This window comes from Ahaetulla prasina, chromosome 1 (genome assembly GCF_028640845.1).
Source record: "Ahaetulla prasina isolate Xishuangbanna chromosome 1, ASM2864084v1, whole genome shotgun sequence".
Lineage (NCBI taxonomy): Eukaryota > Metazoa > Chordata > Lepidosauria > Squamata > Colubridae > Ahaetulla > Ahaetulla prasina.
Window position 1 is genome coordinate 215,573,330 of NC_080539.1, and position 144,179 is coordinate 215,717,508.

The window sequence follows — 144,179 nt, forward strand, 5'->3', positions numbered from 1 at the left end:
CAAAATTTATGCTAAGTGAAAAATTTTGTAAACTGAGTTTGCTCCATTTTATGACTTTTCTCCCATCACTTGTTAAGTGAATCACTGCAGTTCTTAAATTAGTAACGCAGTTGTTAAGTGAATCTGGTTTCCCCATTGACTTCGCTTGTCAGGTCGCAAAAGGAGATCACACGACTCCTGTTACTATCTTAAAAACTGCAGTGATTTGCTTAACTGTGACAAGAGAGGTCGTAAAAATGGGGCAAAACTCACTTAACGTGTCTCACTTAGCAACAGAAATCTTGGGCTCAACTGTGGTCGTAAATCAGGGACTACCTGCAGTGTACTTCTGAGGTAAATTCTGTTGCGGTCCTTGTTAAGACCCTTTAAACATACAGTATATCCCCATTGTGCCTCTTCCTTTTGAAAGAAAGCATCATCACTCTGCACAGTGCAGAGAACGAAAATGAAATATTCAGCTAACAGAAAGAAAACAGATGAGAAAAAGAAAAGAAAGAAGCTATGTTTATATTAATACCACTCGCTGCATTTCCTTGTCCTTCTTTATCCTTGCTTTCTACTTAACATCCTTGCTTTCATCATGTTTTTGTGTGGTTTCAATATATTACCTTAATAAGCATGACTTAAGTTCAGGGTTCACATTTAAATAGCTGCACATCTGCTTCTTTTACTGTACAACCTACAATTAGGAATCTGATGTCATTTCCCCAGTGTTGGCTATGGTCCCTGAACCTTTTCCTTTTCCAAAGTTGCTTCTGAGCTATACTTTTTTTTTAATGCACAGAAGGGGGAAAATTATTAAATATATCAGGAGTTAATACATACTAACTATATCATTAATTTTAATTCCTCCCCACTTCCGGGTTGAAGGAGGAATATGACCCTTGGCATTTCACTGAGAGGCTGAGGATATTCCTTTCCCAGGAAAAAAGTGCACCCATGTTCTAGATCACGGTTCTTCAAACTGCTCAATATCAAAACTGATCCATATATTAAAAAAAAACAAACCCAATGGTTAATGGGACTATCCAAGGCAGTATTCAAGTATATTTCTTTAATTCCCCCCCCCCTATAATAAAATGTTTGTGTGCTGATGAACAATCTGAAACTTCATGAAGGGGTTGATGAGCTGAAGAGTTTTCAGTCCCCTGGTCTAGATCAGAGTCCTTATAATATTACTGATCCTGGCATCTGTGTCAGTGTTAACAGTTGATGTTGGGAATGCTGTTTGGTCACTGTAGTGGAGAAAGATGTTTATAAGATGTGGTGCTTATTCAACACACACTCCTATAAAGCAGAGGATGTGTTTGTTTTTTTACTTTCCCCTGGACATTTAAGCTTTGCCACCATCACCACCACACTAAATATGGTTTCCAGTGATTGAAAAATGGTACCACGTTTAATAGAATTTGGTATGGACAGAAAAGTCACCACAATGGGAGCATTGTGCAGTTCTTTTATTTATTTATTATTTATTTATTTGTTCGCACTTTTATACCGCCCTATCTCCCTAGGGACTCAGGGCGGTTGACAGCCAAGTAAAACATATATATATACAGAATAAAACAACAATTTAAAAAACTTATTAAATAGGCCGAATATTTAAAATAGAAATATAAATAATAAAACCCCATTAAAACCAGATTTAAAATTTAAAAAATTCTAGTCCAGTCCTGCGCAAATAAATAGATGTGTCTTAAGCTCGCGGAGGAAGGTTCGAAGGTCAGGAAGTTGACGAAGTCCTGGGGGAAGCTCGTTCCAGAGGGTGGGGGCCCCCACAGAAAAGGCCCTTCCCCTGGGTGTCGCCAGTCGGCACTGCCTAGCCGACGGCACCCTGAGGAGTCCCTCTCTGAGAGCGCACGGGTCGGTGAGGGGCAGTCGGTGGCAGCAGACGGTCCCGTAAGTAGCCCGGCCCTATGCCATGGAGCGCTTTAAAGATAATTACCAGAACCTTGAAGCGCACCCGGAAGGCCACAGGCAGCCAGTGCAGTCTGCGCAGGAGAGGTGTTACATGGGAGCCACGAGGGGCTCCCTCTATTACCCGTGCAGCCGCATTCTGAACTACCTGGAGTCTCCGGGTGCTCCTCAAGGAGCAATGGTAGAGACCATTGCAGTAATCCAGACGAGATGTCACGAGAGCATGAGTGACCGTGCATAGGGCATCCCGGTCTAGAAAGGGACGCAACTGGCGAACCAGGCGAACCTGGTAAAAAGCTCTCCTGGAGACGGCCGTCAAATGGTCTTCGAAAGACAGCCGTCCATCCAGGAGAACGCCCAAGTTTCGCACCCTCTCCATCGGGGCCAATGACTCGCCCCCAACAGTCAGCCGTGGCTGCAGCTGACTGTACCGGGGTGCCGGCATCCACAGCCACTCCATCTTGGAGGGATTGAGTTTGAGCCTGTTTCTCCCCATCCAGACCCGTACAGCTTCCAAACACCGGGACAGCACTTCGATGGCTTCGTTGGGATGGCCTGGGGTGGAAAAGTACAGCTGCGTGTCGTCAGCGTACAGTTGGTACCTCACCCCAAAGCCATTGATGATCTCACCCAGCGGCTTCATATAGATGTTGAACAAGAGGGGCGAGAGAATCGACCCCTGAGGCACCCCACAAGTGAGGCGTCTCGGGGCCGACCTCTGCCCTCCCGTCAACACCGTCTGCGACCGATCAGAGAGATAGGAGGAGAACCACCGATAGACGGTGCCTCCCACCCTCAATCCCTCCAACCGGTGCAGCAAGATACCATGGTCGATGGTATCAAAAGCTGCTGAGAGGTCTAATAGGACCAAGGCAGAGGAATAACCCCTATCCCTGGCCCTACAGAGATCATCCACCAACGCGACCAAAGCCGTCTCAGTGCTGTATCCGGGCCGAAAGCCGGACTGGAACGGGTCTAGATAGATGGTTTCCTCCAGGTACTGGGGTAATTGACATGCCACCACACTCTCTACAACCTTCACTGCGAAGCGAAGGTTGGAGACCGGATGATAATTACCTAAAACAGCTGGGTCCAGGGAAGGCTTCTTGAGGAGAGGTCTCACCACCGCCTCTTTCAAGGCAGCCGGAAAGATCCCCTCCAACAAAGAAGCATTTGTAAACAAAGAAGCATTTACCTGCACTGTTGGGAAATACAGCCCTTGACGAACCCTAATGCTTTAGGCCAGCTGCTGGCTGGGGAATTCTGGGAGTTAAAGTCCGACTGGCTTAAAGTTGCCAAGGTTGGAGACCCCTGCTTTAGGCACCCATCATTCAGGGCAACAGAAGAGCCAATTGTTTGAGAAACATTTGGATGCGATCACTGGCACAACCAAATGTTTATTATTTTATTTATTTATTTATTTATTTTGTCATACAGTATATATAAGCATAAGCATGAAATAATTATACAGTATATAAGCATATATATGAGTATGAGTATGTAATGACTATATTAATTATATATAATGAAAGGAAACAATAGGACAGGAATGGTAGGCACGTTTGTGCTCTTATGCACGCCCCTTACAGACCTCTTAGGAATGGGGTGAGGTCAATGGTAAATAGTTTTTGGTTGAAGCTTTGGGGATTTTCGGAAGAGACCACAGAGTCAGGTAGTGGTATATGTTGACACCTTTAAGTAGCTTTCTGTTTTCTTTTGAAATGGGAATCCTCCAGTTTAATTTTTTCCTCTAGTACGTTCCTCCAATTTTTGTCTCTCTTGGATTGTGACTTTGGAAGCTAAGCTTATCTTATGAACGTCTTGTCCTACACATTCCATGTGAGACCATGACTTTCTAAGATATTGGAAAGCTCTTTTGTAGAACAGTAGTTCAGATTAGCGGTAATATGTTTGTTTTGAACCCAGGATTCTTATGTACATATTGCAGTGATGGCTAACCTTCCCAGAGGTAAGCCTGAGTGCCCAAAGCGTGTGTGTGAGTGTGAGAATGTGCGTGCACGTGCCCAAACCCCCAAAATGCAATGCACATGTGGCCCCGTGCATGCACCCCGCCCCCCTGCGCATGTGGCCCTCACACATGTGCACGCCACACCCGCATACATGGCAGAGACCCAAAGACCAGCTGGTCGGCGGGAGACATGCATGCATGGGGCGACGGCTCGCGTGCCCAGAGAGGGAGAGAGGGCTCTGCATGCCACCTCTGGCATGTGTGCCATAGGTTCGCCATTACGGACATATTGTGAAGAGTATGGCCTGGAGATTAATTATCAATTATGGGCTAAAGATCCAGAGCTCTGCCACTTTTATTGACAGAGAACAATACAGGGAGTGTTACAAAGTCTAAAGTATAGACTCTCAACTGGGTTGTTTCTTGCTCTAAAGTATGAAAAAGCCAGACAATGTATTCTTTTTAGGTACTGAATCTGGGCTTGAAGAGGGTTATGGGTGCTGATCTGTGTTGCCAGTTATATCAACAGCCATCTCCGAATAGCCAAGTCTTACATCTTTCACCAGGCTGTTCACTCAAAGCTTTCTATGTAGATAAAAAGCACACTGGCTTAGTTTTATAAAATAGCTGGTTTCCAGTGTAAGGTTCCAGATAGCTGAACAACAGTATACAGACACCGATAAGAACAGGGGTGGGTTCTACTTACCTTTACTACCGGTTCACAATGGGGCCACGCGCAGAAGCTTCCTGATGACATCAGGGTCGGTGAGCGGAGCCTCCCGCCAGTTTTACTACTGGTTCTATAGAACCGGTCCGAACCGGGGGCAACCCACCACTGAGTAAGAAATTAGAACATGATTTCTCTCACCCTAACTCACCTCATAGGGTGGTGGTTTTGGGGAGTGACAATGCCACAGAGAGTAACAATACTTTTGCTACAAGTGAAGTATCAACAAAGTAAAATCTGATTCTTGCAATGCTTGTGGTTGGCTTCTGTGGTCTTTTCAAAAAAACCTATCTTCTCAAAGAGGCACCGACACATGCAAATGGGTTTTGAGAGTTGAAAGAGTGGGCTGTTCTGCTGAATAGTTTTTGGATTATGACCTAAAAGTACATGGATGCAACCTAATGCTACAAATTCTTCTGGCAGCTTTTGGATTAAGTTCTGTGTTGATACGTGGAGCTTCTTTACCTAAGAAGCTGAAGGCTTCCCTGTTAAATGTCTCATTTTATATGAACTTGGAGGAATATTTATTCAGTAGAAGTTGGAGAAGCCACATTAATAGATTAGATGCTTATAGCTAATTATATTTCACTGACTATTCTCCCTTCTGTTTCAGGATGTCAAAGGCCATTCAGTTTTCTGCCATCCCATCTGTCACTCGGCCTCTCTCCCTGTGCCCACTCCTTTCTTTGCTTTGTCAGTTAAGCAGCGGAAGAATAATCACTGTCAAATGCAGCCCTAAAAATAAGCTATTGGGGAGCGCACTTACAAACACATAATATGAACTCTGAATATCTATAATCAACAAACATGGAAACAAATCATCAGAAAATGCAATGGTGACAGGTTTAATATTTCAAGTGCATTAAGAGAAAACTAATCCAGAGCTTTTGTTTAATCCAAAATGGAACCTGTGTGCTGTGATAAAATCGTTAGCAGTCTTGTGTCTATGAAAACCTCTTCTGTTTTAAAATCTAGAGGCTCGCCTGCCTGCACTATGACTTTAGAGCAACAATGCATTGATTTGGCGGTGTGTGACAGCTCTTAGCATACCGTTCTCTTGCTCAAGTTTAGGCATTAATCTTTGAGGCAGTAAATAGTTGTATCCTACTGCCTCCCCCCACTTCCCAGAATCAAAAGAAAAAAGAGCATCCATTTTTATAAATAAGGGTTAAAAAAAACCAGCTCCGTGAAAGTTTTGCTAGTGACACAATATTTGGAGTTAACATCATGGAGTATCTACATTTTGCTGCTTAAATGAGAAATAAAAAGGAGGCCTGGTGACTAAGAGTCCATCATTGCTGAAGTCTGAAGCGGCCACAGCACAAACTCGAGCAAGAAGCTCTATTCAAATTCTGATAATGGCGAATCAAAGGTCCATTTGAGAACATTTGCTGCGGCAAAATAGGCTGTAGAGACGGCGTTCAGTAAGTGTGCAGTTTGTTGAATTGTTTCAAGTTATGAGACGGTCATTTTCCCTCCCTGGCATATGATAGTGGGATCTTCACTGGCTTGTGAAGACGCCTTGAATGAGATTTTTGCAGCAACACCTCTGCGGACCATCTGTGGATAGCATTAGGGTATCCATGGCAATCATTTATAAGGTCATGTGGGAATTCTTCTTGTAAACACGTTGGATCAAATTTTAATTTGTGGTACTGTAGGCTTGTTGATATCCCTCCATCTGATTTCTTCCCTTACCCAATATACCTTGTAACTTGCAAGCCAAAACATAATTAGTGGTGTCCTGATTTATAAATGTCTCTTTTGTTGTATAAATCGCCTCCATCCACCAACTTGTTTCTTTAATGATGGAGGGTAGAGGAGAGATCACCTGGTGATATATTTTCCATATCCTGCTACTTGTTATTAGTTGTGAAGTCGTGTCTGACCCATCGTGACCCCATGGATGACGTTCCTCCAGGCCTTCCTATCCTCTACCATCCTCTGGAGTCCATTTAAGCTCAGGGGCGTGCGGAGGATTTTGGACAATATCTGCATGATAAAATTGCTCAGATACAGGATGGGCTGGACTCAGATCGGGTAGATTCAGGTGGGATGACGGAGGCGGTTCTTGATGATGTTATCTGGGATGAGTCTGAGTCTGTGGCTCCCGAGGACATGGACAGGATACTGGTGAGGCTGAATGCGACCACATATTTATTGGACCCGTGTCCCTCCTGGTTGGTACTGGCCACACAGGAGGTTACACGAGGCTGGCTGCAGGGAATTGTTAACGCTTCTTTGACGCAGGGTGTCTTCCCGTCCGCCTTGAAAGGGCGGTAGTGAGGCCCCTCCTCAAGAAGCCCTCCCTGGATCCAGCTATTTTATCGAACTATCGTCCTGTCTCCAAGTTTTGTTTTGTGGCGAAGGTTGTCGAGAGTGTGGGGGCGCAACAGCTTCCCCAATACCTGGATGAAACTGTCTATCTAGACCCGTTCCTGTCCGGCTTCCGACCTGGGTACAGCATGGAGACGGCTTTGGTCGCGTTGGTGGATGATCTCTGGAGGGCTCGGGATAGGGGTTGCTCCTCTGTCCTGATCCTATTAGACCTTTTGATACCATCGACCATGGTATCCTGCTGCGGCGGCTGGAGGGATTGGGAGTAGGGGGCACCGTTTTTCGGTGGTTCTCCTCCTATCTCTCTGACCGGACGCAGACAGTGTTGGCAGGGGGGCAGAGATCGACCGCAAGGCGCCTCATGTGTGGGGTGCCACAGGGGTCGGTTCTCTTGCCTCTCCTGTTCAACATCTATATGAAACTGCTGGGTGAGATCATCCGTGGTTTTGGAGTGCAATACCATCAGTACGCTGATGATACGCAGCTGTACATGTCCACCCCTGACCACCCCAACGAGGCCGTTGAAGTGATGTCCCAGTGTCTAGAAGCCGTGCGAGTCTGGATGGGGAGGAACGGGCTTCAACTCAATCCCTCCAAGACTGAGTGGCTGTGGATGCCGGCATCCCGGTACAGCCAGCTGGTTCCATCGCTGACTGTTGGAGCCAAGTCATTGGCCCCTATGGAGAGGGTTCGCAACTTGGGCGTTCTCCTGGATGCTCGGCTGTTGTTAGAAGAACACATGACGGCCGTCGCCAGGGGAGCTTTCTATCAGGTCCGCCTGATACGCCAGTTGCGCCCCTTCATAGACCAGGATTCCCTATGCACGGTCACTCATGCCCTCGTCACTTCCCACCTTGACTACTGTAATGTTCTCTACATGGGGCTCCCCTTGAAGGGCACCCAGAGGCTCCAACTGGTCCAGAATGTGGCTGCGCGGGTAATAGGGAGCTACTCGAAGCTTCCATATAACACCTCTCCTGCGCAAGCTGCACTGGTTGCCGGTGGTTTTCCGGGTGCAATTCAAGGTGTTGATTACCACCTTTAAAGCACTCCATGGCATAGGACTGGGTTACTTCGGGACCGCCTGCTGCCATCGATAGCCTCCCATCGACCTGATCGCTCCCACAGAGAGGGTCTCCTCAGGGTGCCGTCAGCCAAACAATGTCAACTGGCGACCCCCAGGGGGAGATTCTTCTCTGTGGGGGCACCTACCCTCTGGAATGATCTGCCTTTGGGGTTACGCTTACTCCCCGACCTCCGGACCTTCTGACGCGAGCTCAAGACCTTTTTGTTTTACCGCGCAGGTCTGGCCTAATGCGAGATGATTTTTAATTGAGGTTTTATTATTGTTTTATTACTAGTTTTAATGGGGTTAGCCAAATTGAATCAGATTTTTAAAATTGTTTTTAATTGTATTGATAAAATTGTTTTTATGTTGGCTGTAAACCGCCCTGAGTCCTTCGGGAGAAGGGCAGTATAGAAATCAAATAAATCTAATCTAATCTAATACCGACTGCTTCAGTGACTCCATCCAGCCACCTCGTTCTCTGTCGTCCCCTTCTTCTTTTGCCCTCAACCTTTCCCAGCATTAAGCTCTTCTCCGGTGAGATTCTGCTACTACTGTGTGCTTTAAAGTTGGAATAGCCAAAGGCCACTTTCTTTGGGAATCTTGCTAATTACCCACAGTATTTATCCCAGTGGTTTTTAAAAGTTCTATAATTTTTATATAGTTACTGTATGTACTTAAGATATATTCTTGTCCACATTTTATCTCTCTCTCTCTCTCTCTCTCTCTCCCTTCCTCTCTCTCTCTCTCTCTCTCCATGCTTAGGCTTGCCCTTTACCTCATTTGGCCAAGTAACTCCTTTAATGTTTACTGATTTCAATAAACAAACATCAAAGTTTATGTTTACTGGCTGTACCAGTTAGGTGTGCTTGCTCTGATCTGGAGAGAGGGACTGACTGGGAGTTGCTGACAGCAAACTAAATTATCCATGGTAATTTTGCAACATCTTTGAAGGATGGCAGAATTATTATGTCTTAAAAAGTCTGTATCAGACAAATTTTAAATGGCATAACTTGAAGGAATGTGTCCCTTTAACTTAGAAATTACACTGTACTAACCCACAAGGCCCAACTCTGCCTTCCCTCCATCTGAAACCTCTTGAGGGGAAATCACTCCAATGTTTGGAATTAGAACTTTTCCATGAGGGCAGTGAATGCTTTGAAAATGATTAGGGAGAAGTACTTTGTAAGCACAGCACATCTTTGCTAGTCATTAAAACATGCGAATCTGAAGAAACGCTGCAATAATAAGCAGTAAGTTCATTGAAGTTAATGCAACTCTTGGAGCCTGAAAAAGAGATAGGCTGCTTTAATGAATAACAGAAAGAGACTGTGTTTGTTCTTGTACAAACTCTGGAGAATTTCTCAAGGGTGTACAACCCTCTTATCAAAATGTGGATAATGTCCTGAACACCTTCTCCATGACATCTCCAGTAATACCTGTCTCAGTTGGTAACAGGTCTGACTGAGTGATAGTAAATTTAAAATGAAGCCAGGGAAAATTGTTATTGGGATCATTAGTCCTAGAAAACAGAGCTGATAGTTATATTCCCAAATGGGAGCATTCCCAAAAAGTACTGTATTTTTTGGAGTATAAGGCGTACTCCCCCCCCCACACACCAGGAGGGTGGAAATGTTGGTGCATCTTATACACTGAATACAGCCATTTTTGGTCTTCCAAAACCCTGCCCTGCGCATCCCATTTTCCCCCGAAACAGGCCCGTTTTTCGCAAAAACAGGTTGCACAGAGGGTTTGGGAGGCCTGCAGAGGGCTCCTGGGGGATGGGGAGGGCAAAAATTGTACACGTGGAGCAGGGGTGGGTTCTACTTACCTTTACTACCGGTTTGCATTGTGCATGCACAGATCGCTTTTGATGATGTTTGGGTGAGTGGGCGAAGCCTCCCACTGGTTTTAGTACTGGTTCTATAGAACCAGTCCGAACCAGGGGCAACCCACCACTGGCATGGAGGCCAAAAACTATTTTTTCCCCTTGTTTTCCTCTTTGAAATCTTGGTGCGTTTTATACTCCGGTGCATCTTATAGTCCGAAAAATATGGTATTATGTGAAGTGGTTCTGGATCTCTTTCTTGTTAGGCAACAACAGACCCTTATATATTTATATATATATATTCATTTAGAGGAGCAAAATGAACTTTAAATGCTGGTACATTAGCTTGTCCCCTTCATGGATTACTGCCTTGTCGTGGCGAAGGGGCTTGCGTAGCTCAATGAAGCTATGAGCTATGCCATGCAGGGCCACCCAAGACGGACAGGGCATAGCAGAGAGTTCTGACAAAACGTGATCCACTGGAGAAGGAAATGGCAACCCACTCCAGTATCTTTGCCATGAAAACCCCATGGGCAGCACAAAAAGGAAAAAAGATATGACGCTGGAAGATGAGCCCCTCAGGTCGGAAGGTGTCCAATATGCTACTGGGGAAGAGCGGAGGGCTAGTACTAGTAGCGCCAGAAAGAATGAAGCGACTGAGTCAAAGCTGAAAGGACGCTCAGCTGTGGATGTGTCTGGTGGTGAAAGGAAAGTCCGATGCTGTAAAGATTTTTTCTCCATAGGAACCTGGAATGTAAGATCCATGAATCAAGGTAAGCTAGACGTGGTCAAACAAGAGATGACAAGACTGAACATCGACATCTTAGGAATCAGCGAACTAAAATGGATAGGATTGGGTGAATTTAATTCAGATGACCATCAGGTATACTACTGCGGGCAAGAATCCCTCAGAAGAAATGGAGTAGACTCACTGGAGAAGAGCCTAATGCTGGGAAAGATTGAGGGCAAAAGAAGAAGGGGACGACAGAGAATGAAGTGGCTGGATGGAGTCACTGAAGCAGTCGACAGTAGAGGATAGGAAGGCCTGGAGGAACATTGTCCATGGGGTCGCGATGGGTCATACACGACTTCGCAACTAACAACAACATTAGCTTGTAATCTCCCTTCTTTGACGATTGGCCCATTTCCCCCCCCCCCTCTAGGGCTCTTTAAGACAAGTGAGCCAAGGAGAAAGAGAATCAAATGAGACCAAATCTGGAAGTCTGTATTATTCATTGCTAAAGTAATCTGCCTGATAATGTTTCAGTGTTCTATATTTTATAGCTTTTGTTGTACTAGTTATAATGATACTATATTAATGCAAACAGCATCTTACGGTAATAATTGCAGAATGTAATATTAGGAGGTTGGATACTGATGGTAAAAATTCATGGATGACAGTTGTTACAATGGTTTTTCCAAGGTCCTCTCTATTACGCCCTACACCTGCAAGGATCTAAAGCAAAACTCTTTAATGTTTGTCAAATAAAAGATTTCTCAGCACTTAGCTAGGGTTAAAATGAAAATAATTCAAGATTCCCGGGAAAGGGGAGGTTTAAAAATGCCCAATTTTAAATTATACTATGAAGCAGCTGTTCTCTCTGCAATAAGTGATTGGTTTAATTTAACGGAGGAAAGAATTTTGAATATAGAAGGTTATGACTTGCTATATGGATGGCATGCATATTTAATTTATGACAAAAAGGTGGATAAGGCCTTTAAAAATCATGTGTTAAGAACTGCTCTTCTGCGTGTTTGGAAAAAATACTCTTACAAACTAAATTATAAGGTTCCTATATGGGCAAGTCCTAGACATACAATAGAGAATATAAATATAGAACAGAATCAGGAAATGATTACATATAAAGATCTTTTGTATACTGAAAGAGGTAATTTGCAATTAAAATCTCTGCACGTACTAAAAGAAGAAGGGAAAAATTATACTTGGTTTCAATATGAGCAACTACGTGCTAGATGGAAGGAAGATCAGAAAATTGGTATAGAGCAGAACAAGGGAAATTTGGTAAAGCAAATTAGAAATCAGTCTCAGGAGCATATAAAGAGATTGTATAATGTGTTACTTGAAATAGATTCTGACAGGGACTTGGTAAAGGACTGTATGATAAAGTGGGCACAAAATTTTCAGGAGCCAATATTATTGGAAACTTGGGAAAAATTTGGGTTAGAAATGTTAAATTCACGCAGGCACAGAATTTGAGGGAAAATTTTTATAAAATGTTTTATAGATGGCATTTAGGCCCTAAGAAATTATCGTTTATGTATCCAGATATGCAAGCAAAATGTTGGAGATGTAATTGTGATGATGCTACATATTTTCATATTTGGTGGACTTGTAAGTATATAAAGGCCTTTTGGATAAAATTTTGGTGGATTTTACAAAATGTTTTGAAAAAGAAGATAAAGTTCCTGCTGCAATTTTTCCTGTTGGGAATTATTATGGATTGTACAGTAATTGAGACTAAATTGATTTTAAATCTAATAACAGCAGCAAGATTACTAATAGGACAGTACTGGAAGAAAAAAGAAGTACCTACAATAGAAGAATGGATATTGAAAGTTGCCAATTTGGCTGAGATGGCGAAAATATCAGGCTTTTTGAAAGACAATATGCAAGAAAGATACTTAAAGGAATGGAAAAAGTGGATTGACTATATTCAAAGTAGATATCAGACTAAGAGTTATCAGGCTGCTTTTGAATGATTATGATGTATTATTCTTGATTGTTTTTGGGGGAAGTTAGGAATTGATGATTGTAGGGGTATAATTAAGTTGGGACGAAATTTTTTTAGCATATGTTTGTTTTATTTTTAACTATACCTTGTGCTCGTTCCGGGAAGTCGGGGGGGGAGGGGGGTTGTGAAGGGAGGGGGGAGGGGAGGGGGGGGGAAAGGGGAAAAATTTTTTTCTGTAAAACTTTTTGAATTAAAAAAAAAAAGATTTCTCAGCACTTGCCTACACCTGGGTGTACGTGTCTTTAGATATTAAATGACAATCAGAACAACAATCATAACAATACTGTGTTTGATTCAGCTCACAATAATAAGCAAACTGAGCCACAGTGGTGCAGTGGTTAGAATGCAGGCTAATTCTGCCCAGAGTGTGGAGTTCGTTCCTGATGGGGCTGAAGGTTTACTCAGCCTTCCATTCTTCTGAGGTCGGTAAAATGAGGACCCTGATTATTGGGGGCAATATGCTGACATTTATAAACTGCTTAGAGCAGTGGTTCTCAATCTGTGGAATTTTAGTCTTAGAAATGGCCCTGGATTCTTTTTTTAAAAATGGACAATTTCGGGAGCACAGAAAGAACATTTCTAATGTCAGTTGTAGGTACGTGTGGGAGGGAAGTGAAAAAAATTTCAATCACACAAAACACAAAAACACAAAAAAGGCACAAGGTGACATGATTCCAGCAGGTTCAAGGTGTGATGAAGGCAATCTTCCTTCCTTCCTTCCTTCCTTCCTTCCTTCCTTCCTTCCTTCCTTCCTTCCTTCCTTCCTTCCTTCCTTCCGTCCTTCCTTCCTTCCTTCCTTCCTTCCCTCCTTCCTTCCTCCCTCCCTCCCTCCCTCCCTTCTAATTCCCCCATCCCCCTCCTACTCACTCACTCTCTGCCTCCTCTCCACATCCTAACTTTCATTGTCACCCTCAACTTGTCCCCACCTGAATCTTAACTCTCTCACTCTCATCTTTATTCTTACATTAAACCTAACTCTAATTTGCTCCATCCTGTCTGGACACAATTAAGGTCCTCCACAAGGTGACTGAGTGGGGTGGAGCAGACTGTTCTGAACCAAGTCAGTCTGGCAAGGGAGAGGTTAAGTAGTGTCTGTTTATTGCTCACTTATCACAGCATCAAACAACCCACCAATGGTGCCTCTGAAGCTCCGCCCCAACCCTCAGTTTTCCCTCAGTCTGAGTTCCCTAGTTCCACGATCTAAATCCTAGCCAACCCACAAGACAAAGAGGAAAGTAACAATACAAACAAGTACCAAATCCGCAAGATGGGAGGCAGCTGTTTCTTGTCAGAGGTGGTCTGGGGCCAGCCATCTCCACTGGCCCTCTGCAGCTGCTCTGCTCCTGCAGGTGGCTCTCCATCTCGTCAGCCATTCCCTCCCCCACCAGACACTTTGGGACTGCCTCATCCTTGGCCCCTGAATTCTCCAGTTGTTCAGAGGGGACCTTGCCCTCCCCTTCCAACAGTCCTGGTCCTAATTCCTCCTCCTCCTTCTCTGAACCAGGATTCAATAAAGACACGAGAAGGCTTCCCATAGTTCAGGAGCCCTATTGAAGACCAACTTGCCTCTTGGAAGGCATCTTGGAAATGAGTGCAATCTGTCAAACTGTCATGCCTACATTGTCGCCTGAATCTGCGGAGGAAGACAGAACCGGTAGTAAAAATTTTTGAAACCCACCACTGCCCCAGACCTCTCCTTTCTTAACTTAACCTTTCCATTTCCCTGTCCCTCTTCCTCTTCTGCTTTCTCTCCACCTCCCATCTCTATCTCCCTTACTCACGCTTTGTCTCCCCTTCCTAATCCCAGCCCTCAGCCTCATCCTAAACTAAACCTCACTCTAACATGCGCGCGGAAGCCCCTGAATGCCCTCACATTTGTGAACCGGTAGGAAAGGTAAGTGAATATGACCCCTGATGCCCACCTTGTCTTCCCCCTCTCCCCTTTCCCCTCCCTTTCACCTCCCCATCTCCTCAATCCCCTCCTAATTGTAGTCCCAAACCCTCAATTGCCTCCTCTACCATATTCTCATCCCTCTTCCCATTCCTCCCCCTCTTCTCTTCTCTCCTCTGCTCTGCTCTCCTCCCCTCCCCTCTCGTCTCTTTTCCCTCCCCATCCTTTCTTAACTTAACCTAGTTGGCTATAAAAAGAGAAGTTTCCCAGAATCCAGGAGCCCTACTGAAAACCAACTGACCTCTTGAAAAGCATCTTCACTCCGATAACTGACAGTAACTGACTGTTTAGCCTGTAGGGATGAAGTCATAAAGCCATTAGAATTCCCAAGGAGACAACAGGCCTCTCTTGGCAACCTATCAAAGGTCACCTGTTCAACCCTTTCTACCCACAATGCCAGGCAAATGTCCCTAGCAAATTACCAAACCGATCACTAAAGCTTCACATTTCTCATTTTTTTTGCACAAAAGACATAGCTCTTTGAATATAGATTGCCATTTTTATACACAATTCCACTAAGCCAGTTCACGGAGGAAGACTCAAAGAGGCTGATGCTGCATTTTTACAAGAAATCAGGGATGAAATCCAGCAGGTTCTAACAGAACTGGCAAATACCATCTCTGGCTGGCTCCAGAGTGGGGTGGGAATGGAGATTTTGCAATATCCTTCCCCCAGGAGGGGAGAGAATGGAGATTTTGCAGTATCCTTCCCCTGGAGTGGGGTGAGAATGGAGATTTTGTGATATCCTTCCTCTGCCACGCCCACCAAGCCACGCCCACAGAACCGGTAGGGAAAAATTTTGGATTTCACCTCTGCAAGAAATCCTCCAAGGACATGGCGGATAGAAATGGGGACTGTTTCTCCAGGGATAAGAATAAGGAATTGACAAACGTTAAGAAGAGTTTTAAGTTGGGGAAAAGGAAAGACAGATAATCAGGCTAATATACTGTATAATGGTGCTTTAGTTTCTCTTCTATGTATGATAGCAGAATACAATGATTATAGAGATACAGTGATTCTGTTCTTTGGGAAAAATTGCTTTAATATTTATATCCTATCATAAAATTTAAGCCATTTCATTTCAGTAGCGAACAGCTACTGAGCATAATAAAAAATTGTTCAGTCAAGATGAAAGAGGAGACTATATTTTCAAATTTGTTTTTGTTAGAAATACTGTATAGGACAATATTGGTTATTCTAAATACGTCACATCTCTACTTGCTGGCAAGATATTCATTTTATTTCTCTCTATATCGTATATAATTCACTAACTCCTTTATTTATAACCATATTTTTGTTTGTTTGTTCAACCTATAAGATGGACCTGCATTACTGCCAAGCATGAAAAAAAACCCACATGGTTTTGGTAGCTGTACCAAAGGTGCTTTTCAGGAGGCATCTGGACTTTCTTGGTTTCTTTCCTTAACTGAACACACTCAAAACCGTAGAAATGGTGGTAGACTTTAGGAGAAACCCTTCCATACTTCCACCTCTCACAATACTAGACAACACAGTATCAACAGTAGAAACCTTTAAATTTCTAGGTTCTATCATATCTCAAGATCTAAAATGGACAGCTATCATCAAAAACATCATCAAAAAAGGACAACAAAGAATGTTCTTTCTGTGCCAACTCAGAAAGCTCAAACTGCCCAAGGAGCTGCTGATTCAGTTCTACAGAGGAATTATTGAGTCTGTCATTTGCACCTCTATAACTGTCTGGTTCGGTTCTGCAACCCAACAAGAAAGACAAAGACTTCAGAGGATAATTAGAACTGCAGAAAAAATAATTGCTACCAACCTGCCTTCCATTGAGGACCTGTATACTGCACGAATCAAGAAGAGGGCCATGAAAATATTTACAGATCCCTCACATCCAGGACATAAACTGTTTCAACTCCTACCCTCAAAACGACACTATAGAGCACTGCACAACAGAACAGCTAGACACAAGAACAGTTTTTTCCTGAAGGCCATCACTCTGCTAAACAAATAATTCCCTCAACACTGTAAAACTATTTACTAAATCTGCACTACTATTAATCTTCTCATCGTTCCCGTCACCAATCTCTTTCCACTTATGATTGTATGGCTGTAATTTTGTTACTGGTAATCTTTATGATTTATATTGATATATTGACCATCATTTGTGTTGTAAATGTGGTACCTTGATGAATGTATCTTTTCTTTTATGCACACTGAGAGCATATGCACCAAGACAAATTCCTTGTGTGTCCAATCACACTTGGCCAATAAAAATTCTATTCTATTCTATTCTATTAAAAATGTTTCGCTTCTCATCCAAGAAGCTTTTTTTTTGGTTCAGAACAGGGGTGAAATCAACTTAACTTCCTTACTGGTTCGGAAGTGTATACACGCGTGTGTGTCACATGCACACGCAGACCTTCTGTGCATGTGAAAAACACATTACTTCCTGGTTAAAACTGCCACTGTTGCTCCGCCATTGTTACTGGATTGGCGAACTACCGGTCACGATCGTTACCAGATCGTATGATCCGGTCCGATCTGGGAGCATTTCACCCCTGGGCCAGAACCTTCTTGAGTGAGAAGCGAAACATTTTCAAGAAATAAAAGCAAGAAAGTCCAGTTGCCTTTTGAAAACTTGGAATAAATTATGTCTGGTATGCTATTGAATATTTGTTTCTCTTACTATGGGCATTTTTAATTTGCTTGTTTGTTTGTGTTTTGTTTTTAATTTGTGGGATAGCAATAGCACTTAGACTTATATACTGCTTCACAGTGCTTTTACAGCCCTTTCTAAGCAGTTTACAGAGTCAGCCTATTGCCCCCAACAATCTGGGTCCTCATTTTACCCACCTCGGAAGGACAGAAGGCTGAGTCAACCTTGAGCCTGGTGAGATTCGATTTGCCAATTTGCAGGCAGCTGGTAGGCAGCAGAAGTAGCTTGCAGTACTTTCATCCTGCTCTTTCACTGCGGGATGCTCAAAGTTGCTATGATTTGGTGATCATACATTTCTACATTATAAATGAAGGATAAATAAATATGTAAGATGCCACCTTCGGATATGGCACAGGAAGAAAAGAGAAGTATGGATCCTGCCTAACTGTAAATGAGGAGAGAAGGGCAATTAAACCGTACACTTGAGGTTTTGTTCCCCAGAAGAAATGAATGTAAAATGAATTGGGAACCCAGGGTAATTTATTAGGATCATCAGTATATGGCTACATGTTTTATCTTAGTAAGATTGATACTGTGAAGAAAAGACAGTAAGTTCATGGCTATAATTACTATGAAAACAAACCAGATTTTAAATCAGCTTTACTAGTTTGCATTACAATGTATTATTATAGTTGTTATTATTATTTATAGCCCTCCGGGCGTTGTGTTTATACTATGTTATTATGGTTACAAACTATGGCTAACTATTTGCTCTACGCAAATATGGAAATAATGTGCAAACTATATGATACATAAAGTACATTATGTTTTATGGGTTTTCTTTATTCCATGGTGGTCTAATCTGGATGAAGACTGGTATGTATGGAACGGGCAAGCTTAATTTTTCTCAGTCTTCTTTTTGTATTGCAATTCCATTTGAATGAGGCATTATTTTTCAAATATTTACCAGACCTTTTTCAAGGATAGCTCCAAGCAAAACGTTGAAATAACATCCCAGGAAAAACAAAGGTGCAAAAATATCTATGCTGTAATCAGGATAGGTCTATAGAATTAGTAGGAGTAGAGCTTGCTTGGAAGAGGACTTTATTTTACTCTTGTTGCACGTATTCTAAAATCCTTTTGGTCAGGCGGCAAGGAACATTGTTTAAGGAAATGTTACTCTGTCTTATATTTGCAACAGAACAATGCAAATATCATCCCAAGGGACCACGCTCTCGACCACAATAGGTGCAAGGAAGGGTCTCTGGAAGATGATGTTAACAGCTGAAGCTTTGAAGGTAAACTAGGAAATAGGGACTGGGAAAGATGGATTAAGATTGACAAAATAAATTTGAAATATTGAGTGTGGCGCAGTGATTTGAATGCAGTACTGCAGGCTACTTCTGCTGACTGCCAGCTGCCAGTTTGGCAGTTCAATTCTCACCGGCTCAAGGTTGACTCAGCCTTCCATCCTTCTGAGGTTGGTAAAATGAGGACCCAGATTTTGGGGGCAAGATGCTGACTCTTTAAACCGCTTAGAGGGCGCTATAAAGCATTGGGAAGCAGTATATAATTCCAAGTGCTATTGACTCGGACTTAATAGTTTCACAGTGCTAACCGTAGTTTCCTTGTACAAAACATGAGGACAGCCTTCCTCAAACTTTTTACCCTGGAAGAATCCTTGAAATCATTTTCAGGTATCAGGAAAGCCCTGCATAAATATTATTATATCTACAACTAGCGTTGCACAGCACGCAAAACTTTTTTTTTAATGATCTCTTGTGGAATCCCTAGCAAAGAGGCATATGAGTTGCCGCATGTAAAAATTCTAACATTGCGAGCGCTAGCATTATTCAGTTCAAAGAATAACCTTTTTTCACAGGAACCCCTCTTGGGACCCTTTGGGACCTCGCGTGGAGCCCCATTTGACGAAGACAGCTTTACAGAATATCTTCCATAGAACAGATCATCTTATAAATCACCGAGCAAAATACAATGCTATCTATCTAAAAGTGGATTGCAAAGAAAAATCCAATATTCCAAAAGGAACCGAGGAATATACTTGCTACAAGACAGCATATTTTTAAAAGCAGTGAGCCAATAGAAAAAAAAAATTCATGAACAATATCTGTATTATTTCTAAGAGTTGACAACAACTTGATGGCAATCAAAGCTTAGGGATGAATGTTTTGATGAATGTTCCGTAATAATATTACAACATTTTTGTCAGGTTCTTGCTGTTCTTGGAGCTTGGTTGTTTCAGTTCCAGGCTATGTAATATCATCAATGGAAAGGAAAGGGGAATAAAGGTACCAGATAGGGGCCATCAAGGAGGAAGTCATTGCCCCATTAAGGCTAGTAGGGCAAGCTCTTAAATATAGACAGTCCAAAAATCCACTCTCCTTCACACTGGTGATGTTACCTAGCATGCAGTGGTGGGTTTCAAATTTTTTTACTGTCGGTTCTGTGGGTGTGGCTTGGTGGGTGTGGCATGGCTTGGTGGGCGTGGCTTGGTGGGCAAGGAAAGATACTGTAAAATCTCCATTCCCACCCCAATCCAGGGGAAGGATACTGTAAAATCTCCATTCCCACCCCACTCCAAGGGAAGGATACTGCAAAATCTCCATTCCCACCCCAATCCAGGGGAAGGTTAATGCCAAATCTCCATTTCTCCCTGATCAGCTGGGACTTGGGAGGCAGAGAATAGATGGGGGCTGGGCCAGTCAGAATTTTTACTACTGGTTCTCCGAACTACTCAAAATTTCCGCTACCGGTTCTCCAGAACTGGTCAGAACCTGCTGAAACCCACCTTTGCTAGCATGGTAGCAAAACGTTTGCAAGGAAACATCTAAATTCAGAGCGCCCCAAGAATCTAAACAAAAACTTGTTTATAATGATAATATTCAAGTAGTTCAATGTGTGAGGAAAACTAAATTAATAAATTTAGTACTATAAACTCACTCAACACCCTCTCCCTTCAGCTAATATCTGAATGATTCTCAAAGGAGCATTCATTCACACTGACAAATGAGAGAGGTGAGAGGGATCTAAAACAGGGAAAGAACAGCGCTAGTAATGTTAGCAATTTACAATCCCTTCAGTTTTCCCTTGTCTATTTCTTTATGAAGTCAAAAACAGCACTAAGGACTTGAAAGTAAATGGAATTCATTTTGTTACCCTGAGATGAATCTTTAGTCTCTCTCCCTTCCTTTCTAATATTTGTGTGTGTGTGTGTGTGTGTGTGTGTGTGTTTGTGTGTGTGTGTGTATACAACAATAAAAATATATTTCTTAAATCTATTTTAGTAGCTTCATCTTTACGTTGATGGAACTTTTAGTAGCTGTAAGCCAACTTAAAAAAAGATTGGTTCAAAGCTTAACTGAGTGATACCCAAAGGCAAGGACTGAAATACACAAAGAGTGAAGGATGGTAGACCTTTGCCCACTGCCTCAAGAAAATGAAGAAAAGGGAGGGGAGAAATTTCTGGGTTACCACAATGTCCTTCTCCAAAACGATGGGTAACCAGCCTATTAGTGTTGGTGCAGGGAAGATAGCTCTTACCAAACACACATTCACTGGTGCACTAAAAGATCAATCCTGTTACCTAAGATATCAAATTTAATTACAAACTCACTAAAAAGTACAGTCTGGCCTCTAACCTTCACTTCTCAAAAGGATAAAGGGGGTATTTTACACCATGTGTGTCACTTAATCAAAATTGATATTCTTTAACAAACCCTTAACCTCCGGCATGCCGGAGCCTCTGGAGGCCAAGGGACATGTCACAGATCCAACTTGGGGTGCCACATCCTTTGATTAAGAGGATAAAGATGCCTTTTTCTGGGTCAGAGCCACAAATTGTGGAGATGCTCCTTTTTGATTTGTCAGCATAAATCCCATCAAGAGGTTCAAGCCAAAGAGAGGCCGGGAACCAGCCTTTGGGAGCTAATTTCTAAGCACCCCTTGACTTTAATGATCTGGTTGCCTTCTGATATTCCACAGGCAAGTTTTCCGAGACAATCTGGATGTAAACTGGCACAAGACTTGCTTGAATGTGGCTTGTTTCTTAAAGGGGGAGGGAGTGTCTAAATGCACTTATTCTACAAATCCCAGATCAGACCTCCCCACCCTTTCCCCCCTCTTCGGACTTTATTATTATTATTTTTTCAAAGAGACACTGCTTCAAGTGAGTGCCTTCTCCCTCTCATGGATTTCTGGTTCAAGAGGTTTCACTGATTTTTGCTTTCATGCTACTTTAGGCAGCAATTTGAGAAGGTTCTGCTCTCTATAATAAAAATGGTACACATGGTCATTAGACTTTTTTTTTTAAAATGTTGCAGTGTAGTTTCACAATGTTGTTCGGGGCACGTGCCAGCCAGCCAGACTTCTGACTACGCTGTTTTATTCCCCTCCTCCTTAGTTTCCCATTCCCTCCCAATGGATAATCAGTATTTCTATGGAAAGCAAATATGCCCTGGCAAAATCCATTGTCTGCTGTCTCCCAATGAATAGAATAGAATTTTTATTGGCCAAGTGTAATTGGACACACAAGGAATTTGTCTTGGTGCATATGCTCTCAGTGTACATAAAAGAAAAGATACCTTCATTAAGAATCATAAGGTACAACACCTAATGATAGTCATAGGGTACAAATAAGCAATCAGGAAACAATATCAGTATAAATCGTAAGGATACAAGCAACAAAGTTACAGCCATACAGTCATAAGTGGAAGGAGATGGGTGATGGAAACAAGGAAAAGATTAATAGTAGTGCAGACTAAATAGTTTGACAGTGTTGAGGGAATTATTTGTTTAGCAGAGTGATGGTGTTCGGAAAAAAAATGTTCTTGTGTCTAGATGTTCTAGTGTGTAGTGCTCTATAGTGTCGTTTTGAGGGTAGGATTTGAAACAGTTTATGTCCAGGATGTCAGGGGTCTGTAAATATTTTCACAGCCCTCTTTTTGACTCGTGCAGTATACAGGTCTTCAATGGAAGGCAGGTTGGTAGCAATTGTTTTTTCTGCAGTTCTAATTATCCTCTGAAGTTTGTGTCTGTCTTTTTGGGTTGCAAATGACCTTGCCTTCAACTCATTCCCAGCCCATGAGACTAGCTGAACTTCTATGCTGGCCTTAAGGAATATTTTCTCCTGCATTCTAAACCTGTCCAAGGGCAGCTTCAAAGTATATGCAGATTCTTTTAAGCTTTGTCACTAATGGCATCCATAACGAGCTGGGACAAGGGCAAAGTGACGTCATGTCAGGCATGATAACATCCTAATACAGCTATAAAATCAAATCAGAAATATGTATTATTGTCTTTGACCAGCCTTTACAGTAGAAAAAAATGAATATTTTAATACAACAATTTGTTATCATGGGGGGGAAAAAAGGTAATCGACAAGACGATGAAATGGCGTATCTAATTAAACGTTCTGCACAATTGTATGACTTGGCCACCTGGCATGTGAATGTACAATTAGCATCCCTTAACAAGTAATGCCCATGAAATTGATCAGTATGAGCCTCCAATTTAGAGACGATTGGGATGATCAGAGCAAGTCTTGGCCCATCATAAAAAGGATACCAATATGAGGATCTGAGCAAGAGTTTCTACCTCCCTGGATCCACAAGGGCAATGTCTTTGTAAATAAAAAAAATCCCATGAAATATTTCTGCCAGTGGTGCTGAATGGAGAACATCAATGCAATAGCAATAGCATTTAGGCTTATATATTACCCCATAGTGCTTATAGCACTCTCTGTGCAACTTACATTGGAGAAGCATTATTTACATATTTCCTCCAACAAACCAGAGGTGGGTTTCAGCAGCTTCTGACCAGTTCTGGAGAACCGGTAGCGGAAATTTTGAGCAGTTTGGAGAACCGGTAGTAAAAATTCTGACTGGCCCCGCCCCCATCTATTCTCTGCCTCCCAAATCCCAGTAGATCGGGAGGAAATGGGGATTTTGCAGTAACCTTCCCCTGGAGAGGGGTGGGAATGGAGATTTTACGGTATCCTTCCCCTGCGATGCCCACCAAGCCATGCCCACCAAGCCACATCCACAGAACCAGTAGTAAAAATTTTTGAAACCCAACACTGCAACAAACGGCATTGTTGTGTCTGCGCCCCCCGAGCTGGGCCCCCTGCCAGAAAGTAACTCGGAAAGTGAGGCATATGGACTACTAATCTTGATCAAGGCAAAGCAATAGATGCAATCTACATAGACTTCTGCAAAGCTTTTGACTCAGTAGTACATGATAAACTTCTCCTAAAACTAAAATCCTATGGCATTTCAGGACCTCTTCACAATTGGATAACTGCTTTCCTATCAAACAGACAACAAGTGGTCAAAATTGGCAATGTTCCTGTCAATAGTGGCGTTCCTCAAAGCAGCATTGTTGGACCAACACTCTTCATACTATGCATAAATGATCTCTGTGACTATATCTCAAGTTATTGTGTTCTCTTTGCTGACGATGTCAAACTATTTAACACCAACAACAACACTACTGCCCTTCAAAAAGACCCTGACTTTGTATCCAATTGGTCTAAAACTTGGCAACTCCAAATCTCAACCAGCAAATGCTCAATCTTACATATTGGAAAAAAGAACCCAAACACTAAGTACAAGCTTGATGGACATTACCTTACTGATGACCCCCACCCTGTTAAAGACCTTGGAGTTTTCATATCAAATGATCTAAGTGCCAAAGCCCATTGCAACTACATAGCAAAAAAGGCTCTAAGAGTTGTAAACCTAATCTTGCGTAGCTTCTTTTCCAAAAACACTACACTACTAACCAGAGCATACAAAACATTTGCAAGACCCATTCTTGACTACAGTTCGCCTGTCTGGAACCCATACCACATCTCTGACATTAATACAATTGAACAAGTCGAGAAATATTTTACAAGAAGAGTTCTCGGCTCCTCTATAAGCAACAAAATACCTTATACCACCAGACTTGAAATCCTGGGATTAGAAAACTTAGAACTCCGCTGACTCCGACAAGGCCTGTGCTTAACACACAAAATCATCTATTGCAAAGTCCTTCCTGTTAAAGACTACATCAGCTTCAATCGCAATAACACAAGAACAAACAATAGATTCAAACTTAATGTTAACCGCTTCAATCTTGATTGCAGAAAATATGACTTTTGTAACAGAGTTGTCAACGCTTGGAACACACTACCTGACTGTGGTCTCTTCTCAAACTCCCAAAATTTTTAACCAAAAACTGTCTACCATTGACCTCACCCCATTCCTAAGAGGACTATAAGGGGTGTGCATAAGTGCACAAAAGTGCCTACCGTTCCTGTCCTATTGTTTTTCTTTCATTATATGTACTTGTATATAATGTTGTGACAAAAATAAATAAATAAAAATGCAGGACAGCCCTAGCTCTATCTCTACTTCCGACACAGAGCATCCGTCAGAGCCTTTCCCAGACTCCAGGACTGGTCCAAGTTCCTCCCCAACCTCCTCATCATCCGAGTCTGCCACCAGCTCCTCTGGCAGCTGGAAGGCCACAAGAGCAGCAACTAACCTAATGCCCAGTAGGGGAGAATGCTCCATAAGGTGGATGCCCTGGCAGAAAAGGCCTACTGCCTGAGATCAGCCAAATGTTGTTCCCTGGCAGATGGATCTGCAGCAAGCCTTCTCTTCCAGATCTAATGGACTATGCTAATATAATCAAGGAGAAGAGGTCCTTCAGGTAAACCAGTCCCATGCCATAAATGGCTTTAAAGGTTAAAACCTTTAAAGCGCCTTGAATTGGCTCTGAAAGCAAACTGGTAACCAATGCAGTTCACAGATTAGAAGTACAATAAGCGCTATCCTAGGAGCACATACAATCGCCTATGTTGCTGCATTCAAGTCTTACCAGGCTCATGGTTGACTCAGCCTTCCATCTTTCTGAGATGGGTAAAATCCAATTCTACAGAGGAATTATTGAGTCTGTCATTGGCACCTCTATAACTGTCTGGTTCGGTTCTGCAACCCAACAAGAAAGACGCAGACTTCAGAGGATAATTAGAACTGCAGAAAAAATAATTGCTACCAACCTGCCTTCCATTGAGGACCTGTATACTGCACGAATCAAGAAGAGGGCCATGAAAATATTTGCAGATCACTCGCATCCTGGACATAAACTGTTTCAACCCCTACCCTCAAAATGACGCTATAGAGCACTGCACACCAGAACAACTAGACACAAGAACAGTTTTTTCCTGAAGGCCATCACACTGCTGAACAAATAATTCCATCAACACTGTCAGACTATTTACTGAATCTGCACTACTATTAATCGTTTCATAGTTCCCATCACCAATCTCTTTCCACTTATGACTGTATGACTATAACTTGTTGCTGGCAATCCTTATGATTTATATTGATATATTGACCATCAATTGTGTTGTAAATGTCGTACCTTGATGAAAGTATCTTTTCTTTTATGTACACTGAGAGCATATGCACCAAGACAAATTCCTTGTGTGTCCAATCACACTTGGCCAATAAAATTCTATTCTATTATATGTTAAAAAAAAAAAAAAATGAGGACCCAGATTGTTGGGGGCAATAGGCTGACTCTGTCAATCACTTAGACAGGGCTGTAAAGGACTGTAAAGTGGTATATAAGTCTAAGTGCTATTGTTATTCTGTATCACTTGACGCTTCCAGTTACTTTTAATGGCAACCCCATGTAGAGCTTATTACAATAGTTGAATTCAGAGGTGTATTGGGCATGAGTGGCTGCTAGCAGAACCTTCTGAATTGGGAACAGGTGTAAATGGTGCATATTGGATCCAGCCTATCTTTTCAAAATCCTTTTTTCCTGAAATCTGGTATGTAGGTCTAACTCTTCTCAATTGTTCCTTCTCTGGAAATACAAATTCAAGGGTAACATGACAATAACTATCTCCCAAAATCCCGGACATCTTCACTTCAACAATTTCCCCCATTGGTGAGGATAATATAATATAATGGTATGTGGGAATGACCTTGGGAGATCGGGACAAAAGATGCTGCCTAGAAGATAGTCAAATAAGAGGGAGCATAGTCCACAGCTGCATAGTGGGCAGAATAAGAGGCTCAGACGGGACTGTTCTTTAATTACAGATAGTCCTTGACTTACAGCAGCTTGTTTAATGACTGTTGAAAGTTACAGCATCACTGAAAAAAGTGACTTATGACCATTTCTAGCATGACAGAGAGCATGACTCTCTGTGGTCATGAGATCAACATTCAGACACTTGGCAATTGACTCATATCGGGGTGAAATCCAGAAGGTTCTGACAGGTTCTGGAGAACCGGTAATGGAAATTTTGAGCAGTTTGGAGAACCAGCAAATACCACTCTGGCTGGCTCCAGAGTGGGGTGGGAATGGGGATTTTGCAGTATCCTTCCCCTCCCATGCCCACCAAAACACACCCACCAAGACACACCACACCCCTAAGCCACGCCCACAGAACCAGTAGTAAAAAAATTTGGATTTCACCACTGACTCATATTTATGACAGTTGCATGTCCCTGGGTCATGTGATCCCCTTTTACGACCTTCTGACAAGCAAAGTCAATGGGGGAGCCAGATTCCCTTTAACAACCATGTTGCTAACTTAACAACTGCAGTGATTCACTCAACATCTGTGGTAAGACTGCTCAGCAAATGGGCAAAACGCACTTAACAAAGTTCTCACTTAGCAACAGAAATTTTGGGCTCAGTTGTGCTCATAAGTTGAGGACTAGAGTCAGGGTTCCAAGTAACACACCCAACGAAAGAAGACTCCGAGGTTAGAAATTCCTCATTTTATTAGAGAATGGCACATATTGCCATATTGGCACATCTGGGAAAACTTGAATCTGAAAGCTTCCAGGTTTTCCCCATCCAAAAGAAAGTCCAAGTCCCTTCCCCCTGCGCCCATATGACCATCGCATCATCCAATCAAAGCATCATCCCAATTGGAGATGCCTCCCAGTCACGCCATTCCAGGTGCAGGCAGAATGTCCTTGACTCTCAGAGAAAGGAATGTTATTATGGCTAAGTATCTTCACCACTCTATGCAATCCCCCTTCCCGATTTCCCACAGCACTAAGGGTGGCAGCCCTGAGGATCCGAAGAAAAAGATGGCCTCCAGGGCTGACAACTAGCTGTATTCAGCTGTAAAAGTGATGGTGGGAAACTGCACGTTCAGACTTGCAAGATTCTGTTAGTGTAGCTTTACAATAAAGTACAATTAGCTTACCTTTCCATATTTCCTACCTGGTCTATATGATAAGGTTGACACCAATCTTGTAAGTCTGAAGGGTACGGGCGTAGGACGAGGGGGGGAAGCAGCCATCATGCTGCAGCGGAGATGGTCTCCCCACCTCCGGATGCGAAGGCTGGTTTGTTTGGATCCAAACAGACTGCTGTTCTGTCAAGATGCCTCAGGGTGCGACGGTAGGCCGGCTGCCATTCTTTCCAATCCACCTAGTCTATTACAACAACCTTTATTGAACTTTAGATTTATTATAAAATAAAATTGCTGGAAAAGCTGCTTTCGTATTTGAATATGGAACAGCCATAGGACAAGGTAATTGGTGCGAGGGTCCACTTGCTTGACAGTAATTCTTGACATGAAACTAGAGTCAACTGACTTTCCGCTCCATTGAAGGCCATTTAAGAGAAACCATTTTTAACTTACAAAGATGCACACAGTCTCAAATAAGAGGACCGCTAACGGCAACTAAAAGAGAGGCTGTCAAGAGGCAAAACCAGGGAAGGGAAGGGAAAAAAAAAAAAACACTATTAGATGGCAGGGAATTTAAAAGTAAGCCTGTCATCTGTCTACTATGCATTCCAGCAGAATATAGACAAAAGGCATCCATTAAGTTGTATGACGTTACTGCTCAGTGTTGACATTTCATATGTCTGAAATGTCGACAAATGTTAATAGCAAAAACTCAATTAAATATTAGCTTAGAAAGCAAACTCGGTTTTGTAATAGCTTGATGCTTCAGGAAGAGGGAGGAGGGGACTTTTTGAAGGGCTCGGATGATGGGTCTGTTTTAAAAAAGCAGAAGAATTCTTGTTTTCCAAAGAAATGACTATTTCTACTGCAGCCACAATTGAGCCAAAAGGAAATTGCTGGCAGTTTTTCCAAATAATCGGCATGTCCTAACTAGACTGTAAATTAAAATTAAAAGAAAGGAAATGGTCAAATGACAACCTCTTACCGAGGTCCGATTTGACCCGATAAAATGACATTGAAAATAATGTGTCATTCTTTGTTGTTGAGCCAGTGGAACTGTTTAGAATTCTTCACAAATGAAGTTATAAAACTAAGAAAGGATGTTTTTTCTATGACGGTTAGGTAAGATAATGGCTGCTTTTGCTGAAAGTCAGAGGGGGAATATATACCTTGAATTCAATTGACTTTAAAAGGGTTAAAAGGCTCCAACAGAAATATCCCAATCTGATTGTCAAATTAAATTCCATTAACAAATAAGGATTAACTGGAAAGATGTACCAAAGTGTTCTAAAACTTGAGTTGACCTCTCTGACAGTTGGAAAAAAAAAAGAGGGATGTTTCTTTTACAAAAAGAGAAAATGCTAAGATATTTCTGTATTGCCACTTCTTTTTTTTCAATTCCTCTCTCTGCCTTCTTCAAAAACTTTTTTCCCCGAGAAATTTCTGGCACAGTCCCAATTCATAGCTTCTGCTGAATCATAAGCCTGTGATATAGTATTAGCAGAATATAAGAGGCTGCCACACAGAAGAGGGAGGTCAACCTATTCTCCAAAGCACCTGAAGGTAGAACAAGAAGCAATGGACGGAAATTAATCAAGGAAAGAACCAACCTAGAACAAAGGAGAATTTTCCAGACAGTTAGAACAATTAATCAGTGGAATGACTTATCTCCAGAAGTTGTGGGTTCTCCAACCCTGGTAGTTTTTAAGAAGAGTTTGGGCATAGGGCAGTGATGGCTAACCTTTTCGTCATTGCGTGCCAAAAGTGCGTGCCCATGCATACCCATAATGCAGTGTGACACCCCCTGGCTCTCCCCCGCCCCCTGCATATGCACACGTGACACAACACCCTGCATGCACCTCGCATGTGCCCCGCCCTCCTTGCCATTTTTGGCTTCCAGATTGGTGCAGGAGGCCACCCAGGCCCAAAACAGGGTGTGCCTCAATTTGGGCCTGGAAAGCTTCCTGCACCAACCTAGAAGCCAAAATGGGGTTCAGGGGCACCACATGCACACACACACACACCCCATTTTGGGCCTGGGAAGCCTTCTGCACCAACCTGGAAACCAAAATGGGGCGCAGACCCCATTTTGAAATGCTACCGGATCGGACCAGATCGGGCGAGTAGGTAGCAGAGATTGGGGCTGGTTTGGAGAACCGGTAGCAATCTCTGGCTGGCCACGCCCCCGAACCAGTCTGCGGCCTGCAGCCAAGTGTGAAGGCAGACAAGCGGAACATCACGTGGAAGGCAGGAAACTGAGGAAAGCATGGCAGGGCTGCAGGGAGAGGATCTAGAAGGTAAGCCAATGCTGGCAGTGGGGGGGGAGGGAGACCCACTGTGCTCGGTCTTGGGGGGACGTGGCAAGGCTCACTTGCCTTTTGGGCCTGGCACGCTCGGCTTTTGTGCTTGGCTTCCATGGGGCCTTTGGCTGACTGCCGCCCGCTTGCCTTTCCCCCACCCCCAGCATCCAGCCCATGATGGGGAATGTGCCGCTTCTGGGATGGGCCACCCACCTTTGGGTCCCTGAAGGGCAGGGTGGGCTCCGTGGCCACACAGAAAACTCCCCGGCACAGCACAGTTCTGGGATGGCAGGAGAGCCCAGGCAAGCTCTGCCATCGTTGGTGCTGCTGCTGCTGCTGGAATCGTCCACATGGGAAAACTCCCCAGCACAGTGCAGTTCTGGGATGGTGGGGGAGCCCAGGCAAGCTCTGCCACCACCATTGCTGCTGCTGGGATCGTCCACGTGGCAAAACTCCCCGGTGCAGCACAGTTCCGGGATGACGGGGGAGCCCAGGCAAGCTCTGCTGCTGCCGCCGCTGCCACTGTTGCTACTGCCAGGAGCCTCTGGGCAGGAAAACTCCTTGGGAAGGGCTCTATCTATGTCCCCAAACCAGGTGTGTGTGTGTGTGTATGTGTGTTTGTGTGTGTGAGAGAGAGTGAGAGAGAAAGAGAAAGAAAGAGGAAGGGAGAAAGAGAGAGAGAGAGAGAGAGAGAGAGAGAAAGAAAGAAAGAAAGAAAGAAAGAAAGAAAGAAAGAAAGCTTATGACCGCAATTGTGCCGCAAAGTTTGGTTGCTAAGCAAGAGCATTGTTTAGTGAGTTTCATCACATTTTACAAGTTGGCCACATCCACCTGGTCACATGACCACCAAGCTACGCCCCACCAAGCCACGCCCATAGAACCCGTAGCAAAAAAAATTAGATTTCATCCCTGGGCACAGAGGGGCTGTGCGTGCCCCCCCCCCACCCTGTTTTGGGTCTGGAAAGCCTTCTGCACCAACCTGGAAGCCAAAATGGGTCACATGGGGACTGCACGAGGCCCCAAAATGCAATGCAAGTGCCCTTGTGCATGTGTCCCACCCCCGCGCACGCGCGGCAGAGACCCGAAGGCCAGCTGGCCGATGGGAGGTGCATGTACATGCGCAGGGGAGTTGGGCTGGGGTGACGGCTGGCGTGCCCACAGTGTGCCATAGATTCGCCATCACGGGTGTAGGGTTTCCTGCTTGTGCAGTGGGTTGGACTAGAAGACTTCCAAGTTCCTTTCCAACCTGTTTTTCTGTTTTCTGGTCTAATGATAAATTCATATTCCTTCCTTCCTTATGCCCTTTTCTTTTTTATTATGCCTCCCTGTCCTTTCCTATGTTGTTTTTTACGTTAAACTCTTAGGAGCAAAAAATCCCTTCTCTTTTTGTTCTCACTGCACCAAGGATCAGGCATCTTGATGCTATTATCCGAATTGATATTTGCCTACCTTGTCTCAGTTGGCTTGTATTCTTCTTCCTTTCACATCTCCTTTTCCTATATCTTTGTATTGCAACTCTGGGAATTGAACCTGTAACCCACTTACAAAGGTTGCCATAAATAAACCTCCTCAAAAATTCTGCTGTTTCATGACATTTGAATATTGGGCTAAAGCTTTGCTGCATTTTAACTTCCAAATGTATCTTCATGGCCAGATAATTATTTGAAAGTCTTTTCTATATTTAGCGGGACTTCTTACTCCCATGAAATTGTGTGTATAGCTGCAGCCTTAAAAACTTCCAAATTCTTCAAGAGCTTTTCGGTTTTTCTAAGACGGTTAATGCTGCAATTATGACAAATTATAGCCCAGATCACATGAGCGAACTGTCTTTCCCGAATTTGCATTATCTGTTTTTACTGATGTTTTTCTGCTAAACAGCTTCCTTCCACATCTTTGATCAAAGAATTTGTTGATATAGAAGAGGATTATTATCAAATTAATTGGGAAGTTGTTTTGCAACTATTTTTCCAGATGCCAGTTCTGGTCTGCCCCAGCTGCCACTGCTGCCCATTTGAGTATTCTCTACATTATTCACAGGACATGCAGTAGCTGACTATTAACATTACAATATTGATTTATTTCACTCTCGTGTTGACATTGCCTAGGACATAACATAACATAACATAACATAACATAACATAACATAACATAACATAACATAACATAACATAACATAACATAACATAACATAACATAACATAACATAACATAACATCAGAGTTGGAAGGGACCTTGGAGGCCTTCTAGTCCAACCCCCTGCCCAGGCAGGAAACCCTACACCATCTCAGTCAGATGGTTATCCAACATTTTCTTTAAAATTTCCAGTGTTGGAGCATTCACAACTTCTGAAGGCAAGTCGTTCCACTTATTAATTGTTCTAACTGTCAGGAAATTTCTCCTTAGTTCTAAGTTGCTTCTTTCTTTGATCAGTTTCCACCCATTGCTTCTTGTTCTACCCTCAGGTGCTTTGGAGAACAGCCCGACTCCCTCTTCTTTGTGGCAACCCCTGAGATATTGGAACACTGCTATCATGTCTCCCCTAGTCCTTTTTATTAAACTAGACATACCCAGTTCCTGCAACCGTTCTTCATATGTTTTAGCCTCCAGTCCCCTAATCATCTTTGTTGCTCTTCTCTGCGCTCTTTCTAGAGTCTCAGCATCTTTTTTACATCGTGGCGACCAAAACTGGATGCAATATTCCAAGTGTGGCCTTACCAAGGCATTATAAAGTGGTACTAACACTTCACGTGATCTTGACATGTAGAGCTTCCTTTGTAATTTTTAAAAATTAATTTAGGATTTCCCTACCCACTTTGCCTAACTGCCTTTTTGGCAAAAACCGCAGGGTTCCTGAGTTAATTTGTGCTAGGCTGCCATCACTGGCCCACAAAAGCAGGCTCTATTTTTGTCGGATTTCATCTCCTTTACATTTCAACCAGCATGACCAATGCAGAGGGTAAACGTTGCAGCTTAGTAACTCCAGAGATACTAGGCTGTGAAGAAGACCCTAATAAAACTGACAATAAGGAAGTCTTAAAGTTCTTCAAGGGGATGCGGTGGCTCAGGGACTAGGAGGTTGAGCTTGTCGATCGAAAGCAGCTCGGCGGTTCAAATCCCTAGTGCTGCCGTGTAACAGGGTGAGCTCCCGTTACTTGTCCCAGCTTCTGCCAACCTAGCAGGGCCTCTGGTGGTTCAGCAGACTAAGTCTGTCTATTATTAACACAGCTGCTTGCAATTACTGCAAGTTCAAGTCCCACTAGGCCCATGGTTGACTCAGCTTTCCATCCTTTATAACAGGGGTGTCCAAACTTGGTCCCTTTAAGACTTGTGGACTTCAACTCCCAGAGTCCCTCAGCCAGCAAAGCTGGCTGAGGAACTCTGGGAGTTGAAGTCCACAAGTCTTAAAGGGACCAAGTTTGGACACCCCTGCTTTATAAGGTAGGTAAAATGTGGACCCAGATTGTTGGGGGCAATAAAAAGTTGACTTTCTATATAATATACAAATGGATGAAGACAATTGCTTAACACTGTGTAAGCCATCCTGAGTCTTTGGAGAAAGGCGGGATATAAATTCAAATTTAAAAAAAAAAGTTTCAAAAGCACATAAAAATGCAAGTAGACAAAATAGGGACCACAGCGTTCCGTGCGCCTTTGGCATTGAGTCATGCCGGCCACATGACCACGGAGACGTCTTCGGACAGCACTGGCTCTTCGGCTTTGAAACGGAGATGAGCACCGCCCCCTAAAGTCGGCAATGACTAGCATGTATGTGCGAGGGGAACCTTTACCTTTACCTTTAAAGTCCTTCAGGTGAGGAAAAATCTCTCTTAATAAAACTTCAGGTGATCATATTATTGGGTTTATATGAGCTTGAGAAAAGATCTTTGCAGTGACTAATTTGGGCTGGGGACAAACAGGAGTCAATTCTAAATACATGTTTAGGGCAAGATATTTATTCACTCTGGTTTATAATGTGGTCCAATCATAGAGACTTTGACTGACAATCAAAAAACCAATTGAGAGTACAATTAAAAATTAAGAATGAAAAAAAAAACACCTGAAACAATAGAAACAAATACACGGCATCTGATGATATCTCTCTCAATACATCTTCATTTTGGAGTAGCAATGTACACCTACATCACTTATTCCCAAATATTCTCCCAAAGAGCCACATATCCGGGGTGGCACAGTGGTTAAAGAGTGCAGTACTGCAGGCTACTTCTGCTGACTGCTGGCTGCTTGCAGTTCGGCAGATCGAATCTCACCAGGCTCAAGATTGACTCAACCTTCCATCCTTCCGAGGTGGGTAAAATGAGGACCCAGATTTTTGGGGGCAATAGGCTGACTCTGTAAACTGCTTAGAGAGGGCTGTAAAGCACTGTGAAGTGGTATATAAGTCTAAGTGCTATTGCTATCCAGGGGTCTCTGAAAGCTTAATGTATGAATCACATTTTATTCTCTGTATTCTCTGCCCTACTATTCCTGAGTGCTCCCATCACCCAGCAAGCCAGAAATGCAGCTTGATTCAATGCTTTCGCATTATTCAATCCAGAATTTTAAAAATTACAGATAGTACTAAACTTATGACCACGATTGAGTCCAAAATTTCTGTTGTTAAGGGAGACATTTGTTAAGTGATTTTGCCCTATTGTACAGCCTTTCTTGCCACAATATGTTAAGTGAACCACTGCAGTCGATAAGTTAGTTGCCGTGGTAATGTTGAACAGTTGCTAAATGAACTGTTGAAGGTTGAGAAGTAGTGGGTTCCACTTACCATGTTTTTCAGACTATAAGACGCACCAGTGTAAAAGATGCACCAAGATTTTGAAGTGGTAAGCAAGAAAAAAAAGTTTTTGACCTCCCCAGCTCACAGGAGCACTCTGCAGGCCTCCCAAACGCTCTGTGCGCCCTGTTTTTGCCAAAAATGGGCTCATTTTTCACAAAAATGGGATACACGGGATGGGGCTTCAGGAGGCCAAAAATGACTGTATTCGGTGTATAAGATGCACCAATATTTCCACCCTCTTTTGGGGGGGGGGGAAGTGCTTCTTATATTCTGAAAAGCATGGTACCTTTGCTACCGGTTCAGAACTGTGAGTGCATGTGCACACGTGCTTACTTTGCTCGCGCATGGCACTTCTGTGCATGCGCAGAACCTTCTATGCATGCACAGAGTGTCCGTAATGATGTCCAGGTGGGTGGGTGGAGCCTCCTGCCGCCGCCACTCCAGTTCACCCGAACCGGGGTGAACCGGTAGAAACACACCACTGAGGTTGAGGACTACCTGTATTGATAGGAAGAGATGAAGCTGCCTCACATATATACCATATATAACTTGGCCTGTCGTAATTGACAAAGATACAACAAATATCAAGTTGGAGAGGCTGGAAAAAACCTTGGCAGGATTAACCTTGGAATTCCTGGTACATTTTCCCAAATGTAATTACAATTCACAGGGGGAACCAGGCAGGGTATTCATGTGTACCTAAAATAATAAGGCACAATGCTGGAAATGTTGCAGAAAAGGTCACCTGTATTTGACCACTTCCAAGCACTGCAATCATAAGCTTCAATTGCTAGTTTTGCAGAATGCTTTCTATTCCCTGCACCCAATCCTTTCTATTGGAAAAAAAAAGAGAGATGACAATATCAAAAGGAATTGCATGGTTTGCTCATAGCTTTGGAAGGACATAGCGGATGTTAAGTGAAGGAGTACTCTATGTTTGGGGTTTTTTTTTTAAGCTGGCTTCTTTATATATGCCTTTCTGTGGTATTTTTGTATTGTGTTGTTTTTACAGGATATATCAATTGAAGGAGTGTACAGGTCGTCCTTGAGTTACGACCGCAATTGAGCCCAGAGTTTTTTTTTTAAAAAAACAACCCAAGTTTTTATTGATTTTTTAGTTTCCTCCCCTACACACATACATAATTTATGAACAGAGTATTGGCCATATCATATCTTATACAATTCAATATATTCAAATATATTTTTATATTATTTTATATTTTATTTTATTTTATATTTTATATAAATATTTTATATAAATATTTTATATTTTATATAAACATTTTTATATTGCTTTGCAATATAATGTAAAATGTAAAGGGATGCTATGAATTAACTACACAGAAGAACCTGACTGGCCAAGCCATTTCTAGCTTCAACCAAGGTGATATCTTATTGTGGAATATTTGAGGGTATCCGCCAGGTTTGCCATTTTATTTTTTCTTTCTTTGCTTTTCTAGTTTGACTTGCTTGCTTGTTTCTTCTTAATATTGTTAAGAAGAACAATTGTTCTTAATATTTTCTTGGGCACTGAAAGCCACTCCTGTTTGGAGTCAGGAATCATCAAGTCACTACCTGACTCTATAGTCTCTAGTCAAAATCCCAAAAACTTCAACCAAAAACTGTCTACTATTGACCTTACCTCATTCCTAAGAGGACTATAAGAGGTGTGCATAAGAGCACAAAAGTGCCTACCGTTCCTGTACTATTATTCCCTTTCATTATATCAAATTTTACTTAGTTGCATTTTTTGCCGGAATATTCTTTTTTCATGGTTTTTATTCATTTCCTAATATTGCCTTGCTCGTTTTATTAAGTCGCCCAGAATTTCTGTTGTTCAGTGAGACATTTGTTAAGTGAGCTTTGCTCCATTTTATGACCTTTCTTGCCGCTGTTGTTAAGCGAATCACTGCAGTTGTTAGTGACACGGTTGTTAAGTGGATCTGGCTTCCCCCATTGACTTTGCTTGTTGGAAGGTTGCAAAAGGAGATCACATGACCTTGGGACAGAACAAGCGTCACATGATCATGGGGATCTATGCAGAATATGGTATAAAATGGTCATAAGTCACTTTTTCCAGTGCTGCTGTAACCTAAATGGTCACTAAATGAACTGTTTTAAGTCAAGGACCACCTCTATCTGCTGATTCACAGTTTTTCCCCATGAATCCCCAAACTTTCTCAAGAGGGCTGTGAGGTTTTCTCGCATTATTGGGGACAATGCAAAGGAAAGAGGAATTGCTCATAGCTACTGGAATCATCTTGCTCCATCAATATCAGCTTTAAGAAAGCCATGCAATACATTTATTCACTCAGGCTTTCAACTGTTGTTGCTCTAAATGGAGATCCAGTTGCAAATTAAAAAAAAATAAAAATAGGGTGCCCTACTTAAGATTTTGATGATGTTAACATGGATTTTATTAACATTTTACTATATTAGGTGGTCGCAGCCCAGTTTCTTTTCCTTCGTGTTAAATTGAACTGCTTGTGATTTTGATTCCTTCAAAACTGTCTTGGGAATTCACCAGAGGAAAATATATAAATCTATAATAGAATAGAAACCCCAGGGGTGAAATCCTACCGGTTTGGACCGGTTCGGGCGAACCGCTAGGGATTATGGGCATCAGTTCGCCAAACCGGTAGTAATTATCCCTCCTTGGCCCCACCCATGCCCGGCTGGTCGCCGCTCACTTCTTCAGCTGCTTGTTAGTTAAATGCAGCAGAGAGAATGCTAACTTTTCTCCCTCCAGGGAGAAAAGCCTGTCCCTTTAAGGTAGTCCCCAGGAGGGAGGGGATGGGGGGAGGGGAAGCAGCTGGAATGGAGCCGTTTTTGTGAAAGGCAGGAAAATGGGGAAAGGGATTTTCCTGCCTGTCTGTCAAGGTTCCAGAAAAAACTCTTCTGCATAAAAAAACTCAGAAGCCATTGTTTTTCAGAGTTCTTTACTAGCATGAGGAAACTGGCACACGATGAGTGAAATTCCAAAACTGAACTTCCGGATTCTTTTCCCAGTTATACAAACCCCAAGAGTCCCACCCCCCTAACCCCTTTGTTGGTCACATGGTCCCACGTTCTCCCAGTTCATTCGAATATCTTCTCACCACTCCTCCTGCAGATGTGAACACCATCCGACCTTGACCGCTTGAAGAATGTTACCATACCCCTCAACCCCCCTTTTTCCCCTCAGGGGAAAAATGTGGCAGCGTCTGGAACCCTAAAGTCTAGTATGGTTTCCAGGCCTGACACTGTCATCCATTCCTCAATCTCAGCACAGACTGAGGGAAGGATGGTAGGCAGGAATATTCCCCTCCCCATTTTCCTGCCATTCGCGACAAGGAGTGGCTGGGAGGGGAGGGGCCAGTGAGGAGCCCCTCGATGTGAGTGATGTCGAGTTGACCATGCCCACCGAGTCACATGACCTCCCCCAACAAGCCACGCCCATAGAACCGGTAGGGGAATTTTTTAAATGTCACCCCTGATAGAAACTATCATTGTTTATATTCCCAAGGTGCACAATGTGATGTGAATAATTCAACATTCACCGACATGCTGCCCTTCAGAAGTTCAGCAATAGCATCCACAACAAACCAGAATGACATGCTGGGAGTGATGACATCCTCCCGAAAATGTTGCCCTTATTTACCTGTGTCACAAGATCTGATGCAAGAGCATCAGGTGCTGCATTTGAGTAATGACATAATCGCACAGATTATATGCCCTCCTTGCCATCTCCCATGGATGCCCAAGGGACCTTCATAATCTATAGCCATGGGAGCCACTGGACAAATCAGAATAGCAAAAGCAGTAGCACTTATATACCTCTCCATAGTGCTTTATGGTCTGAGCAGTTTACAAAGTCAGCATTGCCCCCAACGATCTGGATCCTAATTTTACCAACCTCAGAAGGATGGAAGGCTGAGTCACACTTGAGCCCCAGCAGGATCGAACTCCTGGCTGTGGGGACAGTTTGGCTGCAATACTGCATCCTAATCACTGCACCACCAGGCCTCTTGGATGGATGTTTTGGGTATCATATTGTTACATGTAAAGTGGGCTATTTTAGGTAATGAGTCTTTTAGGTAACCTGCAATCTTTTACATGACAGGCAAATATAATCCTCGATTTACAACTGTAATGGAACCTGCCAATTATGATCATAAATTGTGACAATCTTAAATCGGGTCTGGGACTGGTTTTTGTGTGATGGTTGTTAAATGAATGCTATGGTTGTTAAGCAAACTCCTGATTCGTTATGCGCTGGTTTTGCCAAACACTGAAACTAAATGCCCATTTTCCAGCAATACTTACAAAAGTATTGTAAGACATGGTCATATGCCTGCGGGATGCTGCAAACAGTTGTTGTAAACGTGGCCTGGTTCCTGAGTTCTTAAAGTGCGGTCATATTATGCAAAAGGGGGGAATGGTCAGAGCTTTGAATGTGGATCTCTAATAAAATTCTTAATAATTAAGTATTAAGAATTTTGAAACCATAGCTCCCAAAGCAGTTACTGTATTAAACAACAGAATTCGTCATAACTGAGCAATATGCCAAATTTTCAGTTATCATCCTAAACGTATCTCCTAAAGACATGAAAATTCTATGTAAGATAAACTTAAATTGGAGTAACTGAATAACACTAAATAAAGAGATGTAAATATAAATGAATATAAACGTGTATATAAGAACAATGAATATTATAGTGAGTGTGTGTGTGTGTGTGTGTGTGTGTATACAGACAACGTTGGAGTAACACTATTATAGTACTATTGGGAAGTAAATAGAAATGATAGAATAGAGGACTACAAAGGCAAAATATGTACGTCGATACAGAATGCTGTAAAATTACCACTGATGGTATGTAATGTTCAATACGTTTTGATGTGTTTTGTTTTTTTATGTATGTGTGGTTGTTTTTTGTGCTGTTTTTTTAAAGACAAACTGTTTAATAATATATTTTTTTAAAAAAAAAATTCTATGTAAAATACAAGGAATGGCTGGCACATCGTGTATCTTTATTCTCCATTTAACAACCATCTAATCAACAATCCCTTACTGCCATCAGAATTGAAAAGGCTTAATTTTTAAGGACGTGATTTCCCAGACATCGCTTTCTGTTGTTTTTCATTTGAGCGTGATCATTTAAAGAACGACTGAATGCTTCGGAAATCTAATGATCAAATTCAATTTAAACCCACCTACGTCCCAATGAATCGGGCCACAATGACCTTGATTCCTGCGATGGCTGCCTTACAAAAACAGCAGCATCTGTTCAGTATTTCAGTGCTTACTAGACAATCACACTGCTGAAACATTTTTGGGTTCTGTAATTTAACACCTCTTATGATGATAGCCAGTTCCTGCAATGCCCCAGGTAATCTTACATGGTCTTATAAGTACTTTGCAGATTGCTATATGCTGTAGGTGCTTGGTTCTAGGTGATATTGGTCATTGTCACAGCAAGAGTTACCTGTGCTACTCTCATCTCTTGTCAGAGGGATTGATACTCAGCTGGCTCCCACCGTTAGTTCTTCCAAAAGAATGGATTCTTGCAACTTCTATAAGCACCATCTGGGAGAGTCTTTTTCCGTGTAGCAATTACTTGCACAGTGGAGGTGATCCGCCTAATGCACTGAGTGAAACAATGTCGACTTCCTTTTTTTACAAAAAGAAAGAAAGAAAGAAGAACTTGGCTTTGATTCTCCTGATACTCCGTACTGTTTTAAGGGAGACGTCCTCATGAGGGTTTTCTGCATAGGATTTCATCTCAGTTGTCCCCCTTTAAGGCTTCAGTGCCAAGCACACAGATCTGAAAATAAGCCTTCCTGAACTCAGTGGGATCTATTCTGAATAAAGTCTCTTTTTTACAATGCTGTAGTCCCTGTTCGGGTTAGAGTCAGGGAGAATGGATGGAGGTGAGCGTTTACTGGCTGGATGCCCTTCCTAACACCTACACAGAGTTCACAGCAGATGTTTTTTCTTAGCGCCCAGGAGAGAAACATCTGCTGCTACCTAGGATTGAACTCTCAAACTTCCAAGTGGGAGGTGAGCGTTTTCATCACTAGGATAAACCTGCAACATAATTTTTTTATTATCGGCATCACTGTGTGATGTGTCCATCAAAACAAATAAACGAGGGGCAGCTTTTAATCATGACATTCATGGGAAATCAGCATTCGATCAAGAGATATATACAGTACATTTTTCATTGTTCGTTTTTTGAAAACAGGAGTTAACACTAACTTTTCCCTTGGATGTTACCAGGGTGTGATCTGGACATGGAAAAACTTTCTTTGGTCTTGTTCCCTCTGGACCTCTGAAAGGGAAGGCAAAGGGAAAGGCAAAGACAAAGGGGAAGGGAAGGCAAAGGGGAAGGGGAGGGCAAAGGAAGGGAAAAGGGAAGGGGAGGGCAGGAGAGGAGTTGGGTCAATGTTGAAAATATGATGATGATAATGATGATGGTGATGAAGATGCAATGTCAGAATCTAGACAATGTAATTATTTATTTTTAGAAATTTTTCTTGTACCCTATTCAAACAGAGGCTCCAAGGAGTCTCCATTCCAAACCTACTTAGTTCCAGCATCCACATAATTTATCTCATGTCTTCCCATCAGACTGGGACTCAAGGTTGCCCATCTTTCCTCTTATGCAAAAACACTGCATAAGATTTATTACCAAAGGAAGAGTTTCAGAACAGTTATCTAACAAATACAAATGAACAATAAATGTAATTAAGAACAGACAGCAAGAGAAATATATTCATCAATAGTTCAATAAATATCAATGTACACAACGTTGTATCACTGCCCTTTTATTTCCTCGTTTGAATTAGGAAACTCATAAATACAATAGCACACAAAAGCCAGATACGTGAATGGCACAATATCTTATTATTTCAACAGCGAAAAGAAATTTCATAAGTCATTCATACTCAATTGAATTAATGGTAAGACTTACTGCTGGCTGTTAATTATCCACTATAAAGATTTGGGTATTGTGCTCAGCCTTAATAGAGGGAACAACTGCTATAATGCATGTTGAAGGAATGATACCTAAAGGAGGGCTTGGGGGGGGAAATTGTGAAGATTTTTAACAAGTAAAAAAATAAATCAATCACACTGTGATTTTAGGATTTTTGTAATTCTGAGCTTTGAAGGTGTGATAATTGCAAATAGTAATGATTCTAAATAATTGCACGTGATGTCTTGACAAATTTGATTAGCAAACCTTTTCAGTTTATGGTTCAATTCATGCATTGTTGTAAGCCCTAATATTATTTTGTGACCCAGCTACCATGATTTATGGCATAGTGTGATATGTTAACTCAGAAATGTAAAGCTTATCCAATAAGCTGGGTTAAAAAAAAACTCATAACTTTTTTTAATTTATTTATTTATTTTGTCACAACATTATATACAGGAACATATATTGAAAGGAAACAATAGGACAGGAATGGTAGGCACTTTTGTGCACTTATGCATGCCCCTTACTGAGCTTCCACTTAGAATTGTAATGAAAGTAAAATATTTTTTCAGACAGTAAAAAAAGGCATTATTGGGAGAAACAAAGCTGCTCAGTTGTAGTACTGTGGGACCACAGTAACTATGGTAAGGGGACCACTGCAACTCCAATTGGCGGGTGGGGTTTTGGTGTCTGACCAATGACTGTGAAGTGAAACAGTTATTCTATTCCTGAGATAATTTGCTCTTCAAGAACGTAGGACTTTTCTTCAGGAATTGAGATTTCTCTCTATACCTTCCGTTAAGATCCTGTGACCCAAATAGTCTAACCGAGGAACGTCAAACATACATTTCTACAATTTGGAAAAAGAGCTTGGGTTTGTGGTGTCTCTTGAAGACATTTTTTGATATGATTTTACATGCAAGGAAAGATCTTCCAAAAAGATCTGTATATCATTCAAACACAGCACTGCATATTTGTCTTAAATTTCAGAAAATACCTCATTCCTGAATCTGGGGTGGGGGTGGGGGGCACGATTCCCCAATTAACCAGCTAAAAGACACACCTTGTTCTCAAGTGTCTATGTCAAATGCATTTAAGTATGCATGCCTCTCATTCATCCTGATCAAATTGTAATCATCTTTGAGATCCAACTTCATGAAAACATGTGCCCTCTGGAGGTGGTCCACGAAATCTGAAATAAGAGGCAGTAGGTAGTGATCCCTAATGGTCTAAAAAACTCTAAAATCATAATAGAACCATATCGTGTGTGTGTGTGTGTGTGTGTGTGTGTGTGTATGTGTGTGTGTGTGTGTGTGAATTAAAAAGACAGCTGCATATCCTTGAGATTCAGAAAGGTAAATATATCCTTTCTTCAACTTGTCATCCAGAAATTTCTTCACAATGGCCTAAGTCTTGAAGAGACAATGGATATTGCTTTCTTCGATGGAATCTGAGGTCCCAATTCCAAGTAGATGGCACCTTTATGCACTTGATTGGAAGCAGTGCCATTGCCTGGTCCTTCCCAAACACATCTGCACAGTCTGAGTATTTCCCTGGCAAGGCAGGAGAATCACTGTGCTAAATGGGCATGGGGGGTGGGTGGGTTAGAATAATAAGCTTGAAATCAGTGTTGTCGACATTTTGGTGATGGAAAAGAAATCATTCTTTGTTCCCAGTGCACATCTGGATTATGTAATTGTAAGAAAGCCATCACCTAGAGTGGCAAGTATTCCATGTCAACTTGTGTCATCAGATGTATCACAGGCCTAGTTCTGAGCATCAGCCTATCTATTTCTCCTCCCACCAGCATCAGCCTTTCTAGTGTCTAATGGATAAACACTTGTATTGTGGTCTCATATATAAAATTGACTGTCACCCTCAAGTGCATAAGGACAGAGAGTGGTATTTTCCAGCCTGAGTCTAAACAATGAGTAACAAGAACAATAAAATGCATTTGTTGGCTGTCCTTAATTGTCTCTTTAATTATTTCTTAATTGTCTAAGGAGCCCATTACTTTTGGGAAGGGGGTCTGTAAAGTTTCATGAAGCTATGGTCTTAGACTTATTTGGGCACTTGCTTGCTAAGTAGCCAGTAGATCTACAGGTGCGGCCATTGTGTAGCTGAGTTAGAAGCATGAACTTTAGCTGTGCATGATCAGTGGAGCTCTGCGGTAAACGCATAAAGTGAAATCTCTACTCTTTTGTTTCTCCCTTGGTGACAGAGATTTCTTGGCTGCTTCAATGTGCATGGATTCTTTGGTGCATCATCAGGATGCCATGAGAGGAAGAGCATAAATAGAAATGTAAATGCTTTTAAACCCCCTCGCCTTGCTTTTCCCTTTTCCCTCAGTTCCAATCAGCCATTTATTACTGCTCAACCTTGGAATAGCTCTTCCAAACGATCTGGGTGTCTGATCGCACCAATTCATCTCTCAGCTTGTCTGCAAGTCCTTCTCTGAATTGGTCATTCAGAGCCAAATCTGGTAAATAATTTAAAACCTGAGTTGGATAGCCACAGTCTACGCTGACCTTGTATGAGTTTGCAAATCTCACAACCAGCTATTGCTCCTTTAGTTGAATCATCGAGTGTGACTCTAAATCGCTGCGTGAATCCTGATATTTATCCAGTACAGGACCATTGTCCTCAATGATGGGCATAGCAGATTTGGCTGCATCTTCTCCCAGCAACTTCAATCCAAAATCCAATTTGGTATGACCTGTGGGAAACTGCTGGGAAGCCTCCCCCACAATAACTTTTCTTCCTAAAGTATGAAGATCAGGAACTGGTCCTGGTTTCCTCTAAGCATCTCTAGCAAAATCCGACGTGAACTGGGCAACAGACTACGGTGCTGCTGTTGTCAAAGGTAAATTGTGTTCCAAATGCTGTGTCAGGTGCACCATGGCATTTTGCAGGATAGTTGTTTGTAATGCCATCTGTGGTTGGTGTTGCAATAAAGATACAGCAAGGACAGTGGAATGCCCTGACAATCAGATGCCATCTCCACTAAGAAAGCTAAGATTCTTGGCCTCTCTTGAAAGAGAGCTGGGAGTTGCACAGTGTGTCCCATATCCCACCTCTGGCAGTCTGTCCAGAACAATAACCTTGGTTAATAGTATAGAAAGCAGCTGAGAGGTTTAAAAAGACCAACCGCATGTCCTCTATTTTGTTTCTGGAATAAGTCTCAAGTAAACCAGGGTGGTTTCTGTTCCTGAACCTGGATTGAAATGGCACTGAGAGCTGTGGAGGTGCAGTGGTTAGAATGCAGTACTGCAGGCTACTTCTGCTGATTGCTGGCTGCCGACGGTTTGGCAGTTCGAGTCTCACCGGCTCACGGTTGACTCAGTCTTCTATCCTTCCGAGGTGGGTAAAACGAGGACCCAGATTGTTGGGGGCAATAGGCTGACTCTGTAAACCGCTTAGAGGGGGCTGTAAAGCACTGTGAAGCGGTATGTAATTTTAAATGCTATTGCTACTTAAACTGAACAGTCACTATCAACTCAAACACCTTGCCTAAGAATGGAATATTTGCCATTAACTTATAGCTATTTTCAACTGTTGGGCCCAGGTTTGGTTTTTTCAAAAGCCTGACCAATGCCTCTTATCTCCTTCTCCTTCAAATATGACATTTATGACCTTCTGAACCCAGTCCCTTCTTACTAGATTAGATAAGCCAAAAAAGGCAAGGTTCAAGCACACAAGTTGTGGACTGAACACATCAAAGTCCATTGGCCAGTTCAGCCTTCAATCACTGAAACTCCTCCAATAAAACAGTACAGGACTCTCGACGTTTTCCTTATAGCATTATTAGAATTATAGTTTTATAAAAATGTATTAACCTGGTAAATAGCAAAAAGAAATCATCTTATTATAGTAATGTGCACCATCCCTCATAAGAAGAGGATGATGCGGATGAGGCTTCACTCAACCACATATTACATACCTTTATTAAATGTGGAACCTTAAAATTACTAATTCAATAATAATTAGAAAGAAGGAAAAAGAGAAGAAGAAATCTCATTTCAAAAATTGTCTTTACAAAGGAAGAGCAGGAGGAGGAAGAGGAAGAAAAGGAGAAATCTCATCTCAAACGCAGTCTTAACCAGGAGAGGGAGAGGGAGAGGGAGAGGGAGAGACAGCTATCTGGAAAATTTATGTTGCCTGCAACATGAATTTTCTTCCCTATTGCTTTGTCAGGAATGAACACAAATTACAAATGTTCACAAATAAAACACAACAACAAACCATTGCTGAAAATATCCTTCCAATACTAATTATAATTATAACATTATTAATGTTATGTCTTATAATGACTCTTATAATATATTAGAGAATAACATATGTTTAACTGTTGTATGCTTTTTTAAAAATAGCTTTTACAGCTAGTTAGAGCTAAAAAAATAGATATCATATTTTTCGCTCCGTAAGATGCACTTTTTTCCCCTCCCAAAAGTGGGTGGAAATGTGTGTGCATCTTATGGAGCGAATATGGGCGACAGGCAGCAGCGGCAAATGATGGCAGTGATCCCCGCTACCTGGAACAGCTGATCGGTGGTATTCCGGGAGGCTGATCCAACCGCCAATCAGCTGCTCAGCGACAAAGGATGCAGCATTCCCCGGAGGAGGCAGCAGATGCGGAGGAGGCAGCAATGGCGGCATTTCTGGTTGGCCAACCCGCTGATCAGCAGGGCTATAGGAGGCCGGGATCCAGCCATTGCTCAGCTGACTGGTGGTGGGCGCAATGGAGCAGAGCCCTGATGAGCCACGTGTTGGGGCTGCAATAACATGCTGAAGCTGAGCAGGCTGTTTGCTGTTTGCTGCAAGGACAGTAGCCAGATGAATACCGGATGAGCGCTGGGAGGCAGAGGCAGATTTCCCCCCCCTTGTTTTCCTCCTCTAAACCTAGATGCGTCTTATGATCAGGAGCATCTTATGGAGCGAAAAATACGGTATGTGGTAGATGCAAATAGTAGAATCTTCAGGCTGGCAAGATTTTGTCTCTATGTGCGAAACAATAAAGAACTTAGTTTGGAAGAGTTGCCATGCATTATTCTTGGTTTTGGGTCTGACTATACCCTAGATAAGATAACTATATGCTTCTCATGACTGAGATAACAAACATGGGATTTCTCTGTAAAACTAGGCATAACATAAATTCTACTCATTTCATAAATAGGATTGTACAGCTAGAATCAATTCCTGCAAGCACAGCTTTCCAAATTTGGGGTTAAATCAACTGGCAAAACAGATATTCTTCTCCACTGTACAATCCTGTATGTTTGAAATTTCTTGAGTAGATGGAATGAGGTCATTATCATCATCATCATCATTGATTATTTTCACATGGTAATGAGTGTTTTCATCAGGGAAAAAACAGACCACATCTCCAGTTCTGTGTCTCCTGCAGGGAAACTTATTTAAATATGCTTCTGTACTTGAGTAAGGGTCTGTTTCTATTTTAAGAAAAACATGCCCAGGCCATAGGCCTATCTAACGTCATCTGGATGCTGTCCAAGTTCCTTTTTTTCCTAATGAATATCAGTTCTGCAATTTTTAACAGCGAATGTTAGTTTGGGGTGGGGCTGAATATTTTTTGTTTGTCAAGTTTAAACACAATTACGCTACCAACGAGCAATGCCAAATATGTATAATTGTATAATGTCACAGAAGAAAAAGGAAGGAAACCATTTCTTCCTGTTTCTCAATGGGTCGACTTTTGGGGAACCTTTTGGCTAATGCCATCTCCTTACTATAAAATATAGTAACCGTTGATCCTCCAGCCAAATGTGGTAAGAAGTCAGGTGAGATATGATGGGGCTGAAGACATTTCTTGATGGCACTAAGTCACATTCTTTGTCCTTTACCTATAGCGTCCATTATTCAGATTGGCAGTAGCCCTTCAAAAGTATTGATGGAGGAATTGTCGTTGATGGCTTCTGATCTTTATATCTGGAGAGGAATGTGACACATATGTTCTTCCATGAGATTTCCACACCCACTTTGCTTTTTTGCAATAGTATCATTGTGGAGTTCTTGGTGCCCTCTGAGCTTGCTTGTTTGCGATTGTTTCATTACCTGAGTAGTAACATCAGCGCTGGATAATGAAACATCTGCAAGCAAACAGCCAAGCTCAGAGAGCACCAAGGACTCCACAATACAATCCTGAGCTATAGATAATTGATAGTATAATATGGAATCATCACGTTGTACATAAGAGACAAGGTCCTATGGTTCCAGATAGTACTAAAAGCTGCTGAGATATATCAAGCTAAAGCTGGGTAAAAGTGGACAGACCAACCTAAACTAATGGTAAACACTGAATGCTACATATATTCCCAATGATAATAAGACAGGAAGTCTTTCCGATTCTCCTGACCCTTCAAGAAGAATTTTATCCCATCTAAGTACAAAATTATGTTGATTCCTCCGTCTTAACTGGTAGCAATGCTCAGAATACTTAATTTATTCCATTGTTCAGTTTAGGACTTGGCCCATATGGAAAGCGGCTGTGGTGACATATGTCACATTGATAAAACATAAATCACAACATACCCAATGAAATATACTTTAAAAGCAGGTACTTGATTAGAAAGTATTACTTCACAAAAAGAGTAACAGAAGCTTGGCACCAACTTCCAGTGGAGGTAGTGGGTCAATCATCAGTAACTGAGTTTAGACGTGCTTGGGATAAATACATGTGTGTCATTTGACACAAATTAATGAAATAAAATGAATTAATAATAAAAATTAATAATAAATTAAAAACAAAACAAAACTCTCAAAGGACAGACTCTAGGGACCACCTGGATTTTTTTTTGTCCTGTCGGCTTTCTATTTTTCTATAGTAAATATTGCAGATTACCCAATTCTCTGCTGCAAATAGCATGCGCAGCTATTAAATACAATAATTCAGCAATAAAGCAGGCTGAAACGACTGTAACCCAAACTTTGCTGCAGTCATTTTTCTCTATGAAAGGGGAACATTTAATTCATATGCAACTAAACGCATTAGAACGAACAAAGATGTGTACTTTTATGGAGGTTTGTCTACACATTTTAAGGAGCATATCCAAATGCACACACACATACACACACACACACACATACCCATGTAAAACTTTGTGCTATTTCTTTAAATAATGATGATCATATAATCTGTACTAGGTTTATTTTATCTGAAGTTAATATCATAAGATTGCTAGGTAACTTTATAGCTGTTTTGCCCATCAAATCCCAGAATTCCAAGAACCAGCAAGGTCAACATTTGTAATTCTGGGAGTTGAAGTCTACACATCTGAAAGATACAATGCGACTGAACCAGTGGTGGGTTTCAAATTATTTTACTATCGGTTCTATGGGCATGGCTTGGTGGGCGTGGCAGGGGAAAGATACAATAAAATCTCCATTCCCACCCCACTCCAGAGGCAGGATACTATAAAATCTCCATTCCCTCCCCAATCCAAGGGAAGGTTACTACAAAATCCCCATTTCCTCCCGATCAGCTGGGACTTGGGAGGCAGAAAATATATCGGGGAGGAGCCAGTAATTACCGGTTCTCTGAACTACTAAAAATTTCCACTACCGGTTCTCCAGAACTGGTCAGAACCTGCTGAAACTCACCTCTGAACTGAACCAGGGATCCTTACATCTTTGACCATTGGCTGTGACAACTGGGGAATTTTTTGAATTGAAGTCCACAAATCTTCAGGTTGCCAAGATTGGATTGGATTTGTTATGAAACTAACATTTCAGATTATCAATCGTCGTTCTGGTAACCCAATATTAAAACTCCAAATCTCCATCAGCTATGAAAAATGCCTATACAGTAGCAGGAATTAACATATAATTCGATGCAATTATACGCTAGCTACAAATTATTTCATTTTACTGAGATATTAGACAATAACAGTTTTGTGAACAAATAAAAACAATTGTCATTACAGAATTTTCACATAATATAAACAAGTCAGTATAAGGCTCACAGAACCAGCAAATAGATGTCAATACAATCAATACAACATCAGACTGAGAGTTAATGACTTCAAATTAAACCAGATCGTAACATAGGCTCAATTAAATGATTTTTTTTTTGAGAAAGATCTGTTCTGGAACAACCCAAACCAACTATTTTACATTGCTCTATTCAGAGCAGGTCTGATATTAACAACAATGGGTGTGATTCTCCCTTCTGCAGGTACGATGTGTAGAAAGCATTTGGCACAAAATTTAAGTGGACCTTTTTTCCTTTCACCCTTATAAATTATTTTCCTACCCTACAGTATTCCTACAGTACTATCTAAATAGGCTCAAATAGGTATGGTAGGCTAGGAGTTGGGTGACCCAGGATTACAGGGTTCTCGTGGGGTGAAATGATGGGGGAACCTTATATGCTGCTTTGTGACTCTGAATGAAAGAGATATAAATCTAATAAATAAACCAACAAATTGTTTTATCATATAAGCAGAAGTTCCTTCAAGGAAGATTTGTGACAGAAGGTGCATCTTATTTGAACCTGGTCTTTGCCACAATATCCTTTCTCTGTTGCTACTTTGGTACTGTCCCTTTAGGCATCTGTCATTCTCCGCCTGTCTCAACAGTGGTGGTTTCAATTTTTTTTACTACCAGTTCTGTGGACGTGGCTTGGTGGGCGTGGCATGGCTTGGTGGGCATGGCAGGGGAACGATACTGTAAAATCTACATTCCCACCCCACTCCAGGGGAAGGTTCCTGCAAAATCCCCATTTCCTCCCGATCAACTGGGACTTGGGAGGCAGGGAATAGATGAGAGCGGGGCCAGTCAGAATTTTTACTACCGGTTCTCTGAACGACTCAAAATTTCTGCTACCGATCCTCCAGAACTGGTCAGAACCTGCTGACACCCTCTGCTATCACAGGTCACATAATCATATTTTTTTTTAATTTGCATTTATATCCCGCCCTTCTCCGAAGACTCAGGGTGGCTTACACTATGTCAAGCAATAGTCTTCATCCATTTGTATATTATATACAAAGTCAACTTATTGCCCCCAACAATCTGGGTCCTCATTTTACCTACCTTATAAAGGATGGAAGGCTGAGTCAACCTTGGGCCTGGTGGGACTTGAACCTGCAGTAATTGCAAGCAGCTGCTGTTAATAACAGACTGCGTTAGTCTGTTGAGCCACCAGAGGCCCTTTTTTATAACGTTATTATAATGCTATTTAGTCAATTAATGTGGGTAAAATAGTTACCCTACATGAATTAACAGCGACTTCCTGAATATATGACATAACCAGACAAGCCAGTGAAGGACTATTTAGTTAACACAAGAAGATCACTCAGAACAATTTAAAAAAGCCAGTGAAGGACTATTTAGTTAACACAAGAAGATCACTCAGAACAATTTAAAATTATTCAGATCAATTGTTCCTAATTAGTCCTTTTATCTCTAATGCATCAAGACATGAGAAATGGGTGAAAACGGATGTTTCAGAGCTGAGAAATATTTGTAAAAGGAGGAAAGAAGGACCGCTTAACAGGAATAACACAGTTGGAAGGGACCTTGGAGGTCTTCTAGTCCAACCTCCTGCACAAGCAGGAAACTCTATACTCTTTCAGACAAATGGTTGTCCGATTTCTTCTTTAAAACCTCCAGTCTTGGAGCACCCACAACTTCTGGAGGCAAGTTGCTCCATTGATTAATTGTTCTATCTGGAAATTTCTCTTTAATTCTAAGTTGCTTCTTTCCTTGATCAGTTTCCACCCATTGCTTCTTGTTCTACCCTCAGGTGCTTTGGAGAACAGCTTGACTCCCTCTTCTTTGTGGCAACCCCTGAGATACCCCTGAGAACACTGCTATCATGTCACCCTTAGTCCTTCTTTTCATTAAACCAGACATACCCAGTTCTTGCAACAATTCTTCATATGTGTTAGTCTTCAGCCTTAAATGCCAAATAAAAGCATTTCTCACTTAAATTCTGTGCCAAATGCTTTCTACACACTGTACCTGCAGAAGGGAGAATCATACCCATTGATGTTGATACAAGACCTACTCTGAATAGAGCAATATAAAATAGCTGGTTTGGGTTGTTCCAGAGCAGGTATTTTTCCAAAAAAAATCATTTTATTGATTCTATGCTAGGGTCTGGGTTAATTTGAAGTCATTAACTCTGACTCTGATATTGTATTGATTTTATTGGCATCTATTTGCTAGTAAACCTTTATACTCACTTGTTTCTATTATGTGAAAGTTCTGTAATGGCAATTGTTGCTTTTATTCATTCACGAAACTGTTATTGTCTAATATCTCAGTAAAATGCAATGATTCGTAGCTAGTGTATAATTGCATCGAATTATATGTTAATTCCTGCTACTGTATAGGCGTTTTTCATAGCTGATAGAGATTTGCAATTTTAAGTTGTGTTACCAGAACGATTAATAATCTGAAATATAAGTTTCATGACAAAACAAGTCAAATACTTCAGTTACTAGTTACTGCACTTCTAAAACAAGTAGATTAGATGGGAAAAAGCATTATATTGCTTATCATCAAGAAATACTTTACTGTATATAATTGCTTAACCAGATTAAAAAAAACTACCAAGTCTATTATTGGTACCATGTTTTCTTACGCCACTTTGCTTTATATTTATGTAGATTTATTTCTGAGCTATTAAAGAGTTTTAAGGCTTCATAGCTTGATCCCATGATGGAGAGATATTTATTTGCTCGTAAAGTTAAAATACAGAAGCTGGTTATGAAGATTGTAATTTAATTTCATTGTTGTGATGCCTGGAGATTCTTGTTATAGAGCTGATCATTATTATCATTATCCCAGCAATGAAAGATTAAAAGCAGACTGTATGTAGCTGTTCATGCATGCACAATCTCTCTCCAATGTGGAGAGAGGAAGATGAGTTCATCTTGATTTTATTGATATTTGAAAATACCTTATTAGTTCCTCTTTTGGAGGAATGAAGTAGCAAATTGTACCATTTGGCTGTTAGTGTGCTGTTGGGTTCCCATTTAGCTTTACTTATATACAGATAGGACCAACAGTGGGAGAAGTCATACAGAGAAGAATATTGTAATTCAATTGATTCTGTTTAAAGATTCTATCAAGGGCATCAGCAGGGGATTAGTGCATCAAAACCTGCAAGATGACAAATGTGGCATTGTGTGTGGGAGAGGGAGTGGGAGAGGGAAAGAGAGAGAGAGAGAGAGAGGGAGGGAGGGATGGCACTGCACATAAAAAGGCTGGGACTAGGACTGCGATGTTGCAGTCCACCATTTTGCAGATTTTTCTATGGCTACTGTAGAACTTCTTTGACTTATATATCCTTTAAATGCTACTGGTTCGGACCGGTTCGCCTGAATCAGTAGTAATAAAAGCTACCGGTTTGGGCGAACTGGTAATAAAAAAATGCTACCAGTTCAGATGAACCGGTATTTCCAACGATCAGCTTGCCACGTGATTTATATTCGCTAGAAAGCAGGAAATCCTGCTTTCTAGCTAATCTAAATCATGCGGCACAGCTGTTCCCTGCCCCCTGCTGTTCTACTTATCTAGGAAAAGGCTTCTTAAGCCTCCTTTTTCAGCGCTGCGTGGTAGCACCTGTGGTGCGCCTGCGTGCAAAGTGCATGTTTGGCACGCACAGGCGTGTGCAGCAAACCATTAGCAAACTTTGGAGCAATTCACCACGGCTTTAAGGTTCCAATTTTTCTTCAGGCTAATAGCCAAATACGGTCACTGAGTTACACGTCAGATGCCACATTCCAAAAAGTAGGGTTGGGACAAAACAAGGAAAGGATGGGGCCAGAGCAAAAACTGAATTTGATTTGAGGCTAAAGGTGTAAAGTGTTGGGTGGAATGATGAATGAGGAATGATTCCCTCCCCCTCCTAAACAGAGCATATAGCAATCTGGATGTTGATATTTATTGCCTACAAAAAGGCAAGAAAAAAAGGACAGAGAGAGCAAAAGGGCCACCTGGGACTGAGTTTCCTTCAAAATTGTGAACTGAATTAAAAAAAAAAATTTTTTTTCCTCATGTTTTGAAAGAGTTGTTTTTTTTGTAAAACTTTTTGAATAAAAAAAAAAGAAAAAAAAAAGAAAGAGTTGTTATAGGAGGAAGGGCACAGGGAAAAGCACAGAGATGAGAAACAGAGAGGCCTGAAGACAGAACGGTCTGGATCCTTTTTTATCAACCCTCGTTGGCAGAATCCCAAAGCAGCTCCGTCCAGTTGGAGCATCACACTGGCAGATATTTTTTTCCTGCTGGGTGGTGACTTGACATAGGCATGACAGCTAAGTGAGAGACATCAACACGTCTAGTGTTGGGATTGAGTCACAACAAACTTCATGGAATCAGGATGGGTCATAGCAACAAAGGGAGCAAAATTCATGAGAAGGTAGTTTGCAATGTTGGGGAATGGTACTTTAAACTAGCAAAAGGGATAGACCCAAAACTAAGGCATTTGAACAGCTCAGATTTATACCATGGCTGGTTTTCTGCTGCCCCTTGATTTTTTGTTTTTCTTTTTTTGTCTCACATTTAGTTTAAATTTAAAAATCAAACTGAATATATATTTGATACGTATAGTTGAAGGGCATTTTTTCCTTTTAACTAAATAGCAAAATGCAGAAATGATAGTCTGGATCAGGTCCTCTTTATGGAAGAAGAACACTTTTTACCTCTTAATCTTGCCTCAATTCTAATCCAGATTCGCCACCTGCTTATATCTACTGAAGAGAAAATTACTACTGGTGAAAAATGGGAACTGCCTGACATAGACTTTGTGGCAACATTTCAAAATTAATTTGAGCTGTTTGGCTGACTTGTAGTTCTTGATAAATGGAGTGCAGTTAACAATGCAACATCTTATTTCATAGGAAAACAATCATAACTTGTTTCAGGTTTTTTATTTAGATTTTTAAAAATGGAATAGCAATTTACACAATGAGAAACATATTAAGTAAAGAATGTACAATGCTGTGAGTACAAATACAAAAAAGGATATGCATAAATAAAAAGTAAAAGTCACCGCTAATGTGAAAAGTCCAAAAGTTGTTCACCATTTCCATTTATAACAAGAATTGACAAGATTACACCTTTTGCAATTTTGCGTTTTGGAATTTAATCTTCCCAAGTATGATAAAAGTGTGGTTCTTGCCTCTGAAAGTTCATTATTCTAAATCTATCAGTGATTTTTTTTTCTAATAAGGGAATTAAAAAGGCACTCGTAATTGACAAATCAATTGTTGTATCTTCAAGAAATTCAGTAATGTCATGCAATGAAGAATGTTGTTGCCTTAAGTAAACTGACAGTTTCTTATTATAAGTGAATGGTTGGATTGTACAAATAGATACAACGAACCTAACTTGGGAAATCATTTGAGAGACTGCTTTGTAATTATACTAATTTTACTAAAAATGTTGTTCCAGAAGGTTCTTTCCAATCTTAATTTCTTTAAAATCCTTCCCTTTGAAATGCCAGACAAAATACTAATGAAATGGCAAAGACAACTGAAAACTTTAGTTTCAATTAACCTAGAAATATTTTATATCAGTCACAGGGAGGCTGGGGGCTTCCAAATATCTATAAGCAGAATTAAGTTATTTGATGCCATTTATAGTGGAGCACCCTAACTAAGCATAAGGCCGATACAGGTATTATAGCAGAAGCTGACAATCTTTTGAATTATATATTTTTTCCAGATGAAAATTTTCCACAGCATATACAAAATTAATAATATTTTACTGGCACAATATTTCAAATTTTGAAAACAATGGGTGGCATTTTCCTCTAAACCTTTTAATGACTGTTTAAAAAACAAACTGCAGAAAAAACAATTGCTACCAACCTGCTTTCCATTGAGGACCTGTATACTGCACAAGTCAAAAAGAGGGCTGTGACATCCTGGACATAAACTTTTTCAACTCCTACCCTCAAAACAATGCTATAGAGCACACCAGAACAACCAGACACAAGAACAGTTTTTTTTCCGAACGCCATCTCTGCTAAACAAATAATTCCCTCAACACTGTCAAACGCCATCTCTGCTAAACAAATAATTCCCTCAACACTGTCAAACGATTTACTAAATCTGCATTACTATTAATCTTCTCATCGTTTCCACCACCCATCTCCTTCCACTTATGACTGTATGACTGTAACTTTGTTGCTTGTATCCTTACGATTTATATTGATATTGTTTCCTGATTGCTTATTTGTACCCTATGACTATCATTAAGTGTTGTACCTTAGAATTGTTGATGAACGTATCTTTTCTTTTATGTACACTGAGAGCATATGCATCAAGACAAATTCCTTGTGTGTCCAATCACACTTGGCCAATAAAAATTACTATTCTATTCTATTCTATTCTATTCTATTCTATTCTATTCTATTCTATTCTATTCTATTCTATTCTGTTCTGTTTACAAAACTTTAATATGGGTCAGATCAATTAAATTTTTTGAAGAATTATAACTTTTACAGGATTATTTTTATACCAATTTTGGGCCATGAAATAGAGACTGGGCTTTCTGACAGTTATATTGCTTTTTCTGACAAGAGCTTAATGCTATATTAGGTGAAGACAAGAACTTGCTCATATACAGGTAGTCCGACTTACAACCATTTGTTTAGTGGCTGCTCAAAGTTACAATGGCACTGAAAAAAGTGACATATGACTGGTTTTTACACTTACGACTGTTACAGCATCCCCATGGTCATGTGATCAAAATTAAGGCCTCTGATAAGTTGAACGTATTTATGACAGTTGCACTGTCCTGAGGTCATGTGATCACCATTTATAACCTCCTTAGACTTCTTCAGACAGGCAACGTTAATGGGGAAAGCCAGATTAGCTTAATGATTGCATGGTTCACTTTAGAACGGCAGTGATTCACTTAACAACTTAACAATGGAAATTTTGGGTCCAATTATGGTCGTTACGTTGACGACTATCTGTACTATTTTTGAGAATTTAACATTTATTTGACACAACCAAAAGAAATGACTAGCTTGAATGTAGTTTTAAATTGGGATTTTTAAAAAAGGGGTTTAAATGAGGTTTTAAATTTGTATTTAAAAGTTAGAGCATCAATTGAATTTAACTATCTATTCTTTTAGCTGTTTTTTATGTATTATATGTTTTTTTTTCTTTTTTCTGTGAACCGCCCTGAGTCCTTCGGGAGATGGGCGGTATACAAATATAATAAATAAATAAATAAATAATGTCAAATTATGCTATCATTATAAATTATGAATTGTCTTTCCGGTTTAAAAGATGCTTGCAATACTGATTTAGAAAATCTAATAATTGGCCTAAAGTGGCAATCGGGGAAATCAGGATATTTTCTTTTTTCCTCTAAGCAAGAGTGGCAATTGAAGGTGTTACATTGGTGGTATTTAGCACCTGCTAGATTAGCATATATACTACATAATCATTCTTCAAAATGTTGTAGTGGCTGTAAACAATAGGGATAATTTTCCTATGTGGTGGACATGCTGTGTGTATGTGTGTGTGTGTGTGTGTGTGTGTGTGTGTGTGTGTGTGTGTGTGTATCTATATCTATATCTATATATCTATCTATCTATCTTTGGTTATTCGGGTTTTCTCCCGCGTAAAATTGGAAGTGTCTTGGCGACGTTTCGACGAAGTCTCATTCGTCATCTTCAGGCTTCAGCTTCGTGCTTCTGAAGATGATGAATGAGACTCCATCGAAACGTCACCAAGACACTTCCAATTTTACGCGGGAGAAAACCCGAATAAACAAAGACCTACATACAAACACCCGCGAAAACCTCAGAAAACAAATATGGTTTTGGAGTTCCATCCAAGGGCTTCTTTTTTCACCTCACCTCTATGAAAAATAGGAAACACTTATGGATCATCCAGCCCTAAAATCCAGAAGTAATATATTTTAATAATTTAACACCAATCTTTAAACACAAGTGGTAGCTAACCAACTGCCTCATCTTGCATTCAGGAACTTAGTAAAAGAATTAAATTAAATCTCTGCATACAAAAAGACATGGGGGGGGGAGGGAAATTCAGAAATGCAAGAAAAGGTAACAACTGTACAAACAGAATTCCAAATAAAACTGCCATTAGATTAGCTAGTTACCAACTTACCTGCTTAATAAAATCTTAGGTTTCAACCATTGGTGTGTTTCAAATTTTTTTACTACCGGTTCTGTGGGTGTGGCTTGGTGGGTGTGGCTTGGTGGGCATGGCAGGGGAAGGATACTTTAAAACAGGGGTGTCCAAACTTGGTCCCTTTAAGACTTGTGGACTTCAACTCCCAGAGTTCCTCAGCCAGCTTTGCTGGCTGAGGGACTCTGGGAATTGAAGTCCACAAGTCTTAAAGGGACCAAGTTTGGACACCCCTGCTTTAAAATCTCCATTCCCACCCCACTCCAAGGGAAAGGTACTGCAAAAATCACCATTTCCTCCTGATCAGCTGGGAATTGGGAGGCAGAGAATAGATGGGGGCGGGGCCAGTCAGAATTTTTACTACCGGTTCTCCAAACTACTCGAAATTTTTGCTACTGGTCAGAACCTGCTGAAACCCACCTCTGGTTTCAACATGTGTTCTGAGTTTATTGCAAAGAAGCTGGAAAGAAAAAGACCATAGGGCAGGGCTGTCAAACTCCCAGCCCACATGCATCACACACTGGCCACGCTCACGCCCAATTTAGCGAAGGGGGAAAAAGTCCTGATACATCACGTGATGCTGTCGTACGACGTGAATTTGACACCTCTGCCATAAGGGCTTCCATATTGGATGTTATTAAACAGGCCTTCTTCTGTTCCTTCTCCACCAGATTTGGCTGCAGTTCTGTGACTAACCTCTAAGTGGCAGCAAGGAGTTAAGAATGCTGCCATCTAATGACCTGGGTGTTCCACAGCCAGTTTTCACCACTTATACCACAGGTCTGCAACCTTAAACACTCAAAGAGCCATTTGGACCTCTTTCCCACAGAAAACACAAGAGCCACAAAACCCTTCCTGTGCCTGACTATTTCTTGAGCGGCTACAAAACTAGCATATGTAGTTGAATTAAACATTCTGTTTTCTTCTGAAACTTTTCTTGGATTTATCCATGGTTGGCCTACTGGGAGTTAAAAAGCTCAATAAATCGCGTGCCGGCAGATGTCGCACATTGGTGGTTGTGAAACATATTTTGAGTGACAGGGAGCTGCAGCAGAGGGGTAAAAGAGCCACATGTGGCTCCAGAACCGCAGGTTGCTGATCCCTGACTTGATACTGTATACAAAGGATGGGATCCAAGAACATTTTTAAAGAAAGAAAAAAAGTTCCAGAAGATGAATTCTCTATTGAGGCCATACAACAGATCCTTTGAGAGTACTGTTTGTTCTACTAAAATCTAGAGGTTGTTTGCATGAAGGAAGAGCAAAACATAGAGAAGAATGAATGAAATTACAAACATCAGCAGAATTATCACCCCATAATCTTGATAATATCCAACTTCACAACACAGAGCTAACAGCAGATCTCTCTCTCTCTCTCTGAGGTCTTTGTTAGGTTTGCAGCTTGGTCCTGGTCAATGGAAGAATATTCTTGGAAAAAGTCCACCAAAGGTATCAAGTATATGTAACCTAGGAAGAAACAATTGTTAAATTATTTTAAAGGCAGGGGGTGGATAGAGAACAGAATCTCAATGTAAAAGATAAGATAATGTGTCAATATGTTGCAAATTGTACACATGAAAATAATATTTGTTTCCCCACCCCCAGATTCCATCTAAATCCTTAAATTTGGGTTGCTTCCAAAGGTTTTCTTCAGTGGTGGGATTCAGCCAGTTCGCACCACTTCGGGAGAACCAGTTGTTAACTTTCTGAGCAGTTTGGTGAACTGGTTGTTGGAAGAAATCATCAGGGCAGAGATTATTTATTTGAATCCCACAACTGGTTTTCTTCTATAGTCACCGAACAATATTCTAATGGCAACACCTTGATAACCTCTTGTTCTTTTCTATTAATTCTCCTCGCACTTTTTCTTAGTAGAGAACCACAATTTCGAATGGAATTTGGAATTGCACGGGCTTTGGATTTAATAGTGCTAGGAGTGCCTTGTCTGGAAGCATTATGAATCAGATGTGAGCATTTCTATTTCTTAACTAGGAAGCTGACTCATGGACAAGTTAAATCCAGTTGAAAGTGCTGTGTTTGGCAGTTGGGTGGGTGGGGGAGAGGTGGTAGTGGTGAAATTTCTCTTTTTCGTGGAAACTCCCTCTCAAGAGACATGAACAAGTCAGCTCAGTTGGCTTGCTAGCTTGTTGAAACATGGAGAACACTTGTGCCCTTGATGGGTAAAATTCTTGTTTCATCCTAAAGCCAGAAGACTGTAAATAACCATATTAAAGGGAGCAAGTTTTTTCTGGAAGATGGAAGTTTTTGAAATACTTTCAAAATCCACGCAATTCAGAATTTGACAGATTCAGTGCATTATAGCATCATTTGAAATGTTCGCTACTTATATTCAAGATCGCCTGCTAGCTTTCCTATTCTGACTATTTTAGATCCACATAGTCATAGGTTCAAGGCTTTCACTTAAGATGGAATAGTTACCATTTATAAAATAGTTTTGTAACATTAATTAGTAGCCTAATAAACAGTTTAGTCCAATAGGAATAAATGCTTTAATTCTCTTAGATGATTCATATTTCTGTGCTATTGTTTATCATTAAAAACCTGAAACGTTATTGTTAAGCAAGTAAAAAACTTTGCTTAAATGCATGTAAATTTAAACCAAAACAGCCAAGTCGTCATAGAGACAGGAGAAACCATTGGAAGAGAATATTTGAGTAGGCAGTCCTTGCTCTATGACTGGTCACTTAACAACAATTCAGAGTTACAATGGAGTCAAAAATTTACTTATGACGTGTCCTAAGAAGTTATACCTCCTGCACCACCCCTGCAGTCATGTGATTTCATTTTTGGTGCTTAGCAACCAGCTTGCATTTTAAACTGATTGGAGCGTCCCTTGGTCACATGATCGCATTTTGCACCCTTTGGATAAGCTGAATTTAGAGTTCTCGCCATGCGAATCATTTAACACCCACAACGACTTGCTTACCAATCATTGTAAAAATGGTGGTAAAACTGAATCCGATCATGCAATGATTGGACTTATAACTGCAGTGACTTACAACCCAAATTCTGGGCTCAGTTGTGGTCATAAATCAAAGATTATGTGCAGCTCATGACTGAACAGTGGAGTCCTTGGCTGTCTGCTTGCAGACGTTTCATTGTCAACTGAGCCACGCGGTGTGGCTCAGGCTGTAAGAAGCCTGTTATTAAAACACAGCTGCCTGCAATTACTGCAGGTTCTAGTCCCACCAGATCCAAGGTTGACTCAGCCTTCCATCCTTTATAAGGTAGGTAAAATGAGGACCCAGATTGTTGGGGGCAATAAAAGTTGACTTTGTATATAATATACAAATAGGATGAGACTATTGCCTTACACACTGTAAGCCGCCCTGAGTCTTCGGAGAAGGGCGGGATATAAATGTAAAAAAAAACCAAAAAAAAACCCTAGATAACATTTTCGGTGCCAAAGAATACTGAAGATGTTACATAGTCTGCTAATGAAATATCTTCAAGCAAGCACCCAAACTCAGAAGGGATTCTATAGAAGAGAAAGAAACTGTAACTCAGCTTACCCATACCAAGGTAAAAAGTGTGTGCACGCATTTTGTCGCTTTTTTAAAACTTTACTTCCCCAAAGGCAACTGGCACTGATGCTAATGCAACTTTCTGTAGACTTCTCACCCCTGAGGTTGGGGGAACAGGCTGATTCTATTGGACTGCCGTCTCCCTCAATTTTTCTTCCTTATTCGATGACATCATTGGGGAAGATCAACGTTAGCACAATTTTTTTTCTTGCACATTCCTCTATCAACAAAGATTGCAAGCTAAGGTCTTTTTAATGATTCAAGAACTGTCCCCTAGCTAAGTTAATAATAATAATAGTAATAATAATAATAATAGGATTTGTTTTGTTAATTAGTTAGGATTTGTTTTGTATTAGTATGTTTAAGAAAGAAGGGAATTGATAGTGTGAAGGTGTGAAATGATTGAGGATTATGTTTTATGTTTTATTTTAGATTATGTTTGTTAAGATACAATACCTTGTATTCTGTTCTGGGAAGTCTGTAGGGGGGGAGGGGGGAGGGGAAAGGGGGGGGAAGGGGGAAGATTAGAAATTGATTGATTGCCATTGTACAGGAATAATTGTAGAATTAAAATCATTTGGAATGGTGTAAAGTCGGGGCTGCTCAGCAAACACTCCAGAAGGGAAAGGGTAGGGAGAGAGGAGCAGAAAGAAGGAAGAATGTAGGTAGGTAGGTAGGTAGGAAAGAAGGGAGGGGGCAGAGAGGGTAGGAGGAGAAGAAGGAGGGGAAGAGAGAGGGTTAGAAAGGATGGAAGTGGGAAGGAGGAGAGGAAGTAGGAAAGTGAGGAGGAGGAAGATTGGGGAAAGTAGGAGATGGTAGAGAAGGGCAGAAAGGTTCAGGGAAGGGAGTGGCGGCTGAGCAGGCCCGATTGAGCATAATTTGTGTATAGGATTAATTGTTGGATAAGTGATTGTACTGTACACTGGTCAATTTGTTGGAATTATTATGGAAAATAAAAACTTTTTTGGTAAAAAAAAAAAAAAAGAACTGTCCCCTAGCTGAAATATTCAGATCTACTACTTTAGGCTACCAATTAAAAAAAAGAACTCTTCGGATATCCCTGCAAAACGTAACATTAAGAATGTTACACTTGGGTGATTCTGAGGCAGTCATTTCTCCCAACCCAGCTCACCTCATGGTGGTTGTTGTAGTGGGGAAAATAGGAGAAGGAATATTATGTGCGTTTGCCGTCTTGAATCATTTATAAAAATAATAAAGAAGGGAAATAAATAAATAAATTAAAAAAAACTCAAATTAAGTGAAATCTCTTTAGGTACAGAGCAGTGGTGAAATGTAAAATTTGTTGCTACTGGTTCTGTGGGTATGGCTTGGTGGGCGTGGCTTGGTGGTGGGTCATGTGATTGGGTGGGCATGGCCAACTTTTTTTTTACTTTTTAAAAGCATTTTTTACTACCAGTTTGGGCGAATAGATATTAAAAAAATGCTTTAAAAAGTAAAAAAAAAGTTTCTGATGATCACAGCTGTGCCACGTGATCATCGGAACCTTTTTTTTACTTTTTTAAAGCATTTTTTTACTACCAGTTCGAATGAATAGGCAATAAAAAATGCTTTAAAAAGTAAAAAAAAAAAGATTCCGATGATCGTGCAGCACAGCTGTGATTGTCGGAACCTCTTTTTTTTCTTTTTTAAAGCATTTTTTTACTACCAGTTCACCTGAACTGGTAGTTTTTATCACTACTGGTTCACCCAAACAGGTGTGAACCAGTAGCATTTCACCCCTGTTACAGAGCAATGGGGGAAAAAAATCAGATTCAATCTTTTGCATAAAAATCCACATTACTGAATATACTTTGAGTACATTTTAATAAACTGGAATGTACAGTATAGTAATTCTTATTCATGTCCCATTACATTAGATGAAGCCATAATGTTAAACATTATTTAGACTTAATATGCATTACAGAGTGCAGAGCCATCTGGCTGGGCGCATGAAAGCCACACCTTAAACCAGGGTCAAAGTGCATGAAGCAAGGGAGTATCAAAAATAATCTTTGTAGCTAGGACAGAAGCAAAGTCTGATGTAGAACTGAGGTCAAAAATCTATGACTCCAGAGCTCTTCCGAATGCTCTTGCCAATCTGCACTTGTTAATATGACAGTAGAAAATGATTAAATAATTAAATACACAAGGGCCATCTTAGTTAAATTTAATGTAATTTTTCATCAGTCCAGATTTTGTCCTGGAAATGCCACTCAAAGACCATCGGCTGAATAAACATTGCATTTTCTAATGTATGAGGGCCATGCGGTTTGAGGATGACACTGAGATGTAAAAAAAATGAATGCATTAAAAAGTGGCCATGTCACCATACAAACTAGTGTGGAGCCAGCCATTACGACAGATACCATTGATAATGTGCAATTAATTGTTGGGCACTAATGAGATGCTATTCGCCACTGCCTGACTTCCTACGTTCAGTGGGCAGCTGCTATAAAGTCTTAAATTATGAAGTCTTAAATGTCAGTCTTGCCTTGGGGTGATAGAGGGTCAAGCTGGATGGGATGTTAAATTGTGTGACAGCAATTAATGTGCTGCTTTAAAGAACTATAAATAGAAGCTACAAGGGTATCCGGAGAAGTGAGACTGCAGTGAATGGGAAGGAAGAGTGGAAGTATGTTATTTTTTTATTTAACTCCAGATGAAAAGGGTCCCATTGAATGGATCAGTATAGTGTTCCTGAGTGCCAGTAGAAGGCCCATTTAGAGCAAGTGCATGTTTCGGTAGAGCAAATTTTAATGAGACACAACAGAGGGAAGCATTCATCCTTCTCTCTTCACTTCCTGCAGTTCTTCTGCTATTCCACATCATTGCACTTTGCAATGTTGCCTAGAGCAGTACAGTCAAAGTCAACAGAAACTGGGGCTGAAAAAATAGTTAATAGTAGATGAAGGTCCCTCTGGGCTGTATATAAAATCACACACAACTTAGAAAACCACATGGCCAAAATAGACTTTCAGTCTTATTTCACCTTTGGTCATTCAATTGTGACTTATGATTTTATTTCTGCCTTCTTCGTTTCATATGTACTTTTTATCAAAGAATTTTAAAAAAATAAAAACAATACAATTTTTTTGGGGGGAAAAGTAAATAAAATAATAAGCAGGTGAAAAAGTTGCAAAGAGAAAGAGGTAAAAGTTTTAAAGAAGCAGCTTCCAATCTCCTTAACGGCAGTTGTCTTTGTATTTTACCCTCTTTAAGATTACAACGTAATTTCCTTCTTTCCATAACCTACCCTTCCCAATCATCAAATCCACAAATTCATTTTTTTCTTCTTTCAGCAAAAAATCCATAAGGAGTTTCCAGTAGCTAATAAAAGTGGTTGCTCTTCTTTTTCTAATCAGACAAGTGCCGTCTCTGCTAATTCTGCCATCGTCACTGGCCATTTGAGCGCATGGGCATTGGAGAATCTTTCTCTTATAGAATAGAATAGAATAGAATAGAATTTTATTGGCCAAGTGTGATTGGACACACAAGGAATTTGTCTTGGTGCATATGCTCTCAGTGTACATAAAAGAAAAGATACGTTCATCAAGGTACAACATTTACAACACAATTGATGATCAATATATCAATATAAATCATAAGGATTGCCAGCAACAAGTTATAGTCATACAGTCATAAGTGGAAAGAGATTGGTGATGGGAACTATGAAACGATTAATAGTAGTGCAGATTCAGTAAATAGTCTGACAGTGTTGAGGGCACACAATACCCTTGCAGCAGTGGTGAAATGTAAATTTTGTTACTACCGGTTCTGTGGGCATGGCTTGGTGGGGGGTGGTGGTAATATGACTGGGTGGGCGTGGCCAACTTTTTTTTTTAAACTTTTAAAAGCATTTTTTCTACAACCTCTTTGGCCAAAGAGGTTGCAAAAAAAAGCTTTTAAAAGCCTCTGACGATCAGGCAACTCAGCTGGGATTGTCAGAGGCTTTTAAAAGCATTTTTTAACAACCTCTTCGTCCGAAGAGATTGTAAAAAAATGCTTTTAAAAGCCTCTTGACGATCCCAGCTGAGTTGCCTGATCGTCAGAGGTTTTTCTTTTTTTTACTTTTAAAAGCACTTTTTTGGCCGAAGAAAAAATGCTTTTAAAAGTTAAAAAAAACAACCTCTGATGATCGAGAGGCTCAGCTGGGCATGGGGGTGGGGCAGGGATTTTTGCTACCGGTTCTCTGAAGCACCCGCCGCCATTGTTACCAGATTGGGCGATCCGGTTCGAACTGGGAGCATTTCACCCTGTTTTGCAGCACTTATTATATGCAAAAACAATTTCCATAACTCTTTTCTAATTCTCTAGCCATTCATCACAGCAACTGAATTTCAACTGAGTTTTAACCTTTAAAATTCTTTGTATTGTTGTATGATTTGGGACCCACAATTTTATTTTTGCCTATTGATTCTGCTTGCTGCAAGCCAAACATGCAAATGGCAATCACATGACTGCAGAACAAGGTAATAATCATTAATGTAAGGATTGATCACAAAGTTTTATTTTTTAAGCTTTGTCTTAACTTTGAACAGTCGTTGCATGGGACAGTTGGTAGGTGAAGGCTACCTACTTTGTTTTAAAGTGTAATGTTATGTTTTGTTGTATTTCTATTTTCCTAAATATTACCCAACTGCTTTTAATTTGGTTTGGGCTGCACTCAGGAGTGTTGTGGACCACATACCTGATACCTCTGTGCTATAGTGTCAGACCATTGGAACCCGAGTGATGAAGCTCATGAAACAGGCCTACACGTTCTAGAGGTCCAAAATCCAAACTATAATCAATAACTAAGCAGTCCGAAGAATGGGTGAGGTTAATGACGCGAGGTAATGAAATACTGTAATCATTTCATGTTCAATCGTTACTACTGATACTTTTAAGATTTACACAGAGGTATTAAGTAGTTAGCAGTTTACTGGGGAAAAAAGGATGAAGACTGGGTTACTGTGATGATTCACATCACAGTATGAGCATAAAGCAAGAGACTTAAAAAAGATGTTAACCGTTAACCAAGATTAATGTGGAAATTTAGAACTGTAGTATCTGATCATAATCGTTGCGTTTGAGAGACCACCTGTCCCATTACATCTACCTGTCCCATCATGTCCAGCAAGAGGGGCATGTTGGCAGGTCGAATCGGCCAAGCAGCTTCATTTAGCAGGATACAGAAAAGGCCTTTTTTTGCCATGGCATCCACTCACTGGAACATCATTTCTCCCTCGAGGTGACATTGACCCTTAAAACTTGGTTTCACCGTTAGGCCTGGGGATCCCGTGCCAGTCTGGGGCCCATTAAAAATCTGTATCCTGTGTAGGATTAAAATGCACTCTCTGCTTTTAATTATGTTGTTTGGACATTATGTTTTTAATTGCATGCACCAGCCAGAGACACAAGGTAAGATGGGCAGCTCAATCAATCAATAATAAATTATAGATAGATAGATAGATAGATAGATAGATAGATAGATAGATAGATAGATAGATAGATAGATAGATGATACATAAATTACAAACAGTACTCAGTGTCCTAGATTGGCTGTAGGACCAGAGGCAACATGGCTGGTGTGTGTGTGTCAAGATGTCGATTGACAAAATGCCACATTGACATCATACAGACTCTACACCTTCGATCTATGTGCATCGCGGTTTTACATGCTTCTATGAAAGGGATGGCGCTTATACTGCAGTGACACAATGCCGCTTTTATCATTTTGATGAAATTGCCAAAATCTGTGGGTGCCTCTCTTTTGGACAAATAGTCAGCAAGGTGAGGGTGGGGGTGCTTTGATGACATTGGTTTAGTGAAAATAACCTAAGAAAATGATAAGGGGGTTGATTACAGGATCACCTGTCCTTTTTTTTATTATTATTTGAATTTATATCCCACCCTTCTCTGAAGACTCGGGGTGGCTTACACAGTCCTCATTCACCATCGTGTGTATAGTGGATGTTGGTTCTCCTCTGATTAGCTGGCAACGTTTTTCTATTGTTCTTGGGGAATTTAACGAGAGGGAACAAAATGAAGTCTTCACCTTAGGATTTGGGAAGCTGATTATTAAACTGTCAGATAGGAAGAATAAAGAGATGAGCGGTCTTTTGGTGCTCTCCGAGCTTGGCTATTTTTTTTATTTTTTATTTTTTTTATTTACATTTATATCCCGCCCTCCTCCGAAGACTCAGGGCGGCTTACGGTGTGTAAGGCAATAGTCTCATTCTATTTGTATATTTTACAAAGTCAACTTATTGCCCCCCCAACAATCTGGGTCCTCATTTTACCTACCTTATAAAGGATGGAAGGCTGAGTCAACCTCGGGCCGGGCTCGAACCTGCAGTAATTGCAGGCTGCTGTGTTCTAATAACAGGCTTCTTACAGCCTGAGCTATCACGGCCCATATTTTCTTGCAGACGTTTCATTACCCAAACTAGGTAGCATCACCAGTGCTAGTGCTAACATCACAGCACTGATGACGTTACCTAGTTTGGGCAATGAAATGCCTGCCACCACCAAGCTCAGAGAGCACCCAGGACCCCTCATTTCAACCCTGAGTTACAAATATTCTCCTTTTATTAGGAGTTTCCTGAGCCCAATGAATAACAAGAAGCAAGATCATGCCATTGATTATTCTAAGCATAGGACTTTTCTAAAATGCGGTGAATTGGCAACAGCAGCAGGATATGATAAGCTCCGAATGCTGGAATTAGCAATTGTACCAGCGTCGGTATTTTCATAATCAAAAGTATACAAGCTTTTGCCTAAATAGGAAGTAGCACAGATCTTACTTGGTGAGTTAGTTCTGTACCTCTTGCTCTTTAATCAATTTTACAAGGGTTACCAGAAGGATGGAAGCATTTAGAGCTTGCATCAGGGAAATTTGCACGGTGCTTGGAAAGTATCTTGCCTAAGTTTCAATACACTAGAGGGCTTCTCCTGTGCCTTTCAAGTTGGAACGGAGCCTCTCCTTTCAGCTGCAGGTTAGCGTGTGTGTGAACTTCCGAGCAATTCCCCTGTTGTTGGGGCGTAGGCATCTGCAATAAATCTGCAGCAGGGTGGTTGCCAGCTCTCCTGCCGCCTCCTATAATTATCTGCATAGCCGATATTACCACAGTGGGGTAAAGTGCAATGCAGAAATTCCAACTGCAGTCAAGTATCTCACAAAAAGGTCTCCAGCAACTGTTTCATACATTAGCTAAGTGTATGATTGATTGGTAATTTGATGAGTTTAAGGGCAATGAGGGATCAGATCCAAGAGACAGTATCCACAGTATACAATACCATAGAGTGTTGGCCAGTGATATTTAGAAAAGATACCATTATGCAGCAGCCATGCCTTATAGAGCAAGTGTATTGCTGGAATAATGGAAATGACAAACAAGATCAGGAAAGGAAAAAAAATCCAGGGAAGATCAGGGGCTGGACAAATAAGCAGAGTACCAAATTAAACTTCCTGATGTAAATGATACAGTATATGTAATAGACTCTGTGGTTTGTTTAATGGCTTTCCTGATGGACTGGAGTATAATAAAGATGGATGGAATTTTCATTATTTTTTGCCAAAAAGATTTCAGAAGCCTGCTGAGTAACTGCATAATAGCTAGTATCATGGTTTAATGAAAGGTTGATAATGTGGATAGGAGGCTTCACCCTTGCCTGACTGCCATTCCCCCTGACATAGAGAAACATGTTTCAATATCTTTAAGAGTCACATCCTTGCGTATAGTCTACGCAAGGATGTGACTCTTACTATACACAAGAAAAATATATTTTAGAATGGAAAATGTGGATTGATTATATTCAAAATAAGTATCAGATAAAAAAAATCGAATAGCATATGAGTAAATTTAGGAAATATTTTGTATTAGATTTATTTTTGAAAGAGAGGGGAATTGAGAGTGTGATTATGTGTGGAGTGACTAGAGATTATAATTTAGGAATTATTTTGGATTATGATTGTTAGTTTTGATACCCTGCATTTTGTTCTGGGAAGTCGGGGTAGGGGGTGGGGGGTAAGGGGAAGGGGAATTGGGGGCGTTGAGGGTAGAGATGGAGTGATGGTTAATGTACAGGGATTATTGAAGATGTATAAATATAATTAATGTAGGGTCGGGTCTGCCCAGTTACCATTTTAGAACGGTGGGGAGGGAGAAAGAGAGAGAGTAGGAGGTAGGAAAGAGGAGAAGAGGAAGGAAGAGGGTAGAAGAGGGAGAAGGAAGGTGTAGGGTGGAGGGAGGAGAGGATGTAGATAAGAGAAGGAGAGGAAGGTCTGGAAAGTAAAAGAAGGTAGAAGAGGGAAGAGTGTTAAAAAGGGGGGTGGTGACTGGGCAAACCCGACTAATTGTATATAACTGTACATTGGATGAGCTGTTTGATATGATTGTAAAAATAAAACTTTTTTATGAAAAAAAAAAAAAGACCACATCCTTGCCTGAAAGTGTTAGGCCTGGGATCATTTTTATTTCTTATTGTGTCAATGTTTTGTTGAATTGGAAGCCAACCCTATGAGGTAGACCAGACCAAGAAAGAGGCATAAAACTATTTTGATTCAGATTGGCTATAGAAACAAAGTTTTGCAAGTGTGAATGAGCTTTCCTCCCTCCTTCGTTTATGTCATGAATTAGTAGGGTGCCCAAGATACTATTGTAACTCTGGGCTTCTGCAATGTTGATCTACCCTGGCGTCTCTCTCTCTCTCTCTCTCTCTCCATCAAGCTCATATTCTACTCTACACTGGGGGGGTGGGGTGTGTTCATGGTAAGGGCATTCCAAGGGTTTCCCAACAACCCCTTTCCAGCACATAAGGGTGGCAGCAAGTCAGCTTGCTCACTGTGGTATTTTCAGCCTGATAGCAGTATTGAAAGGGGTTCTGCAACCTCTGAGCCAATCCGCTCATCCATTGAATGTGTATGTAACTGTATTAAGTACGATAAAGATTGATTTGGCCCAGAGAGCAATAGACATTCCCACAGTAGTTGCAGTGTTTCACATACTTTAATCAACGTATGAAGTCAATCTGTGACTTGAAGAGTGGCAAGTACTAGACTGTTTTCTTTAATATTGACAATCCAATTGTCATTTCAGTCATTGTCCCTCTGTTTTAGGAAGTCTGCCAAGTATACTCTTCTAATTTGACTATTAGAAATATCCCAAATGTTTCACTCCTCATTAAATAATTGTTCTCAAGGTATCTTTTAACTGCAGTGATAATTTATCCCCATAATTAGATGTAATAGGCTAACAAATGAAAAACACACGGTTTGTTGGCTCAAAGATTTTACTTCTATATTCTGTTCCCACACTGGTCAACCTAATCCCAATGGGACATCCAACAGAATCCTCCCACTCATTTCCCAGGCAACTGGTATCAAGTTCTCTGCCTCCAATCCTGACAATGAGTGTTCTATCCATTACAACCGGCAGCCACTGATTATCTATCTAGCATGTAGTTACAGTCTAAAGACCACAGAGCTGGAAAGATACCCTCACATTCAAGACCATGACTTATCAGAGAGATAAGATCAGAGACATGGATTTCAATCCGTGGCCCTGGCTGAAGGATTGACTTAAACATGCCCATCTTGTTTAAATCTTTCCAGAAACAAGAACAAAAGAAATGAGGAAACGGGGTTGTAAGAGAGAAATTAATCATTTTTTCCTCACCGATATACTCAGAAATGTTTGGTTGTTGTGGCTACTTAAAGTGGAAATTGTGCTGATGAGTGTTGGGGCAACAGCTTAGTTGATCAGGAATAAATCAACAATTACTGAGCAGAAAGGGCTCTTCAATCTATTTTTTAATTCCAATGATCACATTTCAAATAAGCAAATAATGCTTATGAAGCAAATAATGGTTGGTATGAACCATTATTTGATGTTCATCAAACCATCATTTGACGAAGCAAATAATGGTTGGTAGGACAGCTTTTTTGATATTTCCTTTTATCCTGGATACTTCTTCTCCTTCCCAAGCAACAGGCAGCTCAGGTCTGAACTGACACCTTGTACAGATTTGAAATCTGACCATGGCATAGATATGCCCACTCATTTTGAACACTAATTATTAAAGAGATAGCAGACTTGACTAGAAAGACTGAAGAATAAAAAGTGATTAACAGATGAGAAAATAGAACAAGTAATTGTACTTATTATATTTCAAGTATAAATACAGACATGAACATATAGAACCATTCCATCCAATACACAATATTCTGAAATGTTACGAATTATTGGGGGGAATTATTAAAATTCAAAATATGTTATGCAGCTATTCTGATCAATTTTATGTACAGTAGGCAAGACGTAAGAAATTTTGGGAAGCCCTGGCTAATAAAAGGAAGAAGGTAGCATCTGGACTCCTACAAAATTATGTGGACTATACTAGAAATTGTATCCTTAACACAAGCATCTAACTTGTAGTCACATTTTTATTTATTTCTATCCCAGGTTTATTATTTTTATAAGCTACTCAAGGTGGCCAACATATGTAATATTCCTTCCTCCTATTTTCCCAACAACAGCCCTGTGAGATGGGTTGGGCAGAGGGAAAATGACTACCATAGTCACGCAGCTGACTTTCATGATGCAAAAAATGGTAGATTTGGGAATATGGTGATTTCCCCCTATTTTGATCATTAAACTGTGGGTGTGTTCCAAACAAGGCTCTGGACGCTCTTATTGCTTCCTGGGAAGCTCCTAGGTACTCCACCAATTTTTTCCCCAACATTAACAGTCAGCAGTCTGTTAGAGAAGCCAAAGACACAACCCAGATTTCTGGGAAGGAGAATGAAATAGCAATATGCAGAAAACATTAAGTGTGTTTTGTTTCAAACTGAAAATACTGTCTCAGAAGCTCTGCTGAGCTATTCCAGGAAGGCTGCAGTTTGGCAAAATTGAATCCTGGAACACTTCAGATGTTCGGGGTTTCAGATGAAAACAAAAATGGGGGAAAAAATCATCTGGAGGCCTAACTGGGTGAGGACAGCAAGGCTGGCATGTCTGTCTCTTCTTCTCTTGCATGGCTTATGTGCCAGCCACTCCAGTGCCTTCCTTTAGGTAAAGACAATGGTGATGGTTAAGGGGAAGCAAGGAAAGGAAGCCCTTTATAAAATCAGAAAGGGGGCGGGTGAGTTTTACTGTAAGAAACCCATATCCTTTGCTTTTTCCTGCTCTCTCTCACTCTTTTTATAACACTTCTGCCCAGAGTACACATTTTGGCCCAAGCCAAAACCACATACATTTCAAAGCAAATACAAACCACTCCTCAATTAGCTGTTCCATACGTGGAACAGTTTCTGCACATGACATTTTGCACATTCCAGAATAAAGTTGTAAAAAGGAAATAATGATATTCAACAGGATTGCTGAACTGAGGACAATGGCTTCTCTTTCCGTCCCATCCAACCTGTTCAGAAACTTTTCCATAGCCATTTTTGCCCACCTTTGCATTAAAATTATTGGGAATATATTGAGATAACACTCTGAAAAAGTTGGAAATGTGCTTGAAAAAAAATTGCAATGCAATTCCTACTGCCCTGTAGTAGTAGCTGTTTTTTTCCCCAGTCTCCATATTAAGTCATTATAAACAGATGTTGAAAAAAACCTTTGACTGCTACACCTCAACGATTCTCTGTATTGAATTTTAACATGAGCACATATTGGATGTAGTACGAGTCCCTTTTTTTCTATAGCAGACAGGGAATTCTATGGTGTGAAGGGTCTCCAAGAGGTTTTGAATGTGTCTCCAATGGGAGCAGGTATCTCCTTTTCTATTTCCTCAAGTCTTTCAGATTTTGAAGACAGGAGGGGGAAATTACTTGTTTTATGCTTGTTGATGGATGGGGATAACTGCATTGGTCCAAGCCTCCTCTTGCTCTCTTTACCTCCGTTTTCAGGAACTGCTTCCAGCTGGACATTATTTTGTTGTTGATAAATACACTTATATTACGGTATCACTATGCAAACTACATAAATATAAAATTTCAATTTAAACAAGTCTATTGTTTCAATGTTTATATTATACAAGTTATTGATTTATTTAAATATGTTGTTGGCAAAATCATTTTAACATAGAGGGTTACTCATATGCTTTTTATTCTTTTTTGGATTATTTAGATTTCTGTTATTGCACTTATACTTCACCCTCAATTTTTAAAAGGATGGTGTTTTGCATGCAATGCAACTAAAATTTATCTTTACATCACTGCCAAGTATTCAACTGCCTCCCTTTTCATCTGCAAACTCTTTAATCTAAGTTGCACACAATCAGTTTAATTAGCTTCTATTACTTGTTGACCTTATTCTGAAACATCTATTGTGAATCCTTCTGTTGAACAAATGGATCATCTGATCTCATTTCTAAATTGACTTTAGGACAAGACAGTCACCAAGTAAATATACCTTCATATTGTAGAAGTAACCATTTGAAACATATGCCCATTCCTGAAAGTTGTAATGGTAGTAGATGTTACTTTATTTGAGCAATAAGGAGAAAACCCCATATTCCACTCTTCCTTAGTCATCAGCTTGTTCCATGATACATATATTGCAGGATGTGGTATTTATCGAACATATTTGGCAACTCTAAATGGACAGTATTCCTCAGCCTCACTTTCTGAAGACATTTCTTCAAGATCTGCATTTCTTTTTTGAAAAAGTAGACATTACTTCATATTGAAGTAATTTATGATGGCAAAAGTAGGAGAGAAGAAAAAAATTGGGAAGACTGAAAGAAATACAGTAGTAAAGGTCTAGAAAGATTTACATAAACCACAAAGGAATTATCATTTTCCCTCCTGAGATCAGCTTTCAACCTTGGAAGAGAAATCCACCACTATATTAGCCTTCAGTTTTCTTTATGGCCATTTCTTTTAAGTCAGAAAATTTCAACTTTGGTAAGCTACAATATAAGCTGACAGATCATCTTCAGCATCCTTAGCCTATTTAAATCTGGCATTTGCATGTGGAGCTCAGGGATGCTAATATACTCAGTCACTTTTCCTTGGGTTTGCCAGGTCCCAGTTGTGAGTTTTACATTAAAAATAAATATTTTAACCACAAAGATCAGACATATAGAAATTTTAATTACAAAAAGAGGAATACAGAAATGGACAGCTGTACCTATATATTGCTTGGAACTGTGTTCACATTCTCCGCGTTCCCTGCCCCCCATATATTAGCATTAGTAGTAGAAGAGTAAGGAGCATCCTATGGCATGGGTATGGGATACTAGTTAGTATTCTGATAAATTGGTTTCCTTTGAGTATGCCCCAAATAGCAATCCTTTTGTGAATGGGCAAGCTACCACAACCTTTTACAGCCCTAAAAGGTTGGGGGTTCCTCATTTCAACCACTGAAAGTGTCCTCCAAATATTTCCCCCCATTGTTACTTAGCAAGGGAAACATTACAATATATATATTTTTAAATCTGGTAAAACACACACACACAAAGCTCTTTCCAATCTTGTATCTGGCTTATCAGTCTGCAACCAATAAGGACCTGAACATTGCTAATATTTTGAATTAAACAAGAGTTCTTCAGTAACTCTTAGTAGTATGCTCATTAGATTAATTCTCTTACAGAGTTGTGGGTTAAATTTGTACGTTTTAAATTTCTTTAGTTACTATGCTATGTATGTTAGCAAATGCAGAATAACAGAGTTGGATCTCTGCATCAAGACATGAGAAATGGATGAAAACTGATGTTTCAGAGCTGAGAAATATTTGTAAGAGGAGGAAAGAAGGACAGAATTAGAGTTGGAAGGAGTTTGGAGATCTTCTAGTAGTCCAATCCCCTGCGCAAGCAGGAAACCCTATACCATTTCAGACAAATGACTGTCCAATCTCTTTTTAAAAACGTCCAGTATTGGAACACCTACAACTTCTGGGGGCAAGTCATTCCACTGATTGTTCTGTCAAGAAATCTCTCCTTAGTTCTAGGCTGGGTCTCTCTTTGAGATAATATGCATAATGATTCAGTCGTAATGCAACTTTTAAAATGGATCTTTACTTTATATACTGCCTGGGGAATTGAAGTCCACATATCTCTAAAGTTCCTGGTGTTAAGAAACATTAATGTAGATGACAATCTACATAAAGGAATGTTAAATATTTATCTAGCTTTGTGATCTTGTTTACAAAACTAAAACAGCAGGAAATTAACACCTCAAAAAGGGGGTCTTTCAAGAAACAGGTTTAGAATTAGACTATGACCCACTTAACTCCCAAGTAAACCCACAAGAGTTCTACATGGCAGATTGAGATTTCAGGGTTAAGTCCAAGTGAAATTCAGTAAGATTCAGTAAGTTAAAAAAATGGCTAAAATGGATGTTATAGTATACTTTTTTAGAATGGGATTTCTAGCAATGGTAAAACCCAATTTTTATATATAAAAATGCCTTTTAAACCAAAGTTTCATTAAACTGATTTTCACTTCACTGGAGAATTAACTGTAATTGAGATGTAATTGCTTCTCAGAGGAACAATTCAGAAGTATTAATCCCAATGGAAGTTCTGCCATTCGGTTTTAACATGTGGATTGGGCCGTTTGTTCTAAGCTAGTTCTTTTAAATAAGGTAACTTTGACCTGGTGTCTTACTACACTATTTACTCAAAGCCACCAAGCTCCGTGACAGATTTGTTCTGAGAAATCCGAGAACTGGGGCGTTGATTTTAAAAACAATGGCTAGGAGAGAGAGAAAAAGGGATGGAAAGGCCAGCCCCATTAGAGAACACACGAAGAAAACGGCCCTTTGGGGCCCCAGTCCGAGGCAGATCCGTGGGCCCAAAACGGCCTGCGCGCTTCTTCCTCCTTGTCCTTTCTATATAGCGCAATGGCTACGCGACTTCCACATTTTCCCTCAGCCCCGAGCCCGCTGTCACGAGCAGTTAAGGGGCGCCCGGGAGGGCAAAGTTTCCAATCTCTCCACACGGGCAACCCATCCTAGCGCTCCTGGCCCTTCCGCAGGGCAAGGGGGAAATCGGCGGCGGACAGAGCAAGCGCAGGCCTTCCGCCGTAACTGGACACTTAACACCGACTCTACGGGTGTCATTAAGAAGGGAGCGGTCCCACTTCTGCCTGTCCCGACGTGAGGCGACCAAAACTCTGGTCTCCTTTCCCCCGCAGCGCGGACGCCTCTGAGAAGGCCGCGCTCATTGTCTCTCACACAAACCCTGGCAAACAGGAAGCCACCTCGGCAAGGGAGGAGAGGGGGGGGGGGAAACCCACAGCGTAGGAGCGACAGCCCGGGCCAGCCAGTGACGGCGCGGAGCTCGGCGGACCGCAGCCAATCAGCTGACGGGAGCGTCTTGGGAAGGCGGAAGTTCCGGGCTGGCGGGCAAGGCGGCGGCGGTGGTGGTGGCGGAGTCGGCCGGGCCCCCTCTTCCCTTGCTGCAAGCCCCACCTTTCGGCTTCCTCGCACCGTCAATCAAAATAGGGGAAAACCCCGGAGTGGGCTCCAGGCCGCCGCCGCCACCTCCTCCTCCTCCACCAGCAGCACCGCCGCCGCCGCCACCCGCGCGCACCATAAGCATGTCCCCGGCAGCAACCGCGGCCGCCTCGCCTTAGTGGCGGCAGCAGCAGCAGCAACAGCGGCGGCGGCGCAAGCGGGGCCTGCGCGCGCCGGGGGGGGGGGAAGAGAGAGAGAGAGAAAGAGAGCGCGAGCCAGCCGCGAGCCAGCGTTTGCTCGCTCTCCTTCCTTCCTTCCTGCCTCTCTCTCGCTCCCTCCCCGCCTGCCAAGTCGGCAGAAGGCGCCCCTGGCCGCTGGCTCCTCCACGCCATGACGGGTACGTACGGGCCTCAGCGGCGTCTCCTGCTGCTGTTGCTCCCGGGTCCGGCGGGCGGGCGGGCGTCTGCTTGGGAGTGTGGCTCGAGCGGCACTGAGCAGCAGCAGCAGGAGGAGCAGAGCCAGGGGGAGGAGGGAGAAGAGGGGCAGGGGCAGCGGCGGCGGCGGCACGGAGGGAGGAGGAGGAGGAGGGCTGCGCTTGGCGGGCGGGAGGAGGAGAGCAGGGCGGGCTCCTCTGCGCGGGAGGGAGCGCTGGGGCGATGGGGAAGGGAGGGGGCAAGCGCTCCAGTCAGTGACTCTCCTCCCCACCCTCCCTCCCCGCCGCCCGACAACCGGCCCACTCCCCACTCCCCGCTTCCTCCGCCTTTCTCCTCTCTTCCCCCGCGCCTTCGCTTCCCCGTTATGCCCGCAGCTCCCGAGAAGCCCGTGAAGCAAGAGGAAATGGCTGCCTTGGACGTGGACAGCAGCGGCGGCGGCCCCCACGGCGACTATTTGCAGCAGGGAAACGGGGCCTCGGCAACCACTTCGGCCGACGCCTCTGACGAGGCCGGAACTCCCCAGGTAAACGCCGAGCTGGGAGGCTGCCCGACGCCTCCTTTCTCCCTCCCTCCCTCCCCCGCGGCGCCTCTCCCCCCCCCCGTCCGCCCGCGTGCTGCCCGGTGACACGTCGCGAGCGCAGGACCCGCAGGCGCCCCCGCCGCGCGCGCTGTCCGGAGGGAGGGGGAGGGAGGGAGGGAAGGAGGCGGCGGCGGCGAAGGAGAAGGAGAAGGCCGGCGGGCGGGCGCCCTTCTAACCTCCCCTCCCGCTTGTCTCTGTCCTTCGTCCCCGGCCTTCCCGCCGCGTATAGGACACCCAGCCGTCGCCGCTGGCGCTGTTGGCGGCTACCTGCAGCAAGATCGGGCCGCCGTCACCGGAGGAGGACGACGCCGCTTCTCCATCTGCCGGAGCGGTAAGTGCCCGCCCCGCCGCGCTCGCACGGCCTGCCGGGGGGGTGGGGGAGAGGGAGAGAGAGACGGCGCAGATCGCCCGCCCGCCCGCCCGGGGGGAGGGACGGGGAGACACCGCATCGTACTGCCCGCCCGCCCGGGGGAGGGACGATCGCAAGGCCGACCTGCTGGAGAGGGGTCCCCAGGCTCCCCTGCCTCTCCAGGAGGAGCCGGTCTCCCTGAGGGAGGAGGGAGGCGGCGCTGGGACTTCCCTCTCGCCTCTCGCCGCGGCGCCTTTTCCCTGCTTCTCGCCGGGGGTGGGGAGGCGGGAAGACGGCGGGTTCTCCCCCCCCCTTCACCTCCAACAAATGGGAGATAAACGGGGGTGGGTTTGTTTTGGGTCCCTGAAAAAACAACAACACCGAACAACCTTCTTTTCCGTCCTCCTTCCTGGGCTGTCAGCTGTCACCTACCCTTCCCCCCCCCCCAACCCACAATCAGACAAAATGAAGGCTGGGCTGAAAGACAGGATGCACTTTTAAGCGTGTAAAATGGCTGTTTGAAAAAAAAAAAAAGGGGGAGTCGGTTATCCCCTGGCGGAAGCGAGAGAGCTGCTTTGAAGGCTGTTTCTGGGCTGGGTCGGTGTGTGCATTGCAGATCCTGGAAGATAAAAGTAGTCAGAACTTTTCCCCCCCCCTCCCCTCCTAATACTTCCCCTCTTTATGTCCTTTGGGAAGGGGGTGGGGGTTCCTTTCAGAGGGCTTTAAGTCCTTGAGATTATTAGGAACATCTGAAAGGCTTCTGAGGGGGAAAAAAAACTTGGTTTTGCAAATTGAACAAGGAAAGGATTAAATTTGATGGATGAAATAACTTCTTGATGGATGTCTTGTTTAGTTCATGTCTCAGGAATTTAGCTGGGTGAGAAAAGCAGAAGAGCTGGCTTTTCAATGGTGAAATATTGTAGTGAACGCTACACTTATCCTGAGTGAAAATTGCACCGTTTTTGAGTTTTTTTAGCTTTGTGTTTCCCGTCTTATTTACGGTTTATATTAAATGGGGTGGGGGACTAATTGTATCTTTTACCAAAGTTTACAATCTTGTGTATAGTCTGCACAAATCCTATGGAATTTGTAGGGACTTTTCAATAAACATACCTAGGAAGTATGATCTCATGTTTGTGACTCTACCTTATACATCCATACAGTTGTCATTTAATGCTTATTTTGTTTATACAGTTTCCTGTAGCTATATTATAAGTTATCAACTTTGCTGTAACTTAAAAACACACTAATGGATTAAGCATAGTAACTTCATGTAGCAGACAGTATTATCTCCTTAGCACAACAGAAAAGTAATATATGCTTCCAAGTTTATCACTTCTCTGCAACCTCTGTGAGCTAGTGCAAGAGCCTGGAATGAAGCCAGTTGTACATGTTCATACACGTCCTTCCAAATTGACATAGTGAAAAAAATAACACGGTATGGCCTCAGATTTTTAGGCAGCTGAAGAATCTGAATTGAGGTTCTTTGGCATGATCATTGAAAATTTTCATCCTAAATGTGGTCTTGGCCTACAGAATTTGTTATGATTGTTAAAACAGAAAATTGGGAATTTACTGTGTGAATTCAGAACCAAAAGGTGCAAAGAGGTACATAAAAAAAAACAACCAGGGAAAAAAGTTTGCCATGGACAAGTTTAAACTATTATCAATTTATTTTTCGTTTTATGTATATATATATAGTGGGGAAAATGAGTTTAAATAAAATATTGGTTGTGATTAGTGTTTATTCCTCCAGCTTCAGTTTGCTCAAAACTTAGTAGACTCTAAATGATAGCTTCAGGTAGTTGACTTATGACCACAACTGGGACTAGAATTTCAGTTTTAAGTCATGACCTTAAATCAGTGCTTCTCAATTATTTTCTGTCATGCCCCCCTAGGAAGAAGAAAACATTTCCCCCCCCCCCCGCGCGCGCGACTGTAAACACGGGGCTTAGCTTGTTATGACAGTGTTTGCCGAGGTCAAACGCGCCCCCCTTTACGGAGCCTCGCGCCCCCCCCTGGGGGGCCCGCCCCACTATTTGAGAAGCACTGCCTTAAGTTAAGGCATCTATTGAGTCAGACATAATTTTACAACCATTCTATGACAGTTGTTCAGCGAATCCCATGGTGGTAAGTCATTGCGGTTGTAATTTGAGGCATCATACGACCAGATTTGAAGCTAGGATCATTGTTTACCATGTTCCTTTACAGGAAACCAGTAAAAAAGTCACAAATCATGGCTACATGATCATGGATGCTGTGAATGGCCATACAGATAAGCTAGTTGCCAAGTATCCAAAATGTGGTCACATGTCCTCAGAGATGTGTGTATGGCCATTGTAACTCTGGAAATAGGTTATAAGTAGCTCTGGGAAGGTCTGTCATAAATTCAAATGATCATTAATGACCAAATGTTAATTGAGAACTATCTGTAATATGCAAATCAAACTAAAAAAACAGTCACTGAGTAGCCAAAATAGAAATTTAGAGAAACATATTCACTCTGCAATGGACAGGTTTCCAGGCCAGTTTTAAACAGATCTGCTTGAAGTCTGATCATGCTCCTAGATTCAGCTCTGGAGTTGTGTGCCTAGCTTTCAGTGGCAGGTATCAGCAGCCAATATTAGTATACCACGCACCGGCCACACCCATGCCCAGTTTAGCGAAGGGGGAAAAAGTCCTAATACGTCACATGACGCCAATGGTGATGACACCCTTGGTATACCGTGACTGATCTTGCAAATGTTGTACCTGATCATAGTGGTACATACATGCCTTTCTTTAGACCCTGCTTTGACTGTTGTTAACTTTCACTAATTTAGAAAGCTAAGCAGGATTCATCTTAGTGAATGGGAGACCGTCTGAAAAATCTAGGGCTGCAGGCTAACCAGAAAAGGCAGTGGTACATCTCTTCCATATCTCATGGAAAAATTGTGAATGTGACCATCAAGAACTGATAACCAACTTGAAGGTGACTTGATTTTTTAAAAATATTTTTCTTCTGTGAGGTGTCCTTTGCAAAGTGTCTAGAAACAAATACGAAGCATATGTCTTCCTTTCTAAAACAGCTGTGCTGGCTACTCATCTACATCTGCTGAGAATTCTGCTTATGCCCTATGCAAATGTGCCCAGATTGGCCTTTGTGGATATGCTTGGCCCACTGCAGAATTAGAGATTTAAATTGGTTGTTTCCAGACAGTTTTGCTGATATATTTTAATGGTGTTATTTTGTTTTATCTCCATTTTTAAAATAATTTGAGTCAGGTTGGAGTGTATATGTGAGCTGTGGTGCGTGGTATTCTTTTTGATAGGCATTTGGGAATTTAGTAAAAAGGGTGGTATTACAATACAATGCAATACAATGCACAGACATTTACAGCAGATCACTTTAATTGCTTCTTTCTGTAATTATTACCAAGTGTTAGAAAAAATAATAGTACACTTCTTGCATTAATTGCTTGTGTTCAGTCAAACTGTTTCTATATACTTTCGTATAACTGCTTTTGCTGCCTTTATTTTTGTTGACTTTCATTTATATGTGTGTGTGTATGTTATAGTCTAGCTTTCTGTCATAAGTAATTAATCTATTTCATTTATTCTATTGCTTACTTCCTACATTGATTTTTTTCCTTCATCTCTGCCATTTTTTCCACTTCTGCTCTTTCTTTTTGTACATTTTGAAGTTGAACAGGAAGTTATTCATGCTTTTGGGCAGGCACCATCTAGAGCTGGACCCAGGAATACTGTAGGACAAACTAAATGGATATTTGATTTCTGATTACTGTTATCAGTAAGGGAAGGACAGTATATGACTTACATTACTGGCATTATGATTTAGAACCACTTAATAAGAAATAAAGTTCATTTGAACTAGATGGGATTTGCTTCTAATTAAATATATTTAGTTTGGGAGTTAAATCTAATAATGTTTACCATACATTTTAATTGTGTGCATTTGTCCCAATTACATAGTGGCAATATTATGTAGCAATTTTAATTATGTGTTCTTACAAAGACATACTGAGTCATTGAAGACTGACTGCTTAAGTCTTTACTATGGAATCATGAATCTGATATAAACATATCCCAGAATAAATGACTTATCAAAATAATGATTAATGGCATCTTGTATAAGTTAAACAACTGATTTAGGTTCTGACATCACAATTAATAACTTTATTTATGGTTTTCTTATACTTAATATAATGAAAGCTTTTGGTTTCAAGTAGCTTCTGATAGCTTGATGAGGTTAATTCTCAGAGACAAAGAGTTGATGTAAGATTGTTTAATGTAGTACAGAATTGTTTAATACATTCCCTTATGTTAACAGTACTTCTGTAAAATAATCACAAAAAGCATTTTTGCCTATTTTTGTTTTTTTTTTCTGGACAATGTAAGTTGTACACAAAGGGATAATTCTTCCTTACATAGCAGTTAATTTAAGGAAATGAAATTTTTACTGGTGCAGTTCAGAATATATCAAAAATTGCATTTTGATATTGATTGGTTCAACAAGAATTAGAGTTAATTACAATTCTTCGATTGCATAGGTAATAGTTAACTAAGTAAAAAATGAAATCATTTTTCTTCCAATTTCTGTGAACCCAAGACTCATTCCCTCATTTATGACAATTTAGAAAAGAAACAATGAAATAGGATAGAGTGGAGATAATGCAAAAAAGAGAGAGAGAGAGAGAGAGAGAGAAAGAAATGTAGCCTTGAGGGTTTATGAATGATATAGCAGTGTTGTCATTAGAAAATAAAAGCTATAATTTCCAGCTATTTGTTTATTTATTTAATTAATTTATATTGCCGCCTGTTCACCCATGGTGACCCAAGGCGGCTTACAGAATATAAAACCACATTTAAAACAATAAAAACTAACAAAAAGAATCAAATAAATTAATATAGTACAATATAACAAAATCATCTCCCACCCCCAACCCCGGCAACAGCAGATCACACAAGCCATTTAATGGGCTCCATCCCGCTCTGGGTTCCCCAGGCCACCTGGCAGAACCAGGTTTTCAGTGCCTTTTGAAAGAGTATTAGAGTGGGGGCCATTCTAATCTCTGGGGTAATGGTGTTCCAGAGAGAGGGAGCCACCATGGAGAAGACCCTTCTTCTGGGTCCCACCAAATGTATGTCCCTCAGAGATGGGACCCGCAACATTCTCTGCCTTCCCACTCTGATGGATCGGAAGGCTATTAGGAAGGTTTTACTTTAAAAATAACCCTCTCAAAGGGGAAAATGGACCTTGGATGGCTATTTAAAATGAACATTAGTTTTAAATCCTCACAAATTACTCTGATTGCTGGCCTCCACCCTGCGATCCTCAACACATAATCTGTTTGGTTGAGCCCATTGATTGTGGCAGCTTTCTTGGTTTCCTGCTGCTAATAGTGAACAAGAGCATATACTGGGTGTACTGAATCAAGATCACGATCATGAAAGAAAAGCAATATGACTTCATTTTTCCTTCTAGCTATGCTGCTGAGGACATTGTGGTAATGCAGAGTCCATATAAATGCGATTGGGATGATTTCTGAATTAGGGAAGGTACACTGAATTGGATATAAGGGCCTTTTGAAAATGAAGTTAATGATAAATAAAAGGAAATATGTATTTACATCATTCATGCCATATGCATACACATTCTTATATCTTTTATATATCAACAATTATAGAAGATCTTGTACATCCATTACCACCTCTAATAATAGACACATTCGTCTATTTTTTTTAAAAAAACAACAACAACAGGAAAATACCAAGTTTCACAATTGTGGCATTGTATTGTACAAAAGAAGCATCATAAATTGCTACAGTGTTAAGGTGTTCTTTGACTAGTAAATACTAGTTACTTGCTGACAATAAGAGTTCTGCCATCCTGAGAAAGGAATTAAAAAGTTAAGTCACAATGCTACTTTACATCAATAGCTGTGAAAAAAGTTAGGGTAATTGTACACTTGTATATGAAATACATTTTAGGAAAGTCAAGCAGCTGCATATGGAAGAAACTGGCAAAGGTTACGTGCTTCCTTTGGCAGGACAGATCCCGCTCACTTAGAAATAGATACTCTTCGGTTATAGAATGTGAAATCTGGATTCAGACCTATGTGTGCTGATACTGTTAAAATATAAATACCATATTATTTTGCTCTCCATTTCTGTGAACATTTTTATAAAGGCAAATATGCATTTCCTTCATATCCTTAGCTATCTGATGTATCAAACTTGCACAATTGCATTTATTAGTCTATGACATATTTTCCTCTCCTTTTTATTTATTTAGCTGCCCAGTGTCACCGTATAATAGGAGAGAGAGGTGGCATAAAAATTTAATAACCAAATATTTTTAAACATATTTTCTCTTGAACACAAAATTAGAATTGACCCTATAAGGTAGTACACCAGTAATTCCCAACTTGAAGTAATCAAGATTGCTCATACGATTTATTCACATTTCTGTGAGATATCCAAATCAAGGAAAAATTGAGATGGCAGTGCCCATATGTAATAAAATTTAAATTATTTTTTTATTTAATTTTTGAATTTCTTGGTTTCCCATCTGTGGGGACCATCTCTGTGATGCTGTGCACAAGTGCCACACTGCCAGCTCCTGGCATATTAGATGATCTTCAAACACTTTGAAAGCTGATGGAATGGATTGCATAAAAGAAAAAATTAAGGTCTATTCTTGCCAGCAATATTTTGGAACCATAAGAATTTGTATCTCACGTTTGTAACAGTTCTTTCTATTGTTTTTATTGCATGAACATAATGAGAAATGTATGGTTGGGATATTTTTTTATATTATAGTTTTTACTATGGGTTTTTAAATACCCTTTTCACATCCTGAACTTTCAGGAAACCCCTGGGAGAAAATAGCTTAAAGATGTGCAACTTTAGCATTCCAGAAAAGTTAGAAGTAGTTAAAAACATTTTCAGTTAGAAGATCATAGGATTCTTGGAAGATGTGTATCTTAATAGAATCTGACTATATAGAAACCACAGAGCTGTACAACTCTGCTCCTGGTTGCCACATGTAAGAGGAAAGCCTTGTGTTACAAGGAGGTATCTTTCAGGACTTTAAAGGAAAAAGATACTGTCATTTCAGTTTTTGAAACTCTGCCCAGAGCATGAGAGAGAGAGAGAGAGAGAGAGAGAGAGAGGGAGAGAGAGAGACGAAGCTCTGTTGTTCCTTATGCTTCTTTGGCTTTGTACATCAAATATTTTAAAAATAACCATGCAGGAAAATTCATGTAAAGGAAAAATATAAGCACATTGTAGTTCAGAAGAAATATATACATGTAAGGCCAAGACTAGAAAATCGTGTTATTTCTAAGGTTGGGCACCTTAGAGTTTTTTGAAGAGTTACTTAAATGGGGAATGATTAATAGTGTAAACTGTAAGGAAGATGGTCTTTGAAAATTCAACTCTTTTTCTGTTTTCAAAATTTCTCCAAAACATTTTAATAGCTAAAGTTATAGTGGCTGCATCTTTTATACCCACCTTGCGTTCTTATAAATGCAACAGCTAGTATTAAAAAAGAACCAAACAAGTTATTGTATTAGATTTGTTCATTTTTTCTGCCTTGTGAATTTTTTGAACATCAGAAAAATTAGGCTGTGTGGTAGTAGTATCTCAAATTTTCTTAATTTATAAAGCTGTGTTTTGAGTGGGAAGAAAGCTAAAATGATATAAGCTCTACAGTTGAGAGTAATAAACTGGAATAGCTTGATTTTCCATGCCCTAATTCAGGCTAATAATGCCACGGGTATGAGTGGAAAGTACTTACTGCTCCTATTTATGTAATGTAATTTTAGCTTAAAATAATTATCTATTATGTATCAGTGTAGCTGTGACTGTTCTGTAAGTTCTTAAATCATATATTTTCTTAAATCTCCAAAACAAAGCACTTATCGCTTTTAACGACCACATATACCTTTTTTCATTATTCCTCTGACTTAGAAATATTGATACTTTAAAATTGTAAAATTAATGTAAAGGTCAGCATTTTATCACTTAAAATAATTTTTGCTAAGGAGTGATATATGTAAGTGCAATACAGGTAGTTCTCAACTTATGACCACAATTGAGACCAAAACTTCTGTTGTTAAGTGAGACAATTATTAAGTGAGTTTTGCCCCATTTTATGACCTTTCTTGCCACAGTTAAGTGAATTACCACAGTTGATAAGTTAATAACTTGGTTGTAAAATAAATCTGGCTTCCTGTCAAAAGGTTGCAAAAGGTGATCACATGACCTTGGGACACAGCAATGGTCATAAGTATGAACCAGTTGCCAAGCGCCTGAATTTTGACCACGTGATTAGAGGGTTGTAACTCTGAAAAATGGTTATAAGTCACTTTTTTCAGTGCTGTTGTAGCTTTGAATGGTCACTAAATGAACTGTTGCAACACAAGGACTACCTGTATGCATTCATAAAGTTGGAATTGAAAGGGTTTTGTAAAGAGGGACATCCAACATGCCAGAGATATGGCTAAGATACTTTGGGAAAGGCAGTATCCTGATACGTGCATATTGTACAGAATTACTTGATCAGGTCAAACTGTTCAAATCAAAGGTAGTGTCGGAGAAAAGACCTCTCCCGTTTCTTAGACAATCACAACTTATTAAACCAAGAGATGAATAAATTTTGGCCTCCACTTTGGGACAGTTGATAAACAAATAGGATGTATCTTGCTAATGATAGCTTCCCCTTTTATTTTAATTGAGAAATTATGATTAACAACTTCAGAACCCGACAATTATCAAACTACCCTCAAACTATGTTTTAATGTTCCAGAGCTGTTAATTATAGTTTTCTAGTTTAGCTAAAGTAGGAATTAGTATATAGTAGACATCTTTCTAATTATGTTTACTGACACGTGTAAAAATGAAGAGGCTGAATTGATAGGATTAACTTGTTTGCATTCTGGCATAACAAGTCAAAATCTATTTCTTGTTCTTCAGTTATTCAAATATATGTATATCAATTACACAATTTTGGAAATAGTTCCTTTTTAATAACCCACTGTTTAAACAAACTCCGTATACTTAGTTAACCAAAAAGCCGGAAAAAATAAATAAAATGCATAAGTTGCTATTTGCTCATTATAGGTGCTATTCTACAATTAACAGTTCAGAATCTAGATTAATTTAAGGAATTAATAATTATAAAGTAATTAAAACAACAAAGGAAGAAAGATTTCTGTGTGTGGAGTACAGCTGAATTTTTTATTTTATTTAACTTTATATAGCACTAAGATTGAACTATTTGGCATACTATGTACATGCAAGTAGTGTATTGCTCATCTGTCATTTGCACAGACATTTTAATTTGGTTTTTGTTTTTGCTTTTGTTTAGACAGGAGATTTGGCCTCTGTACAGTTAGCAGGAACGCCAAATAGATGGGAGGTGTTGTCTGCTACACCTACAACTATTAAAGATGAAGCTGGCAATATAGTACAGATCCCAGGGGCTGCCACAGTAACTTCAAGTGGACAATACGTTCTTCCTCTTCAGAGTCTGCAGAATCAGCAGATATTTTCTGTTGCACCTGGTTCGGATTCATCAAATGGTACTGTGTCCAATGTCCAGTATCAAGTAATACCCCAGATACAAACCGCTGATGGTCAACAGGTTCAGCTTGGTTTTGCAGCCTCTTCTGATAATGGTAGTGTGAATCAAGAAACTGGTCAAATTCAGATCATTCCTGGCTCCAATCAAACCATTATTGCCTCTGGAACATCCTCTAGTAACATTCAGAATATTTTATCACAGACTGGCCAAGTCCAAGGGGTTACAATTGGTGGTTCATCTTTTCCTGGGCAAGCACAGGTAGTGGCTAATGTTCCTCTTGGACTGCCAGGAAACATCGCGTTTGTTCCCATCAATAGCGTTGATCTAGATTCTCTGGGTCTAAGTGGTTCTCAAACCATGACTGCAGGCATTAATGCCGATGGACACTTGATAAGCACTGCACAGGCAATGGACAGTTCGGACACTTCTGATAGGACTGCAGAACAGGTTTCTCCTGAAATGACGGAAACAACCACCGATACAGACTTATTTGTGCCAACATCGTCATCCTCACAACAACTGCCTGTAACCATAGACAATACTAGTATATTAGAACAAAATTCAAACAGTTTGCCCTCCACTAGTGGGCAAGTCCATAGTTCAGATCTTCAGGGAAATTACATCCAAACATCTGTCTCGGAGGAGACACAGGCCCAGAATATTCAGGTCTCAACAGCACAGCCTATTGTACAACATATACAGCTTCAAGAATCTCAACAAACGAGTCAGGCTCAGATTGTACAAGGTATTGCGCAACAGACAATCCATGGTGTGCAAGCCAGCCAAAGTATATCACAACAGGCTTTGCAGAATCTTCAGCTTCAGTTGAATCCTGGAACTTTTTTAATCCAGGCACAGACAGTGACCCCATCTGGGCAAATAACTTGGCAAACATTTCAAGTCCAAGGAGTACAGAACTTGCAGAACTTGCAGCTTCAAAATGCTCCTGGCCAACAAATAACATTGACACCTGTGCAGACCCTCACTCTTGGTCAAGTTGCAGCAGGTGGGGCCTTGACTTCGACACCTGTTAGTCTAAGTACTGCTCAGTTGCCAAACCTACAAACAGTTACAATAAATTCCATAGACTCTGGAGGTATTCAACTGCATCCCGGAGAAAACGCTGACAGTCCTGCAGGTATTGTAAAACTAATACTTTGAATTATGGTAAAATTAGTCATAATTATTGAAGCATATAAAACTTGATGTTGACATTTAAGAAGAAGAAAAATTTCAGCTGCCAAAATATATTTCACTTCATACAGTCTAAAATTCTGATGCTTCTTCTTGGTTAAATTGATTTGTGATTTGTCAAGTTGATGTTTTTAAAATTATATTTTTCAAATTTTGGATTCTGAAGGATTTTTGATACCAGAATTGGACATACGTACTCCATTAGCTCATTTCATTTTTTAAATAAGTTTAAAGCAAAAGCAAGTTGTTAACAGCATAAATTGATTTTAGAACTGAAACACTAAAATTTGTTCTGAAACAGAAAGTCCAGACGTGTTTTTCGCTTAACCTCATTTCATGAAACCACTCGGCAAATTTATTTTGAAAACAACAAGGGGTTTCAAAAACAGTGCTCTGGTACGTGAGCTTGGTAATTATTTTATGGAAAAAACAGTAAGGTGAATATGAACATTTTTTTATGCACTGTGAGGTGCAAAGAAGGTGGATAGATTCCCTCCCCCCAGTCTCCAATAATACAAATGAGTGTCATAAGATGAAGCTCAGTGGTGGAAGACTTGGGAAGGCAATAATAATTGTTATGTGTAATAAATATTTGAATTGTACTATTTGCTTTGCCAGCATATAGCTTTGTAAATTTAATTTAATTTAATTTAATTGTTGTCAATGAAGGCATCAGTGACTGCTAGTTATGGTGGTTATATATTGTATATCCCCAGGATTCTGGAAATACATCATGCAAAATTAAAGTGGAAGTGGACTGTTGCACTCATATCCTCTTTTTGAGCTATATTATTGACTTCTGTCACAAACAGAATGGTGGACTACATAGTCTTTTGATCTGATTCTGCTGCATTCTCATTTAAGACAGAATAATCTTTTTTTTATCTGGAGGGTTACATGTTGCACACTTTTATTATGGACTATATGTACACACTTGACCCTGGGAAAGAGGATATATATATATGTATCTGTTTCATTGGTGATAGTAATTTATCTCTCTAAAGTAGCATTAGAACTTTCCCAGCAGCTTACCAATCACCTAGTTTGCTCCTACCAATCTCCTGATCAGCTGTTGGTGAATTGTAGAGAGCACTTTGGAAAAGAGGATGCTATGTCTTAGTTTGATAGTCTTGCAGGATACTTACATCAAATCTTAATGCAGCACGTGTATAATAAACAAGCTGCAATATAAGTTTGTATGGCAACTATAGTATGGGCTATAACCAAAAGGAGTAAATCAGCTGTAGGCCAGAAGAAGCAGCTATGAAAACTATTGGAGAAGTACAAATACATGTTTTTTGTCCTCTCCCATCCTTTTCCAGATTGCCCTTTACTGAAATTTTGTTTATTTCTTTTTTTTTTATTCAAAAAGTTTTACAGAAAATTTTTCTCCCCCTTTCCCCCCACCTCCCCTCCCTTCACAACCCCCCTTCCCCCCCGACTCCCCGGAACGAGCACAAAGTATAGTTAAAAATAAAACAAACATATGCTAAAAAATTTTCGTCCCAACTTAATTATACCCCTACAATCATCAATTCCTAACTTCCCCCGAAAACAATCAAAAATAATACATCATAATCATTCAAAAACAGTCTGATAACTCTTAGTCTGATATCTACTTTGAATATAGTCAATCCATTTTTTCCATTCCTTTAAGTATCTTTCTTGCGTATTGTCTTTCAAAAAGGCTGATATCTTCGCCATCTCAGCCAAAGTGGCAACTTTCAATATCCATTCTTCTATTGTAGGTACTTCTTTTTTCTTCCAGTATTGTCCTATTAGTAATCTTGCTGCTGTTATTAGATTTAAAATCAATTTAGTCTCAATTACTGTACAGTCCGTAATAATTCCCAACAGAAAAAATTGCGGCAGGAACTTTATCTTCTTTTTCAAAACATTTTGTAAAATCCACCAAATTTTTATCCAAAAGGCCTTTATATCCTTACAAGTCCACCAAATGTGAAAATATGTAGCATCATTACAATTACATCTCCAACATTTTGCTTGCATATTTGGATACATACAAATTTTGTTTATTTCTTTTGAGTCTGCAACTTTGGGTTTACGTCATAAGGAAGCAATAAACACAAATATGAAAGTGCTTTGGGGAACGGAGAAATGACAGTGGTGAAATCCATCTTAAAATAAGGTTAAACATTTTTTCCACAGGAATGCATATAAGGATATTTTTTATTTTTTGAGAAGATTGCATGAAGAAGGAAATTGCTATCTTTGGCCATGTTTCCTTAATACATTTTTAGTTGCTTGACTTCTGGATTGGTACTGATACAAATAAGCCGTTATAATTGTCATTCTGTTTAGTCTATCGTTCCCTGTTAAAAGGATAGGAGTCCAGATAAGGATGTGATTTCTGTCTATACGTTTTTGGGAAGCAATGCATATTCTCCACTTCCTTAGTCCTATGGGCCATTATTTGGAAACCTGAAACTGAAGAATGTGTGGTCTAGAAACAGGATTGATTAACCTCATTAATTGAAAAGCTTTCAAAAACACACTTTTTAAATAATCGAATTATCTTAGGTTTACCAGAGAACCAGTTGGATGTAGTAGTTAGGGCATCAGGCTAGAAACCGAGAGGCCACGAGCTTTACTCCCACCTTATGCACAAAGCCAGCTGGGTGACTTTAGGCTAGTCAGTTTCTCTCAGCCCTAGGAAGAAGGCTGTGGCAAACTGCTTCTGAAAAACCTTGCCAAGAAAACTGCAGGGACTTGTCCAGGCAGTTTCTGAAATTTGGACATGATTAAATAGAAGAAAAAACTTAAAATACTACCTTTTTTATTACTTATAATAAACTGCCTATGCTTGAACATTGCACACTTACCTAAAAAAAATGAGTGATATCCAGTTAGGATCATTGCTTAAAGGAACAGATATGTTCCCCTTCTGCCTTGTAGGCCTTCTGTGTCCAAACCTGTTCTAGCATATTGGTGGGTTATTTGCAATAGATTTAGGATTTACAGAGGGAGGGAGTATAATACAGGTACAGGGTATATTTTTTTATCACTATTGGTAGCTGCTGACATATTTGCATATTGTCATTAAAAAGATAGTTGAGCTTTTTAAATTATATTCTAAGAAACTAAAAGACAAGAAAGCAAAGTATTTGGAATGGTAGCCAGTAATTATTAATTAATAAATGTTTCTTATATTGACATATGACTATCATTTGTAATGTAACTTTTTCATGCAGGCTGAATTTTAAATGGGATTCTCACTGTTTGAATAGGTTGCCTTCATCCTCCAAAATTTTATCAATCATGTCTGACAGCTGAGGAGACCAAATGAATTTTATACCTGAAATAGTTCTTTAACAAACATGACTTTGAATAATTGTTATATTTTAGATCCATTTTTCTCTTCTGAAGATAAATATATATTTTAGCAGGGTGAATAAAAATTGATTTTTTAAAAAAAAATTAAAAATCAGATTTTTAAAATTTAAATTGGATTTTTTTTATTTAAATCAGATTTTTTTTAATAAAACGCTTTTGGAGTAAAAATCTAAAGACAGTTTTATATTTAAGATACATTAATAATTTAGTTTATTCAGCATGAAATGGAGCTTAATTATGTAGCGTGAGGCTGTATATTCTGCAATATTGGGACGGTCGGTGAGTCAACAGCAGGCTGGAGGAGCTGCTGCAGGACAAAGACGACAGTTCTTTAAAAATTCAGATATAAATTGAGTTGATTTAAATCAAGCCTTTTTACTATTGATTTAAATCGTGATTTAAATCGAGTTGATTTAAATCAAATCCACTCTGATTTTTAGTTTTAATAAAAATGTATTTATATATTTAGTCATTTTGTACAAATGCATTCAATTTTAATGAGTCAGCATTTAGTAGTGAAATAATTTAGGAAAGGACTCAAATTCGTGGGAGATCCATGTATGTTTCCTGCTAGTTGAAATTTTAATGCTTTTATAGAGGTACGTATATCTGAATTGGCCAAATGTTCCCAAACCTATATTTCATTAAGAATTCCTATTTTTCAGAATTATCTGAAAATATAAAATATTTATATTTTATCATTTTTGGGAGGGTGTGCTTATGGAGCAACTTGTCTTGGGAATCAAGATGCCAAAGCAATTGCTTCTCAGATGTTGCTTTGTTTGGCTCGCCTCAACAACTCAGTATTTCTGGATTTTCATGAGATTACAATTCCTGAACACACATTGCATGCTACTGTGGTAGAAACAGAGAATTACGGTAGCATTCTTTTGTGTGCATATATAGTTCTCTGAAAAGTAATATTTGAAACCAAATGGATCTGTACCAATATTCAAGATAACAGTCCTGTGCCCCTTTAACTGGAAATAAATTCTGTTGAAGAGAGTAGAACTTGATTCTGAGTAAAAACCCATAGAATTACACTATGAAAGATCCGCTGGTTTGAGTGAATTACTCATTCTGGCTTGGAAGAATTATTGTGTTGATGAACATGGAGAAAAAATGAGTTGGACTTCAGTTTATAGGCACATGGTATAAAATGACAAAAGAATTTGGTGGGGCAAAAGCCCTCTAAAAGATGTCCATCAGAAAAAGTATAGGAAGGCATTGAGCACTTATAAAGAGAAGCTTCTTCAAAACTGAATAGGTGGCCTCAGTGCGTCTTCCTTTGCAACTCAGAGATGGAGGGGATGGAAAGAGGTGTATGCTCATTTTCTACTGGTTTTTTAAAAATTGTGAGACAGAGGTTAAAATAGAGGCACATGGGAGTTGTAACAGAGCAAAGCTGCCCATGAATTTGCTTGATAGTTTGGGAGCCCTTTTACCCAAATTTGGAAGTTTGAAGTGCAGTTTGATTGAGAAGTCCAATAGAGGTGCATGTACTCTTGTGCATGTTTTTATTATATAGTGGTTCTTGTTCATCTTTGGAGTTGAGTAATATTTTATTTTATTTAAATTTATTTGCCATCCATCTCCTTGTGGGGCCATTCTGAGCGGCTTGCAATGGCAGAATGTAAAATTATAAAAAACGTAAATGTAACAATGAAACAATAAAAAATAGAGTATAGCAAAATGAACTTAAAAGATGGGTGGGGAAAGAGAGAGATGTGTGGGGGGGAAGGTGGGGTCTGCTGTTAAGTCTAATAGCCACCTCCATTGGGTCCCTAGGCCAACTGGCAAAGCCAGGTCTTCAGGCTCGCATAGAAAAACAGGAGGGTGGGAGCAGGCCTCACCCCAATGGGCAGGATGTTCCAAAGGACCAGGGCTATGGCAGAGAAGGCTCTTCTCCTGTGGAGCTCCTTGACTGAGGGAATCTGCAGCATGAGTGGGATGGGCCTGTCCTAGTGGGATGAGATGGTTCATCAAGTAACCTGGACCCATGATATGGAGGACTTAAAACGTCATAACCAAACCCTTACTGCACCAGGAAACAAACCGGCAGCTAATGCAGTTCATGCAGCGGTGTTGTAACATGGGCCATTCTAGGAGCTCCAAAGACTGACTGCTCATGCTGCCACACTCTGCACTAGTTGTGCATTGCAGTAATCCAGTAGGGCTGTAGTGACTGAGTGCAGGGAGTCCTGATACAGGAAAGGTTGCAGCTGGTGCAGAAACCAAAGTTGTGCAAAGGCTCTCCTAGCCACACATGTCACCTTTTCTTCGAGCAGAAGACATGGGTCCAGGAGAACCCCTAAGTTGCTAACTGGGCCTGACAGGTGTAGTGCAACCCCATCCAGAATGAAAGATGTCAAAAACCCGGATCTTGATGCTCCATGTACTCAAAGCCACTCAATCTTGTTAAGGTCATCATAGCTTATTGTCCTGCATCCAGGTGCCTACAGTCTCCAAGACCTAATGAGAGGATGGTGACAGCATTACTTAGGTCACCAGGGATGGAGAAATAAAGCTGAATATCACCAGCATATTGATGATACCTCAATCCGTCGTGACAGATGATCCCACTCATATAAATGGATCAATATTATATTATTTGATTATATATCTTCCTCAACATCAAACTTTAATATCAATGACAGATTGTAAAACATGTTCTGTGGGAAACTCTAAGTCTGTGGATGTGTGTGTGCGTGCTAAATATCATACTGAAAAATATTTTCGGTTCTTGTTTGTACTGAATATGAAATTTGTCCAGCAAGCACTATAATTTAACTTGTATTACTTAAACAAATATCAGTGGCAATTAGATTATTCTTTTTTGTTTTTACAAGTTATTCTTGCAACACTTTACAGATTTATAACATTAACCTTCCTCAACAGAAGTTCTTCATAGATACATATGTTGTATTGCAGCAACTGAAGGCTATTAAATTTCAGGGTAAATTAAGTGTATTAAATATCCTTTATATCACTGGCGAATATAGAGATGGCTATTATTAGACAAAAATAGGCTAATCATAGTAGTTTGAATGCTAAAACAGAACTATAAATGTAATGTAGGTGAATGCCTAGAGATATTTAAAAAAAAAAACCTTTGTATTTAATTGATATTGGCTGTGTTTCTTTTGAAAGCTTGGCATTTAAGGATTTTTTTTCTTCCTTTGGCATGTCATCTTTCTTTGTCCTGGCTTTGCTGTGTCTGGGAAAAATGCTGCTTCCATATATAGGCTTCTTAAGGCTTCCCATTCAGAGTAAACGGAAGAGCTAACACTCAACACGACATGAGGACTGGCAAAGCATTATGTTGAGCTTTCATGTAGCTCTTGAAGATGCGGAGGGAAGGGCAGTTAAATTAGTTTCGGCCAGCTAGAGCTGATCTAAGGACGAGAAGCATATGTTTTTGAACATATTTGAAGGTTGTTGTTGACCTGACCATTGGTGCAGCAATCCCACTTATACTTCAGAACTTCAGAACCTCTCCAGCAGATGTACTGTTATTGTACTGGCTCACAACTATCAATTACTTGTTTTAATTTCTCAATCTTTGCCATTTTTGGATGTGTTTTTAATGTGTCAATTTATCATTATCATTACCTGCTATCAAACATCTTGAGCTGTTTAGACAACTACACATCAATGAAGCTCCCAGGCCAAGATAATAATTTATAAGGGTTTGGTGTTGTTGTTTTTTAAAGCATTCTTGAAACATCATTTTCACCTTTTAAAATCTTCTCTCTACTTTCAACAGAATTCTTTTACATATTTCATTGAAAAGCCCTTTTTTTGAAAAATAAAGGTTACTTTTTCACTTTCTAGCTAGAAAAAATGGTTTTTTTGTAACATTTTTAATGGTATTTTTAAAAGCATGCTTAGTTGATTTGACACCTGAGTCTAGATGTGGATTTTCAGTAGAGAATGGCTACCATAGTTCTTATGGCTATGAATAAAAGTACATAAATTGTTGTCTGGCATTCTGAGATTGGAATGGATTGATTGATAAGATAGGATAAACAGATAATATTGCAAAGCTTGAGACCTTTACAGTTTTCTCCTTTCTGTGTAATGGGACTGACTGTTGATCTGTAATATTCCTCCTCTTACCTTTAGATATTAGGATTAAAGAAGAGGAGCCTGATCCAGAAGAATGGCAGCTTGGTGGTGATTCTACATTGAATACCAATGACCTGACACATTTGCGGGTGCAGGTGGTGGATGAGGAAGGGGACCAGCCGCATCAAGAAGGAAAAAGATTGCGAAGGGTAGCTTGCACTTGCCCCAATTGTAAAGAAGGTGGTGGAAGGTATGCATTCCGTGTCTCATTGTATAGCAAATGCCCTTAAAATAAACGAGGCAAAAATGAGAGTGATCGTTAAATTGAGCATCTGTATCTGTGGGAAATCTTGCTCTTTCGGTGCCAATGGGGAAGTGACAGATTGAAGGATGTGGTGTTAGATTCCGCGGTGACAACTCATGCTGCTCCTGAGCTAGTTAATGCCCTTGATCACTACACATCTATGCCGAGGTACTTGAATGCGTTTTCTTACAGTTCAGTGTAATATGCAACATGTTTTGATGAAGTCAGTGTTTTGAGTAACGTTTGTTTCATTGCATGGTTTAACAGAGGCACCAATTTGGGAAAGAAGAAACAACACATCTGTCACATACCAGGATGTGGGAAAGTCTATGGAAAAACATCACATCTGAGAGCTCATCTTCGTTGGCATTCTGGAGAGCGGCCATTTATTTGTACGTGGATGTTTTGTGGAAAAAGGTTTACCCGTAGTGATGAGCTACAGCGACACAGGAGAACACATACAGGTGACCAAATCTTTTTTTTTTTTTAACTTACTTCTTTTGGCATATGGGGTGGAAATTAACGCACCAGTCGTTAAGCATTGCGACTGATTTCTAGACATCTATAGCAATGCTTATAAATCGTATGTGCTTTTCTATTTAAAGAAAAAGGAAGAGCTGTCAAGCGTTTTAAATTTCAGCTGTGTTAAGGTTACGTTTGCATTGGTGTGAAAGAAAAAACTTCCTTTTTTTATATGTTGACCAGGTGAAAAGAAATTCGTCTGTCCAGAATGTTCCAAGCGCTTCATGAGAAGTGATCATCTTGCCAAACACATTAAAACCCATCAAAATAAAAAAGCTATTCATGCTAGCAGTACAGTGCTTGCATCGGTCGAAGCAACACCAGAGGATACTTTGATTACTGCAGGCGGAACAACGCTTATCCTTGCTAATATTCAACAAGGTTCTGTTTCAGGGATAGGAACTGTTAATACATCTGGCACCAGCAATCAAGATATTCTTACCAATGCTGAAATACCTTTACAGCTTGTTACCGTTTCCGGAAATGAGACAATGGAATAAATATACACAAAATACCTATTAATTGTGGTTATTTTTATACAGTAGTGAGAAGAATATTGTTCCTAAGTTCTTAGATATCTTTTTATTGATGTGCAAAAATTTTTGGATTGACAGTAACTTGGTTATACATGACACTGAAATGCCTTACTTTGTATGATATTCCATAGTATATTAAAATGGTAAAATTGCATGAGTTTTGTAGGTACTTTTGGAATCTAGAAGAGATTAAATTTTACCAACTTGTATAAAAAGAAATTTAACAATGGAAATGGTAGTCTAATCAAATGCATCAATCCTTTGTGGTTTAGTGTAAAAATGAGAACATGTTGGTATTTATCTATTGTAAGATAAAAATTGATTGGTGAAAAGAAATCATGTTATGATAAAAGAAATTTTGTAATTTTCTTGACTGGAATTTTTATTATGCATAACTGACAAATCAAGTTTCCAAGCAAATGTTTCATTGTATAGGCTTTACTTAGCTCATCAAGTTGTCATTTTGAAGCTAATTATTTTAATTAGGTTAACTATGTACAATATTTTAAGCATTACTCTTGTAAGATTTTGAAAATTACATTTTAACATGGAGCTCTAGGGATAGTCACATTTTAAATCCTGTTGAAAAGCCATGTTTAAAGTTTAATTTTGCCAAAATAATGTCTTGTTAATAATATTCTTTAAATAACTAATTTGGGCAATATAACTGATGTTTAAAATTATTCAAGGCTTAAATAAAAATAAGTTGCTGCATTTTGGGTGATGAAACAAAAATAAAGATACCCTATTCTTGAATATTGGAGGACCAAAAATTAAGGGTATCCATGTCAATTGCAATTTTTATCTAACTTTGTCTCCAAATACATCTGTCTGCCAGGGCCTTAAAAGCCATCATGTAAATTATCAGTAAAAAAAGACACATAAGCACTCAGACACAGACACACATATACAAATGCAAATAATAGAAAATCATTTCCATAGGGACAATAGTCCATATTAATATTAGTGATAGTGGAATAAGGGTTTTACGACGCTTTTTTCTGCCAAGCTTTGGTTAGTTGAGCTGCATTTAAATATCCACATCTTTCCTTTATGCTTCCCTTAAATTGTATGTATCCAGTACATTTAACTGATAAACATATATGTTTTTTATTAAGCTGATTTTTTTATTTTTTAATTACTGTTTATATTTTCAACTATAAAAAATGTACACTCTTAATTTGCATAGCCAAGTCTGTAAGTGCTCTACCCGTTTTACAAAAAAAAAAGTACAATAATTGCAACAGTTCACTATTTACAAACATTTGGAAAATCTGTTCATTTGTTCAAACCACCTCAAATTTAAAGACTACCTTATTGTACGTTTAAAGTGTATTATAACAGTGTGGTAGTTAATAAAACACTATTTTTTTTCCTTTTGACTTGGGATTTCTGGTTTTTTTGGCCTTTACTTAATTGTTTAAAAATAAGTCATTGAAATTCATGGAGGCAGATTGTGTTCCTTTTTACCATTGCACAGCAAATCTTAGGCACTTCATTGTTGACCAATGGACCAGTATAATTCTTCCTTCATGTTCATTTCAATCCAATCAAGAAACACATGCAGTTCTCAAAGACAGTTATTTTTTCAATTTATTTTGATGGGTCTCATTGGATATATAGCCTTTGATTTGGATTTGTTTACACATAGTTTTGACATCGGGGCCTGCACTATGAAAGAAACTCGACACCTCCACAATCCTCCACTGGCCCCCATGAAATCACTGGGGTATTAGAGAGTGTGGTCCAGCGGGCGTCCTTTTGGAAGTACCACAACATGAGACTGTCATTTAGAGCAATACCGAAATAAAAACGGCGAACGTAAAGATACATAATTGTTTGCTAATGTATGGTAGTGCCAGAGCTGCAAGCAAGTCCATTGGAAGCCATAGCATGAAGTATATCTTGCATTATATTCGGTTCCTAAATGCTACATGATCCCTGCGGTATTACTTTTATATTACTAGTGTTCTCTTGTAGCCCTATCATAAGTCCTCCAACAAACTTTGATGCACCTTGATTATTTGCCTACTTTCTTAGCAAATACCCAATTCACTCCTGTAGAGGCCTTGTAATTGCCCTAATTCTCTAAATGTGAACTGTCTCATTTTACGAAGCAACCAGATAGAATTAAGAAGGGCCTATATGAGATCCCAAAGGTGCTTTTCCAAAAGGCAACTGGGCTTGTTTGTTTTTTTCCCTCGAAAACATTTTGCTTCCCATCCAAGAAACTTTCTAGGATGAGAAGTCAAACATTTTCAAGGAAAAAACCCCCCAAGAAACTCCAGTTGTCTTGGAAAAGCACCTTTGGGACAACCATGACCTGGATCATTGAGAATCGCTAAAAATTCCTATATGGGATGTATTTTCAAGAAATCATGATTATTCAAATATACCAATTGGATAAGTTGATTCAGCCATTTGCCGTGAGACCTCATGCGTCAACTTTAGTTTTATTTATGGTATGAAATTGGTTTATATCCTGAACTTTCCCCCCATGCAGGGCTATGCAGTGATAGGGAGTAGAGAGATCCACCCTCTGCGTCAGAGGTGTCAAACTCGCACTGTCATGGCGTTGTTACATGACGTGTTGTGACTTTTCCCCCTTCACTAGACTGGGCGTGGGCGTGGCCAGTGCGTGATGCATCCGGCCCCCGGGCCAGGAGTTTAATAACCCTGCTCTGTATCTTCAATGATGGTTTGTGATTCAGCAATTACATTTCAGAGATTCTGAGGTGAAGGTTACTGCCTCTCTATTTCACTATTATGTTTAGAGGACAGTCCTCTTTTAGTGTTGATTGCAGGCCAACAAATACTTGTGTCCTGATAATGGGTGGTACAGCATCCACCCGAAAAAGTAGCTGAGGAGAGACAAACTATACGCTTATGAGCTGAGCAGTTTCCCTCTCTGTATTTAATCTTAAAGAGTTTATCATACAGGCAATGGGCCTCTTGCTACTTAAGGTTTCTTTCTGAGCTCCATGTTGGACACCCTCATATAATGTAATATAATGTAATGATTTGAAATCTAAACCAGTGGGAAATAATGGTTGAAGATAAGTTCTTATTTTCATATTCTACTTACAAGGTTCTATGAGCAGCTTGTTTGCCTGTGTGAGAAACTGGATGTTAATAGCTTATCTGACAAAACGCAATTTACGCTGTTAGCAAGCAAATGTGTTATAATCAGTGATATAAGGAGAAATGTATGGTACAGATAGTTCTCAACATATGACTACAATTGGGAGCAGAATTTTGGTTACAAAGCATGGCGGCTGTTCCATGAGTTGTGCCTGATTTTACAACCTTTTTATTTTGCCACGGTTGTCATGTGGATCACAAGTTATCACACAGAATCTTCATCAATAATTTGGACGAGAGGATAGATGGGGAACTCATCAAATTTGCAGGCGACACCAAGCTGGCAAGAATAGCCAACACTCCAGAAGATAGGCTTAAGATACAGAAGGATCTTGACAGATTTAAACATTGGGAACTATCTAACAAAATGAAATTCAATGGTGAAAAAAGTAAGGTTCTACATTTAGGCAAGAAAAACCAAATCCACAGGTACTGTATACGTGGTATCTCGCTCAATAGTACTAACTGTGAGAGGGATCTTAGCATCCTAGTGGGCCATCATTTAAACATGAGACAGCAGTGTGCTGCAGCTGCCAAAAAACCCAAAACGGTTCTAGGCTGCATAAACAGAGGGATAGAATCAGGATCATGTGAAGTATTAATACCACTTTATAGTACTTTGGTAAGGCCACACTTGGAATATTGCAGTTCTGGTCGCCATGATGGGGACTGGAGGCTAAAACACATAAAGAACAGTTGTTGGAATTGGGTATGTCTAGTTTAATGGGGGAAAAAAGGATTGGGGTGACATGATAGCAGTTTTCCAATATCTCAGGGGCTGCCACAAAGAAGAGAGAGTTAAGCTATTCTCCAAAGCACCTGAAAGCAGGACTAGAAGCAGTGGATGGAAACTAATCAAGGAGAGAACCAGCTAAAACTAAGAAGAAATTTCCTGATCGTTAGAGCAATTAATCAGTGGGAAACAACTTGCCTCCAGAAGTTGTGAATGCCGCAATGCTGGAAGTTTTTAAGAAGAGATTGGACAGCTACTTGTCTGAAACAGTATACGGGTTTCCTACTTGAGGAGGGGGTTGGACTAGAAGACCTCCAAGGCCCCTTCTAATTCTGCTATTCTGTTGTTATTCTGTTATTCTCTTAGTGATGGTTCCCTAACACCTGGACCCTGCAAAGTAGCCAATCAGAGAATGACATGGAGAGCAAAAGAGAATGTAAGGCTTGTAATATGGTTTTTGCTTTGCTGAATAGTGGGAACATTTTAAAAATGGGCTAGTGTTTCCTAATTTCTACATAATGAAAGTAAAAGGATGGTGATTAATCCATCATACTACTGTTTTCAATTTTTCTTCCCAAAACATAAGAGCAAAATTGCTGCAGTGCTGTGATTAATAATTACCCACACTGTGAAAATGGTGAAATTTACCATATATTTTTGTATCAATTTTATATAGTAATGTGCCATAAATACACAATTGTTTAACAGCATGGGACAGCAGCAAAGAATAGCTTTCCTCCTGCATTTTTTTGTGTGTTTAGCTTGTTTGATATCTTCTTGAGTTACTAAAATGGCCTTTAAAAATTAAGGTTAATTAACTTTAATATTTTAATTACTCATGCTATTATGTATTTAACTTAGTCGAATAGAGTACATTACAATATTGCATAGGGTTACTCAAAGTTTAGAAGCTCCAGGTAGTCTGTTAATAACATGCAATGAGAAGCTGACATTCCTTCTTTTTATTTTGTAGTATTTTTTGAAACATGCCTCCCTTCTAGGCCTGAATTTTTATGCAAAGAAAACCCAATAGAATTTTTTTTTATGATAATGACTCCTTCAGGAAGAGAAAGAGAGAGAGGCATCTCAAAAGCTCCAGATGGAATCTTCATTGTCATAACTATCCTTTAAACTCCACAATGTAGTGTGTGTGTGTGTATGTGTATGTGCACCCGTGTGTGAACAGTTTCAAAATGGCTACCTAAACAATCAATCAAAACCCTGCTCCTTTTTACGTATACGATGCCTGTGAAAAAAATGGTAGCTCTTTGGTCATCTGGTCACTCCTACCATTTTCATACTATTGATCTCGCTAGGACTGCCTCCGTCTCTGTCAATAGTATTTGAATCATATTTACGGTGATTTAGCATTGTTTATGCAGCTGGGAAGCTTCTTTGGGAGAACTGTTATCCTGAAATATAGCAGATCAATAAATGAAATTGATAAATATTATAATGTACTGGAGTTTGTAGCTTTGTTGCCACATTTGAAAGTGCTTGCTTGTCACGCGATCGGTGTGACCGGGTTTGCATACCTTGTTGAATTCTAATAAGGTGCACTCGGTTTTTTCACTCAGGGTATATTGTGGGAACCTACCATAGTTGATTATGATTTGTTCAGAAAATATCAGAATAGAATAGAATAGAATAGAATAGAATAGAATAGAATAGAATAGAATTTTTTATTAGCCAAGTGTGATTGGACACACAAGGAATTTGTCTTGGTGCATACGCTCTCAGTGTACATAAAAGAAAAGATAGTGAAGCAAATCATGAGTCAACACAATTTGGCTAGCCTTGGAACTTTAATTAACATTGAATTATTCAAATCAAAATCTTAAAAAGAAAAGATCAGTAGCACGTCCACTGTGCATGCATTTTCTACGAATCTGATTTCACTCATATCTCGTTCTGGGTGTTGGGGAAAACATTAAACTCAACCAGGAGGTAATATGTATAGTGTCTGTGGACTATTGCTGATGCTCTATGAATATATTCTTGCTTTCTGGTTTTGAACAGTTGTAGAATGACTTGGGCAGAGACCATTTTTAAAGTGGCACTTGTATTTATATGGCCAAAGCCACAACCTTTCAATTATTAGTAGCTGGTACTTTGATAAAAGGAGGAAATAACAACAACAACAACAACAACAGAGTTGGAAGGGACCTTGGAGGTCTTCTAGTCCAACCCCCTGTCCGGGCAGGAAATCCTATACCATTTCAGACAAATGATTATCCAACATTTTCTTAAAAATTTCCAGTGTTGGAGCATTTACAACTTCTGCAGGCAAGTTGTTCCACTGATTAATTGTTCCAACTGTCAGGAAATTTCTCCTTAGTTCTAAGTTGCATCTTTCCTTGATTAGTTTCCACCCATTGCTTCTTGTTCTACCCTCAGGTGGTTTGGACTCCCTCTTCTTTGTGGCAACCCCTAAGATATTGGAACACTGCTATCATGTCTCCCCTAGTCCTTCTTTTCGTTAAAATACCGAGTTCTTGCAACCGTTCTTCATATGTTTTAGCCTCCAGTCCCCTAATCATCTTTGTTGCTCTTCTCTGCACTCTTTCTAGAGTCTCAACATCTTTTTTACATCGTGGCGACCAAAACTGGATGCAATATTCCAGGTGTGGCCTTACCAAGACATTATAAAGTGGTATTAACACTTCACATGATCTTGATTCTATCCCTCTGTTTATGCTGCCCAGAACTGTGTTGGCCTTTTTGGCAGCTGCTGCACACTGCTGGCTCATATCTAAATGGTTATCCACTAGGACTCCAAGAACCCTCTCACAGTTACTACTATTGAGCAAGGTACCACATATCCGGTACCTGTGCATTTTGTTTTTTTGGCCTAAATGTAGAACCTTACTTTTTTCACTGTTGAATTTCATTTTGTTAGATAGCGCCCAATGATCTAGTCTGTCAAGTTCATTCTGTATCTTGAGCCTATCTTCTGGAGTGTTGGCTATTTCTGCCAGTTTGGTGTCATCTGCAAATTTGATGAGTTCCCCATCTATCCCCTCGTTCAAGTCATTGATACATACACTGAGGCATATATTATTTTTTAAAAAAATATAATTTTAATGGAAGTTTTAAACACAGGAGTAAAAATTAATGCAAAGTAAAATAGAATAGGAATAAGAATAAGAAGGAAAAAAGAAAAATAGAAGAGAAAGTTAAAGGGCAAAAAGACAAAAGCAAAAACTTGGAAGAAAAATATATATAAAGAATTGGCTTCCATTTTACTTTATAGCAGTAATAAGTACAATTGTAAATTTATGACTTTCTTCTTTTTATAATTTCTTTTACCTAATCGTTCTGGAGAACCAGTAGCAAAAATTTTGAGTAGTTCAGAGAACCGGTAAATACCATCTCTGACTGGCCCCACCCACATCTATTCTCTGCCTCCTGAGTCCCAGGTGATCGGGAGGAAATGGGGATTTTTCAGTAACTTTCCCCTGGAGTGGGGAGGGAATGGAGATTTTACAGTATCCTTTCCCTGCCACGCCCACCAAGCCTTGCCCACCAAGCCATGCCACGGCCACACTCACAGAACCGGTAGTAAAAAGTTTTGAATCCCACCACTGGTCAAAACCATACATCAAACCTTTACTTTTTCCTATTTTATGCAAAAAGTCCATAAAGGGTTTTCTGTCCAGAAAATATTGTCTTTTCTCTAATCAAACAGATCAATTTGGTCATCTCATCAGCTTCTATCAGCTTCATCAACCATTCCTCCATTGTAGGTATTGCCAAATCATCCCAACTTTGTGTATACAATAATCTTGTTTTTCCCAACTGTTTATCCATCAGTCCCAAAAGGAAAAAAAAAATCTGGTTTCAGTTGTATATTAAGCTTTAAAATCCTCAGATACATTGTATGTGTCTGGATCCAAAATTTTCTAGGTTTTTGCATGTCTATCATCATGATAATCCTTCTGGTTATTCACATTTCCAGCATAGATCTGAGGCACTTTTATAAACTTTAGGTAGTTTTTTCTGGTGATATATACCAATAGTACTTCATTTTGAAAAAAATTCTCCTTAAGATTATAACTTGTGTAAAATTCCATCCATCACACATTTTCCCATTGTTTCATCTGTATATTATAACTAGAATTTTTTAGCTCACTTCATTATACATTGATCATGCTTTTCTGAGTGTTCCAGAAATGACCCCAGAAAGAATATTTAACCATCAACATAATGTTAGAATGAAAAGACTGAAAGATCAACAGGCGTTATTGAGCTGTTGAAGATCCCTTTGATTTTTTTCATAAACTTCAAGTTCTTGAAATTACTGTAGACCAAAAGAACTTCTAAAATCAACCCAAAGTAGGAAAATGGAACTTCCAGGCTGGAAGTAAAACACAATTTAATTGTGCCATTTTCTTTTTTCTTTTTCTTTTTTTTTATTGCATTTTTTCTCTTTACATATATATTTAACAGATCTGTGACATTATTCATACAACTAGAATCAAAATTCAATACATTATATACATTATATACATTCTATTTCTAAACGTTCTACTCCTTTACGTACATTTCCATTCCTTATTTCTATTATCTCTCCATTCATACCATTTCTCCCATACCGCGTAATATTCCGAGTCATCCTTTCCCTTTAGCTCTAGTGTGAGTTTATCCATTTCTGCACAAATATTTTTTGAATTACCAATCCCTCTGGTGGTATACTATCTTTCTTCCAATACTGCGCAAAAACAATCCTTGCCACCGTTAATATATGTAACATCAAATATTTTGTCTTTCTATTATATTTCACCCTAAATATCCCCAGGAGAAATAATTCCGGATTGAATTCTATTCAACATTTAATTAAATCCTGCAGCCACTCCTGTATATTCATCCGATATCTTTTCACTTTGGGGCATGACCACCATGATTGAAAGAAGGTATCTTGACTCTGCTTGCATTTCCAACATTTTGGATTTAAGTTTGGGTACATCTTGGCCAGCCTTGCTGGCGCTAAATGCCAATGATAAAACATCTTATACTGGTTTTCCTTATAAGCCACTGATTTAGTTATTGTATAATTTTTATAATTGTGCCCCTTTCTTGTTTGTCATGTTTTAAAGAGCTTTTCGATATATTAATATTAGCTCTATCCAGTTTTCAAAAGAACTGCTTTTCTCCTCTAAATTTTGCAGAGTGATGTTTCATAGCTTTACATTTTTAGTAAACATTTGAATTCTAAGTCATTGTAGGTACCTTTTGGGCTGACTAAATAGATAAAGATGTGTATAACTGTATCCTAATTTTCATCTGGAATCTGTCATCCAGCTGCTGACTTGAAATAGTTCTTAAATACTGAATGATTTTTTCCCCTCTGACAACAGCTGTCTTGGTATTTTTATTCCTACTAATGCTAAGTACATGACACAATGATACAGCTGCCGTCAACTGTCTGGTATACACTTATAGGAATTTTCAGCAGGATCATATGATGGCTTAATAGCCAAATTTAAGAACTCAAATTGACTTAAGTGACACGAATGTCTCATTAGTAATATCATGTCCACCCCAAATCCCAAACCAAACAGGGAATTGTAGAAATGCAGTTTCTTTTGTCCTCCAACTTTTCTTGAGTTCTTTTTTAATGCACCATTCAGATCCCAGCTTTGTATTTTCTGAAAATATGCGAATGGCCAAGTTCAAAAGATCTATTATATTCATAAACAATAAGACAATACTTAGAAAATAGGCAGTACACAGTCCAAAACAAATAAAGGCTAACAAGAGAGCTTAGGGAAGTAAGCTAACATTCTTTCCGTGGTAAATGATCCTATGTGTTTTCGGGGTGGAGAAGAAATAGTGGGTGTTAAATAGGTGGGACTGTTTTGCTTTTTAAAGAAATGTTTTCAAAGCTTGATCTTACTGTGATGCTTTTCTGCCTCATAATAGCAGGACACTGATGTCTTCTACCAGGAAGACCTCTCTGGATGCCTCTGCTTCCTGCATCTGCTATGGAAAAAGAGAATGACTCATTGATGCTATTCTATTGACAAATGTTTCCTTCTTCCATTTGCCACTCCATTATGTTGGGCCAGCAGAAGGCAACAACTTTTGCTGAACTCAGACCTGAAAATATTGCCTGCTTGAATATTGTTTTAGTAAAGGATCTTGAGGAACAGGACTTGGTTCCGTTAAACTGGCCCCTTCACTTTCAGTAGACAAACAGCAAAAGTTTTGACTGGCATTCCAGAACAGAAGTCAACATTAGCTCTGGCTAAGATAACTGATGAGTGCAAGGCCTGGGATGTTTACAAATAGAAGGCCTGCTTACATTCGGCCATGACAGGAGCTAAGAGATTATAATTAAGCAGCATGTTAGTGGCTAGAGACAATTTGTCCTCCAAAGATATCAAGTTGAGAAGTATAATCAGAAATGGCAGAGTCAGCCAGACTTGGCCTTCTTAGACGCACTGAGCAGACAGCCAATGAGCAGAGATTGAGTCCTTGACTGCTGAAATATCTCAGGAGCATGGAAACATTTATAAAGAAGCTTTATTACTAGTATAGTTTATGTTTCTGGTGCTTTCTCTGTGACATAACTGTTGAAACCTGAAAGCTACATCGTGTTAGATCAACAATGGCTCGTTTGATTTATTCTTCATACGCTATGTTAGAGACATACATGGACATCTCAGAAGTGGGGTGTGTATACATCACTAATAGGAAAAGTTATTGCACTCATTTGTTTTAAAACTCCTTATAAATAAAATTTGCTGGAAATAATTTATATAAAAAGGAGGTTAACTTTTTTAAAAAGTAGAAACAATCCCATCATCTAAAGTAGAAATTCTTACTAAATTCCTTATTGAGAAATATTCCTATTGTGAATGACCTTAATATGTCCCAGTATAATATAAATATGTCCCAGGTTCATATAGGTACTTGCTCTTCAGTTATATATATAACATCAGAGTTGGAAGGGACCTTGGAGGCCTTCTAGTCCAACCCCCTGCCCAGGCAGGAAACCCTACACCATCTCAGTCAGATGGTTATCCAACATTTTCTTAAAAATTTCCAGTGTTGGAGCATTCACAACTTCTGAAGGCAAGTCGTTCCACTTATTAATTGTTCTAACTGTCAGGAAATTTCTCCTTAGTTCTAAGTTGCTTCTTTCTTTGATCAGTTTCCACCCATTGCTTCTTGTTCTACCCTCAGGTGCTTTGGAGAACAGCCCGACTCCCTCTTCTTTGTGGCAGCCCTTAGATATTCGAACACTGCTATCATGTCTCCCCTAGTCCTTCTTTTCATTAAACTAGGCATACCCAGTTCTTGCAACTGTTCTTCATATGTTTTAGCCTCCAGTCCTCTAATCATCTTTGTTGCTCTTCTCTGCACTCTTTCTAGAGTCTCAACATCTTTTTTACATCGTGGCGACCAAAACTGAATGCAGTATTCCAAGTGTGGCCTTACCAAGGCATTATAAAATGGTATTAACACTTCACGTGATCTTGATTCTGTACCTCTGTTTATACAGCCCAGAACTGTGTTGGCTTTTTTGGCAGCTGCTGCACACTGCTGGCTCATATCTAAATGGTTGTCCACTAGGACTCCAAGATCCCGCTCACAGTTACTACTATTGAGAACGTACCACATATCCGGTACCTGTGCATTTTGTTTTTTGGCCTAAATGTAGAACTTTACTTTTTTCACTGTTGAATTTCATTTTGTTAGATAGCGCCCAATGATCTAGTCTGTCAAGATCTTTCTGTAACTTAAGCCTATCTTCTGGAATGTTGGCTATTCCTGCCAGCTTGGTGTCATCTGCAAATTTGATGAGTTCCCCATCTATCCCCTCGTCCAAGTCATTGATACATACACTGAGGCATATATTATTTTTTTAAAAAATATAATTTTAATGGAAGTTTTAAACACAGGAGTAAAAATTAATGCAAAGTAAAATAGAATAGGAATAAGAATAAGAAGGAAAAAAGAAAAATAGAAGAGAAAGTTAAAAGGCAAAAAGACAAAAGCAAAAATTTGGAAGAAAAATATATATAAAGAATTGGCTTCCATTTTACTTTATAGCAGTAATAAGTACAATTGTAAATTTATGACTTTCTTCTTTTTATTAAACTAGACATACCGAGTTCTTGCAACCGTTCTTCATATGTTTTATCCTCCAGTCCCCTAATCATCTTTGTTGCTCTTCTCTGCACTCTTTCTAGAGTCTCAACATCTTTTTTACATCGTGGCGACCAAAACTGGATGCAATATTCCAAGTGTGGCCTTACCAAGGCATTATAAAGTGGTACTAGCACTTCGCGTGATCTTGATTCTATCCCTCTGTTTATGCAGCCCAGAACTGTGTTGGCTTTTTTAGCAGCTGCTGCACACTGCTGGCTCATATCTAGATGGTTATCCACTAGGACTCCAAGATCCCTCTCAGAGTCCTAGTTGTTTTGCTTGCTGGGAGCTACAGTGTGTTTTCCTCCCTGCCATATAGTGTTCTGATGCAACTCTTTTTATGTGATAGTGGGATGGCTACTGTTGAAGCTCAGAATATGTGAGTTTTGGTATTCTTGCGATATACTGTGGTTTTACTCCATTTTATGATCTTTCTTGCCACATCACTTCAGTTGTTAATTTAGCAACAGGTTGTTAAGTGACTCTAACTTCCCCATTGACTTTTCTTGACAGAAAGTTTGCCAAAGGTGATCACGTGACCCCGGGACATTGGAATGGTCATAAATGTGAGTCAGTGGCCAAGCGCCTGAATTTTGATCATGTGACCATGGGAATGCCATAAGTGTCAAAAATGGTCATAAGTCACTTTTATCAGTGTCATTGTAACTTTGAACAGTTGCTAAATGAACTGGTAAGTCAAAGAACTAACTGTATCCCTATCGTCTTTTAGGCAATTGACTAGAAAGCAACACATTTCAGCAATATGGTAAAAAAATTTGTTCAGCTAAAGGGATTTGAAATTTCTTAAATCCACTACAATGGACTTACTTTACTGTATATACATATGAGTCCAGTTTTGCTATCTGCTTTATATTGTAGTTCAATTTTCTTTGAGTCTGGAAAATAGGAAATGCAAAGATAGTGTAAAATATGTCTCACAATTAAGTCTAGACCAGGGGTGTCCAAACTTGGCAACTTTAAGACTTGTGGACTTCAGCTCCTAGAATTCCTCAGCTAGCAAAGCAAAGCTGGCTGAGGAATTATTAACACACAAAATCATCTATTGCAATATCCTTCCTATAAAAGACTACTTCAGTTTCAATCGCAATATTACAAGAGCAAAAAATAGATTCAAGCTTAATGTCAACCGCTTCAAACTTAATTGCAGAAAATATGACTTCTGTAACAGAGTTGTTAATGCTTGGAACTCATTACCTGACTCCATAGTCTCTACTCAAAATCCCAAAATCTTCAACCAAAAACTGTCTACCATTGACCTCACCCCATTCCTAAGAGGACTATAAGGGGCATGCATAAGAGCACAAAAGTGCCTACCGTTCCTGTCCTATTGTTCCCTTCATTATATCAAATTAATAGAGTTGATGCATATTTTTTTTACTATATATATATATATAGGAGCATATATATATGGGAGCAATGTGTGATTGCCCAGAAGCACGAAGCTGAAGCCTGAAGATGACGAATGAGACTTCGTCGAAACGTCGCCAAGACACTTCCAATTTTACACGGGAGAAAACCCGAACAACCAAAGACCTATATACAAACACCCGTGAAAACCTCAGAAAACAAATATTGCACCTCTACGGGGAGGAAATCCACCATCTGACCAGGACCTATGAAAAACTAGAAGTCCAAAGAGCTTCCATTTTATGTGACCTCGCATTCCTACGAAACTGCTGCGATCAAAATTTAATCCCCAAATGCTTCCAATTGAAATTCCACTCCAACTCTGCAGCCAGCAAACGCATCCTAAAAAGAACAGAATTGGCCTTAATCAGAAATGCAGTTTCTTTTGTCCTCCAACTTTTCTTGAGTTCTTTTAATGCACCATTCAGATCCCAGCTTTGTATTTTCTGAAAATATGCGAATGGCCAAGTTCAAAAGATCTATTATATTCATAAACAATAAGACAATACTTAGAAAATAGGCAGTACACAGTCCAAAACAAATAAAGGCTAACAAGAGAGCTTAGGGAAGTAAGCTAACATTCTTTCCGTGGTAAATGATCCTATGTGTTTTCGGGGTGGAGAAGAAATAGTGGGTGTTAAATAGGTGGGACTGTTTTGCTTTTTAAAGAAATGTTTTCAAAGCTTGATCTTACTGTGATGCTTTTCTGCCTCATAATAGCAGGACACTGATGTCTTCTACCAGGAAGACCTCTCTGGATGCCTCTGCTTCCTGCATCTGCTATGGAAAAAGAGAATGACTCGTTGATGCTATTCTATTGACAAATGTTTCCTTCTTCCATTTGCCACTCCATTATGTTGGGCCAGCAGAAGGCAACAACTTTTGCTGAACTCAGACCTGAAAATATTGCCTGCTTGAATATTGTTTTAGTAAAGGATCTTGAGGAACAGGACTTGGTTCCGTTAAACTGGCCCCTTCACTTTCAGTAGACAAACAGCAAAAGTTTTGACTGGCATTCCAGAACAGAAGTCAACATTAGCTCTGGCTAAGATAACTGATGAGTGCAAGGCCTGGGATGTTTACAAATAGAAGGCCTGCTTACATTCGGCCATGACAGGAGCTAAGAGATTATAATTAAGCAGCATGTTAGTGGCTAGAGACAATTTGTCCTCCAAAGATATCAAGTTGAGAAGTATAATCAGAAATGGCAGAGTCAGCCAGACTTGGCCTTCTTAGACGCACTGAGCAGACAGCCAATGAGCAGAGATTGAGTCCTTGACTGCTGAAATATCTCAGGAGCATGGAAACATTTATAAAGAAGCTTTATTACTAGTATAGTTTATGTTTCTGGTGCTTTCTCTGTGACATAACTGTTGAAACCTGAAAGCTACATCGTGTTAGATCAACAATGGCTCGTTTGATTTATTCTTCATACGCTATGTTAGAGACATACATGGACATCTCAGAAGTGGGGTGTGTATACATCACTAATAGGAAAAGTTATTGCACTCATTTGTTTTAAAACTCCTTATAAATAAAATTTGCTGGAAATAATTTATATAAAAAGGAGGTTAACTTTTTAAAAAGTAGAAACAATCCCATCATCTAAAGTAGAAATTCTTACTAAATTCCTTATTGAGAAATATTCCTATTGTGAATGACCTTAATATGTCCCAGTATAATATAAATATGTCCCAGGTTCATATAGGTACTTGCTCTTCAGTTATATATATAACATCAGAGTTGGAAGGGACCTTGGAGGCCTTCTAGTCCAACCCCCTGCCCAGGCAGGAAACCCTACACCATCTCAGTCAGATGGTTATCCAACATTTTCTTAAAAATTTCCAGTGTTGGAGCATTCACAACTTCTGAAGGCAAGTCGTTCCACTTATTAATTGTTCTAACTGTCAGGAAATTTCTCCTTAGTTCTAAGTTGCTTCTTTCTTTGATCAGTTTCCACCCATTGCTTCTTGTTCTACCCTCAGGTGCTTTGGAGAACAGCCCGACTCCCTCTTCTTTGTGGCAGCCCCTGAGATATTGGAACACAGCTATCATGTCTTCCCTAGTCCTTCTTTTTGTTAAACTAGACATACCCAGTTCCTGCAACCGTTCTTCATATGTTTTATCCTCCAGTCCCCTAATCATCTTTGTTGCTCTTCTCTGCACTCTTTCTAGAGTCTCAACATCTTTTTTACATCGTGGCGACCAAAACTGGATGCAATATTCCAAGTGTGGCCTTACCAAGGCATTATAAAGTGGTACTAACACTTCACGTGATCTTGATTCTATCCCTCTGTTTATGCAGCCCAGAACTGTGTTGGCTTTTTTAACAGCTGCTGCACACTGCTGGCTCATATCTAGATGGTTATCCACTAGGACTCCAAGATCCCTCTCAGAGTCCTAGTTGTTTTGCTTGCTGGGAGCTACAGTGTGTTTTCCTCCCTGCCATATAGTGTTCTGATGCAACTCTTTTTATGTGATAGTGGGATGGCTACTGTTGAAGCTCAGAATATGTGAGTTTTGGTATTCTTGCGATATACTGTGGTTTTACTCCATTTTATGATCTTTCTTGCCACATCACTTCAGTTGTTAATTTAGCAACAGGTTGTTAAATGAATCTAACTTCCCCATTGACTTTTCTTGACAGAAAGTTTGCCAAAGGTGATCACGTGACCCCGGGACATTGGAATGGTCATAAATGTGAGTCAGTGGCCAAGCACCTGAATTTTGATCATGTGACCATGGGAATACCATAATGGCCATAAGTGTCAAAAATGGTCATAAGTCACTTTTATCAGTGTCATTGTAACTTTGAACAGTTGCTAAATGAACTGGTAAGTCAAAGAACTAACTGTATCCCTATCGTCTTTTAGGCAATTGACTAGAAAGCAACACATTTCAGCAATATGGTAAAAAAATTTGTTCAGCTAAAGGGATTTGAAATTTCTTAAATCCACTACAATGGACTTACTTTACTGTATATACATATGAGTCCAGTTTTGCTATCTGCTTTATATTGTAGTTCAATTTTCTTTGAGTCTGGAAAATAGGAAATGCAAAGATAGTGTAAAATATGTCTCACAATTAAGTCTAGACCAGGGCTGTCCAAACTTGGCAACTTTAAGACTTGTGGACTTCAGCTCCTAGAATTCCTCAGCTAGCAAAGCAAAGCTGGCTGAGGAATTATTAACACACAAAACCATCTATTGCAATATCCTTCCTATAAAAGACTACTTCAGCTTCAATCGCAATATTACAAGAGCAAAAAATAGATTCAAGCTTAATGTCAACCGCTTCAAACTTGATTGCAGAAAATATGACTTCTGTAACAGAGTTGTTAATGCTTGGAACTCATTACCTGACTCCATAGTCTCTACTCAAAATCCCAAAATCTTCAACCAAAAACTGTCTTCTATTGACCTCACCCCATTTCTAAGAGGGCTATAAGAGGCGTGCATAAGAGCACAAAAGTGCCTACCATTCCTGTCCTATTGTTCCCTTCATTATATCAAATTAATATAGTTGATGCATATTTTTTTACATATATATATATATATATATATATATATATATATATATATATATATATATATATATATATATATATATATATATATATATATATATATATATATATATATATATATATATATATATTCTTCAAGATATGTTTTTTTATTTATGACAATGTTTGTGTATACTGTTGTGACAAAAAGAAATTAAAAAAAAAAAAGAATTCTAGGAGTTGATGTCCACAAGTCTTAAAGTTGCCAAGTTTGGACACCCCTGGTCTAGATGATCAAGCCTTGTAATTTACGTGCAATCTTCCTGCATTTAGAACAATTACTGAACGGGTTCTAAGGCTGATGATTCTTGTGTTCTATGTTAAAGGCTTTTCCTTCTATTAATTTGGAAGAAAAGAATGGTTACAGAATTATCCCAATCTGGCTGTAAACTGGAGGCAGAATTGAAGAGTTCTCATGTTGGTTTCTTGACCAAATTCTTGTTTCTATCATCCAGGTAACATCAGATATTTCATTATACTTCCGGTTGTTGAATTTATTCGCCTATGTGGGTTTTGCTTTTCTGCATTTTAACACAGGCTAACATTGATATGATCTACTTGAAGCTTCTAAAATTACTTTGAGGTGTCAGTGGTATAAGAGGAGCTCATTATAAAGAATGCTGATAGAGCTGCCTCATCTTTGAACCATCTTGCCAACATTTGCTGCATGTGCAAATATATACGATCAGCCAGCAAATATTTTGCTGAATAGTTAAAATGTGGTTTGTTTGATTAAGTGGCTCAGCAAATTTAATACATATATGAAAAAGGGGGGGGGAGTCACAGTAAGGAGGAAGTTGTTTTGCACACAGTTCTCTTTTTCGGTATCATTATTTAGTTGTGTAACTCTACAAAGATTCTTTTTTTCATGTAGGTTTTTGTATATTTATTACAAACCCCAAACCTAAGAATCACTCTGTGAGATAGGTTTTTATTAAATGTTACTAATAACATTCTGGAAGAAAATCTGTGACTCGTGTCCAAATTGTGTTTGTGCAGATTGCAGTCTTAGAATTTGGAATAGATTGAAAAGAAACAAAGCCACACACAATCAGGCACCATATAAATGTAACACATAGAACAATCCAGTGCACATATTCTGGAGAGAAATTTCCCGATGACGGGCTCTAGAATGAGCTCGGAAGAATAAACCTTTAGTCCTCATAACCAGCTCAGATTGCATCCTGCAAAATAAATCAACTGTCCAATTCAATGTAGAGGTAGGATTAGATTTTCCAGAAGACACCAAATAGTTGTTAGTTCCCCATTTATGAAAAGATGAAATCTAGGAGTTTAAGTCCTCTTTACAAGGACTCTTCATATATACGTGTATTCACACACACTCACACACATACCCGTATTCATATGCTTAATATATGTTCATATATGCATGCACACATAAAATAAGAGTCAGTGTGGTATGATGTAATGTTAATGTGGTTGTTCTGACCTAGGCTCCCTTACAAAGCATGAAGCAGAGTCTTGGTCCTGGCAAAATCTCTTTTATTTACACGGCTGTGAATTCCTTTCATTCACAGTCAGCAAGACTTGGCAAACAGTTTTTCAGAGGAATGTTTATCAACACAAACCTTATCTCGCTTGGAAAGCTGCCAGCTAACTACTTTCCAAGCACAGCTTAAGGCAAAACTTGGCACAGAACTTTCCACTCTTGAAACGACTGAATGAACTAATTGTTTCCCGCAAAAGCCCACTCCCTGTTCGCTCTTTTGTTTCCTATGGGAGGGGCCAATCATCTCCAAGGTGTGGCTTTACTCCCAAGTCGACCCTGCTTTCTTAGTTGTTCTTTTCTGGCAGCTCTGTACATGCACACACTGGGAACAGGTTCCAGCTGTTCCTCTGCCTCACTGCTGCCTAGCTCCCTCTGCCTCTGACGCAGAGCCGTCTTCTGAGCTTTCCCCAGCCCCCAGGATTGGTTCCTCCCCAGCCTTCTCACTGTTTGACTCTGCTGCCAGCTCTCTGGCCACCGGCAGGCCCCAACAGTGCTGGACTAGGAATAGGGAGATCTAGGTTCTAATCCTCCCTTAGGCAGAGTAGTTAGCTAGGCCGGTCACTCTCTTTCAGCCTTAGACTGAGAACTTGAAAAGTTGTTATCTCTTGAGCTACACCTATGTGCTACACCTGCTATGCCGAAGGTCAATGTTGCAGTTCATAACCTGCAGTGAAGAGGCTATCATTCTACAAAGGATTAATTTAGGCCAATTGAAATAATGCATGCACACCCACCCACACACATGTGCATATATACATTGCTTATTCAGGTATAGTTCAGCTTATAGAAATAATACATCAGCTGTGTTTCAAAAAGAAAATGGTAAAATAATTTTTAAAATCTGTGGTAAAAGTTCTCGAGTGAGGGAATTTATAGAATAAGCATCAATACAAACAACTAGACTAGAGCAAATAACAGATTTCAGACAATGTGCATTTATGGTAGACAAGTGATACATTTTAATTTCTGAAAGTTTCCATCAATCTTTTCAACCGTTTCAGATTTAAATTCTTAAAGTGATTTAGTTGATATAGTTAGCGAATGCTGGTCCACAGAGAAAAATGACTTTTTAACATTACAGTATCTTCTCTTGCTCAATTTCTTAACTCATTACATTTTTTAGCTCTCCATCTCCAGATGCAATGTCAATTGTATCTTGGGGTCTTATTGATTAATTTTGACGATTTTCCTTTTTCAGCTAGCTTAATAATTCATTATTCCCTTATATCCCCTTCCCTTATATCCCTTTCTACATTTTTGTGCACTTTGTATGTGTGTGTGTGTGTTTGTGTGACTATCTATCTATCTATCTATCTATCTATCTATCTATCTATCTATCTATCTATCTATCTATCTATCTATCTATCATCTATCCATTTTATATAGCTGTCTATCATTGTAAAAGACTCTGAGTGGCTCACAATAAAAAAACAGCATAAAAACAGCAAACCAATATGTATAAGACCATTAAAAAGACAGTGTAAAACTGTAAAACAAAATTCATAGCCACATAGTGACTTCTGGCAACCGCCTGAACCAGTCTCTGCCATTTTCTTGAAAGATTTTTTGGAGGTGATTTGTCCTTGTCTGCTTCCCGGGGTTGAGAGAGAGTGACTGGGTCAAGACCAACCAACTGGCGTCAGGCCCATGGTGGGACAAGAACTCATAATCTCCTGGTTTCTTGCCTGGTGCTGTAACCACTGCACCAAACTGCCTCTCTTTGCTTATATTACCCTTTCTCTGTAAACTCTCTCTGTAAAACTTCTTTTAAAAAAAGCAAACCAAAACATCACTAATCCATAGAAGCCATCCCTTAAAGGTGAGAACAGAGGCTTGTTGGTTCAACATGTTGCTTAGCAAATAACACAAGGGAAAATCCCATGTGCGCTGCCTTGAAGGCTGAGGGAAAAAGCAGGATATAAAATGGAATAATAAAGCAACTCAATTGGTTGTTTGTAGCCTAACCTTATACAAATGTCCCAAAGGATACCAAGATCCTATGACAGGCTTATACAGTGTGTGATTCATTGCTCTGAAGTCTTCTATGGGGGCCTGAACTATATTTGTGTGAGCCGGAGGCATTGCCCATTTATTTTTGTCTATCCAGACAGACACTCCTAGAAAAGTGTCATAGTTCTCGAGTTTTATGCATGTAAAACACGCCAACCATGTGCTCCAAAATTCCTCTCTTGAGTAGAATTAATACATCATACATTCTTTATGCCAAAGCTCAGCAATCTATGGCTATGGGCTACATAACCCCCACTCTTCTCCCCACATACTGAGCCAACTGAGATACAGTCCCCAAAAGAGATGGCAAATTACTGTTTGGAGAGGAGCTCAACCAGGGGTGGGATTCAGCCAGTTTGGACCGGTTTGGGCGAACCGGATGTTAATTTGGTGACCCTGCCTACCCCACCCCTCCCCTCCCTGGAGTCTCCATGTGGCCCGTTTTGAATGCTAGGTAAGTGCAGGGCCTGTGCAGAGGCTCTGGGAGGGCAAAAAACAGACCTACTGGAAATGCCGGAAGTCCAGAAACAGGCCTGATTCCGACATTCAGAAGGGCCTCCAGAGCCCGGAGGAGGCCATTTTTGCCCTCCCGGAGGCTCAAGAAAAGCCTCTGGAGCCTGGGGAGGACAAAAAACGGGCCTACTGGAAGTACCAGAAGTCCAGAAATGGGCCCATTTCTGGCCTCCAGAAGGCCTCTGGAACCCAGGGGAGACCGTTTTTGCCCTCCCAGAGGCTCAAGGAAAACCTCCAGAGCCTGGGGAGGGCGAAAAAGCCCACCCCATAGTGCAGGAAACTGACTAGGCCACACCCCCATGGCTACACCCACCCAGCAACTGGATAGAGAACCAGTTGCTAAAATTTTTCAATCCCACCCCTGGGCTCAGCCACAGAAACCCATTATGCATCTGTAACTTATTTTGAGGATGTAAGAACAAAGCAGCAGAGCTCTCATTGCAAAACAAAAGATTCCTCCATCTTCACACCGGGTTGCAAAAGCAGAAGAGAAGCTGGGCTGGAGTCAGGCTTTATACCAATTCAACAGAAAGCCTGCACTTGCCTTAAATTAAGACTAACGGAATAATTTTCAAACAAAATTCACTTGATATTCTTTTTGGCCGATCTCATTCTTTTTCCAATTTTCAAGGTATTTACTTCCATCGTGGGCCTTAATAATGCCACGTTGCTACCGAGAAAAACACAGTTCCTCCAATATTATATGTCTCATTACCCCTCCTTTCCTGTACCATCTGCCTGGCCTGGACGCATTCCAAGATATCACTGCTTCCTCAATGGAATTGTTACCCTGCTATCGGAGTTTGCAATCTTATAATTGACAGGGATGGGAAAATATACTTTACATGTCTCAGTTAGCAAGTTATATGTTTCTTTGATTGAAGCATTTAAGCATTTAAAAAATGGACATCTGCCATTTGACATTGAGGGTTGATTCTGGCTAGTATTTAATTATACTCTCTTTGGTGGTCCAAGTTGAGCTTTGCCTTGCTGAGAAGCTGACTTTGGTTTTGTTTTTAAAAAGGTCTGCCAGTCAGTTACCTATTTTACATTAGTATCTTCAGCCCAGGGGTGGGTTTTATTTACCTTTATTACCAGTTTGCATCATGCCCGCACGCTTCTGCGCATGTGCAGAAGAGTTTTGATGATGTTTGGATCAGTGGGCGGAGCCTCTCGCTGGTTTTACTACAGGTTCTATAGAACCGGTCCGGACCGGGGACAATCCACCACTTCTTCAGTCACCAAATGCTATGATTGTTATACCAGTTTATTCTTATATTGTAGGACGATCACTGGAAATCATGCGGTTTGATCTGAAATCTTAAAAAGAAGTTTGATATCATAAAAATTATTGCAGTGATGTAAAAATATTAACTCAATGAAAGATTTGTGATCCGGATTTTCATATGTCACACCATGAATTTCATTTCTGTGAAATAGATGTGCTGAGCATTCAAAGGCTACCTAGCCCACTATATGTTCTCTCACTTTGAAAAGATAATTTTTACATTTTCAAACAGTGTTTCCAATGGGGAAAAGCCCCTTTGCTGTGTCCATTGATTCCTTTAGGTTTGTTGCTTCTTCCAAAAGCCACCATAAATACATTCACTGATTTAGAAAGCTACAATTCTGAAAAATTCTCTTCTTTGCCTTGACTGTAGGGCTGTGTAAAACTTCAAATTTATTTCATTAGAAAGCAGTTGCCAGCTTTTCAAGGCAGGCAAAGTAAAGAGACATTGTAAGGGAAAGGAGTGGCAGAACCTGGGATGGAGTTAAAAGAGGGTTAAGACCTCTGACTGTCCAAAAAGTGACCGGCTGAGTTGCAACCTCTCAGATAGCAATAGCACTTAGATGTGTATACTGCTTCATCGGGCTTTACAGCTTTCTCTAAGCGGTTGACAGAGTCAGCATATTGCCTCCAATAATCTGGGTCCTCATTTTAATGACCTCAGAAGGATGGAAGGCCGAATCAAGCTTGAGACGATCAGGATCGTACTGCTGGCAGTTGGCAGAACTAGCCTGCAATACTGCATTCTAACTACTGTGCCACCACGGCTCACATGTTGCCCTTTCCTTGACTGCCCAACTCTGATGTGTTTTTCCAACTCCATTCTTCATTTGATTTGCTATTCAGAAAGAGATCCTACTAACCTTTAAATATAATTGCATGTTTATTTCTGTTTTTTAAATGTTAGTGTAACCGCTATTAACTTTGATCTGCAGAATGTTAAAAAAAAAAAGGAATTCTGCTGTATAGAAATAAAGAGTTCCTTACTTTCTATTTTTAGCTTGAAAGAGATTTTATATCAACTGTTGACTTTCTCAAATTAGGGTAAAAAAGGAGTTTGATGTATCTTGAAGGAAAAATTCTATCTAATTACACAAAATATATTCAACAGATTAGCAATTTTCAAACCTGGCTGGGAACATTACTAAACCATGGGTTTCAAAAGCCCAAGGACTTGAAGACAATTTCACAAAAAATGTATTTATGAATTAGAATTATAAGTGAATTAAATTCCAGATGAATGTTACTTTCATTCAAATAAAAAGGACAAAGTAGTCATGATCAACACACTGCCACTGGTTTCTATTATATTCTGTAGGTTCCGTAATAATTGAGGCTCCCCAGATGTTCACACATAACGTTTATTTTAACTCACAGAGACCAGCATCAACCAGCAGACCAGGCCTGCTTTGACAGCCCTCTTTTTATCCAGCTCCAAAAGCAGGAGCCAATCGTGCAAGCTAGGGGGAAAGAAGTGTTATGTCCTGCACCGGCAGTGGCGGCCCCTAGTGGTGGAGATGGTTTCTTGTTCTGTTCTGATTGGCTCCTGCTTTTGGAGCTGGATAAAGAGGGCTGTCAAAGCAGACCAGGCCTGCTTTGACAGCCCTCTTTTTATCCAGCTCCAAAAGCAGGAGCCAATCAGAACAGAACAAGAAACCATCTCCACCACTAGGGGCCGCCACTGCCGGTGCAGGACATAACAGTTTCAATGTGTTGTATCTGTGTGCGTGTTCACACACACAAACATACTCGCATGTTTTAAACGTTAAACTTTCAAATATCTCACCTGTTTGATAGTTACAGTAGTTTCAATGTGCATCTAACAAGGGACTTTGGCACAAGCTTTTGAAAATTTCAGAATGTGTTATCTTTTGAATAACTCTTTTTTACTGAGTTATTGCTATCCTAGAAACACAAATGAAAAAAAAAAAAACAGGTTTGTGAGACAAAACTTACTTTGCAGATACTATGTTGGTTTTCTTCAGCATGACACACTCAATTTTGTTTAATTATTTTATTTTAAATACTTTCCATCGATTTACCCAAACACATCATTAAACTGTAATGTACTTCTCATTTTCATAAAAAAACCCCAAAAAAAACGCCTTGGAACTTCATTACACCTTGGAGATGGTTGGTTCTCTTAGGAATAAATTACATTTTTAAAAAAAATACAAAGCCCTTAGTGGATATTGTCTGAGTTGGATAATGTCATTTGTTTGTTTAGTCTATTAGGCATACAACTTATCTCTTGCCATCTCTAGCTACCTATGTTTTTCAGGTTCTGGGAAAACCAGCTCAGGGCCTCACAACTGCGCAATGAAAACAGATGCAAAGAATGGATTGAGCTTTTCCGCCATTATCTTCCTTTAACATAATTTAATGCCAATTGTGCCAAAATGTTATCCAACTGCCCATCTGATTTCAAATTAGTCTCAAGTGTTTTTATCTATTGGTACCTCATCTCTTATTGCCTGTTTGCATTTCTCCCACTAAGATTTATGTTCCTTTATTTCGCTTTGATTTTTATCTCTTGAAACCTCTCGATAAATTGCTTGTAAATCATTCTGGCATCATGTTCCAATTCCCTTTTTATATTCCTTTCTTTTGAGGAACACACTATTTCGGTATTCAAACATGAGGCCTTTAGACTTTTAAAAGATTTTTCTATTTATATGTATGGTAAATATAGCAGCATTCCTATTCTTTTTTAATATCATCTTTAAATTAAACTGATTCTTCAGTTAGGAAGCAGAACTCAGATTAATAGCAATAGCAATAGCAATAGCAATAGCAATAGCAATAGCAATAGCAATAGCAATAGCAATAGCAATAGCAATAGCAATAGCACTTAGACTTATATACTACTTCACAGTGCTTTACAGCCCTCTCTAAGCGGTTTACAGAGTCAGCATATTTCCTCCAACAATCTGGGTCCTCATTTTACCCACCTCGGAAGGATGGAAGGCTGAGTCAACCTTGAGCCTGGCTGCCAAACTGCAGGCAGCCGGCAGGCAGCAGAAGTAGCCTGCAGTACTACATTCTAACCACTGTACCACCAGAGCTCTAATAGGCACAAGATGGTAGCATTTGACTTGACTTATATATGAAAATGATTGTAATGGTTTATGAGAATGGCCTTGGGAGACCGAGCAAAGAAATGCAGTCAAGGGAACAATCAGATTAGCTTTTAATTTAGACTGTACAGAAATGTAGAGGACCAAGCAGCTCAGAAAGGACTTTCTCTATTTTCTTGGCCTGTAAAAGGGGTAGGAGGAGAAATGTACTTTCAGATTGCAATGTTCCATTGATTTAACATTACAATAGAACAGAATGAGCTCACTTGACCATGTTTCCTGCCTGGTCACAAGTAGCTTCAAATAGAGATTGATTGCAAAGTGAATGTGAGCCACCAGCATGACATGGCTGCAGAAAAAGCAAATGTAATTCCAAAAGAACAATGAAACCTCAATTTTATAGATTTAATAGATCCTGTATTTAAATACCATTTAGCAGACCTTAGGAAACAATGGATCCAATTTCTTTCAGAAGGTCCATTGCATCTGAAATAATGCAGATGAGATAGTTAGGCTTACTTTACTTTAACATTACTTTTTTTAATATCCTTTGAGACAATTTACATTATTTGAGTAACAGCAATAGCATTTAGACTTGTATACCGCTTCATAGTGCTTTACAGCACCCTTTAAGTATGATGCCATTCTGCAGTAATTCAAATGATAGAAGATATCAAAAATGACATCATTTGTGATGTAATGATCATGTGGGAGCAACTGAACTTCCATCCCACGATTGAGCTGTTAAACTGAAATTTCATGGCATAGTTTCCAATTCATGGAAAATCATCGTTCTGCTTGATTCTGCTCTGTTCATATTTTACCTTGTGTCTAGTCTTCACACTTAAAGGATCCCAATTGTCTGGGTGAAGTTCAGAAGAAGGTGAGGAAATCAATCCAGGGATTTAGAACAGAGGAATGATGTTTTTGTCTTTTGAATGGCTGCTGTGGTGTTTGTTTGTTTTTTGAGCCTTCATTTTGATTATGTAATTCTTTATGTTAATTTTTTTATGTTGTATGTTGAAAGCTTTCCAGAGTCATAACAGATAGGGGCGACCTAAAAATGAATGAAATCAATCAATCATAAGAAGAGACACTGAAGGAGCTGAGAACGTTTAGCTTTTAGAATTGATGACAGGAAATGTGAGTAGCATTTTGTAGAACTATAAGAGCTCCTTGGGATACTCATTTTACATATAAGAATAGTTTGAAACAGGATGATTTGCCCATGATCATTCAGTGAGTTCATAGCTCCACTAGATTTAAGACAAATCTGTCATATCTAAATTCAACATTCAGTCCTGTAGATTGTATCCAGGTATGGTACCCATATTTTTTTTTTTACTTTTTCAAACAAAATCAGAAGCAAATAGAGCCTTCACTTTTGAGTTAGGAAGAGATTTGGAGCGTTAAAAGGGGGGAAATAACCCGAAACCACGAAGCCTTCTACTCTTCAAGAGTTGCATAGGGTTGAACTGCACAAATCCCATTACGGTCAATGAGGGTTATTTCAGTCGCTGTATGAACTACATGGCTGGCTCTTTTGCAAAATCTTTGAAAATATAAAGTCAAGTGACAATTTGCAATCTTTATAGTGGAGGAAACCAAATATAAAATATCGGAGAACAGCATTATCTGAGAAAATTAGGAAAATACCTTACAGAATGGAAACGTTGATAGAAAAGAGAGATGAGGGGAAAGGAGATGGTCGAATTGATGAGTTAGGTAAGAATCGGCAGCAAAATTCATAGGGTTTCAGAAAATACAATTTCATCAAAAGCTGAAGGAAAATGAAAAGGCCAACAGCAGGTGTAATTGTGGTGAAGAATAGTTTCCTGCTGAGTCAGGAGAGATTTACCATCAGCTCTGTAAGAAAACATCCAAGCAAATACAATAAACATAGAAATAAATGTATCATGAAATCAAGAAGGCAGGACAAAGAGACTTGACATATGGACTGGCGATGAGGCAGAGCAATGGGGAGAAAGTAGAAAAAGAGAAGTGAGAAAATTACACCTTCATTGTGCCCTACAGGAAGAGGGAAAGAAGACAAACAAGAGGATCAGGATATTTAAAACATATCCAAAAGATTATATTTCGGACAGATTGCAGAAAACAACAGAAACTGTATTAGAAATAGGTTGTGAGAAGTCTGAAATTCCTGGTTCTTCTTTTTTGTGACCTCTGTGCATCATATATATACAGGTTTTGCAGCTGTGCTGATGCCTTCACTGGCATCTGTTATGGCTGAGGTTTGATAAAAGAGCAAGAAGCTCTTCTCATATATCTAGAGCAGGGGTTGGTGACCTTAAACACTCAAAGAGCCACAAAGGTCCTAACCGGAAGCCCCCATTCAATTCTGAGCCAACTGGAAGTCCGGTTCCCCCATCATAGTCTCCTCCTAGTGCAGCGTCCTTTTTCCTCTGCTGACTGGAAGTCCGGTTCCCCAACATAGAGTTTCCTCCTAGCATGGCGTCCTTTTAGCTCTGCCTGTCCTAACCGAAAGCCCTATCAATTTTGGAGCTGACCAGTAACAGGGAGTCGCAACAGAGGGATGAAAGAGCCACATTCGGCTCCAGAGCCACAGGTTGCTGATCCCTGATCTACACACATCCATACTGGTCTTTTCTGATCTCTGCAGTAACTTCTCTATAAGATTTAGCTTGTACATATGTACGGCATATAAGAGTTGAAAGGGACCTTGGGTGGATGTCTTCTAATCAGAAGCCCTATATCATTTAAGACAAATAGTTGTCCAATTTCTTCTTAGAAATCTCCAGTGTTGAAGCACCCACAACTTCAGGAGGAAAGTCGTTCCAATGATTAATTGTTCTAACTATTTGAGCTAATTTCTCCTTAGTTTTCCTTGATTATTTTCCATCCTTTGCTTTTTGTCCTGTTTTAAGCTACTTTGGAGAATAAGTTGACCCCTTCTTCTCTGTGGCAGCCCCTTAGATATTGGAACACTGCTGTACAGGTAGTCCAGTGGTGGGTTTCAATTGGTGTTACCACTGGTTTGTTTTGTGCATGTGCTTTGCTCACTTTGAGCACGCTTTGAATAGAATAGAATAGAATAGAATAGGATTTTATTGGCCAAGTGTGATTGGACACACAAGGAATTTGTCTTGGTGCATATGCTCTCAGTGTACATAAAAGAAAAGATACGTTCATCAAGGTACAACATTTACAACACAATTGATGATCAATATATCAATATAAATCATAAGGATTGCCAGCAACAAGTTATAGTCATACAGTCATAAGTGGAAAGAGATTGGTGATGGGAGCTATGAAACGATTAATAGTAGTGCAGATTCAGTAAATAGTCTGACAGTGTTGAGGGAATTATTTGTTTAGCAGAGTGATGGCCTTCGGGAAAAAACTGTTCTTGTGTCTAGTTGTTCTGGTGTGCAGTGCTCTATAGCGTCGTTTTGAGGGTAGGAGTTGAAACAGTTTATGTCCAGGATGCGAGGGATCTGCAAATATTTTCACGGCCCTCTTCTTGATTCGTGCAATATACAGGTCCTCAATGGAATGCATACACTTTGCACATGCTTTGTGCAAGCGCATTGAATTTCAGAACAGCTGAGGCACGGCAGTCTGCTCTGCTGTGCCTATCAGCTGGGCTAAAAATGAATAACTCGCTACTCTGCGCATGTGCAAGATGGCGCGGCGCTGAAGATTTACCTTCGGCGATCGGGCGGTTCTCCGAGGATGGCGACGCCTGGACCGCCTGCTTAGCTGCCTGCCTTTCCCAGCCCGGTGCATCATCTCTCTGGCAGCCGCGGGAGAGGTCTTCGATCTTTTATACCCGCGTTGCCGAGAACGAGGCTGGGACGGCGGAGCGTGGACTGCGGCCATGTTTTCCAGGCTTAAGGAGGTGGGGCGATGAGTCAGCTTGTCAGTCTGTCGGCTTTTCGGCCTGGAGTTTCGGCCTGGAGTTTCGGCCTGGAGTTTCAGCCTGGAGTTCCAGTTCTGCCGGATTTTTAGCCGGGCCGTTGGCTTCCTCTCAAGCAGGGAGGTTTGGTCACGATCTGGGACGACCTGGATTTTCCATCCTCCACGATGTTGGAGTTTTTCCGGCTTTTCCAGTTTTCCGGCCTTTCCCTGTTGCCAGTTTGCGAACTTGGCCCTTCACATCCTCCGGCCTCCTGGGAGGCTCAGCCATTTGACAGGCTTGGCCTCCTGGAAGGAGAAGTTTCGAGAGATCTGGCTTCCGGGATGGTTGGATCTACTAGGGGGGTGTTAGAGATGGAGATGGAGGTAACCCCCTGGACGGTAGTTTTCTGGCCATTTTTGGAAGCAGATGTTGGAGGACTTTGGGGGAGGCGACGGAGGTATCTTTGATCTTTGATTTGTCCCTGCGAAACCATCTCGTGACTGCTGTAATTCCAGCTATGCCTCCCCCCTTGCCATTTGAGATCTTTATGGCTGGGACTGGCCCTATTTGGGCTATTGGGGGGAGGCGTGAGACTTGCTTGGGGACAGAGGAGGACATGTGCCACGACCGATGTACCCCCACCCCCGTTCCAGGATGTTTGGATGAGGCTTGGGCAGACTGCCATCTAGACTGTCCTCTTTGCTTTGTTTTTCCATCTGAAGCCCATCCTCATTTTGGATTACCATCATATCATGACACTTTTGCCACTCGGAGATGGACCCTTTGTATTGCCGATTTTATATTTTATCTGTCTATCTTCAGTTGTTATGCGCTACTCAGCTTGTGAACTCTTGCGCCTGGAGGTGCCCCCGCCGCAGGAATGGCCTCCTCGTTATCAAGGGCCGGCCTCCATGACGGGTCTTGGGACCCACAGAGGTGGCATGCGAAAAAGAAGAGCCTGTGGGGTTTTTTAGAGAGGGAATTTTTAAGGGGTGGGAGGGTAAGGGCGGGTAATGGGGGTAACCCGTCGGGTAGGGGGCCAGTTCCTGCACATGCTCGCGGCGGTTTTTCTCTACCAGGTTCGGAGGTTAGGGGGGGGGGGTGTGTTCCTATCTGTGAGGGTGGTTCTATTGACACGGTAAGTGGGAGAGGCAGGTATGGCGGAAGCGAGGGGTCATATCAAGTTCCGGGAGCGCGTGCTCGATGTCTGAAAGCGATCACGCGCTCCGACCCCTTGGACTTTTCCCGTTCCCCGGATGGTCAGGATCCTCAGAGCTCGGGCCTTCGGTTGATGTTGTGCAATGCCGGTCGGTGGTGCACAAAGCCCCTTGTCTGTGATCTTATACAGGGGTTCCATGGACCTTAGGGGCATTACGGAGACCTGGTTGGGCTCTGAAGGGGGCGTGCCCCTTATTGAGATGTGCCCACCGGGTTTCCGTGTGTTCCATCAGCCGAGGGCCCAGGGTAGGGGTGGGGGGGTGGCGGTTGTGATTATAGAGAGTCTAGAGCCGAGGGAGAGCACTGTACCTCAGATTGCCGGGTGCGAATCCTCTTGTGAGATGGGGTCGAGGTGTCAGATGGGTTTGCTGATCACGCACCTGGCTCCTTGCTGCGTGACAGCCGCCCTGCCCGAGCTTCTGGAGATGCTGGCTGGGGTGGCAGTTGAGACCCCCAGACTTTTAGTCATGGGGGACTTTAACTTGCCATCTTCCGGCTCGTCATCGACGGCAGCTCGGGAGTTCATGGCTTCCATGACGGCCTTGGACCTGACTCAAGTAGTTGATGGCCCTACTCACATTGGGGGTGGCACTCTGGATTTGATTTTTCTCTCTAGTCAGTGGTTGAGAGATCTGGACTTAAAGGAAATAGTCATTGAACCTTTGTCATGGTCAGATCACTCTCTTCTTCGCCTGGACTTTCTGACCGCCATTCACCACCGCAGGGAGGCGGAGCCGATACGTTGGTTCCGCCCCAGGCGCCTGATGGACCCGGATGGGTTCCGGACGGAGCTTGGGCCATTTCCTGAGGGTCTGGCTCACGGCTCGGCTGAGGAACTTGTTGCGGCCTGGGAACGGGCCGCGGCGGGGGCCTTAGACCGTGTCGTGCCTTTGCGGCCTCTGACCCGGCGCAGGTCCCAACCGGCTCCTTGGTTCTCCGAGGAGCTGAGAGGGATGAAACGCCGGAGAAGACGCCTAGAGAGTTCCTGGAGGTCTAGCCGCTCGAAGCTGATCGGACACTAGTGAAGTCCTATACTAGGACTTACCTAGTGGCATTGAGGAAGCGAGGCGTAGCTACGCCTCCTCCCTCATTGCATCGGCAGATAACCGCCCAGCCGCCCTGTTTCGGGTGACTCGCTCCCTCCTACACCAGGGGGAGCGGGACGACCCGTTGCAGGGACGTGCTGAGGAGTTTAACGGTTATCTATACGATAAAATCGTTCAGCTTCGGGATGGTCTGGACCAAGATTGCGGTGATGCGGGTGAGATGCTCGAGGGCGGTCTTGGTGACATTGTTTGGGATGAGTTTGACCCTGTGGCTCCCGAGGACATGGACAGGTTGTTGGGTAGGTTGAATGCCACCACGTGTTTACTGGACCCGTGCCCCTCTTGGCTGGTGCTGGCCACTCGAGAGGTGACACGAGGCTGGCTCCAGGCGATTACGACCGCTTCTTTGGTGGAGGGTGTCTTCCCGCCTGCCTTGAAAGAGGCGGTGGTGGGGCCCCTCCTTAAGAAGCCGTCCCTGGACCCGGCTGTTTTAGGTAATTATCGTCCGGTCTCCAACCTTCGCTTCGCGGCGAAGGTTGTAGAGAGTATGGTGGCATATCAATTTCCCTTGCACCTGGATGAAACTGTCTATCTAGACCCGTTCCAGTCCGGTTTTCGGCCCGGCTACAGCACGGAGACGGCTTTGGTCGCGTTGGTGGATGATCTCTGGAGGGCCAGGGATAGGGGTTGCTCCTCTGCCCTGGTCCTATTAGACCTCTCAGCGGCTTTCGATACCATCGACCATGGTATCCTGCTGCGCCGGTTGGAGGGATTGGGAGTGGGAGGCACCGTTTATCGGTGGTTCTCCTCCTATCTCTCCGACCGGTCGCAGTCGGTGTTGACGGGGGGGCAGAGGTCGGCCCCGAGGCGCCTCACTTGTGGGTGCCGCAGGGGTCGATCCTCTCGCCTCCTGTTCAACATCTACATGAAGCCGCTGGGTGAGATCATCAGTGGTTTCGTGTGAAGTACCAGCTGTATGCGGATGACACCCAGCTGTATTTTTCACACCGGACCACCCCAACGAAGCTTTCAAGTGCTGTCCCGGTGCCTGGAGGCCGACGGGTCTGGATGGGGAGAAATAGGCTCAAGCTCAATCCTCCAAGACAGAGTGGCTGTGGATGCCGGCATCCCGGTACAGTCAGCTAAATCCGCGGCTGACCATCGGTGGCGAGTCATTGGCCCCGATGGAAAGGGTCCGCAACTTAGGCGGCCTCCTGGGTGGACCGCTGTCTCTAAAAGATCACTTTTCGGCCGCCTCCCGGGGAGCGTTCTACCAGGTTCGCCTGGTACGCCAGTTGCGCCTTTCTGGACCGGGATGCCCTATGCACGGTCACCACGCACTCGTGACGCCGCGCCTGGATTACTGCAATGCTCTCTACATGGGGCTCCCTTGAAGGGCATCCGGAGGCTGCAGTTAGTCCAGAATGCGGCTGCGCTGGTGATAGATGGAGCCCCGTGGCTCCCGTGATAACACCCATCCTGCGCAGGCTGCACTGGCTACCTGTGGCTTTCGGGTGCGCTTCAAGGTGCTGGTGACCACCTTTAAAGCGCCCATGGCATTGGGCCGGGTTACTTACGGGACCGCCTACTGCTACCGAATATCTCTCACCGACCCGTGCGCCTCACAGAGAGGGTCTCTCAGGGTGCCGTCAGCGGCAATGTCGCCTGGCGACGCCCAGGAAGGGCCTTCTGTGGGGCCCCCACCTCTGGAATGAACTACCCCGGTCTTCGCCAGCTGGACCTCTGGACCTTCCGCCGCGGGCTTAAAACACATTTATTTAATTGTGCAGGGCTGAGCTAAATTTTAAATTTTAAATTACTGGTTTTTAAATTGGCTTTTATTCTATATTTTTAATTTTAAATCAATAGGCGTTTAGAATAAGTTTTTTAACTGTTTTTATATTTCTTACATTGTATTTATGTGTTTTAAATGCCTGTACACCGCCCTGAGTCCTTCGGGAGATAGGGCGGTATATAAATTTGATAAATAAATAAATAAAATAAATAAATAAATATAGGTAGGTATAGTGCAGGGGGAGGCAGGAGGGTCCAAATGACCGGTTCACTCTCAACTTGCCATCACTACTACCGGATCGCCTGAACCGGGGAGAACCGGTAGCAACCCACCATTGAGGTTATAACCACAACTGAGCTCAGAATTTATGTTGCTATTTGTTTTGTCCCATTTTACAACTTTTCTTGCCACATTTGTTAAGCGAATAACTGCAGTTGTTAAATAAATAATATGGTTGTTAAGTCAATCCGGCTTCCCCATTGACTTTGCTTCTCAGAAAAGTGGCCCTGGGACACCGTAGCTGTCATAAATATGAACCCATTGTCAAATAATTGAATGTAAATCATGTGACCATGGGGATATGCAACAGTCATAAGTGTGAAAAATAGGGATGTCACTTTTTGCCATTGTAACTTTGAAGGGTTCTGGAACGAGCTTCCCCCAGGACTTCGCCAACTTCCTGACCTTCGAACCTTCCGCCGCGAGCTTAAGACACATCTATTTATCTGCGCAGGACTGGACTAGAATTTTTAAATTTTTAAATGTTTAAATTTTAAATCTGGTTTTAATGGGGTTTTATTATTTATCTCTATTTTAAATTTTCGGCCTATGTAATAAGTTTTTTAAATTAATGTTTTACTCTGTATATATTTATGTTTTTAGATGGCTGTAAACCGCCCTGAGTCCCTAGGGAGATAGGGCGGTATAAAAGTGTGAACAATAAATAAATAAATAAATAAGGGTCACTAAATGAACTGTTGTAAGTTGAGGACTACCTGTAATGTCACTCCTAACATAACTACATATCCTTGTATTATCTTGGTTGGCCTCATATGTCAGATATTTAAGGTTATTGACAAAAGCAGTAATGTTGCCTTTAAAGCCAAGCTGGTACCTCTAAAAGATTTCCCCGAGGAGAGCAGCTGGGTCTAAGTGAACCTTGCTGCTAAGTCCATTTGTTTCAACGCTACATGCCTTAGGATGTGCTCATTGGACTTACATGTTACTAGACACAGTAGGAGAAATGATTCCAGTGTAGCTTGAACATATGTAATGATGTCTGAATTTCTTTTGAATTGCATATAATCTAGACCAGGGGTGTCAAACTCAAGGCCTGGGGACTGGATCCGGCTGCTGGGTGCTTAGATCTGACCTGTGGGGCCACCCTGGAAGCAGCAAAGGACTGGCCTGTGGTACCTCAGCCAGTGAAAATGGAGCTCAGGAGGGCCATTTTGTGAATCTCCCGAGCTCCGTTTTCACTGGTAGAGGGTTGCAGGAGGCCATCGCAGTTGAAAATGGAGCTCGGGAGCCCATTTTCACTGGCAGAGCGTCCAGGCTGCCACAGGCGCCCCTGACAGGATTCACGTTGAGCTGGCCATGCCCCCTGGCTACGCTCCCCCACCCCCCCGAGGTCAAACACAACCCTGATGTGGCTTTCAATGAAATTGAGGTTGACACCCCTGACCTAGACATATACGTCAGTTAGGTTGTTTTATTTCCTAAGCAGAAGCGTTTCCAGAAGGACCTTTTTTTAGAACTTCACACCTGGAGAGGTTGCTTGCTTTCTAAAATGAAAATTATTCAGACGTAATTTCATCTGAGACTGGATGGATATGGTGAACTGGATAACATAAAGCTTGGATTCACCAAGTGGATCATTGATCTACTATCAATCTGCTATTCAGTAGATTGCTTTAATCTATTTAAAGCAAGCTGGAACCTCTAGAATCATTTATCTCTTCCATAATCCTAGACCCTTCAGTGCCTTGAAAATATGTTTGGGCATCATTTTTGGGAAAGGCTGTATCAATTCATCTTCAAAACATTTATGCCTCCATTTGGTCTTGGAGCATTACCTATTTTAGTCTTATTTTTTGCTTCATAAACTTCCCTCATTTTTGTAGATCCAGTCATCATCTGCTTTTGTTTCTATCTTTTTGGGTAATTTTTGTTTCTTTAAATATTCACATACTTTTTCATTATTCCTGGCTGATTTGCTACAAAATCTTTGCCTGACCTGTGCAACTAATGGCTGTGTCATATCAACATTGGTAAGAAATTGTTATTAGACTCTCCTCCTAGTTCCACCTATAGGAAGAACTTAACTAGATCCCATCTGGTTACTTATAGAATGTAAAACACACAATCTATTTGAAATGTTAGGTGAACACCGAGACTTTTGAATAGATAACCATTGCAGCTAATTGCAGGACCACTTCTCCTTGAGGATATCTTTCTGTCTCACCAGATCAGATCAGCATCCTCTAGATCAGGGGTCTGCAAACTTGGCTCTTTTAAGACTTGTGGACTTCAACTCCCAGAGTTCCTCAGCCAGCTTTGCTGGCTGAGGAACTCTGGGAGTTGAAGTCCACAAGTCTTAAAAGAGCCAAGTTTGCAGACCCCTGATCTAGATTCCTTCTCTTAAATGTTTTCATCTAGTGGGATCAGCGGTGGGTTTCACATTTCGTTGTTACTGGCTTGCCCTGCCCATGCGCACCCGATTCACATGCAAACCTGCCTCCTGCGCATGTGCCCATCCTTCCATACATGCATTTTGCTTGCACTCACACCTTCTGCACATGCACCCGGCCTCAAAAATATGCCTAAATAGGACAGCATTGAGGCCGGGTGCAGGTGGGTGGATGGGCAGCCACCCACCCACAATTTCCACTATTGGTTGGCCCAAACCGGCTAAATACCAACTCTGAGTGGGACCATGGAAGTGTGCTTTTCCCATCACAGCCTCTGCCCTATGGAATATCCTTCCTCTTGAAATCCATCATGTCTCTGCCTTTTTAACCTTCTGGAAAGCCACGAAGAGCTATTTCTTTCTCTAACCATTGCTGGAAAGGGGGGAAATTGGAGCTGGAAGACAGTGGTGTTGATTGCATCAAAGGAGATTGGTTGTAGCACCAGGTTTTTCTTTCTGCTTTTATCTCTTTATGTAATGTTTGATTTTATATATCGGTTGTAAGCTGCCCGAAGTTGTGGTTCTATGATCAGCAACCACAAAAGCCAATAGATAATAAGATAATACATGAAATAAAGTAATAAAACAATACTTGGAGGGGTTAGTTGAGGACTTATATTTCAGTGTTTTATCAATCCAGATTGACAATTTTGTAGATTCAGTATGGCTAACTCTATAAAGCACACAGTTTTCTAGAAGGACAAACAGCAGGGAGATCCACGTAGAGGGATGAATTGATGCCTAAAATGAGAAGATACAACAGAGATAAATAAAATACACCACAAAGATGCAATATAATAAAATGCTGTAATTTGGGCTGCCAGCATGTGTGTGTAGAGAGTTCATAATAGTATTGAGTGAGTTGTTATGGGGTATTTTGCTCCGTTCCCTAGGAGAACCCACTGCTGTTTGTATTCAAATACAGGAACTATGCTATGGAGGAAAAGGGGCTCAAAGCTCAGCTGTAAACTATTTGATTCCATTGTTTGAATTTGTCCTCAACGCCTTTCCATTTGGCTTTTTTGAATAGTGTGTTCCTCAACTTCATATTATTCATACCACTCAAAGTTTACTGACCTTGGGAAGAACATGGGCCTAATGAATAGATAACGCAATGGTCCTGAAATAGAAATCAACCTGTAGATCAGTGGTTCTCAACCTTTATATTGCTGCGACCCCTTTAATACAATTCCCCATGATGTGGCGACCCCTTTAATACAATTCCTCACAATGTGGTGACCCCAACCATAAAATTATTTTCGTTTTGAATTTATCGCGCCTGAAGCCGTATTGGCTAGCGATCTGAACTGCTTGTGATTGCCTTGAGGACAGAGGCATTAAAGCGGAGACTCCTCCCCTATTAAGTTTATCGTGCCTGAAGCCAGATTAGGCTAGCAATTGGGAGTGATTGCAGCTGGCTTGAGAGGGAGACATCAGAGCAAAGATTTCTCTCTTTTTTAATTCATCGTGCCTGAAGCCGAATTTGGCTAGCGATTTGAAGAGGCTGCAGCTGGCTTGTGGAGTCAACCATTGGAGCACGATTCTTTGACTCGCAAGTATACTTCCCATATTTCCAATGGTCTTAGGCGACCCCTGGCAAATCGTCATTTGACCCCCAATGGGGTCGCGACCCACAGGTTGAGAACCGCTGCTGTAGATGGTCCCTCAGAGTAAGTGTGCATGATGTGGCACATGAGATATTTTCTTTCTCAAAAATGTTCATTTTGGCACAGGGCTAGGGGAAGCAATGAATAAACACTCTGTGTTCCCAGTGAAAACCAGCAACTGACCACCACATCTGCAGTGGCCTTTCCTTTTCATGAATACTCACATCTGCAAATATTCTTTGCCTACAGGAAAGAAATTCTTGAATATATATACACTGCTCAAAAAAATAAAGGGAACACAAAAATACTGTAAAACATCCTAGATCTGAAGGAATGAAATATTCTTATTAAATACAGTACATTGTGTTGTTTAGGTGTTCCCTTTATTTTTTTGAGCAGTATATATAGTTATTTATTTTAGGAATATGGAGCAGAGCACAATCATTTCAAAAACACACACGTATCTCCTGTGCCCTATTCCCAGATTAGGTCTCTTCTTGTCATGGTTACTATTTATAAAAATCTAAAAAGCCCAGAGATATATCCATAATTCATACATCTTATTTAGTTCAACCCTTAGACTAGGTTTAGACTGCAGAGTAGGTCAGCTACGAGGGAACAACAACACTGCTGCAAAACGGTGTTTGGAATTTGCCAAACGATTGTATAGAAATGAGTAAATCCTCTTACATTACCAGTGCCAGTAATGATCCATTCTTCTAGACAGGTGAGGTGTGGAGGACTGCAGCAGCACTGTAGAAGAGCATTATATTTTGAGGAGCTCACTGGCATATTCTGATTTCTCCTTCATATTAAGAACATTCTGGAAGTTTGGAGTTCATTCTGAGCTAATCTGACTGTTTTTCACTCTGGGGGGTGGATGGGGAGATCTCCACACAGCTTATCTTCACACAGAGCCCCAGCTTATCTCAGATTCTCCTTCCCATCCTAGAGTTCTGTCAATCTGCATGATAAACAAATGCACCAAGGTCAAGGTCAGGTCCTGCCGCTCCTTAGCATGGGATCATGCCCAGGTCTTACTAAAAACCTTAGTGTCGCCCTTTGAGCTTTGAACTTTGGCATAGACTTGAGCACTTAGTGCTGTGCACCCTGGCACTTCGAGGTCTTTCTGCTGTTGTTTTGGGGATCTCAACAGCTGAAGGGAGAGTTATTAATCTTCTTGCTTGGTATATGATGCTTTTATGTTTCTGTTTACCTTTGCCTGTTAGTTATTAATATAACTTAAAATCTCCTTACCCATTGGTGTGTTCATTGTCTCTGAATCCGCAAAGAACCAATTGTCTGTCACCTGGGTGCTGCCTGTAACTTGACAAAACAAGAGGTGACAAGAATTATGATTCCTGGCAACCCTCTCTGCTTATCTGATGGGGACTGACACTTGTAATGAGATCATCATCTCTCAAATCAAAGTTCTTTGCAACCACCGATAAGTTGTCTTAATGGGAAGAAAGACACAAAGGTTTGATTTTATATCCAAATTGTATGCTTTCATCTTGGCATTCAGGTAGTTGAAAAAGTTGGCAAAATAGGCCATGCAGTGGTCAGAAGTGAACTATTAAGGAACAGTTGCATGACAACAAGATGGGTGGCATATAAGTTTAATAAATAAATAGTCCATTTTTCCAACCTGCGCATTAATTCTCTATTTCCTTCTATTTCCTCCATTAGAATCAGACAGCCTCTATAAGTCTATAAGTCTGAGTTATGAATTGCAGACTACTCCACATTACTACTGTTAAATTAATGCCAGCATTATCTCTGGGTTGTAATTTTAAACTGTATTTTTTAAAACTCTCCGAGAAAACACTAAATAATTAAAGATCTCCTTGTTTCTTTAATATTTAATTAAACCTCTGCCTCCATCTGATAAATGGAATGCAGGAATATAAATACATGAATTCAGATGTAAAATGTAATCCCGCTTAAAACTCAAGCAGCATTTTTATCTGAAATAATGATTAAACTATACTATTTAAATTCTATTTTGGCACAGTAAAATTATTATATCCATTTTTAGTTTTGTCAAGTCACTTAAAATGCATTTTTTAAAGTTGAGATGAGAACTGTCATATATGCTATTGTTCTTTTACATTTTTTAAATATCATTTCTTCAAAGGTTTTGCAGGTATTTGGAAAATGTCTGGGGAGGGCTGTCACATACTCTCCTTTTTGTCCAAATGTCCCTGTTCTTCTTTCAGGGTTTGATGATGAAATTATCTGTTCTAACTAATCTTTGACAATCAAACAGGAGTAGTAAGTAAAAGCCTTTGGCATTCTAACTTATTATAGCACATTATTTACTTATTTATGGAGCCATTCATTTTATTTTCTCCCTGATGAATAGCTGTTTTTGTTAAGTTGAGATTAGTATTGCTTTGTGTTTAAATAAAAACTGAAAAAAGCAGCTTTAACCATGAATTTTTTTTTATATATTCTTACCTAACATGTCTTTGTTTGGCATTAGGTTAAAAAAAGAGAGTAATTTTACTCAATTCTACTTCATCAAAACTCTACTTAGAGAAACACACCTTTTGCAATATCATCTACGGGCAACCACCACTTCACTGATTTACCGAAAGGTGTAAATCACAAGATTTACTTATTTATTTATTTAATCAAATTTAGGTACCACCCTTTCACTCTCAGCTCCATTTACTTGGAACTCTCCGAGGTCCTGAAAATTTTTAAAATTCTTGCTTTAATTTTTCATGTCTTGACTTACAATTCAGTCTTAAGTAGATTAATTTGTACTTTGGAATAGTCATTCTGAACCCCACAATCTCCACCAAATGCTCAGAGGAGGAAAGACTACATGCGCTCTTAGAGATACCAAAGGTAACAAATTCTGGTTTTTGCTCCTTTAGTGTTGATAAAGCAATGACAGAACTCTTAGAGCAGCGATGGCTAACCTTTTCAGCACCGAATGCCCAAAATGCACATGTGTGCACGAATACATGCATGTGAGTGTCCACACCCATAATGCAATGCACATGACCCCCCTGCAAGCCCTGCCTCCCGAGCATGTGTGTGTGACACTCCCACATGTGGCCCCCCACGCATGCGCCCCTCCCATGCACATGCATGCATGACCCCCATACACACATGCATGACCCCCATGCAATCACGTGTTAACCTGCATGTATGCCCCGTATGCGTGAGCATCTCCTGCATGCCCTCTGCCCCCGGCACATGCATGGCAGGGACCCAAAAACTAGCTGGCTGGCAGAAGGCATGCGTGCATGCGCGGTAGACCAGAGCTGGGGCAACGGCTTGCATGCCTGCAGGGAGGCTGTGCATGCCACCAGTGGCACGCATGCCATAGGTTTGCCATCACGGCCTTAGAGTCTCACATAAGAACCTTCACACAGCAGTAACATGCAAGAACTTTAAAGAATGGTAGAACTTTGTTCTGCCATTTAGATCAGAGGTGGGGAATGATGGCCCCTTTAGGACTTGTGGACTTCAACTCCTAGAATTCCTGAGCCAGCATAGTTGGCTGGATTTTCTTCTCCTTGAACTCCTTGCTTGGCTCTTGTTTTGCCAAATACATTTGGGATTTATTGCCGTGCAGCCTGGGTGCAAACAGCACTGGGCTGGACTAATTGCAGCCAGAGGCTGTTTGAGGTTTGTGGGAGGATTTGGTCTCACTCTGCTTTGGGACTTGCCAGTAACATGGGAGCGTTTGGGGAGATTTGGAGCAATAAAAGGGCTCTTTGAACTGCCAGCTGTTTGTGTTATCTTTGTGCCATGCCCCGGGTCATCACAGCAGGCTACTTCTGCTGCCTGCAGGCTGCCTGCAATTTGGCAGATCGAATCTCACCAGGCTAAAGGTTGAACCAACCTTCCATCCTTCTGAGGTCAGAAGGAGGCAATATGCTGACTTTGTAAACCGCTTTGTAAGCCGCTTAGAGAGGGCTGTAAAAGCACTCTGAATACACTGAAGTGGTATATTACTCTAAGTGCTATTGCTATTGCTATATAAGGCAAGGTTCTCAAACTTCCTTTCAAGAGCATCCATCTTTAAAGCTTCTTTCTGGGTTTGCTGCATATTCATTGACAGTTGTAGTTGTCTTGAAACAATTTTAACTTTGAAAGTTTCCATTCCTTCTACCAGAATCCACAATTTGCAATAAATTGCAATGTTATTTCTCTTTTTGTATTAAATACAGATGAAGGTTTAGCAAATATTTCAGCAGAAGTCTAGGATTTTTTATTTTTTTTTAATAAAACTGGATTTTCAAATGACTGATTCCTTGAGCCTGTATTTTGGAAACCAGCTACATTTATTTCACGGAATTTAATTCTAAGCAACTATGCTTAGATTTGCAGCTTAAGCCTATATCAGCAGGTAACTTTGGCATTCACCTCCAAAGGGAGCATCCTTGAATTTTATTGCTGGTTTTATTGTGGTGCATTGACAGTTCATCATCATAACAGTTTCTGTTTATTTAAGTTAAGGAAAAGAGGCAAAGCATTCCATAAAAACATGCCAGTGGCTGCAGGCAATTTAAAATGGTCTCGGGAGTTATGAGAGAGGCTGCTGAACCATAGAACACATTTTAGGCACATCATTCATCGGTAAGTATTGCTATCACATTGTACAATAAGGCTTAAACCACTTCCCCAAGCACCTTCCAATGTGTCCTCTGCAGTGGCATTGAAAGGAAAATTCTTTCTTTCTCTTCAGGATTCCGCAGGCAGAGGAAACGGTTTTGATCTTCCAGAACATGAAAAATGTTGCAATTGTAAGATAAAATTAACAAAACAAAACAAAATTATAGCTATGAGTGCAAGATCTATGTTTCCTTTGGGGGTCACATCTCAGTCTACCGGCTCTCAAATCTGACAAGGGTGGATTATTTCAAGTTAGTGTTAATAACAAGGTAATCTCAATAGCTAACCTGTTGTTGTTTTTTACTGTGAACTTTTAAACAATACATCTGGAGAATGAGAACTTGAGGTTGTAGGTCAGGGGTATTAAACTCGATTTCATTGAGGGCCGCATTAGGGTTGTGTTTGATCTTGGGGGGTGGGGCAGAGTGGGTATGACCAGGGTGGGCATGGCCAACTCGATGTCACTCATGTCGGGGGTGCCTGTGGTCGCTCGAGTGTTCTGCCAGTAAAAATGGGCTCCCAAGCTCTGTTTCCAGCTGCGATGGTCTCCTGCACCCCTCTGCCAGCAAAAATGGAGTTTGGGAGAACCACACACGGCCTTCCCGAGCTCTATTTTCACTGGCAGAGGCACTGTGGGCCAGTCCTTCACTATTTTCAGGGCAGCCCTGAGGGCTAAATCTAAGTACCCCACGAGCCTTGAGTTTGACACCCCGTTGTAGGTGAATCTGATTGAGATGAATCTCAGTCTTGTGAGTTGCACTTATGATTCAGAGGTTCCTTCAATAAAACCTAGGAGAGTAAGTAGAAAGGGGCCTCCAGATTGGTCAGACTGAGTATAAATAGTAAGAGCTGACTTTTGCCACCTCTTCCCTTCTCTGTGTGCTTGTGGGTGGGTGTTTTAAAACCTCCAGCTAAAGCTTCTGGTCCAGCACCTTCTCTCATCTTTTTCCTCTAGAATGTTTGGCTCTTTTTTCCCCAGTATCCAACTTTAACTTGCCCAGAAACAATTCTTTCCAACTCATAATATTTTTTCTTTTGGTAGAACCGTGCTTTTTATCATTCTTTTTATCCAGCATTTCATTTATCTAGCTATATTTTCCATTTATATCCATTCCTCCTGAGAACCAAAGTGTTTCACTTTTGTATTTCCTTCACTCCAATTTTATTCTCGCTGCAACCCTCTGGGACTGCAGCACAGCTTGATAGTATGATGAGCCTGAAGTCCTTAAGGAAATGCTATGGCCAAGTGAATATTGGAACTGGAATCTCATCAGGCTTGGTGTAAAAATCTAAAAAAATGCAGCACATTGACTTCCTATCTGTAATTCATGTGTGTCTACACTGTGCTTGCTTGCACAGGTATAAGTACGGGTGTGAATATAATGGATATATCCTGCCTCTAGTTCCTTTCCAGAAAATATCAGCATTCATGATTGATTGATGAGTTCTGGCAATCTAAGATATATTTTCCTCTTATTGCATATTCAAAAATGAAATTCTCATGGTGAATTTTGTGACATAGAAATACCTGCGATGTAATCTATGGTCTTTTCCATCCGAACAAAGAAATAGATAGCTAGATAATTGAGACTGAAGCAGTTGGCATTCATGGGAACTTGCCACTTTTATTAGAACAATGAAAGCAGTACTGTACTGCAACTTTGCTGCACAAGCTTTGCCCCCTTTGGACATGCAGGCAACATCACAACCCAAATAAGCACAGGTAGGGCTTACGCTGGATTATCTTGTGAGGGAATTCCAAAGTAGTTGGTGGCTTCCCTGCCAGCAGTTAGTCCCCCTTCACTTGTCAATCACAAACCATTAAAGTTTTGATGCTGGGAAAGCTGTTTCTCTAGTTGCAGGTGCTGAAAATCATAGATGTTTTAACGGGAGAACTTCTTTAAAGAACATTGTGTGATTTGCAAGACCTAGAAGAAGAGAAATACTATGGTATGGTGAAGGTAAATATATTGTTTCTTTGAGACCCCAGCTCAGATGATGTAAGTCCATGAAACTTGCTGAGGTAATTTTATTTCATTCTATTTGTTAGCCAACCAGGAACAAGATGCGGATAGTTCGGCTCCACCAGGGGAACGGACCACACAGAGAACTCAATACACACCAGTATTGACAGTGGAAATATCTGCCTCCTGATAGACGTGCATTGAGTATTACATGAACTCAATATTCCCATCTCTAAATAACCTCGCCACCCATGGACATCACCAGAATGAGTCCTCCAGTGCATCTTATTATTACAATTGGCCATGGGGCTCATCGTTCAGTGACCAAATGGGAATGACTGTCCCATGCAAGCCTGGCCAAGTCGAGCCTTGTTGATTGCCAACTTCTGAAGGATCCTTTGTGCACTCTAGAATGTCTACATGGAACATCTTCTTTCACAGTGGTTGGAAAATTCCTATTTCCACCTAAAGCCACACTCAGTTGCCTCAGTTGCAGGCTGAGAAAGATATATCCTCAACAAACCCCTAGACCAGTCATTTTGTAAAATAGCAATTGGGATGTAAGGATAAGCCCTCTGTCTAGCTTTATGCTATTTAGTCCAAGAATTCAATCTCCCCACTCCCAGAGTATATCTCTAATTATTGAATTAGAATTATTGAGTCTGTCATTTGCACCTCTATAACTGTCTGGTTCGGTTCTGCAACCCAACAAGAAAAACACAGACTTCAGAGGATAATTAGAACTGCAGAAAAAATAATTGCTACCAACCTGCCTTCCATTGAGGACCTGTATACTGCACGAATCAAGAAGAGGGCTGTGAAAATATTTACAGACTCCTCGCATCCAGGACATAAACTGTTTCAACTCCTACCCTCAAAACGACGCTATAGAGCACTGCACACCAGAACAACTAGACACAAGAACAGTTTTTTCCCGAAGGCCATCACTCTGCTAAACAAATAATTCCATCAACACTGTCAAACTATTTACTGAATCTGCACTACTATTAATCTTCTCATAGTTCCCATCACCAATCTCTTTCCATTTATGACTGTATGACTATAACTTGTTGCTGGCAATCCTTATGATTTATATTGATATATTGACCATCAATTGTGTTGTAAATGTTGTACCTTGATGAACGTATCTTTTTTTTTATTTATTTATGTACACTGAGAGCATATGCACCAAGACAAATTCCTTGTGTGTCCAATCACACTTGGCCAATAAAAATTCTATTCTATTCTATTCTATTCTATTCTAAGTATGACAGTACCTCAACGTAGTTGAACATCAACATGGTTGAACATGATAGGAGAGACAGTGGGTGCAATTTTAGTGAACCTGGAATGGACAGGAAGATTGCAGGCAGAACTATGAGCACCCAAGGTGGAGCTGTAGCAATTGCCATAGGGGACAACCCACTCTCTTGATTTCAACAGTTTTGGTACTGCGCATTCATGGCATATGTTATGTGCCTGTTCAGAAAAATGAAAATTGTAATCCAAATTAAATGTATATATAGCAGAGGTGGTGAGGTTGGTCAGGTAAATGGAATATCTTGGTAGCATCTGAACCAATGATGCAGTTGGAGGTTTCTTCCAGAAAGAGAAGAATGGCTCATCTGGAAAACAAGGACATTCTGAAGGCAATTCTGGAAGCATAACCAAATCATTTACATCTTCTCTTGAACGCTCAGCCGTGCTCAGAAAAGTGAAATGCCTGCACGCTTTAAAACATCCAAATGTATCCAAAGGTGCCATGCAATTGTATTCCCAGAGAGAAACTCTTTTCAAGGTAAATAAAAGGGATTCTTTATGAAAGATGTGTGTGAATATAAAGAAATGGAAGAAAATTGACATAACTGCAGTAATCTGTTTGTGTCTTCAAATATCCTAAAGCAAAAGCAAAGAGCGCACAGCTATTTTTCCTAATTATTTTGTCAGCTGAATGGTTGTTATATTGTAGTTTGTACTTAATCTTGTATTTCAGTCTTACTGCACGCATTTGTGTTTCTTTGAATACAATGGGCCCTCTTTTCTCAGTTGAATTAGTTTGCTGTCCGGCTGACAGCCAAATAGCAGTGTTCAAGTTACAAAGAGGGCGGAGGACCAAGCACTTCCACTACATTTAGGGTCTTCATATATTCCTTTTCTCTAAAGGTACTGAAGAAAAGAACATGGGGAGAGGCACGAGCCCTCTCAGCCTCTCAAACCCCTTCAATAAAAACACCAGGAGGAAGGCATTGTTCCAACCCCAGATTCACACCAAGTGGGAGACTTAAGAGATTTAGGAAAAAACACATAGAAATGTTAAATTTAGCTTCAATCATTTCCTCATTTTTTTCCTTACCTTAAGTTGCATTTCTCCCATTTCCAAATCACTTTCAGTTTTTAAAAATGTATTAACAAGTTTCTCCTAACATGCCATTTTGCCATATGTAACATATATCTGTAGAATTG

General features: G+C 40.5%; 1 protein-coding gene and 1 long non-coding RNA gene across 3 annotated transcripts; one reads left to right on the plus strand and one right to left on the minus strand.

The window, feature by feature from the left end:
• Positions 1 to 55,180: 55,180 nt before the first annotated feature.
• Positions 55,181 to 77,235, minus strand: LOC131201954 (uncharacterized). Its single transcript, XR_009156043.1, has 2 exons — positions 76,936 to 77,235; positions 55,181 to 59,070 (listed from the first exon to the last, which is right to left on the minus strand). It is a non-coding gene; the product is annotated as an uncharacterized LOC131201954 (long non-coding RNA).
• On the plus strand, positions 75,305 to 98,577 carry SP3 (Sp3 transcription factor). Of its 2 annotated transcripts, XM_058190416.1 has the most exons (7): positions 75,305 to 76,927; positions 77,339 to 77,487; positions 77,774 to 77,875; positions 87,267 to 88,620; positions 96,156 to 96,348; positions 96,670 to 96,866; positions 97,108 to 98,577. In XM_058190416.1, the coding sequence occupies exons 1-7, from the start codon at positions 76,921 to 76,923 to the stop codon at positions 97,422 to 97,424; spliced, it is 2,319 nt and encodes a 772-aa protein (XP_058046399.1). In that variant the 5' UTR covers positions 75,305 to 76,920; the 3' UTR covers positions 97,425 to 98,577. The 2 variants fall into 2 exon arrangements, with proteins under 2 accessions (XP_058046399.1, XP_058046388.1); XM_058190405.1 differs by lacking the exon at positions 75,305 to 76,927 and having other exon boundaries at positions 77,329 to 77,487.
• The last annotated feature ends 45,602 nt before the right edge of the window (positions 98,578 to 144,179 follow it).

What these genes read in the sequence shown, in the direction of transcription:
- SP3 (XM_058190405.1), top strand. Translation starts at nt 77,329, where the DNA reads ATGCCCGCAGCTCCCGAGAAGCCCGTGAAGCAAGAGGAAATGGCTGCC. An exon ending in AAACGCTGACAGTCCTGCAG is followed by an intron (nt 88,621 to 96,155) that starts GTATTGTAAAAC and finishes TCTTACCTTTAG; the next exon opens with ATATTAGGATTAAAGAAGAG. An exon ending in TGTAAAGAAGGTGGTGGAAG is followed by an intron (nt 96,349 to 96,669) that starts GTATGCATTCCG and finishes ATGGTTTAACAG; the next exon opens with AGGCACCAATTTGGGAAAGA.